The 142,626-nt window shown below is 44.2% G+C and overlaps 21 protein-coding genes across 21 annotated transcripts; 13 read left to right on the top strand and 8 right to left on the bottom strand.

The window, feature by feature from the left end:
• Positions 1-27,443: 27,443 nt before the first annotated feature.
• On the top strand, positions 27,444-27,967 carry HRG_04143 (uncharacterized protein; the record flags this gene model as incomplete). The annotated part of the gene is made up of 2 exons (XM_044862614.1): positions 27,444-27,485; positions 27,545-27,967. 2 exons carry the CDS (start codon positions 27,444-27,446, stop codon positions 27,965-27,967), a joined length of 465 nt encoding a protein of 154 aa, XP_044723640.1.
• Positions 27,968-31,069: 3,102 nt separating this feature from the next.
• HRG_04142 (uncharacterized protein) lies at positions 31,070-32,459 on the top strand (the record flags this gene model as incomplete). Its single annotated transcript, XM_044862613.1, has 6 exons — positions 31,070-31,080; positions 31,137-31,389; positions 31,439-31,704; positions 31,759-31,834; positions 31,907-31,987; positions 32,100-32,459. 6 exons carry the CDS (start codon positions 31,070-31,072, stop codon positions 32,457-32,459), a joined length of 1,047 nt encoding a protein of 348 aa, XP_044723639.1.
• A 1,550-nt stretch (positions 32,460-34,009) lies between these two features.
• HRG_04141 (uncharacterized protein) lies at positions 34,010-34,740 on the top strand (the record flags this gene model as incomplete). Its single annotated transcript, XM_044862612.1, has 3 exons — positions 34,010-34,406; positions 34,500-34,584; positions 34,650-34,740. The coding sequence occupies 3 exons, from the start codon at positions 34,010-34,012 to the stop codon at positions 34,738-34,740; spliced, it is 573 nt and encodes a 190-aa protein (XP_044723638.1).
• Positions 34,741-36,504: 1,764 nt separating this feature from the next.
• Positions 36,505-38,841, top strand: HRG_04140 (Low temperature requirement A; the record flags this gene model as incomplete). Its single annotated transcript, XM_044862611.1, has 7 exons — positions 36,505-36,744; positions 36,835-36,959; positions 37,042-37,109; positions 37,176-37,280; positions 37,340-37,717; positions 37,790-38,451; positions 38,542-38,841. 7 exons carry the CDS (start codon positions 36,505-36,507, stop codon positions 38,839-38,841), a joined length of 1,878 nt encoding a protein of 625 aa, XP_044723637.1.
• Positions 38,842-39,679: 838 nt separating this feature from the next.
• Positions 39,680-40,514, bottom strand: HRG_04139 (short chain dehydrogenase domain-containing protein; the record flags this gene model as incomplete). The annotated part of the gene is made up of 2 exons (XM_044862610.1): positions 39,680-40,407; positions 40,484-40,514. 2 exons carry the CDS (start codon positions 40,512-40,514, stop codon positions 39,680-39,682), a joined length of 759 nt encoding a protein of 252 aa, XP_044723636.1.
• Positions 40,515-41,141: 627 nt separating this feature from the next.
• On the top strand, positions 41,142-41,462 carry HRG_04138 (uncharacterized protein; the record flags this gene model as incomplete). Its single annotated transcript, XM_044862609.1, has 1 exon — positions 41,142-41,462. One exon carries the CDS (start codon positions 41,142-41,144, stop codon positions 41,460-41,462), a length of 321 nt encoding a protein of 106 aa, XP_044723635.1.
• A 1,755-nt stretch (positions 41,463-43,217) lies between these two features.
• HRG_04137 (scytalone dehydratase domain-containing protein) lies at positions 43,218-43,884 on the bottom strand (the record flags this gene model as incomplete). The annotated part of the gene is made up of 3 exons (XM_044862608.1): positions 43,218-43,634; positions 43,705-43,760; positions 43,812-43,884. 3 exons carry the CDS (start codon positions 43,882-43,884, stop codon positions 43,218-43,220), a joined length of 546 nt encoding a protein of 181 aa, XP_044723634.1.
• A 1,640-nt stretch (positions 43,885-45,524) lies between these two features.
• Positions 45,525-46,440, bottom strand: HRG_04136 (enoyl-(Acyl carrier protein) reductase domain-containing protein; the record flags this gene model as incomplete). Its single annotated transcript, XM_044862607.1, has 3 exons — positions 45,525-45,559; positions 45,616-45,776; positions 45,836-46,440. 3 exons carry the CDS (start codon positions 46,438-46,440, stop codon positions 45,525-45,527), a joined length of 801 nt encoding a protein of 266 aa, XP_044723633.1.
• A 2,022-nt stretch (positions 46,441-48,462) lies between these two features.
• Positions 48,463-55,919, bottom strand: HRG_04135 (starter unit:ACP transacylase in aflatoxin biosynthesis domain-containing protein; the record flags this gene model as incomplete). The annotated part of the gene is made up of 4 exons (XM_044862606.1): positions 48,463-50,811; positions 50,871-55,058; positions 55,142-55,418; positions 55,627-55,919. 4 exons carry the CDS (start codon positions 55,917-55,919, stop codon positions 48,463-48,465), a joined length of 7,107 nt encoding a protein of 2,368 aa, XP_044723632.1.
• Positions 55,920-58,848: 2,929 nt separating this feature from the next.
• On the bottom strand, positions 58,849-63,258 carry HRG_04134 (ABC transporter domain-containing protein; the record flags this gene model as incomplete). The annotated part of the gene is made up of 1 exon (XM_044862605.1): positions 58,849-63,258. The coding sequence occupies one exon, from the start codon at positions 63,256-63,258 to the stop codon at positions 58,849-58,851; it is 4,410 nt and encodes a 1,469-aa protein (XP_044723631.1).
• A 1,245-nt stretch (positions 63,259-64,503) lies between these two features.
• On the bottom strand, positions 64,504-65,301 carry HRG_04133 (expression library immunization antigen 1; the record flags this gene model as incomplete). Its single annotated transcript, XM_044862604.1, has 2 exons — positions 64,504-64,788; positions 64,903-65,301. The coding sequence occupies 2 exons, from the start codon at positions 65,299-65,301 to the stop codon at positions 64,504-64,506; spliced, it is 684 nt and encodes a 227-aa protein (XP_044723630.1).
• A 1,726-nt stretch (positions 65,302-67,027) lies between these two features.
• Positions 67,028-69,057, top strand: HRG_04132 (ferric reductase like transmembrane component domain-containing protein; the record flags this gene model as incomplete). The annotated part of the gene is made up of 3 exons (XM_044862603.1): positions 67,028-67,179; positions 67,305-68,012; positions 68,058-69,057. The coding sequence occupies 3 exons, from the start codon at positions 67,028-67,030 to the stop codon at positions 69,055-69,057; spliced, it is 1,860 nt and encodes a 619-aa protein (XP_044723629.1).
• An 817-nt stretch (positions 69,058-69,874) lies between these two features.
• On the top strand, positions 69,875-70,597 carry HRG_04131 (uncharacterized protein; the record flags this gene model as incomplete). The annotated part of the gene is made up of 2 exons (XM_044862602.1): positions 69,875-70,314; positions 70,552-70,597. The coding sequence occupies 2 exons, from the start codon at positions 69,875-69,877 to the stop codon at positions 70,595-70,597; spliced, it is 486 nt and encodes a 161-aa protein (XP_044723628.1).
• A 1,061-nt stretch (positions 70,598-71,658) lies between these two features.
• On the top strand, positions 71,659-72,612 carry HRG_04130 (monooxygenase; the record flags this gene model as incomplete). Its single annotated transcript, XM_044862601.1, has 3 exons — positions 71,659-71,968; positions 72,114-72,473; positions 72,557-72,612. The coding sequence occupies 3 exons, from the start codon at positions 71,659-71,661 to the stop codon at positions 72,610-72,612; spliced, it is 726 nt and encodes a 241-aa protein (XP_044723627.1).
• A 2,516-nt stretch (positions 72,613-75,128) lies between these two features.
• On the top strand, positions 75,129-75,667 carry HRG_04129 (hydroxymethylglutaryl-CoA synthase; the record flags this gene model as incomplete). The annotated part of the gene is made up of 3 exons (XM_044862600.1): positions 75,129-75,185; positions 75,234-75,336; positions 75,399-75,667. The coding sequence occupies 3 exons, from the start codon at positions 75,129-75,131 to the stop codon at positions 75,665-75,667; spliced, it is 429 nt and encodes a 142-aa protein (XP_044723626.1).
• A 474-nt stretch (positions 75,668-76,141) lies between these two features.
• HRG_04128 (uncharacterized protein) lies at positions 76,142-76,622 on the top strand (the record flags this gene model as incomplete). Its single annotated transcript, XM_044862599.1, has 3 exons — positions 76,142-76,196; positions 76,398-76,435; positions 76,485-76,622. 3 exons carry the CDS (start codon positions 76,142-76,144, stop codon positions 76,620-76,622), a joined length of 231 nt encoding a protein of 76 aa, XP_044723625.1.
• Positions 76,623-83,980: 7,358 nt separating this feature from the next.
• On the bottom strand, positions 83,981-85,798 carry HRG_04127 (FAD binding domain-containing protein; the record flags this gene model as incomplete). The annotated part of the gene is made up of 4 exons (XM_044862598.1): positions 83,981-84,699; positions 84,751-84,982; positions 85,035-85,615; positions 85,681-85,798. The coding sequence occupies 4 exons, from the start codon at positions 85,796-85,798 to the stop codon at positions 83,981-83,983; spliced, it is 1,650 nt and encodes a 549-aa protein (XP_044723624.1).
• A 1,720-nt stretch (positions 85,799-87,518) lies between these two features.
• On the top strand, positions 87,519-88,172 carry HRG_04126 (uncharacterized protein; the record flags this gene model as incomplete). Its single annotated transcript, XM_044862597.1, has 1 exon — positions 87,519-88,172. The coding sequence occupies one exon, from the start codon at positions 87,519-87,521 to the stop codon at positions 88,170-88,172; it is 654 nt and encodes a 217-aa protein (XP_044723623.1).
• A 1,264-nt stretch (positions 88,173-89,436) lies between these two features.
• On the top strand, positions 89,437-90,309 carry HRG_04125 (C6 transcription factor; the record flags this gene model as incomplete). The annotated part of the gene is made up of 1 exon (XM_044862596.1): positions 89,437-90,309. One exon carries the CDS (start codon positions 89,437-89,439, stop codon positions 90,307-90,309), a length of 873 nt encoding a protein of 290 aa, XP_044723622.1.
• Positions 90,310-90,606: 297 nt separating this feature from the next.
• Positions 90,607-91,281, bottom strand: HRG_04124 (acetyltransferase (GNAT) family domain-containing protein; the record flags this gene model as incomplete). Its single annotated transcript, XM_044862595.1, has 1 exon — positions 90,607-91,281. One exon carries the CDS (start codon positions 91,279-91,281, stop codon positions 90,607-90,609), a length of 675 nt encoding a protein of 224 aa, XP_044723621.1.
• Positions 91,282-96,159: 4,878 nt separating this feature from the next.
• On the top strand, positions 96,160-97,326 carry HRG_04123 (uncharacterized protein; the record flags this gene model as incomplete). Its single annotated transcript, XM_044862594.1, has 1 exon — positions 96,160-97,326. One exon carries the CDS (start codon positions 96,160-96,162, stop codon positions 97,324-97,326), a length of 1,167 nt encoding a protein of 388 aa, XP_044723620.1.
• Positions 97,327-142,626: the final 45,300 nt, after the last annotated feature.

Below are 142,626 nucleotides of genomic sequence, written 5' to 3'. Positions count from 1 at the left end.
CTAGCTACGAAGGAATAAGACTGCTTATTATTGCACTCTAGCAGCCTCTTCGTCTAGTTCCCGGCTAGCTTCTCGAAAGATAGTCGAGTAACCGTTACTAATAGGCTTTATTAGTAGAGATATATCCCGTAGCTACTAGCCGGAAAGAGCTTCTATAAGGAAGTATTAGTTAGCTTCCTCGAGGATTTCTTCCTACTTAGCTAGCCACGAAGAAGCTAGTAGGTTCTTAGCAGAAAAGGCTCCTAGGTATACCGTATAGGTCTTCCTAATACGGTTAGTTATATACCCTCTCGAGGGAGCTGTCGAGGTCTCGAGCTTTAAAAGCTAATGCCTAGGAGTCTCTTCCTCTCGAAGAGAGATTAGCTTTATAGCACTAATAGATTCCGTTATCGCCGTACGAGCAGCCGTTAGTAGCTTCGTTTCGTAGAGGTATTCCTTTCGGTGACTCTCGTAGTCGCCTAAGGCAGCAGAAAAAGCTCTTTATTATACAGAGGTTAGCTTAGAGAAGAGGGAAGCTCCCTCTATTAAGTCCGTTGCCCTAGGACAAAGAGGGGGCTCGAGAGGGTCCTACTTATTAGAGAAGACCAAATTATAGATAGTTCTATCTATACGAGCCCGTAGCTCCTTTACCTACTTATCCTAATCTTAGGGCTCTATAAGAATCGTCCTACGGACCGTAGGGACGGTAGAGGAGTCGGTTTTCGTTATTATTGCGGAAGAGGGGGGGGCAGAAAAGTTAGGTATAAATCGGCTTTTCTAATAAGAGGGGTAAAAGGAAGCTACGAGGGATATAAGAAAGGTGCCTTTTATAGTAGCCGGAAGGTATAGGAATTCTATTCCTCCCGGGCTTATAACTCTCGCGAAGAGAGATACGAGAAGTATATAAAAATATATAAAGGTAAAATTAGAAGTAAGGGGTCGGATAGGCAGGGCAGAGAGATTTGATTCTTACGGGAGTAGCAATTGCGGTAGGGGAGTGATTATTATATTGCCTTAATTATCCTTCTTTTCTCTATCTAACGCCCCTCTTTATACCCGTTTAGCATCTTAATTAACAAAGAAGATCCTACTTAAAGAAGCTACTAATATCCTTTCGACTACCGAGCTTTTTACCGGTTTTTCCCCTCTTTTCTAGCCGTTGCCGGCATATCCGTCTTATCTTTCGCTACCTCTATAAGAAGCCATCGCTACTTCTACTTCCCCTTATACCCCTACCCTCCTTTCTATACCTCTTTTTAGCTCCTTCTTCCTTCTTCTATACTAGGTGTTTTTAGCTTCCTTAGTCCCTCGTGCTAAGGGATATCTCCGAGAACTACGAAATTAGGCCACGCTTCGCGATAATTATAGGATGTTTATTAAGGGCTTCTCCTATATTATAAGTCCCTTAAATAAGATTACTAGGAAATAGACCGCCTTTCGTTAAGGGCCTATATAGGAAGGAGCGTTCTATATACTTAAGGACCTATTCTCGCGGGCCCTAGTACTACTTTAATAGGACTTCGACTAGTCTATATTAGTCGAAGCGGACTATAGCGGCTAGGTACTTAAAGGAACGCTCTCTTAGGAGGTAAATAAGTAGAAGTAACTAATAGCGTTCTACTCCCGTAAGCTAACCCTAGTAGAGCGGAATTATATTATTTATAATAAGGAGATACTAGCGATTATTAGCTACCTTAAGTAATAGTAAGCGGAGCTCTAAAGTTATAAAAGCTTTAAGGTTCTTACGGACTATAAGAATCTTAAGTACTTTATAACCCGCTAGTACCTCTTAAAACGGTAAGCCCGCTAAGCGGAGTATCTCTTATACTTTAACTTCTCGATTAAGTACTAGCTAGGGCGGGACTCTATAGTCTTAGATATACTTTCTTAAAGGGATTAAGACTAGCTAATAGGAGTAGATATTAAGGCCCGGGATCTATAGCTTATCTTATAAGAAGCGCTATAGACTTATATAAGAGCTTCCCTAGTAAAGGAAGGCGCGGCGCTAATAGATAAGCTTTCCTTTATACCTTCGCCTTAGCCCGGCGAGGAGGGATAGACTGGCCTAGGGGCGCGTACGGCGTAGGTATTCTAAGATAAGTTCCTCTAGCGCTTATAGGATAAGATATCGTTTCTAGACTATACCTATAAGAGCGTACGCCGCGCCGTTAAGTCCGGCGCTCGACGCCTCGATTTAAAGCTAAAGCTAAAGGTATAAGTAGCTAACTATTATATCGACCTACGGGGGCATCTACGTTAGCGGGGGAGACTATAGGTGCCGGGCGCGCTATATACTATAGAAGCTAGGGAGAAGGATAAACCGCCGGAGCTAAACGAATAAAACGAGCTCTAAGGGAAGCTAGTCTAGCTTATCTATAACTTTAGTATTATAGGCTACCTAGGTAGGTAAGGCATAGTAGTAGGCCTTACGAGGGATTTCTACTAGCCCCTCCTATAGTACTATATTCGCCGCTTCCTTTATAACTATAATATCTACGGCCGTACTAAGATTTAGAGGGCGTAGCTTAAAGGGCTACTTAAGTAGCTTCCGGTACCTAACTAGTTCTATATATATATATAGATAGACTTTATAATAGACCTCCTACTTATAAAGGGCGGCAACCGCTATATATAGGTAATTAAGGACCGACTTAGTAAGTCTATAGTATTAAAGCCGATACTATCTATAGATATAGAGTCCTATATAGAGCGCTTCTTATAGTACTAGGCCCGTTTATATAGCTAGCTAGCCTCTATTATAAGCGATAAGGGATTAAATTAAACTAGCCGCTTTTAGTAGTACTTATACTAGCTACTTTAGATTATATAGCTACTTAGTACGGTATATTACCTATAAACTAATAAAGAGCCTAAGAAGGTTAACTAAGAGGTATAGGCTTACTTATAGGCTATTATAGCCCGTAACTAAGTAGACTAAGACCGTTAGCTCCCCGCGGCCTAACTTATATTAAATAGTAAACTATATACCTTTATTAAGATAGCCCCTTTCTTTATAACGTATAGCTTTAAACTACCTTTACTAGTTCCCTTTACTATAAACGTAATAGCGGAGTAGTATAGTAATTTATTACTAGAAGGCCGCGCCTCCGCGTTTATATAAAAGCTATAGGAGACTATAGATTATTACTAATCCGTAATAGCCGCCGCGGCGTAAGATTAAGAGTAATACGCTAATAAGACTAAGGCCCTAGTAGATAGGTTTATAGTAAGAGATAAGGTATAGCTAGACCTCTATAACTATAGGTCGGTATAGCTAAAAAAGAAGCTTAACTAGCTATACGCGAAGTTTATAGTATAGAGGGTTCTTAGCTTATAAGTTATAGAGCTTAATAGTCTCTTAATAGGGGTTTATAATAAGATTAATATAGACCTCCTTTATAGAGCCTCCTTTAACCCGCTACTTAAATAAGAAGTAGTAGACGCCTAACCGCCTATAATTAAGGTAAAGGGAGAGGATAAGTTCGAGGTTAAAGAGATATAGGCCGCGCGCTAGAAAAAGGTTAGTAGGGGGAAACGCTAGGAGGTCCTTATTAAGTAGCGCGGGTATCTTAACCCTATATAGGAACCTATATATAAGTTTATAAGAACTATAGCCCTTAATAAGTTTAAAGCCTTATTTAGAATAATAAATAAGAATAATAGACTAGTAAACTATTAATAGTAGCTTAGGCTAAGACTATAAAGTAGGTAAAGCGGAGTAGGTAGTTATAATAACGTAAGCGTAATAATATAAGCGGAGATAAAAATAGCGTTTATTTTAAGGTAAAGCCCTTAGACTACCTAGACTTACTCTTTATCCTTATTATCGTCCTTATCCTTATCCTCGTTATCCTCCTTTACCTTATTAGCGGCGGCGGCGCTCTTTAAGGCGCTTAAGCGGCCCTTTAGGCCTATAAGCTAGTCGGCGGTAGCAGCGGCTCTAGGGGCTCCGGGAGCGGGGGGGGGCTAGCTAAGGGGACCGCCGATAGGGCGACGGAGGCAGTATTCCTAGTACCGGGAGAGTTAGTAGCGGAAGTAAAAGAGCTAGAGGAGAGGAACTTACTTAAGGACGAGGCCCTAGCGCTCGAGGGCGCGGAGATTATAGTAAGCGGCGGCGGCGGTAGTAAGGCGCTTCTTAGTAGCCCCCTATGCCTACCTATACGCGCCGGCCTTTTAAGCCGACGCTATAGTAAGTAAGATAAGAGGCGCCGCCTTATAAGCGCGGCCGGCACGCGCGTACTAGTAATAACTACCGCTACGGTAGCGCCTAACTTAGTTAGCGTAGGGGAGCTCCTACGACGCGTACTATATATAGGGGGCCGTGTAGGCGGCTCTAGCCTATACTTAGCGTTTATACTTTAAGAAGTTAGCGGAAAATAGCTACTACGCTCGCTAGGTAGCGGACTTACGGGGGTAGTAGAGGCGGAGGCGGGGGTAGAGGGGCCGGGCGTTACGGCCGGCGGCGGGGACGTCGTCGTTATATAGAAGGGCGACGTAAGGGCGGCTAGCGTAGTAGAGGTAGAGGCGGCGGCGGTAGGCGCGGTCGCGGGGGCGCGGGTAGGAGTAGCGGTAGCGGCGGAGCCGTCGTCGGCCGTGTTTAGTATAGCGTCGACGAATAACTTTATACGCTCTAAGAAAGAGGAAGCGGGGGAGAGAGAGGTAGATATATCTATCGCGGAAGTTAGTATTATAGATTATAGCCTCTTACTTTATAAGGTAGAGAACTTACTAGTTAAAGTTATTATTATTAAGGCTATTATTACTACTATAGCTACTACTATAAGTATATATTAATAAAGCGGCCTATATAGCTAGGAATAAACTAATACCTTAGGTAAAGCGGAACTTACCTATTACTACTATTACTATAGTTAAAGAAGGAGGAGAAGGAAAGGAAGAAGGAAGGGGGGGGTGCCGCCTTATATACCCTTAGGTAGAGGAGGCTGCCTAAGGCTAAGGAAATAGGTAACCTAAGGCTTATATAGGTTTAGGCCGGCCGCTAGCTACCTAAGGGCGTATATAATAAGTCGCGCCCTTATTTAAACGGCTAGCTAGCTAATAAGTATAGAGCCCGGTTCTAGCTACCTAAGCTAATAAGCGCGGGGATAATAGGGCTAGTAGGGCTAGTATAATTAACGGGAAAGGGTAGGGTAGAGCTAGCGGTATAAGCCTAATAGTATAGAAGCCGTTAATTAAGTAATACTACGCCGCGCTTAAGGGAGGGTATTATATAAGAGTCTTTAACTATTATAGGTTATAGGCTTAGGCTATAGCCTAAGCTATATAGTTATATATAAAGGGCTAGATCCTATATATATATATATAGGCTAGCCGCGTATAGGAGAGCTCTATATAGCTTATTAATATTATCCTATAGATAGTACCTATACCTATACCTTTACTTACTTTATAATACTTAGGATTATTTTATTAAGTATAATTCTATTTAAAGTCTTAATCTTATATACCTTAAACTACTCTAAGCGCGATACTACTTAAAAGAGACTATTTTACCTTATTTAATACTTAGCTTACCTCCTTAGATTATTTAATTATCTTATATTAAATAGTAAGATAAGGTCTTTAGGTTATAAGCTTTCTTTCCTTATTATATACTTATTAGCTTTATCTATCCTCTTTATTAATCGATTCCGATATCTTATTACTTTTTTCTTAGCTTCTTTTATATCTTTTTCTTTCCTTTTTAAAACTTATACTTATACTTTAAATAATTCTTCTCTTATCTTTACTTTATCTTAGTTAATTAGTTACTAAGTTAGGTATTCTACCTTAAAAGGTAGTACTAGTTCCTATTTATATAGTAAGTAGAAAGCTAATATTTTATAAGACTCTCTAACTACTATTTAGTTTATAAGGATTACTTAGTTAAGGTATTTAATCTACTTACCCTTTTTCTCTATTATTTTTATAAGTACTATTATTAACCTTTAGTACCCTTATTTTACTACCGCGTTTACCTTTAGATTATATACTAAAGTTTAAATAACTTTAATACCTATATCCTTTAAGATATACTTAAAGTCTTTCTTTATTTCGGGCCCTTTATTAATTATAGCGTATAGTATTATACTATACTTATAAATAATAAAAAGTATAAATTTATTTATAGCTCCTATAGTAATTTCTTTAACTAGGGTTACTTCTACCTATTTAATAAGGTCGTCTTATAATTCTATAAAGTATAAATACCTATAATTAAATAGTATATACTAGCTATAAAAGTAAATTTTACTTACAAGGTAGCTAGGCGTAGTCGCGGTTATAACTTCCTAAGGTCTTTTAGTTATAAAGTATTAGTATTCTTTATAGGAAGAGATTATACTATAAATATTATTTTAAAGGCTAGCCTACTAATACTTATTCTTTATAAACGTATATATAACTTATTATCCTTTATATCCTATTTATATATAGTACCTTATAATAATCCTTTTCTATTCTTTTAGGTCGTCTATAACTAGTATAGGTCCCCTTTCTTCCTTCTTAGGGAGTCGCTAAAGCTTTTATTCTTTAACTTAGAAATTTAGACTCTTTAAGCGTAGCTTCTTATAGTCTTATTTAAAAAGGCCTTCTAGCCGTTTTAACGTTTAAAGGAAGTCTATAATTATCCTCGATTCCTTTAAGTAGTCCCCTTATAGCTTAGTCCCTTATATTATATTTAAGTAAAAGTCTATAAACTCTTTAATATCGCCTTTTATTTCCTTATTTAATATATTAAAAGGTCCTTTAGGATTTTTTAAGAGTCCGTTAGCTATATTATTTTTCTTGCCTTCGATATATTATATAGTAAAGTTAAAAAGGAAAATATAGCTTATCTAGTAAGTTACTATAGCTCTAAGGACGTCTTTTAAAGTGCCTTTTAGTTAATTAACTAGGACCTATACGTTAGTTTCTAGGATAAAATATATACTATATAAGTATATTCTTAGTCTCCTAAGTATACTTAATATAGCCTTATACTCTCTCTCTATTATATTATATTTAGTTTCTACTAGTAATTATATTTTACTTTCTAACCTTATAAGGCGCCTTTTTCTATTAACGATTTATATTAAGACTACTCCCTAGCTAAGTAGACTAGTATTATATATTAAAATAATATCTCCTCTTCCTAAGCTAATATCGAGGGATACTAAAAAGACTAGATTAGTAATAGCTTCCTTAAAGGCAGCTATCGCTTTAACTTATTTATCTCCTTACTCTTAGTAAACTTCTTTCTTTAATAGGTCTATAAAGGGTTTTACTAAGATTGCGAACTATTTATTCTAGATTTAATAGTATCCTACGATACTAAGGAAAGCTTTAATATATATTATATTAAGGTATCTTATTTATTCCTTAATCTTAATAATATTAGCTTTTATAGGGCACCTTTTATTTATTTTATAGATATAACTAATAACTTTAGTTACTTATTAATAGAATTTCGATTTAGCTTTTATAATCGTATAACTAAAGAGTTTAATATTAACTAAGACTTTATTAAGGTTAATAAGGTATTTAAAGATAAATCTCCTTACTCTTAGCGCTACCTCTTTATTATTATACGTTATATTAAGCCCCTTAATACTTATATTATTAAGGAAATTCCTATAGATATTTAATATAAGGTCTTATAAGATTCTTTATATTATCCTTATAAATTAACCGACTAAGTTTATAGCCCCTTAAAGGAGTATATATATATATAAGAGGCTAATAAGTATCGCGAATATTATTAAGTTATAGCTTTTAATATTAAGAGGGATTTAATTATAGCTTAAAAAAAAGTCTAGGAGGGAAAGGATCTTATATATTAAGAAGTAGTCGCTAAACTTATTTATATTTAGTAATAGGTTTATATCTCTTATTATAACGGTATTTATATATATAGCGGAATTAATTAAGCGTAGTCCTTTATCTTTCTTTACTATAAGGAAAAAGGGGTTCTTATAAGGCCCGTGCATTTCTTTAAGGACTCTTATTTCTAGTTTAATTTTAAGGATATTAATAACTTTCTACTCTATCGCTTTTAAGATATTACGACCACGGTCTAGCGAACCGCGGGGACCAATACATATTACGAGGTCACGTAACGTAGGGAGCAAGGAATATTAGACGGACCAACGGGCCAATCAAGTTTAGAGCGACGGGTTACTCTAGCGCTCTAACGCTCTACGGCTAGGATCGTAGGATCGCTCTAGCGCTCTAGCGCTCCTAGACGACGGGATCACCTAGCGCTCTCGGCGATCTAGGGAAGCTCTCGAGATATATAAGGAAGGAACGGAACACTCCTTTAGACAGATAGCTTAATAGCTTTCAACATCACAATTATTACGATCTCTATCACGATCCTATCTCTAATTCCGATCACTTAATTACCTAGTTATAGTCTACGGTCTACGACCTCCGACTTATTACTAACGTAATATACTTATTATTACTTAGACCACGCCCTATTATATCTACTAATATAAACCCCTCGATAGGTTTATCCCTTAGGAATAACACTAGTCGTTATACGTTAAAAGCTCTTATTTAGTGCAATACCGCGTTACTCTAAGCAATATCGCAACTATTAATATGCCTACATAGCAAACTAGATCAACTAACTCTAGAGCCACTATATCGCCTTAGGACATAATACGCGAGATTATTACCCTTCGATAAGAGGTATAGTTACTTAGGAACGGAGGAGGCAATAGATAAGTTAGGGACCTTAGAGAAGCAGTTAAACTAAAACAGCTAGGACCATTCGACGGTACTTATAGCACTCTTTAAGACTTTCTCACCTAACTTAAGGCCTACTACCGGTTTTACCCGACGAAACTTTCGAACCTAGTCGAAAAGGTACTCTACGTAGGAAATTGTTTATCTAGAACGGCACTCGCCTAGTTTAGACCTATTATAAGGGACTATCTCGATAACTAACTAGTACAACGAAATAGCGAAACGGACGAAGTCTTTACTAGTTTCTAAGGATTTAAAGAAGCTATTACTAAGGTATTCGGAATAACCGACGAAGAACGAGAAGCTAAATAGAAACTTCGAGAACTCCGATAAAGGACCTTAGCATCGGACTATACTACTAAATTCCGTTAAGTTACCTTAAAACTTAAATAGGACGACGAACCCCTTATATCGCGATTCTACGACGGACTTAGGGAAGAAGTTAAGGATAAACTCTATAAGGAAGATCGACCCGACGGCCTCTTAAACTATATCGCTATAGTAGTACGAATCGACGATAGATAGTATACGCGACGCTAAGAAAAGAAATAAGGAAGAGGAAACTAGAACCCTTCCTATAGGAATAACTTTAACCGACGCGCTAACTATAAAAAGAAGCGCGAAACTCCTATTGCCTACGCCTATATAACTAACCTAGGTAGGATAGATCTAGATATAATATAGAAAAGCAAAGGAAAGTATTTTAACTACGGGAAACCTAGACATTACTCTAAAGAATATAGATAACCTCGCAAGGAGAAGAAAACCCACTAGGCACTAGCCCTAGAAGGTAAGAAACACCTAAACGCTACTAATAGATAGGAACTAAAGCATAAACTCCTTAGTTAGACTATATACTACGACGACGAATATATAGTATACTTAAGCGATAAGAACGGTACCGGATAGTTCCTAAAGCTACTAAAGAAGACCCTTATAATAATACAACGAAGGGATCCTAAAACATAGAAATAAGTTAAATTCGTAGAACTAGAACACCCCTATCCTAAAGGAGTCTCCTAAGACTAGATTAGGAAGAACGGCAAACGATTCTAGGAAGATATACGAAATAAAAATCGATAACAACGACGGGCAGTCTATAAACAATATAATAAAGAAGATATAGACGCAGCCCTTATACTTACGAAACTCGGACAATAACCTAAAGAAGAATAACGAAGTATCGACGATATAAGCTCTAAAGAATAAGAAACACCTAGAGAAACGGAAGACGAGAACGAACTTATACTACCACCCTCGCTACTAAGGGAAAATGCCACGATTAGAGAACACGCTCTATACTTCGAAGAATTCGAAGAAATACTTAAAATTAGAACCTAATAAACACCTTAAATTCTCACGGAAAACTAATAAGCTATATTAATTCGATATCAACCAGCACTATACGGAGGAGACTACGCTATAGCTATCGCCGTAGTCGATACCTTTATAGCTCTATAACGAGAATAGCAACCACGAGGAGAATTTAGAGACGATCTATAAATACTACTTACTTACGAGCACTATAAGCATATTTTATAGATATTATACGTCTACCTAGATTATATAATATACTTCTAGATAAAGGCACGATATAACGCCTTCCTAGTTAGATTTAAAGGATAAGTACTTTCGAAACCCTACCTAAGCATAGAACTAGACTACTAGAAAATCGATTAACGATACCCGAACGACCAAGTTATATTATTAGAACCCGATTACGGCACGCTACTTAAATGCCGCGATAATTACGGTTTATTAATAAGATATCTTTCGGAGATATATAAAATCCATAAACACGCTAAAATAGAGGAATAGCATAACGCTACTCGCTCTAAGGCATCCGAACTATTAATCTTCTAAAGACTCACGCAACGAATTAAATGCGATAAAGAAGATTATAACGAATATATATACCCGAACTATAGAGTTTATAAATATAAAAAAGCACGAGCATAGCATAAAGGATATAACGGTGCACTAAAAGATTATTAGCGATACGTACGAAGGCTATAAGCCGTATTCGACTAAGGAAAAATCGATATAAAAACGCTACGCGAAAAACAGAAAGACGCTAAACGAAAACTTAACCTTTAGTACGAAAACGAATAGAATTGCGAAGCATAGTACGCAATTAACTACGAAGCAGCATAATATAAACGATATAGCGTTAAGAAATAAGAAATCTTCGATTAGCTATAAGAAATTAGTCTCTTAAGCCCCGACACGATACTACGCGACGAAAACATAAAGAAACGATATTAATAATAAATCGAAGAAGAATACCTAAATAAAACGAATAAGGACTAGGCAAAAAATAAGGTACGCTATCTATAAAAGGGCTATAGACTAGCACGATATAATAAGATCTAAGGACCCTATGTATAGCAACGGCAAGCCATAGCGACTAAATAGTATTAGATATCTAAATCGCGGGATATTACGCACGCATACTTTTAGACTATAGCGCGATAGGCAATTACGTTTTACCTAGAGTCGTTAATCGTCACCGACTTATATAGAGATATAAGATAGATCTATATAAACTCACGAATATCGAAGGAGAGGCCTTTAACTATAATAACGGAATCATTAATATAGAGATTAATCACCTTAACATTAATATCTAGGGCCACGACGAGTTAACTTCGATATTATAGATATTAGAGAACACGACCTTATATTAGGACTTCTATAGCTATAGGAGAGCAACCTACTAATTAACTAGAGAACTAGCTAGCTACGTTAGGACGAAGACGTAAGTTTCTAGGACTAGCAGATTTAGAAGAAAGTAAAATTTTGCGATAATTTAGCTACTAAATAGGATAAAAGGGATAACCGTTTAAGCAAATTATTACGGGCTTTAGCGATATAAACGAAAATAGCAACCGAACCGGCGGATATAATAAAATCGACTAATAAGACCTACGTACTAACTAATACGGCTATATAACCTAGCATCCGATATAAATAGAATAAAGGACATAATATAAAGATCCGAAGAGTTATTGCTACTCTAAGGAAAGACCTTAAATAAATCAATAAAGAGCTCGAGTTAAGAGAAACCAGCTCTTAAGAGAAAGAACAAAGCCTATAAGACAGAATAAAGAATATCCCCTAGGAATACCGGAAATACGATAAACTCTTTAAGGAAGAACTTAAGATAGGGTTACCCGAATATAGCTAATAGGACCACGAAATTTATCTTAAGGATAGAACAACGCCGACGTTCTATAAGATCTATAACCTAAACGAAAAGCAACTATAAACGCTACGCGACTACCTCGACGAGAATCTACGAAAAGGATATATACGAACGTTAACATCTAAAGCAGGCTACCTAGTTATATTTATTCTAAAGAAAAACGGCAAGCTACGACTAGTTATCGACTATAGACGCTTAAACGATATTATAATAAAGGACCGAACACTATTACCGCTTATATCGGAACTACGAGATCGATTACACGGCAAAAAATAGTTTATAGCCCTCGATCTTAAAGGCGCCTATAACTTAATACGTATAAAGAAAGGACACGAATAGATAATAGCCTTTAGAACGAAATTCGGACTATTCGAATATCTAGTAATGCTATTTAGACTTATAAATATACTAGCTACCTTCTAACGGATAATCAATAATATCCTACGCGAATACTTAGATATCTTTATAGTAATATACCTAGATAATATCCTAATCTTCTCGGACACCCTAGAAGAACATAAGGAACACGTCTATAAGGTACTCCGCGTACTTTAGAATACGAAGTTACTAGTTAAACTAGAGAAAAGCAAGTTCTATATATAGGAAGTAGACTTCCTCGGACATACGATCTTACTAAGAGAGATATAAATATAATAAGATAAGATTAACTTAGTTAAAGAATAGCTAACGCTAAAGAACGTTAAGGATATATAAAGTTTCCTAGGATTTATAAACTACTACCGACGATTTATTAAAGATTTCGGAAAGATTATAGCACTACTATACGACTTAACGAAGAAGGAAAAAGAATTTATATAGGACGATAAAGCTAACGAAGCTTTCGAATATATTAAAACTACGATTACGTAAGAACTAGTCTTAACCACCTTCGATCTAGAACGATAAATCGAACTCGAAACCAATATATTAGACTTTACTCTAGGAGTATAAATCGGATAAAAAGACGATAAAGGAAGACTACGACTAATTGCATTTTACTCGAAAAAGCTATATAGCGCAGAACTTAATTACCCTATCTACGATAAAGAATTCCTCGCAATTATTTAAGCTTTTAAGGAATTTCGACACTACCTTCTCGGAAGCAAATATAAAGTTAAGGTCTATATAGATTATAAGAATATCTTATATTTTATAACAACGCAATAGTTAAACGGACGATAGATCTAATAGGCCGAATATTTATCGGAATTCGACTACGAAATAATCTATAGAAAAGGAATAAAAAACGGTCGAGCTAATGCCCTTAGTCGACGAAGTGACTACGACATAGGAGCACCTATAGCGAAAGGACAGCTCCTAGAAATCAACGAAAACGGGGACTACTAGCAACGATAGCTAAACACAATATTTAAAGTATAACCTAACGACTTAATATACTAGAAGATCCTAAAATAGATAAAAGAATATAAAGCACTAAACGGATGCGACATAGAACATTTAGAAGTTTTAATATATAAAAATAAAATCTAGATACTACTAGAATTACGAGACATAGTTATATAAAATATATATAAACATCTAATATATAGACACTAAGGAATCCGAAGAATAATAGAACGGACTAAACAATAATATAACTTCCTATAGCTTAAAGAAGTAGTACGATAAGTCATTAAAGAATATAAACTTTACGCACGAAGCAAAGCTAAACGACATAAACTATACGGAGAATTATAACCGCTACTAGTACTAGAAAAACCATAGGATTCGATAGCTTTCGACTATATTACAAAGCTACCACTATTAAAAGAACCTATAACCAACGTTAAGTACGATAGCATATTCGTTATTACCGATAGACTAACGAAGTACGGGTACTTCTTACCGTATAAAAAAGCAAGCAATATAGAAGAGCTAGTATATATATTCCTACGAACTATTATTAGCAATTACGGACTACCGAACGAGATTATCTCTAATAAAGGAAGCACGTTTATAGCTAAGTTTTAGCAAGCTCTTATAGTATAATTAGGGACGAAATATAAGCTTAGCATAGCTTATTACCTATAAATAGATAGATAAACGGAACGACTTAACTAAACGCTTAAATAATATTTACGATACTATATTAGCTACGAATAAAACGATTAGGTTAAATAGCTACTAATAGCGCAACTAGCTTACAATAGCTTAGTCACGGAAATAACCAAGCTCTTACTAGTATACGCTAATTACGGATATAACCTAGAAGCATTTAAGGTTACTCGATAAGGACTATAAGCAGAACGAGCGATACTATAAGCAGATTAGCTACGAAAATTGCATAAAGAAATATAATAAGAACTTTAATTCGTTAGAAAACGAATATCTACTTATTATAATCGGAAAAGATTGCAAGGACCAATCTTTCGAGAGGGAGATATAGTCTACCTCGTACGACGAAACATTAAAATAAAACGACTAAGCAATAAATTACATTTTAAGAAACTTAGACCGTTTAAGGTTAAGAAAGCTATTTTAAAAGTTAACTACGAACTTTCGCTACTAATAATAATACGGATATACCCGATATTTTATATCTTATTATTAGAACTAGCACTACGAAACGCTAAACTATAGGACAAAATCGAAGTCGATAATAATTAGGAATATAAAGCCGAATAAATACTAGATATAAGAAAATAAGGTTAGTAATAGGAATACCTTATTAAGTAGAAGGGATACGGGCTAGAGGAAAATACCTAGGAACTACTTAAGCACTTAACCTACTACGGCTCTCTACTCCGATAGTTCTACTAAGCGAACCCTTAATCGGAAATATAGGGTTACTAAGAATAGCATCCTAGTCTAATACGTCTAAGGCACCAAACGATTAAACCTCGCTAACAGCAATAGTTTCCTTATTCGATAAACGAACCGATTCGTCTCGAGAAGAACGCGTTATACTATCTTCTTTATTAATAGCTTATATACCCCGCTAAAACAACTTACTACCTCGGTCCTTTAGGAAACGCTTCTATTTCCTAATCCGAGCTAGGCGAGCTATCGCTTCCTCTAACGCTTCTTTTGCTTTCCGTTCGTCCGAATTAATCTTTTGCTATTAATTTATAATACGACGAACTAGAAAAGAAGGAATATTAGCAAAAAGAACGATAGGGAAGGAAAGGGATAAAACGAACGGGCGGACGCTATATTATAACTATTATAAGAACGGCCCATAGAGGCATATTTAGAACACCGATTAGAACGCTCGCCGACTTTATAAGTTAGGCCTAACCGAAAACAACGGGAGTAAGGCATAATTTCAATACCGTAGATCTCGGTCTAGGATGCCAGCTCCGATCGTTAACGCGATTTATCGGAATTGCGGGAACAGGATTTTTAAACACGACTAGACATACTATTAGCAGCATATCCCGAAAGGATAAAAGAACAAGGAACGACATACTTACGCACGACGCGATAAGGGTATATTTATACACGGCGGCTAAAGTAGTAGGTCTTAGGGATAAGACTAAAAGGAGGGGAGGCATCCTATTACGACTACGGTCTAGCGAACCGCGGGGACTAATATATATTACGAGGTCACGTGACGTAGGGAGCAAGGAATATTAGACGGACCAACGGGCCAATCAAGTTTAGAGCGACGGGTCACTCTAGCGCTCTAACGCTCTACGGCTAGGATCGCAGGATCGCTCTAGCGCTCTAGCGCTCCTAGACGACGGGATCACCCAGCGCTCTCGGCGATCTAGGGAAGCTCTCGAGATATATAAGGAAGGAACGGAACACTCCTTTAGATAGATAGCTCGATAGCTTTTAATATTATAATTATTACGATCTCTATCACGATCCTATCTCTAATTCCGATCACTTAATTACCTAGTTATAGTCTACGGTCTACGACCTCCGACTTATTACTAACGTAATATACTTATTATTGCTTAGACCACGCCCTATTATATCTACTAATATAAACCCCTCGATAGGTTTATCCCTTAGGAATAACACCGGTCGTTATATAAGATCGGAATTAAGGCTACTTACTACGCCTTATATTTTATTATCTTAATAGCCTATAAAGGGGCTATAGCTAGGTCGACCTTACCTCTTTCTATAAAGTCCTAGGATAACGCTACTTCTCTATTAAATAAAATACTATTAAAGATCTAGATTTCTACCTTTATAAGATAGCCCTTAAATTATTTATAAATTACTTTAAGTCTCTCTTATATTAGCTACTTTCCTTTCTATATACTTAAGAATTTTCCTATTAAGTATTCTAGGTAGGGTCTAAGCTATATCTTATCTTTAATAGTATTCTATTTAGTTTTCTTTTAGTTAGGGTCCCTTTTTAGTATCGAGCTATTTAATAAAGTATTATTAATAGGGTTAATCTTATTTACTTTTCTTTTAAAGAGAGTATTAACTCTTAGATTATATAATTTAATAAGTTATTTCCTTTTTATCTTAACTTTAACCTTTTAGATCTTTCTAAACTTCTTTCTAGCTTTAATAACGTTTTTCTTAAATTCTCCTATAGCCTTTATAACTATAACTTTAATAATCTCTTTTATTATTTTAGATTTAATAGCTAAAATCGCCTTATCTCCTTTATCTATAATTAATTACTATTATACTTATACTATTAAGGGCTTATTTACGCTAGCGTAGGCTAGGTTAAGGACTTAGTTAGCGCCCCTTTTATAACTAAGGATCTTACTTCTTAGTAAGAGAATCTCGGCTATTAAGGTATTTAAAAGGGGGTTTCTTTATAATTATTAAGTAGCTCCTAAGTTATCTTCTTTAACTTTTATTACTAAAGCCTAAAATTATTTTCTTAGGAGCTGGGTAGCTATTTCCTATATAGTCTCTTTAAGCTTTAGTTTTTTATATACGTCTTTATTAACTATTAAGGTTATAGTTTAAAAGGTTTTTACTATATTAACCTTATCTAAGAGCTCCTATTTAATAGCTCCTACCGTTAGCGTAACTACTTAGATAGTACTAATTTAATATTTAACTTATATATCGCCGTTCTTTAAGGAATAATTAAATAATATACGCACGGCTCTAATAAATAGTATACCTAAGCTAAAGGGAACTAAGACTTTATTTAGTATAATATAAAAATAGATTAGTATTTAGGCTATACTTAGATAAAGATTAGTCCCTACCTACTTAACTATATCTATAAGGGACTTAGTATATACTGTTATTAATACTCTTATTAATAGGATTTTAAGCCTATATACGTTTATATATCTTTTAGTAATAAAGTTTCTTTTAAACCTAGTATTAATTAAGGCGCTTAGAACTTTAGCTTTTTAGCTACTAAGCTATACTTAAATATAAGGTAGGTCTTATATATACTTAAGTAAGAGGAAGGGTATAAGGACCGTGTTTATATATATTATAGGAATTACTATAAAGTGCTTTAAAGTTATTTCTTAGTATCTTATTAAGAGTACTACTTCCTATATAATAAATTTATCTTTCCTTAGTCTTATTACCTTTAGAGTTTATTAATTAAATAGTCCTTAAGCTAGTTACGTTATACTAATTATATTAGTTATAAACCTAACTTCCTTTAATACTTATTAGACTTTAAAGCACTTATAATCCGATTCTTTATAAGTAAGGTAAGTAAGCTTAATTAGTTCGACCTAGTATTCTTTATCTTATTCTTTAACTTATACTAAAGCTACTATAAGTTTTCCTTATAGATATTTAAGGAGGAGTAAACTACTCTTTATATTATCTTTAGTTACTTTTATAACTATTATTATAGCTCTATAAGGTCTTATATTAGTCTTTACTTTCTCTAAGGTCTAGAATTTAGTGTTTTCTATACCTTAGGCTATATCTACGTATCTTATACTAAGGTTTTTACTTAGTTAAAGAATAAAGTTAATTAGGTAATTTAAAGGGATTAGGATTCTTCTATATATAATTTCTCTAACGATTTTATCTATAAGTCTATTAAACTTCTTATTTAAATCTACTTTATATCTATAGTATATAAGAATAATCTTTAAGCTAGTTTTTACTATTCTTATTATATCGATTTCCTCTACGTTATCTTTAACTCTTTATCTTTTTCCCTTATAAGTATTAATCCCTATTATAGTTATATAGATTATTTAATTATATATATTGCTTTATTATATATTATCTATAATTATAATAACTAATATCCTTCTTACTTCTTTTCTTATATCGCTTACTTTTAGATTCCTTAGCTTTTATTTATATAGGCTTTTATATCTCTAAAACTAGTTTAAGAAGCTAGATTCTCTTTTACTAGTAGCTTAATTTAAGTAAGATAGTATAACTATAGCTTTAACCTATTTTATAAGTAGTAATATAAAGGAGTTTAGCTATATATCTACTTAGTATATAATAAGCCTTTAAATATATATACTTATTTAAGAGAACCTATTAGTAAGTACTAAGGGAATTACGCTTTTATTATCTTTTCTTTTAAGGTAAAGAGTCCTATTTACTACTTTATATATTATAAATCTAATCTTATAGTCTTAAGAGTATACCTTATATTTATTAAGGTAGTATCTTTCTTTACTATAATAAAAGTATCTCTTAGGCCGGTTAAAAGCATTAACCTAAAACTATATATATTAATTAGATAGGTAGTAAAATCCGATAGTATTTACGCTACCCCTTTATTTATAACTTAAAGAGTAGCCTTTACTATTAGTACGTCTTTATTCCCTATTAAGCTAGTTAAATATCTACTCTTACTAGTAAGTAAGGTTAATCTTTATATCTTTAAAGGCTTTTATTAGGTTTAAGGTCTCCTTTATAGGCTATCTAAGTTTCTTATTTATTTTCTTTAACTCTTTAAGAAGTTTTTCTTCGCCCTTATTTAATTTAGCTTCCTTTATTACTTTATTAATTTCCCTAAAGAGCTAGTCTTTCTTTAGGTTCTTAAACTTTTAATTATAGACTTTAGATACTATATCTTATTATCTAATATCCTAGCGAGGTACTAAGTAGTTATTAATTATATAGATAAGGCTTTTATATAGGAGTTTCGAGATAACTTTAAATATCTTTTTATTTCTCTTTATAACGTTAATAATAAGTTCCTTTAGTATTATATAGTAGATAAAGTATAACTAAACTATAGATTCTTCCTAGCTATTAGGTTATACTTTACGCTATAGGTATAAGTAGAGACTAAGCTATTTTATAACTTCTATAATAGTCTTAGGCTATTTAGTATTATAATAGTCTAAGTAGTTATTAGTAGTTTCTAGTTATTAAATATTATATATATAGTAGTATTAAAGGAGTCTCTTCTTTACTTCTTTTTAAGTAAGTCTATCTATAAGAATTTTAATAGTAAGGGCTTATATAAAGGGGATATAAACTTTAAGCTAGTTTATTTTATCCTTATTATAGATATAGTTAATATATATCTCCTATTTAAACTTCTTAAGGAACTTAGTTACGTTTTTACTATTAAATTTACTAATAGGTAGGAGTTATAGTTAGTAAAGTCTTCTTATAAGGTTATCTTAGCTTCTAGTAAGTATATCTCTAAGTTTATTAGTAATCTTATTAATATCTACCTTAATTCTTTTTAGTATTATTAGTAGTAAGGCTAGATAGTCCCTCTTAACGGCTAGCGTTTCTAGATATAATATACTTATAGATTATAAAGTTACGAAATTTAAAGTTAGCGCTTTTAAAGTTAAAAGATATCTTATTATAACTATCTTATTACTTACTTTCTTATCTATTAAAGGGAGGTAAGCGTTCTTTATAAGCTATTCTATAGAGGAGAGTTAAGGTTAAAGTTATTAAGGTATCTTTTATTAATACCTATATTAATATTATTAGTATATATATAAGTAAAAGGTCTTAGTAGGGTTTTAGAATAGTTTAGATTATACTATTATTATTATTTATATCTTTTAAAGTATTATATAAGGATTATAGTTTCTTAACTAAGTCGCTAGTATTAGGGGTTATAGGGCCGATAATAGGAGCTTAAGGTTTTTTAGTATTAGCTTATTGCTTTTCCTTTACTACTAGTAAAGGTATTATTTAATTATTTATTTCTTAGTAAGCTTATCGCTTTATTAGGTCCTTAACTCTAGCTATTAAGGTAGTTACTACTTTAATTATTAAATCCTTAGAATTTTTTTTAAATAGTACCGTCGTTCTCTAAGTATTCTTAGCGTTATAAAGCTACTTATTACTATATAAATAGAACGGAATAATAAGTTTACGCCTTAAAGACTAGTTTTAATAGGGATAAGGGTATATACCTAAAGTACGTATAGTATATAGCTAAGGATTAATAGAGTAATTAACTATATAATTATCTAATTATTAGTCTTATATATAGCTCTAAGGGTCTTAGGTTATTAATATAAGTCTTAGAGATTTCTTTACTTTATACCTCTTTATCTTTACTAAAGTCGCGTAACTAGCGGCCTTTACTTTAAAGGGGAAAAATAAAAATTCGAATTAACTATAACTAAGGAAGATACTTAATTAAATAATTTAGGCCTTTATAAAGCTTTTAAGTATACTTAGAAGGAAGTTAAATAGGGAGTACTAAGGGTCTTATCCCTTTAATAGCTAATATCTCTAAGGGTACGATCTTACTTATTAAACTAGCTACGGTTAACGTTATAAAGATATTAAAGTTATTTATATAAGATAGCTAGTATCCCTTAGCCGCTAGTATCCCCCTTATATATAAGAGGAATAAAATAGGGCTAATAAGGGACCCTTAAGGCACCCTTATTACTAGGTCTATAAGGGGCTAGACTTACCCTTTAAAGGCTAGCTAGATCTTCCTTTTAGTAAGAAAGTAGTCTACTTAGCTTATAAGAGCCTTAAAGAGGTTTAATTCCCTTAGGACCCTTATAAGCTAATCCTTTAATATAAAATTAAAGGCGCCCTTTATATTTAATAAGAGGGTACTAGTAATAGCCTTCTTATTAGACTCCCGCTTCTTTTAGATATAGTATAAAAGGAGGAAGGCTATATCTATAGCTAACTACTATTTTTACCCCCCTAGCTATATAAGGTTTAAAACCATAGCTATATTAGCTAAATAGCTTAGCTAGGTAATATATAGCTTTTTAAGGACCTTTCTAAAATAGTTAAGTAGACTTATAACCCTATAAGCCTTAGGGATAGTATAGTCTAGCTTATTTTACTTAGGAAGTATAATTCCTATAGCTTCTTTCTATATCTTAAAGTAATATCCTTAGTTAAATAAAGCTTTATAGGTCCTATTAAAGACTATAAGGATAGCCTTATATATATATTAAATAGGGAGGAAGCTAAGGGAGTTTAAGCTAAGGGCTTTCTTATTAAAAGAGCTAAAAATAGCCCTCTTAATCTTAGGGTCCTTTAGTTCTAGCTAGTTTTACTTAACCGTGCCCTTACTACCTATATAGCCTAAGGGCTCTTCTTTTTCTAGGCTTTAAGGGGGGCTAAAAAAGGGGCTAAGGCTAAGGTCTAAGGTTAAAAAAAAGGTTATTAGGAAGGCCTTATATTTTTCTATAAAGGTATTAGCTTTTACCTCTATCTCTTTTTTTATATATAAGATACTAAGAAGGGTAGGGTTAGCTCTAGCCTTAATATAGGAAAAGGCTATAAAGATATCCTTTCCTATTACTTTTATTAAGAAACTCTCTTAGTATTGCTTTTTAATAGCCTTAATAATATACTTAAAGCTATTTTAGGCTTTTATAAAGCTCTTTTAGCTCTCCTTATCTTAAGCTAGCTTATAAGCCTATTAAGCTAAGCTTAGGGCTTTTTAAAGGTAGGTTAGCTTATTAGTCTACTAAGGCTTAGATATTTTATAAGGCCTCTTTTTTAGTATCGCTATATTTAAGGCCTTTATAAGGGTTCTTATTAAAAGGGAAGCTATCTCTTTTAAGTCGTCTCTTTTTATAGCCCTTTCTATAGCTATAAAGAGGTCTTATTCTTTCTTAGCTAAGTATTTTAAAAATACCTTTTAGTTTACTTTTATATAATTATAAGTAGTAGGCTTAGCTAGTAAGGGCTTATTAAGGCCTTTTAAGCTAGCTTTAAAGGCTATAGGCTTATAATCTAAGCTTATAGCTTATAGGAAGCGGAAGTTAGCTTAGGTTAGCTATTTAAAAGGGCTATAAAAAGCAAGGTTTATAATTAAGGCCCCTTTTAAGCCTTTCCTTTAATAAGTACTTTTTATAACTACCTTAAGGTCTATTAGTAAGGAAGCTTTATAACGGTCGAGCTAGCTAATAAGGGCTTTTACCTTATAAGCCTTAAAAGGTTTTATAAAAGGGTTCTAATAAAAGTAATATAAGTTAAAGTCCCTTATTAAGAGGAAGGGCTACTATAAGAGTTAGGCTATTAATAGTAGCTTTTTTATTATAAAGGGCCCTTATTAGCCTTAGCTAGCTAAGGCCCCTTTAACTTCTTTTTATTATATAAGTTAATAAGGGTAAATAGTTTAATACCTTTTACCTTTATAGCCTATATATTAAGGTTATAAAAGAGATTAAAGCTAGGGCTAGCTTTTATTTAAGCTTCCTTCCTTTTATAAGCTATAACCCTAAGCCTCCTAGCGAGCGTAGGAAAGTTAATAAAAGGGATAGGGGTTATAACGTTATAAGCTAAATACTATATAAGGATATAGCTATTATAGATCTTATAAAAGTAAGGCTCTTATAATAAGATAAGGTCTACTTTTATTTTTAAGGCTTACTTTAAGATTAATAAGTTAGCTATTTCTTACTTATTAGTATTATACTATATAATACTAATAAGGTTATAGTTAGGCCTAGGGGGCCTAAGGAGCTTTAAGGGCCCTATAAGTATAAGGGGGCTAAGGCTATTAAGTATTAGTTATTCCCTTATAAACTCTATATTATACCTTATTAGTTATAAGGTACTCTCCCTTATAATTATAGTATTAGACCTTAAAGTAAGAGTAGCTTTAGCTAGCCTTATAGCTAAGGTAGTTATAGTCCTTAGTTAAGTACCTTTCTAGGTAAATAGTATACTTATAGATATATAGTATATTCCTTATAGGCCTTAACTTAAATCTATAGGCCTATTATATAAAGGCTTTTTTTCTAGTATTAGGCCCTTATAGCCCTTAAAAGGACTATAAAGATAGTAGATCTTACCTTCTATATTAGGCCTAAGGTACCTAGCTACCTAGGCTGCCCTAAGATATCGATCCTACTAAAGGTTTTAGCTTTTATAGCGAAGATATCGAGGATAAGGGTCTTTAAGAGGTTAGGGACGCTTTAAGCTACTAGCTTAGTCTAGCTAGTAAGAAGGTCGGCCGATTTAATAAGTAGCTCCTTAAGGTATAGGGACTACTTCTCCTACTACTTTAGAAGGTTTACTATATAACGTTATAACCATATTACCTTTATTTAAAGTCGATAGAGCTAATATAGCTAGTTCCTTTATAGCTTTATTAAGCTCGTTATAAAGAGTAATAGGGTTAATAGTTAGCGTTAGTAATCCCTTCTTTAGCTTTAAGATAAGTTAAAAGTCCTCTTTTACATTCCTCTTAGCTAGGGCCTTAGCTAGAGCCTTAGCTAGGGCCTTAGCTAGGGCCTTAAGCCTATTTTTTATAGTAACCTTAGCTTATAAGCTCGCTTTAAAGTTTCCTTAAGTAGCCTTAAGCTACTAAGCGGCCTTAAGCTAGTATATAGGCTATTATAGGGGCAATTAGCTATCTAGGGTCCTTATAGCTGCCTCCTTAAGCCCTTTTATAAGGGTCTTATAAAAGGGGTCGATTTCTTAAGCTTCCTTAAAGGCCTAGAAGGCTTACTAAAGGAAGCTCTAAGCCCGGTCCCTAGGGAAGGGGTACTAGGGCCGGGGCTAAGTCTACTATAAGTATTAAAATATAAGTTAAATAGGTATAAGGCTAATAAGGCTACTAAGGGTAGCTTTCTTTTACCCCTTTACTTACTTTAAGGGCTAGTTAGGCTAGAAGTAGCTAGCCTAAGGTAGGGCTAGGCTAGGCCTAAAAAGGCTAGTCTTTAGTATAGGCTAGGTATTATCTTTTATCTTATTATCCTCTAGGTCCTAGTCTTAGGTCCTAGGCCTTCCTTCTAGGGTCTTTAAAAGGCGTTAGCCTTCTAAAGCTTCTTTTAAGCGGGCCCTAGCCTCTAAGGTACTTATTTTAGCCCTTAAGTTAAGGGGTAGGGTTATAGGGGCCCTCCTTAGGTCTAGGCTAGGGTCCTAGGTCGGGTCCGGGCTAGGTCCCGTTAGCGGGGGGCATATACCCTTAGTTAGCGAGGGCGGGGATAAGTTTTCTACCCGTATAGGGGAGAACCTCGCCTAATTCGCAATCTTCGGCAGTATATTACGCACCCGCTAGTAGCTACACGAGGCTATACTTAGGGGGGCGCAATACGCTATTCGCGATAGTTCTAAGCGTATGCTTTTTTCGTGTTTTAGGCTTGGTTTCGAAAGGTTTGCCGAGAAGACGTGATGATATATATGGACCTACCCCCCCTAGACGCCTTCCTCCAGTCAAGGAATAGCCATCCTTTCATCCACACGTTAATATCGAGGGAGAGCCGCTTAAGACAACTCGGGCGTCTGTTGTGGGTGGGCCAGAGTCAAATATATCAACACTGACGTTAAGAGTCTGGGGTAGGTCTTGTTGAATTGGTCAAAAAGTCTCGCGGGCAACTCGTCCGTCTCGTCCATCTTCGCATAAGTGCATCAGGTGAGGGCCTGGAATGTGCATTTTCTCATAGGTGAGACAGTCGCATTTTGTCGTCAGGCCCCCTAGGTATATAGTAGCTCCACTGATCCTTTCTTTCTGATACCAGGCCGGCTATTGTTGCTTTACCAACACCTCTTTACCCCCTTGCCATACCCCCTCGCAACAATGCTTCTCGGCTTCGTTGTCGCTTCCGCCCTCACCGGCCCTCCAACCCTCACCCTTGCGGGACCGACCGACCATGGCTCGCGCAGAACCGGGTATAAGCCCTCTTATCCCGCATGCGGAGGGCACACTATCAAGCCCTTGTACTGCGACCAGAAGTCAACATGTGTAGATGATCCTCGAAATCCACGCAGTTGTGGCATGGCCTGCGATATCCCCGGAATCTGTATCCCCAAGAATACTCAGGTCTGTGAGCTTCCCGGCCAGGCATGTTCTAAGGGACTTCAATGTTACAAGGATCCAAGGCAAGACTGCGGTTCGAAATACGCGGGCTCGGGTTACGCCAAGAAAAAATGCAAAGGCATATGTCTCTCCCCGAGCCAGGGATATTGACCTTAATCAACTTGGCAGTCAGGAGGAGAGAGAATGTCGCGCGGCAATGAATAATTGAATATTTTCTTATATCTGCTCAAGACGTCATCTCTGGAGCTCTCACGGATGAGCAACGCCATGCCACTGCATTGAGCAGACTATCCCAAGGTGGCGTTTACAATCAGCGATACTTTCCTAACAGCTAGAATAAAATAATTTTCTACGTGCCGTCTGGGGCGTCGCCTTGTCTGGTATGGTGTAATATTTGACGATTAATACCGTGAAAGCGGCTAACCGCTTGACAGATGTCCAATGGTGCGGTATATGGCGTCCTCTTACTAACAGTCACACCTATAAAGCCAGTAGGCTATCTTTTAGCCTGGCGCCGGCCTCATGGCACAACATCTTGGCGGCATTGCAACAATACCGACCGTGAGAATCAACTAAGTACCGCGATTTTTTGGCTTCAAATTTGAAGACATGGCGCTCAAGACACCCGGTCGTACCCATGTATAGCAATTGGGTCCTGTCCAAGGGTCAGTACACTTGTGTCAACTTATTCACCGTCCATGGCTTCCCGGGCCTACAACTTTGAGCTCTAATAGATGCCGAAGGACAGGTTTTTGGGGCAGCACGTATCGAAGTGCGTCCTGGTGGCCGGCAAGGTTTTGGCAGTTGGAGTCGACAACGCCCAGTAGAGTGGCGGCGTCATCGAAGTCGTTTTGACCCTCTGATCGCCATGTCGCTCAAGTTGACATGATCTTGTCCCGGAGGAGCCAGCGAGGGTTGAGGACAGAAACCTGCATCTTGGGCACGGAGACCGCGGCCACCTCGTCTTGCAGGTTATTGAGATTGTACTGGTGATTTCGGTGCGAGCTGTTCATGGCGAACACGTCAATGGTGATCTCTGCGACTGATTTATTGATAATTCGTATAATGAGGGGGTGGTGCACGCTGCCTGCTCGAAGGGGCTCAAGGTTCTTTTAGGCACGGATGGGCATTTGTCTCGTTTTAGAGAGAGCCGTCGATAGCATAGGCGAGGGCGCGTGCCGCTGTCGTCGCCTGGTCTAGGTACTGCCCCTAAATCGGGTGGGCGCTATTAAAATTATAGCCGAGCCCTAGATAGTCAGTTGGCCGACGCCGGACGCGGGCGCAACTTAACGTGAAAATCACGGACTTTTTCCGTCGGCGCGCCTCAGTTTTCCCCGCCGGCGGCGTCGAGGACATTAGCATCTTCCCAACCGTCGTTGGCAACTGCTGCGGGCCGCTGCGCCAGATATCGCCCTTCTCCGTCTCGGTGCATCTTGTCTCCAGTGTCCACCGAGGGCGTCAAGGCTATAAGCTTCCCCGGTGCCGGCAAGGACAACGTGGCCCTTTGCTCGCTGCCTAGCTGGAACTACATGGCCCACCCCCCGGGCATGCTCAACGTCGCCGATGCTATGGAGCACCTCGGCAAGACGCTCGGCGTCCGCTGCCCGCTCGAGGGCGTAATCGCGCCACTCAAGCAGGCTGGTCAGGTTCCCGCGAGGATTGCAGCCCGGCTGCAGGCGGTCAAGCACCGGTCCAGACGCTCGAGCAGACCGTCGTCCTCTACCGGAGGCCGCTTACACCCAATTTCGTGGGGTGGCTGCAGCGGGCTCAATGCGTGCTCAAACTCGAGCCAGGACCTCCAGATCCTGGATCAAGAGATCGGCATCATGGATATTAGCTACGCCGCGACCTAGCAGGTGCGCCGCACGCTGGCCCTCGGCGACCAGAGCTATGGCGCCGCCCTCCTGTGCCTGAGGGCCACCATTCAGAGAGCGAGGAGCTGCGCGCGAGTCCAAGATCTCGGCCGTGCGCGCGGCCGGTGCCCCTGACAGCCTGCGCCTGCGCACCGACGTCTTGCACGATATCTCGCCGACGGTGGCCAGCTTGGACCAGATCCATCTGCCGCCGAGCCTTGGCGATGGCGACGGTAGGTTCACCCCTGGCGCGCCTGCGAAGCGGTGGTTGCGCCCGCGGCTGGCGTCGGCCGACTGACCATCTGGGGCTCGGCTATAATTTTAATAGCGCCCACCCGATTCAGGGGCAGTACCCAGACCAGGCGACGACAGCGGCACGCGCCCTCGCCTAGGCCGCCGACGCCTTCCTCTAAAAAGAGACAAATGCGCCTGTGTCGGCGGATCGGCCGGTGGTGCTGGCGTGGCTTCTCGATCGCATGACCTCTCACGGCGTGCCCGCGCACTAAATCTCATCTCCGACCCAAGCCACCTCGGCACGGAAAACCTATGCTTCTTCTACATAGACCCGAACAGGGTCGACGCCATGGTGGAAGACGCGCTGAGCCTCAGGAAGCATACGGGAGAGGTCCGCGACCGCGTCGCCATCAAGGCCGCCGTCAACGAATACATCCAACAAACGCCCAGCGACCAGCCGCAGCCGCTACAGATCCCGATAGCACGGCTTCCTTCTACCTACGGTTTGACATCGTCAACATGTTTCCGGACCTCCGGGTCTCGGTCCTATCCGAGCCGGCGGCCGGCACGTGCCCGGGGCGGGCCACTTTGCTGCGCTGGGAGATCATGGCCGACGGCGTCATTCTTGAACTCTTGGACCGTGTGGCCGGATCCGACGACTTCTCGGGGATTGTATTCACGCAGCTGCCGCACCAGCAGCGCTTGGCTGTTGGCCGCGGCCTGGCGCCCGAGCTGCTCCAGCTCGATGTGCTGCGCCAGTACACGGTCTCGCAGCAGGACAAGGCCGCTCAAGTAAAACATGTATATCCTGCGGCACTTGAAAGCCACCCTGCCGCGGCTTTGGATGCCACCGATATAGATATTTCTATGTAAATAGTAATATTCTTTAATATCTAAGGAGTCTCGTCTCTTACATCCTCGGGTTTCAGGTAGTCGGTGCACCCATCGCCCTTGCCGATTTCATTGCGAGTTCTCCATACATTGAAAGCTCGCTTTTTTTCTCCTCCGGCGGTGAACTCACTGCACTCACCGTTGGCATTTCGAAAGTGTTTGCGGTTGGGGCAGCATCGACAGCTTCTCTTGGGGAGCTCGCACCCGTCGGCTTTCCGTGCTGCAAATAGTTCCGCATAACTGCCAGATCCTTCGATATATGGCTGGCAAACGCCATCTTTGTCGCGCGAGTACATCTCCTGGCAGCAGCCTGTATCGGTGTACACATCGCCTCTATTGATGGTGCACACATCGCCTCTATTGATGGCCCATTCTGAGGCATGCACCCCGCGAGGACACCAGTTTTTATCGATGGTTCCGTTGCAAGCCGGCACGTCCTTGAGATGTTCGGGGCGTTCGCTGTCGGCGGCAAGAGTACCAAGTTTATCACCGCATCGAAACCCGTCGCCCTCGGCCACAACGTAGTCGGTGCTGCAACATTCCCCTCGATTGACGTAGATGCGGCCACTGTAACATCCAACGTTGTTGTTGGGAGGGTAACCTGAAGCTGGCGCCCCCGGCTCAACACCACACCTACCCTGTTGGAAGGACTCTATACTGGCTCTTAACCCATCGGGGCACTGGGGTTCGCCCGGTTGCCGAAAACACGCGGCCACGCCCTCGAGAGTTTCACACGTATTAGGGGTATCGCCGCATTGAACGTTGAGTACTTGGCCTTTATCGTCGCGCTTGGCCACAGCAAAGTCGAGACTGCAACATCCCCCCTGGTGGGAAGTATAGTAGGGCAAGGGACGTTGCAAATTAATGCAGCCCACGTCGGCACGGACATCTGGCGCTAGAACGGTCAGCGCCGCGATGAGAAACTGGATAGAGGAAACCATCTTGTCGCTCAAGGACATATGACAACAAGACTTCTTAGATATATCAAAGAGGTGCTAGGGGTTTAGACTTGTCTGATAATACAGATAAAATGGCCACGAATAACCTGGTATATATAGAAAGACTAGAATTTTCTATGCCCTCTTCTGGGGAGCCTGCATAAATCGCAATTACACTGCTTGCATGCCAAAAGTGATTCCTGAGTCTAGATAACCCGTTTAGACACCCTTTGACCGCCATGTGCATAAACAAAAAGCCATATCATCTGTTAATAAGAGCCGCCCTCTCGAATTATGGGGCTTCTCATAAGATTACTCCACTTAAGCAGCCAGTACATTAAGTAGAGTAGATTTCAACCATGTAAAAACTTGTGCAAGTTGGAATGGCCGTAGCGTATAGGGCCCCTAGGCCCCACGGTCACTCCTCTACTAATTTGTCTTGCGTAACAAGAGGATTCTATGTCCCGCCGCCCACCACCCCTGAACTCCTAGGCGAGGAAGCGAAGCAGCAAGCGGGGCAAACGGTTTGGCAGACCTTGGTGCTCATCTCTCTGAAGGTTGCTTTAGCTATATACCTTACAAAGGAGCATTGCAAAAGTCGTGTTCTCCAGGAAAACTGCGATAGTCCCGATTGGCACGCCGCCTTTTTATCTAGGAATGTATTATTAGCTATTGAGTCTTTGCATTAAAAGAGAGTGTATGTATAAATTGCTACCTGTCCTTCCTGAAAGAGAGGACCTTGTCACGGCCCAGCGTGTGTTACAGACTGACTAATGTTCAGGAATTAGTTGTGTGCTTAACACTGCAGGGTGCGCCTACTAGTGCCTCGGGGAACAAAGTGACGAAATGTCTTATTACGTACTGCATATCTCGCGAAGAGAGATGCAGAAAGTGCATGTAAATTGCAAGGGGAAACTTAAGGTATCATGCTAGACAAGCAGGGCAAAGCTGCTCGATTCCCTAGAGGGCAAAAGTATGTCTACCAAGTACATTGCTAATGCTTTGTATTCCTATCTCCTTCCTCTACCTAATGCTCCTCCTTACACCCCTATAGCTCTTGTAAGAGCCTTGCCCCGGAAGGGCAAAGGCAGTGGTCGCGCTACTGGACTTCCCCTGCCATAGGATGAGTATGACAAAAGGGAACAGAATTGACTAAGGGACAGCTTCGTCAATTAACCACACATAAGAACGTCTGGTCGAGCAACCAAACAATAACCAAGGGCTGACCCCATGACACTCTTATAACCAGATAAGAAATCCCTTATAGCTAGAATCTTAATGTCCCCTCTTTTACCTTGTCCCCCCCAGCCGTTGTCGATAATTCCGTGTTGTCTTTTGCCACATCTATAAGAAGCCCTTGCTATATTACTTCTCTTCTTCTCTTCTCCTTAACTTTCTATACCTCCTAAAGCTCTAAAATCCTGCCTAAAAATTAGTTATTATAAAACCCTTTTATAATTAGCTAAAATTTAGTTATCTCTAGTATATATACTAATATTAACTTTCCTAATAGTAATAGTCGGTCTTTATATTATAGGATAATTAATCCTAACTAATTATAAGATACTATTAAGGAGAGTAGGTATAAGAAGCTATAATTATGCCTAGTAGGCCTAATAGTAATATATAAGGGAGCCTGCCTAAGTCAATATTACTCCCTTAGCCTAAGGATATAATATAGGCCTAACTTAGGTATAGGAATATCTTAATACCCTCTTTTAGCTAGCTATATATAGTTACTATACCTATATAAGCCCCTCCCTTATCCTAATAGATAGACTAAGATATATATTACTAAATTTACCTTTCTATGCCTATATTTCTTCTACTATACTCTTCAGCCTCTACTTAAGAGGTACCTTTAAGATAACTAATTAAAAGGTAAAACTTACTATTAGGAAGGTAACAGCCGGTCTAAGTGCTAACGATAACTAACCCTAGCTCGTTATAGGGGGTCTTTAGAATTACTAATTAGAGGGCAGGATTTATAGTCCTAGCGGTTTTAACGCGGTGTATAATAAGACCTTTCGTTACTTCGTTCCTTAAGGCATTTATAGTCCTGGCGGCTTCCACGCTGTGCGTAATAAGACCTTTCGTCACTTGGTTCCTTGAGGCACGGCTTGAATACAGGGAGGATAAAAAACCGATGACGACAAGGTTACCCGCATCATCCCCATCTTGCAGTCCAACTACACCTTCCTGCGCCTTGACAGCTTCTTCATCCAGAGTGACGTTCTTGGCCTCTCCGGCCTGCACACCGCCGCGCCGGCGGACCTCAACCCGCGTCTGATCGATCTCGGCGCTCCCGGCCGGCAGGTGGCGCGCCTCGACTGCTGTGGCGTCTACCTGCACTGGATTTTGCCGCGGCTCTACCGCAGCGGCCTGTACTCGGCCGGCGCAGTCTTGGCCAGCAGCCATGAGCCGGAGCGGCTCAAGCACGACCTGCCCGCCCAGCCTCAGTTTCAGGTAGCCCGGGGCTCAATAGGCAAAGAGCACAACGGCCAATGCTAGTCAGCTCGAGTTCCACCGGCCCCCCAGGTGCTGGGTTGTCCTCCGCCGTCTCGAACTGGACTCGGTCTGGCCAGCCGCCGCGCGGCAACACTACAGTGAGTGCCAAGCCTGGGTGGTCGAGAGCGACCATCTCTGGACGCTCGGCAACATACCGTCCGAGTACGACCTGCAGGCCGATGTCTCGCCTTTCTTCGTCGGCGTCAGCGGACAGGCCGACGACATTGAGCAGCAGGAGAAGGGCGACATCGGCCGCAAGAAGCCCCTGGAGGCGTGATCCGCCGACGCCGACGCCGCGAGTGTCAACATCAGCCTGCTCCGCAATAGTAACCAGCTCTTCGCCGACTTCCGGCTGCACAACACAAACGTCTTTGGCTTTCTCGACAACTTCAAGTATCACGGAGTTGCCTTGGCTCCCGACGCGCCGCCGCAATATCTGACCGAGGCCAGCGAGAGCCACTAAGTCCTCGGCTAGCACGCGGACAAGGCCGTCGACCCGCTCTGGAGTGAGAGCCAGTACTCGCGTGGGGCAGAGCTGGACGCGCTCGATATGGCCGTGAGGATGTGCCCGATTCGGACCCCTTCAGGGCCTGGCTCGCGTCCACGGACCGGCTTGTCGTTGCCTGCACGGCGCCCTCTACGACGTCCACTAAGAACTCACGGCCAAGCCCAAGACGGTGCCGGCCGGCGAGATTGCCGCGGCCCACCAGCGACTGGACGTGCCGGCCCTGTCGGTGGGTACGACGCCCATGGACTCGCTTATCTTATACTGCACCAGCCGGCATGCGCAGGGCGAGGAGGCGTCCATTGCCCGGCTGGGGGAGGACATACTCGCCATCGACTCGCTGCTGCACGCGCGCGACGTGAGCAACAAGCAAGACGATGTCTCTGCCCGGCCCTACAAGGCCGCGACTGACGACCTCGCCGCTCTTGTGCAGGGCCACGAGGCGCGCATCCAAGAACTCGCGTCCGCCGTTCAGGCCATGCTCGGCGCTTCTTGTTCAACGCGAACCTCCCGGTACTACTAAATAGAGAACCATGTGAGAGGACCTCTGTCATTTTGGGTAAGGCGACAACTGTGTAGCGTATTCCACGGACACCTTTCGGACCTAGAGCCAAACTGTGTCTCGCTCACGGTGGCACGCTATGGCTGCACACAGGTATGCTACTAGGTAAGCCAAAGTGGAATAAAGAACTTCCTAGCCAATCTCTGCCAATAGTGCCATATTTAAGAATGTGTAACTCATAGGAGCCAAACCCCGCTGCCAGGTATTCTGCGACAGCTGCATCAATGTGTCGTGTCCTCTCCCGCTGACTCTGTTAGGTGTTCAAGTATGTAGTACTCAACCCCATCTGCTATTTCAGGTCTAAGACGACGGCTTAGAGGAACTGGTCTTCCATACCCAAAGCGGAGAGATCCTCCCTATACTGGTAGTGCCTATTGTACTGGCTCAACGAGCCCATCGCTATCGTCCCTTTGGTGTATTTGGCCGACTATTTGTTTCTTATGCTACGTCCTCCTCCGATTAGAAAGACTTTATTTATAAGCCCGCTTCGCTTGGATATGAGCCGCCGCAGCGCCCGATACGCACTTTGTAGGGCCCGAACTAACCCCTTTAATTCACTGGGATTTTAAGTGTTGTTCAGAGGTGGAATAAGAGGCGGGTAGCTCGAGAGTGTGCAAGAACCTCGTGCTTTACAGTCAAAATTGAAACGCGTTTAGCAACAGATACGACTACAGCCTGCTCCTCTGAATACACATAGTAATCGTATGATACGATCGTTGCTGACATCTTTACTATATCTGCCTTCCGACAGTGAGGCAGCTGGTGCCAGAGAGCTCCTACTTTATCTCGGCTCTTGTTGGCGTGCTTTACGAAAGAAATACACGTCGAACGGACCAGACAGGTATCTCTTTAGTGACGTCGGTATCAAGTGCCTAGTGATGTCTATTTCTATTAGGTCATTGCCCCTCTAGAGCAACTTCGCTCGTACTTAGCAGAGCCCCTAATTGTGTCTTGAAGAAAACTGCACTGACAGCATACCTGGCAGTAAGACTGAGCCTGTTCACTGCGTTCTGCACGTCATTTGGGTCTTTTTGGTCCACCATGGCTTCAAGGCCAGCTGGTCTCGATGTATAAAGAAAAGGATTCCTCCAGTCGTAGCCTCAGCAACATGTCCTCGAGAGTATATACACGCACAAGCCAAATGTCTCTACAGCAGCACTTTTCTTGAAGGTCATCTCCATGCGCCTTTTCAACCAGAGTCAGGCGTTACTCATAGCGGTTTTACTGCCCCTTTGCGCCGCTATACAGATTATCAAATGCGGAAATCAAAATCCTCCCAAAAGCCTCGTCGACATAGTCCGGTCATTTGCAGGCAATAAGAAATGCATCAATGCCGAACCATACTATAAACCTACCAAGAACAATGTCGACGCGTATATCCACGTCGTCGTACCCTCAGAGGACAAGAAAGAGGATCCTCCTGTAAGCCTCTAGCTGACGGCATTCTCTCCCTACATTGTATCTTGGAATTAGAATTAACATCGCCGTAGGAATCGAAACTGAAGGAGCAAATGGATGTCCTGAACAAAGCATATGGCCTTACTGGTATGCAATATACCCTCAAGGGCATCGACAGAACGGTCAATTCCGCCTGGGCCAACGGCGACGATCAATCCAATATGAAGAAACAGTTACGCAAAGGTGACTATAAGACACTCAACCTTTACTACATGGACAAGATCACCACTCCAGGTTTACCGCCAGAAGCACTTATCCTCGGCCAGTGCACATTCCCAGTCACCGTTACGGAAAAGTCGGACGATTTCTTCGACGATGGCTGTAGAATGCTAAAGCTAACTCTGCCGGGTGGTACCATTCCCGGTACTGGAAAAGCCACCTTCGAGGGCAAGACCACGGTCCACGAGGTCGGGCACTGGAACGGCCTCTTTCACACCTTTATGGGCGGTTGTAGCGAAATACAGGGTGGAGATTTGGTATGCGACACACCAGCCGAGATAGAGGTACAGAAGAGGCCACAACCTGTGGACACCGGATGTCCAGCTGCCAGGGACACTTGCCAAAACAGTACGGGTCCAAGCATCGCGGGCGTGGACGCTATCCATAACTACATGAACTATTATGACGAGTAAGCTCCGCCACTAAAAGAACCTTGTCATGCAAAGACCGTGGTTTGGCTGACGAAGACAATAGCTCTTGCCTTGACCAATTTACTCCTGGACAAATTCAGCACTTGCAAAATATGTGGGGAAAATTTCGTAAGAGCTCGAATGTATATGCCTAGACCGTTTGGTTGCGATACACAACATTCGTCCTTTGAACCCCTTAGCAAGCGTGTCGATTTGGCCACCAGTATTGTTCTTTTGCATTTCTTCAGTTCGACGACTCGTAATACCCCATGCTCAACAATAATGCATTTTGCCAGGGTGCAGTATCCTACAAGTGATAACGATTCTCAAAAATGTGCTGCACTTTGTGTGAGCGCCTTAAATGTGAACCCCTGGCACATTGCACTCGGCTCGGCGCACAAGTACTGCCACAACAACGCTTTTCAAACTCGTAACTATACTGCATGACGAACGCCGTGCAAGAGGTATGTCTTGAATATTTTACGATTCTAGCTATGGCAACCGACCGTGTCGACGAGGGCTTTCAGCCAGGCAAAGCTAAAAGAGCATTATGAAGTGGCCCCTTGTTTGTGCCCACTGTCACAGTTGCAGAGAACCAGATGAAAGATTATGATAAACACCACGAGGCCTATGTTTGAGTGAGTAGGCCAGGGAGAAGGTTCCTTGGAAGACTTCACCCGTGTGTCTACGCCAGATGTTGATTAAGAAAGGAAAATATACTACTCGGCCAAAGCAATTTAGACCGCGTTAAAGGCTTTACATAACCAATCTTGTAACGCTCGGAGAGCCTTCTTTTTATAAAAAAATGAAACCAACAAGTTTGAGACTATTGCAATTCGAAGTTCGAGTATCAAACTATAAATTTGCTAAATTCCCGCACCCTTTGATTAGCATATCACTTTCACCCGGTGATTCAAGTCAACATGGTCCCATTTTGTGATCCATTTCCTTAAGAAAACAGATAATGGAACACTATGCAGCCACGTGGCCGAGAAAATGGGTCAAATCAGCAGCTGGGCAGGGGAGTGTTTCCGTCTCAATGAGTGAAGAGCATTGCAGGCACATTAACCTGTAGTGTGGTTCGCGATTCCTGGCATCATCGGTGCGTGCTGTTCCGGGATGATCAAGTTGCTCCGCCTAGCTATGCTTTCAAGAGCCTGAACTCGACACAAAAACTGAAAGTCCTACTGTCCTAGGAGGTTGTACGAAGTGTTGCAAGAAAATTTGTTCGAGGGCGCTATGCTGCCGCCGGGACCCCTGGCCGGGATCTCCTGCATATGGGCCGCAGGTTTCTTGGCACATGCATTAGGGTCGGAATGGTGGCGGTTCGACAAGCATACTCGGCAGCTTCCCCTGGACGAGCGGTTAATTCCTAATACATCGATGCAGATCCCGTCCTCTCCCAGTCCCATTTGATGACTGTCTGCGGAGAGTCAGGAGTTGATTGAGATATCGAGTGACGCATGAGCCCTTCGCGTAGGATTGGCCAACGCCCAAGTACGAGTACGTCATAGAAGTATTAATCGACTCTGCTAGTCGCGTCTGAGGGTCTCAGCGACCCACCGAGACTGTCTCTCCGACTCTCGCAGGATGAAACCTAGTTCCAACAGCAAGCTCTTGGCCTTCTGTTGAATGCGCTTCGTTGGGCATCTCAAACACCGATGCCGGATTCGGCAAGCCCGGGAGCAGAGTAGAGAGGCCTGTGTCGTAAGTGGGTTAGGAGCACCCACTGGCCACTCTTCGGGACTTGCCGCCGGCTCGAGTGGTGGCTTGGAACGCCTCCATCCATACTTCACGGAGGCAGTACTAGCAAGCATAGTCCAACCAACCTACCCTCGAACCCTTAAGGCTATCGAAGAAGCCACAGATCGATTCATGTTTCTTCTCCTGCTCACTGCACTCAAGATTCCTTCGGCTCCATGAGCGCAGCACCAGACCTGAATGCGCCGGGGAACCGGTTCGAGAAGCGCAACAACACCATGCCGGGGCTGAGCCATCACCTGCCGGCCGAGAAGCTTCGCTTTTTCTCCAGCCCGCTGGCCCGTCGTGCCGGAGACAGCGATTCGCAGGGCCAGACCGGGGCGTATGCGTCGGATCACAAACACGACGAATGCAAACACCCGCGCAGCCCTGCTGACGAGCTGCCCGAGCTCAAAAAGGTTAATCCTGTCCATGCCATCGCCGCCTTCATTGCCGCTTGTCGCTACGAGACTGCCAGCATGTACTGACGCCGGACCACGCTGAACCAGCATGACGGACCTACCCTGCTCGAGCTCTTCTTCGATCTTTTCTTCGCCGCCAATTACAATGCCTTTTCGGACACTCAAAAAGTCACCAATCACGCACGCTTCAAGGCCTACGTCGGCTATTTCTGGTACGCCTGATGCTGCGATCGTTGCGTACGATCAATCCCTTAATAGGACGCCCGACGACTGACCGACGGCTTCTGGTCCAAGCTTGCTGTGGTTGACTTGGTTTCTCGTCACCCTCTTCGACGTTCGCTATGTCACAGACAGCATCTTTTGTGCGTCAACCAAACTCGCCATCGACCCCTTCGGTGATCAAACAAGCTGACAGGCTCGATCACAAGCTCGCCTGACGAGGGCTATTCAGCTCGGTGTGCTGGTCGGCTTCGTCGTCGTGGCCCCCAAATTTGACCCATCGGACCAGCACTCTGACACGATGCGCGCAATGTGTACGTATGGCACTCCACATGACGGTGCGGTAGTCTTGATGGCTTAAAGACTGTACCAGCCATAATCCTCGCCGTCTCACGCGCGTGTCTGGCCGTCGAATACGGCGCTACACTGTGGCATCTGAGGAAGTTTAAGAGGGCCCGTTTGCCCATCTATACGCAAATCGGCCTCCACATCGTCTCGTCATTGGTTTATCTCGGTGTAGCGTTCTGCTTTAGGAACAACAATAGGAGCCCAGTCTATATGGTCTGGTATTTCTTCTCGGGAGCCGAGGCCATCGGCAGTCTCCTCATATCGAACTTTTCGCCCGTGACAAGCCTCACCAAGACGCACTTGATGAAGCGTATTACGCTGCTCACCGTTATGATCATGGGCGACGGCATTATCCAACTGGCAAAAGAGGTCGTGATTATCGTTAGGAACCTGGAAGCTTGGGGTAATCAGCCACGCCACGGCCGGCCATTTGAGACGGCCGATATGAACTAGAAGCTGACAATTGCGTGTATAGATTCGACCACGATCGGGCTCGTGACGGCCGCCACCACAACCATCTACTTTCTCTTCTTAATCTATTTTGATTGGATGAGATCCGGTTACTACCTGCCCGCCCTGCGTCAGCAACTTTGGGCGAGTTTTCATCTGCCGCTCCATCTCGCGCTCGTCTTACACTTGCAAAGCTTCACCCAGTGGCTCATCTGGTCCACAATCTGGAACCAGATCCGCCGTCTGACAGACTTTGCCGATCCATCCGAGGATGCCTTTCTCTTCAATACGACAAGCATTGCTGTCCGAGATAGCATCAATGCTTCAGTCCAGGCGTTCCTCCGCGACTACCCCCCCAAAGCACTGGAGACGGTCGAGACGATCAACGACGCGCTCCGAAACCTCACCACGATACCTGATAGCTTCTGGTCGTCGCTTGCAAAATATTCCGCTTCGGGGGATTTTGAAGGCGACATTTCGAGAACCAGCAACGTGCAAGGATTCGGCACATTTGTCGACTCAATCTTTTACCTGGTTACAACGCTTGGCAATGTCCTTTTTCAATCGTTCGGCATCGAGATCCAAGGTGAACTTACCGCCCAAAAATCCAAGACGCAAGAAAACCTTAAAGGGGGCGCGCTGCAGTTCAAGGTCCATGAAAAAACGTGGAGTCGCTGTCGGCTAGTGGTATGCAATTCACTCCCCATGGGCTGACCCCTGACCTGTTTGTCCCTTGAGTCATGACCCTGTGCACTTGCTAACAGAAAGCCTCAACAGTTTGCCTATGGATACATCTCAGCTGGCTCAACCGTCGCTTTAATGGCCACACTAGCCATCATCGCGCGGACGGCGCCGTTCAAGACGTGGCCCATTGTCCGAATTGTCCTCGTCTATCTCTTAGCTTTGGGAACCTGTCTAACTGCCTTGCTATGGTATGACGAGGAGAAGAGTGAGGCCTTCCTATCAGGTCCATGGGTTTTGCCGACCATCACCTTTGTTTGGTCCCTCGTATTAATGGTCACGCACATCAACGGGGAACGCGGCAGGAGGCTCGCGAACCGATTCAACCTCTGTTGAGAGTTACAAGCCTTATAATTACTGCACCATGGCGGAGCAGTCGTATAAAGCCCGTCTCATAACATCAATACCACGAAAAACTTGAGATAGGCCTCAATCGTTTGCCAAAGTGGTTAGCAAAGTTGACGTAGGCGCGGCAGCTAGCGGCTCTTTGCCTGCGCCGAGCCCTATTCCCTCAGCATCCGCCCCCATCTCGGTCTATAGAGCGCAAGAAAGGTGGCCAAAAGCTATTAAAGGAGCAGTGTATAATGTAGGAAGCTACTATTCGTATGCTATAACGGTATGGGATTTCATTTGTCAATTAAGATGCCGTAGGGATATAAAGGGGGCATTGGGTAGAGGAAAGGAAGGAGAATACGGAAATGCAAAACCACCCTGCCCAGCCGACATTATTGCCCTCTAAAGAATCAAATAACTTTTCGCTTCCTGTCCGATGATTTACCATCAATTTCCCCTTCTTTCTGCATCTCTATTCGTTTTTCTTTCAGGTGTTTAGGCCAGCGTCTGAACCACTACCAAGGATGAATACCTTTACAGTCTATCAAGCCTGTCTTTCCACATGCTGTTTTTACAGCTAAATACAAAGCAGGGATATAAATGCACCTTGCGAGCTAGTAATAGTGTTAGTTAGAGTTAGCAATCTACCACTCTAGATTAACTAAATAACATCTTCCCATACGCTACATAGAAGGGGGAGGTTTAATATAGTGCACATGGTTAAATTGGGCCAGTTGGGAAGCAGCAGAGGGATTCCTGACTATTAGTGAATTCCTTTAGTGGCGCCCTACTAACTCTACTAAACGTAACGTCACCTAACCCCAAGACATACTGCCTCCCTCTACCAAGGAGACACCTTCCCCCTTCTCTCTAGGAAGAGTCCCATCTCACCGTCCCTCTTCCCCTGAATGATCTCGAGCAAGCCCTCGGCACTCGTCTCGACGCTCTCAGCGCCCGTATCTATCCTGCGCTGGCGGTCTCCCTCACCCCGAATATTGGTGAGGACGTATCCCGGGCAATACGTCCAAACCTTCCCGCCCCACTGCTTAGAGTACTTCAGCATGCAGGCCGACGCCATATTAAGGCCCGCCTTTGATATGCGATAGGGTTCTCCGAGAACGTTATAGTGCTCCCATTGCGGATTCAGTCTGTTGTTGATGGAGCCCAGAACGGAAGAGACGTTAATGATCCTAGGGTTCCCTGACTTCTGAAGAAGCGGTTCGAGCGAATCAAATAACACCATGGGTCCGATCGTGTTTGTATTGAAGGCCTGCATCATCTCCGCCCGCCGGTTCTCCTTTGTCCCGGCCGGGAAGACGCCCGCGTTGTTGATCAGGACGTCAAGCACTCCAAAATCTGCGGTGATCTTGTCGGCAGCGGCCTTGATGGTCGAGTCGTTGGTCACGTCCAGCTCCACGAGGCTGACTGTGCCAGCCGGTTTGCGGGCCTGGACTTGCTCCAGCGCTTTTTTGCCTTTCTCGAGGCTCCGGCAGCCCATGATGACGTGATTAGAGGGCGAGGCATTGGCGATGGCGTAGCTCGATTCTAAGCCGATGCCGTCGCTGGCCCCTGTGATGCCGAGTCAGAGAGGTCGTTGTAGAGCGGCAGGAGTCTCTGATGGACTCCCCAGATGAGCTTTACTGACCAGTAATGAGTATGATTTTCTTAGTGGCCATGCTTGTTTCTTATGCGGGAAGAGGCTGAAAGGGGTCGCGGTAAAAGGTCGACTGGGATCACCTCGTCGTCGTCGTCGATCTGGTTTGTGCTATTGGATGTTTATACCTATCTCTGCAGCGTATAGGGACACTATGACACGAGATGCCCACCCGACCGCCTGCTCCTTAGAGCTCTCTCTTATAGTGCGCTCCCCGCCCCCTTAGGTGTCGACTGACTGCACGGATCCAGACGACGATTCGGCGATCGCCGGTTTGCGCTAGCCAGTTAGCCTGGGATGGAGGAAAGGGAGTCAGAGCACCAAGTACAAAGTAGGTTTTCTGGCCGTGCGCAGTAAAAGCGCCGCCTATTTTACAATTGATTCAAGATTTGTAGCGACTCCCAATGTCACCTTGGCCGCATGACCTCATATCAGCTGAAACCAGTCGGGGGGGGGGGCTTCAATCGTAAAGGAGTTCTGGTAAGTTACACCCTTTCCGCATCCGGGGTAATGTCCCAGAGGCAGTACCAAGAAGCCCCAGTACTGCTTCGAGTTAGTCGTAGCAATGTGGTGCATTGTGAGGGCACACGGACCTCTGGAGCCAGTTTGCCCTGCACATGTTTTTGGTAATATTCTGAGCATAAGAGCAATGTGCGAATCGCTTAGTCGCGGCCCCGGCGGCTTTGTTGACGGCGTTGATCTCGTATTGCAACCGGACGACAGCAGCGTCAAGCCCCCTTCGGCCGTCGGGCGTCGCCGTGAGAGCATCGCAAACGATATCCTTATTGAAGCCCTCCCTGATCTCCTGGCGCAAGCGCACGGAATCATTGACAGTCTAGGCCGCGGCGACGGTTGCGAGGCACAGCTCGCGCATCTCGGGGGCCGTCACGATGTCCTCGGGCCCGCTAATGCTGCTACCAAAATCCAAGCTCTCAAGAACCTGCATTATGTAAGACGACGCGACCGATAGTTAGCTCGAGTACTCGACGAGGCTAGAAGCACGTAAAAAGATGGTGTACTTTGGTTGGCCTTAAAAGCTTCAAACTCAAACTTGAGCTACGGTCTTATATAGGCACGCCCTTTCAAACGCTAAATGTGAGTTTGTTTGTGACAAAACATGATAATTTGTGCGTAATGTTAAAGCGTACACCCCACTGTCAATGTCGACATGCCACTCGAACAGAGAAGGCGAGGTAGAACTGTTCCTAAGGTGGGGGCTGTCTCATTTGTAGAGGGAGGAAGCGTGTCTTGGGTTAGAGTGAAGGTTACGTTTGGTAGGGTTAGATGATAGCAAACCGGTAAGGGTAAAGAGTGAACCGTATAACATTTCCGTGAGACAATTGGCATTATTCGGTGCAAAGATAGCGAAGGCAATTAATAGAGAAGTGTCCAAAGTAATTTATGCAACAGCATATACGTTTGATTATTACAACGAAGCCGCGGCCTGGACGTGACGGTATTCAGGCGTAAGGTTTCAAAGCCGACATAGAGCATTTAAAGTTACCTTAGGTTCAATCTTACCTCGGTGAGCTTGAGCTTTACTCGTGTCGTCGCAAAGCTCATACCAGTGTTAATTAACATGGCTACCTGTATTAAACAAGCGGTTCCCACTCTTATAACCCCGGGATGGATGGCGAATCATCCCTGTAACTTCCGGCATTACCTGCCAGCGGACTACTTAAGAGCATATATCCTCGTGCGTTTAAGTCACCGTTTGTCTTGGAGCTTACTTATTTTCTTGGGTCAAGAGATCCCGCGGTCCAGGATCCCCAAGGGGGTGTGTCGAGAGGCTTATATGTAACCATCAGAGCCGAGAAAGGACTTATCATACGAGTTAGTAACACCTCCATTGGGGGTACCCATGTATTGCCTTGTGTAGCGGTATTTTACCAGCTTAACGGTAGTGCTCAAATTGGTGTCGCGTAGTCCATTACGCCACGCAGGCGAAAGTGGAATGCACACTCTAACAGGTGCGCCGCAATTGACATATATCTAACGACCGGGTCTTCCGACGCATCCCCTCAGGAATCGCGGCTCCACCGGGATTTCTGGACTATAGGCCAAGACGCGGGATTCAAACACCATGCACCATGCCTAATCAAGAGGGGTAGTCATCTATAGGGGACTAAACCCTACACTGCACGCAGGTACCAAGAGAATGGGGGTGGTTAGCTACTCCCTCCGTGCTTGTAACTGTCACAAAGACTACTGTGTCAAGCAGGCAAAAGTGGGATACTGTGAGGAAACCACGGGGTTGTGCAGGCAAAAGTGAAGTGACACTCAAACAGAAGACATGACAGTGGACCCTATATGCCATGGGGGTGCTGGTGGCAGCTGACAGATACATACTCCAATAGGTGCGCTGCAATCGACATATATCTAACAACCGCATCTTCCGTCGGGGGAGACAATGCCCGGCGGCGGGCTGTACTAGTATTCTGGCAATAGGCGGTTCCTGACAGAGGATATGGGGCGGGTAGTATGTGGTATTTTAATAGCAGCTATATATATCCTTGCTCTATCACACAAAGAGAGTCTATCAGGTTTGAAGGGATTTATATACTGTTTATGTCATGGCTACGTTGTAAGGTTTCATGAAAGTTTGGAAATACCAGATTTAAATGGGTGACAAGCAAAGCAGGCATATAAGTCAGGGGCTAAAGAACTGTTAGTTTCTATCTAGCCAGCGGGAATTATGCGACTTCGCAATATATAGGAAAGAACCTCAACTTTGCCCGTCCTTGTAGGAGCCCTTGAAGACCTTCTCAAAGTCATGCTCGAACCATCTAACGCAAGACTTGATGCCTGAAAATTTCCACACCCCGTCAATCTTGGTATAGTAATGTTCATTCGTAGCATGGCCGTGGCCCCGTACCTTGACCGTCTTGAAGTCCGGCGCCGTGTATACCTGATGCGCAACCCGGAGCTGATGATGTCCAACGAATTTAGACTCCGATAGCCGCTCCCATCGGGTTGCGCCAAACAGGTGTTGGGTTTTGACGCAAGGATCGCCAAGGAAGTCATCATGAGACGCCATCGCCATGAAGTCCTCCGCTGGCATGGCTTCCCATTTCCCCTTTCCGATTTGCGTGTAGTCAACGAAAAGAGTGGGTGCGATGATGCTTTTCAATCGAGCCCAATCCTGGAAGTGGAAAACCCGGGTGACGTTAGCAGTCAAACATGCGGCACCCAGAGGGCATTTCACCACCTGCCTTTGCATCATAGCTATCTCCCCAATTGAAAGCCAAGTTGCTCAGTTCGAGATACTCTGGCTACATCAGTGACCCTGCTTAACCGAGGCTTGCCTGGAAGGTCTCACCCTGGAAGGTCAGGGGTTCGAGTGAGCCCCCTCGCGAGGAGGTCTTAGTACCGTTAGTGGGAGATGGATCCATGGTGTCGACAACCGCGCGGAATGGGGTCAAAAGGAAGATGTATGGTATTGAAGTTGTAGCGAGAACCCCGGCTTTATACTTCATGCGGCTGCGTTCTCCTTTAACCCGCTACGGTGCAGTACGACGTGCACTGGCCTGCTGTTTTACTCTCGCCCAGGCGAGAACGATAGAGGATTAGTTTCTAAGCTGGAGCCTCTCATGGTGTATTTGCAGCAAGCAGCAGGGTTGAGCAGGGGAAGCTGAAAGCCAAATGCGGCATTGACCGCAATTTGAATTGAATTTATAGATAAACACCCTAGACGCCAGCTCTCTTCCGTCATCTCCACCTCGCCAGCTAAAACGATAGTGGAAAAGCGAGGAACTTTGCACCTCACTGAGTATGAGAAGAAATCGAGGTTTCTTTTAGATTTCCTTTAAATGACGCCACTTGAGCTATGTTTTTGCCCAGTGCCCTCGAGCGCTAGTAGTAGGCCACGCTTTCAGATTACGCCTCGATTATCAAGGGGCACGGCTCTAGCTAACAAGCACAATTAGCTATAAATAGTATAAGGTATAATTCCTTATTAATACCATAAGCTCAATAAATTCGCCGGGTCTTCGAGGTCTGGGGCAGCGGGGCTACTAGGATTTAGTCCCACACCTCATTTGTACTTGGTATAGATCCGTTCGTACCAGCCCTAGCTATTCCGGCTCGACACACGCACACACATTCGTGCTTTGTGGAGTCATTTTTGAAGCTAGGGCTAGTATGAGCGGATTTCTAATCAGTATAGACTGAGTCTGGGGCTAGTCCTGGTAGCCCGCGCTCCCCAGACCTCGAAGACCTGGCGAATTTATCGAGTTTTACGGTAACTGTCAAGCTGGTAAAATACCGCTACACCATGCAAAATGAGGGCACCCCCAATAGAGGTGTTACTAACGCGCATTATAGGCCCTTTCTTGTCCTGACACAGTAACTATCTCTCTTGGATTTCCTTCGGTTATAGGCATGGTACGTGTTTAATTCCTGCTTCTTGACCATCTAGGAATTCCCGTGGAGCCGTAATCCTTAACGGCGTGTATCGGAATACTCGGCCGTTAGATACCTGTCAGTTGTAGTGCACTTATTGGAGTATACATTCCACTTTTGCCCGCGTGGCGCAGTGGTCTTCGCGACGTAGAGAACTTAAGAAAGACGAGGGGCGATAAATAAGCGGTGCCATAAAGGACTCTACGTCGTAGGCTATGTCCTGAGAATAATAAAAGGCAGAAAGGACCAAGGCTAGAAGGAAGGCCTGGAATTCGCACCAGATAATTACAGATCTTCTAAAGACCCAGAATACAGAGGTTATAAGACTTCTACATCGATATCTAGGAGGAGAAACCAGGTAAAGTGGACTCAGATGCTACCATGTTACAGAGGCGGAGATAGGGATGTCATTGCACATAAGACATGAGGTTTACATAAAAAGATTCTATATTTTAAGGAAGATGAGTTTCATGGCTTTTCCAACACTTTATATATGCAATCCACTACCTAATCACGTCGACTATTTCACGACTGCAGTTACATGTACTTCTCAGTCTGCTATCAACCACTCATGCGTCCTAAAATCGTTCCCTTCCTGATTTCCCTCCTGGTCCCAGCCTTCCACATGTACTCAGTAGGAACCTCCAGTGCAAAGGAGAACCTGACCTGCTGTGTGTCAGTGATGTTGACGAGCAACCAGAGACTGGGATCTGGTAACCTACCATTAACCCATTCGCTATCTGGGCTGGACAAGAATGCCACCACACGCGCGATGTCCTGGGAGACAGCAAGCCTCTTAAGAGGGCTAGAGTTTGCGACTTTCTGGTCGATTTCGTCCATGGACGATGACGCGCTGGCACCGGGCCAATAACGCCACGCGTTACTATGCTGCGTGAGCATAGCGTTCTTGATATTGTTACGAGCATTCGTCACTGCACTTACTCGTCGTACATGTCAGTCTTGACCCCGCCTGGGGCGATGGCGTTGACAGTGATTTGCTTGTGGCCACAATCGACAGCGAAGCTGCGGGCAAAGCCCCCTATAGCCGCCTTGCTGCCGGCATAGAGCGCGTGGTCAGAGATTCCCGCCATGGTTGCCGCGACAGAGGACATGAGGATGATGCGGCCTCCCTTCTCGAGATGCACGTAGGCCTGCTGGGCAACGAAGAATTGGGCTCGGGTATTGAGGTTGAAGACGCGGTCGTAGTCTTCTTCCGTGACCTTGTCCTCGGGCTTGAACATTTCCGTGCCCGAATTCGATACGACAATATCGATTTTGCCGAACTTTTTAATCGTCTGCTGAAAGAGTTGTTTGATTTCAGGCACCTTGCTCACATCCGCTTTGATGGCCACGGCGCTACTGCCTGCCTTCTCGATTTCGGCAACCACCTCCTTGGCCCTGGCCTCGGCGCTGTTATAGTTGACCACCACCGAGGCTCCCCGCTGCCCCAGCTCGACTGCGATTCCCCGTCCGAGGCCTCGGCCGGCGCCGGTGACCAGCGCCACCTTCCCCGCCAAGGGGCGTCCTTGTTGAGAGGAGGATGACATCGGGATGGTTCAGAGTCGGGGGGCGAATAATGTGTTTCGATGATTGAGGCAATGCTGCGAGGTCTGGTGTCTCGAACAACATGAAAAATGAGGAGGGAGAAATGTCTTTTTGTAATATAAAGTCACTTGCTTATCCGTCACGCGCCCGGGTCCGCCGTGACGGCTAAACTTGATGTGAAAAAGCACTCGAAGCAGCACGACCGAATGCGGCGAATGGATTGCTTCATCGACCACAGGCCCGTGTGGCCGCTAGAGAAGCTTATTGCAGCTAGCCGCCAGCACGAGACGATTCTCGTGGATGCAAGGGATGCAATCAACCAAGAAGACCTGAACAAGGGCCTAGTAACAAGAGCACTTAGCGGAGCTTGTGTGTTTCCTTAGTGCCAGGCACTTTAACTCATTCTATTTAGTAGACGAAAATCAACGAAATCCCATGGAATCTCTAGGGAGAATGCGGCGATGACAGGCGCAAGGAGAGACCGGCGAGCCCGATATTTAGGTGAGCTAGCCACTTTGGGGAATTTTGGCGTCCGAGCATGATTGCCGTTGATTTCCGGACAACTTCTACTCTGATTCTAGAGGATTGTACAATCTTGTCGTGGCTCGGACTGATGATGCGTGCGCCCTTCGCTCTGAGAATATAGAAAAGCAGACCGGTGGCAGTTTCATATTGCAGACAGCCTTGTTGGGGCCTTGGTCTCGGTGGATTCACGGCGTGTTCTTTCTCGTTTGTTCCTTGGCGGGGGAGTCGTCATCTTGGCTCCAATAAACAGTTACCTTGTTATGGCCTTGATGTATCTCTCGCTGTAGGTAACAAGCATCTATTGTCTCTACACCCGACTAAGGCGTAGGCAGAGCAAAGTGTTTGCAGTTAGCGGAAGCGACGGTTTCTGTCTAGAATATCTCGATACAAGAAAGCATTTATTAGCAAGTATTCCTGGCTATAACCATAATGAGGACCGAAAAACTAATCAGTCCCCCTAGCCTTTAGTACCCCCTAACTCTAGCACCATGGAAATTCTTCAAGGTGTCATGGGACACCTTGGTTGTTTGGTCTGGAACAAACGTTCTTATGTGTGGTTGGTTGACAAAGCTATCGCTTAGTCAATTTCGATCCCTCTTGTCACTTCACACGCATAGCACGACCACTACTTTTGCCCATTCGGGCTAAGACCATTACATTGAGAAGTAAAATTTAGCAGTATATGTCTTAGTCTACCTATTGGGAGATGGTGCACTATAGCCCATGCATCTCAGTACTTCACTTTGGCCTAGAGTTAATTACATCGTATGTCCTTAACTAGGTAGGGGTCGCGACAAGGCCTTTTACCATGGTGGTTCTAGCACCGTGGCTTTCTCGCATCAGCAGGGTGCGCCAACTAGTGACGGATGCAGGTAAGAGCATTAGGGACGCTTCTAGAGGCAACAAATGCGGCGGTTAACGTGTAAAACACACAGGAAGTCCCATACGGATCCGGATATCTGTTTCCGGCTTGTTTAACACAGAATCCTGTTGGCCCTCGTACATTATGTACACATATCCCCTTTTAGGAGGATAGCGCAATCCATACTCTCTCTCTTAATGCAAGAACTGTATAGCCATTGGTAGCTTTATATAGGTATAAGAAACCTGGATAACTAGCTAAAAGAGGGTATTAAGATGTTTCTATACGCAAGTCACGTCCTTTGCACGCCTTGGCCCGCAGATCCCTTTTCCGACTTTTGGATCCTCTGGGTTCGGGTCGGCCCTCTGGGCTCAGCCCCCCTCAACAGATACTTATTGCAGTCGCTCTGCTAGTTGTCACTACACTCAGTTGAGACCGTTACAGCATAATGTGAATCTGTGTGTGAATACTTGCTGTATTATGCGACATCAATATTCCAGTCTAAATCTATAGCCAGCCCAATCCCTTTTAAACCACATGTAGCGAAGCCTAAGACAAAAGGAAAAAAAGTGACAAAAGACAAGACAAGACAAGAAAGAAATAGAAAACACCCAAGTTCGATGGCGCCCTTCCGCCTCTAGGAGGTCAGGAAGCCAAGCGATTTCCAGGAGTGAATATAGCTGCGAATCACCTCCTCGCTGACAGGCCCGGTCGAAGAGAGCGTCTTGGAGTGCTCAAGTGCATTCTCAACGCCCAGGACAAGGCCGCCACACGACATGCGCAAGTAGTTGCTATCGAGGAAGTCGACCAGGGCCGAGGCCGGATTGTTGTGAGCGGGGGCCCGGCGGACGCGCTCAACCCATTCATGGAAGGGGATAAGGTTCGACTTGGGAATATTGAGCGCGTCGGCGAGGATAGCGCTTGTCCCGCGCCACTCTTGGCCGACGGGGTTATCGATGTGGTAAAAGTCGTGAGGCTTGCGATCCGATACGACTAGGTCCGAGAGCGTACCGGCAACGTCGTCAACAGGCGTCCAGAAGACGGTACCGTCAACGTTGGGCAGCGCTTGAAGCGTTTGCGACGATTTGATGAGGAAGGGGAAGTGCTCCGCGGTATTCCAATATCCGCTCGCCCTGGACCCGGCGATCTGACCTAGGCGGACGACCATAGGACGGAAGCGGTTAGGATACTGGTGTAGCGTCTCGTCGAGCATGCGCTCGCATCCCCACTTAGCGTCGCTATAGCCAGTAGGCAGTACTGCGTCGATATTCATCCGCTGCTCGGGCACTGTAATCCTGTCGCTAATGCTGCCGCTGTGCCCAGCTGTGCCGTAATGGCCGACAACGCTAATAGACGACACCAGCTGGAAGCTAAACTTGAACGACTCCGGGCGGCGCGAGGCGGCATCGCGGGCTAGGTCGATAAGGTTGCGCATCACCTGAAACTGCGACTCAAAGCCGGCGAGGGGCCGCTTGACGCTCATAGGCCATGCGTTATGCACCAGGTGCGTAACGGAGCCGGCCAGGTGCTCGTAGTCGCTCTCCGAGAGGCCAAGTCGAGGCTTGGCCGAATCTGTCTGATAGACCTGTAGCTTATGCTTGAGCGCCTCGGGGAGACGAATGCCTCTGGTTGTCATGGCCTTGTCCTGACGCTCGTTAGCCTCACTGCGGTTTTTGCGGTTGAGGCAGACGACGGCTTCGACATCGGCCAGCTGCGCGATATGCGTGACCAGGTAGCAGCCTAGGTTGCCCGAGGCACCCGTGACCAGGACGACCTTGCCGCTGTCAGCGCGCTGGGGCGACGACGTCGGGCCAGAGAAGTCGGCGACATGCTTGGCCACGAGCTCGTCGACGGCCGCCTTGCGGGCTGCGCGCGCAGCCGTGTCCTTCTCATGGTCGGCTTTGACCGTCTGCTGGCTCTGCTCCTTGGTGGCCTCGGCGATGGCAGGCTGTTCCTCCTCAACATTCGAGTCTGGGGCCAGCAGCTTCTTGATGTCGGCAACAGTCGAGCACTCGAGGAAGAGCGACTCATGCTGAATATCGAGGTCAAGCTCGCTCCGGAAGCGGCTGACGATGACAAGGGATAGCAAGGAATCAACGCCCGAGTCGGCAAAGTTGGTATCGTCGGTTAGGTCTTCTAATCCCAAGCCGCTCTCCTCGGAGATAATGGCAAGGGCGCGTTTGAAGTCGACATCGGAGAAGCTCTGGTCTATGGCAGCCTCGGCGATAGCAGGCTTCTTCTCCTGTTTAACCTCCGAGTCTGGGGCCAGCAGCTTCTTAATGTCGGCGACGGTCGAGCACTCGAGGAAGAGCGACTCATGCTGAATATCGAGGCCGAGCTCGCTCCGGAAGCGGCTGACGATGACAAGGGATAACAAGGAATCAACGCCTGAGTCGGCAAAGTTGGTATCGTCGGTTAGGTCTTCTAATTCCAAGCCGCTCTCCTCTGAGATAATGGTAAGGGCGCGCTTGAAGTCGACCTCGGGGAAGGGGCTCTCGAGCATGGTGACGTCGGTGACGCTCGAGGTCCTCGATACGGACCTACTGGCCTCGCTGTCGGAAGAGGGCGGGGTCGAGGTAGCGGTCTGGCCGTTAAAGAAGGTCTTGAGGTCGCCGATGAGGGGGTACTCGTAAAAGAAGGCGTTAAAATCGAGGTCTATGTCAAGCTCGTTCTTAAAGCGGGCCGAAATACTCAGGCCGAGAAGGGAATCGATGCCGACGTCGCCCCAGGCAACTCCGTCACCAAGCTCCTCGAGGCCGAGCCCGCTCTCCTCGGAGATGATCTGAAGCGCCTTGGCCAGACTGGAGGGGTTGACGCCGGTAGGCTCGGCTGCCGCCTGTCGAGGGTTGCTGGCCGGAGGGGCGGCAGGCTTCTGCTGTTGCTGCTTCCGAGGCTTCTCGACCTGCTGCGGCTGCTGCTTCCGAGTCTTTTCGCCGCTCTCGATAGACAGGATCACCCTCAGGACTTTGCGAGGGACGCCTTGCATCTAGAGTGGGAGGTCAGCATATATATACCTATGATTCAGGTAAGTTGACGGGCACATACCGCAAGCTGGCCAAAGGCAGCGACAACCTCATCGCCATCGCAGACAACGATGTCACCTTTCCATAGCTTATCGGCCCCCTCTTTCATATGAGTATAGGTAGTATAGACCTTATTGAAGTCAATCGGCTTAAAGGTCTGGAATGAGCCCCAACCGTGATTGATAAAGACTTCCACATCGAGGTCATTGTTATCATTGCAGTTGACAGAAAAGCCGCTGGCTTGGGTAAGAGCGTCGATAATAGCCGGATGGGTATGGAAGTGGCCGTCCTTCTTGACGGTATTAAAGCTGAGGCGACTGGATGCCTGAAGCGTATCGCTATCGAGAAGAACCTCATCGACAGCGCGATAGTCCTCGTGGAAGCGGGCCAGCGGGCGGAGAGCGCGGTAGAACATTGGCCGATTGAAGCGGGCCGTCTTGCCAGACGCGAGGCCATCGCGCAGCGTCTTCATGTTCTGCTTGGTAGTGGCCAATTTGGCCTGCAGCTGCTTCTGGAGGCCGCCATCGGGGAAGCGGACGGCGCAGCGGGCGTGCTCCTGCAGGCGCTGCTTGTTGTCAAAGGACATGAACTTGATGTCCGCCTTGCCGGCGGCCCAGCTGACGTGGGCCTGCAGCAGCTGCTTGGTGGTGCCGGCGGACAGGATCAGAGCCTTGCAGATGGTCAGGTCGCAGACGTCGATGACGCCGGCGGCCTGGCCCAGGCTGTAGGTCTGCGCCAGATGGCGGCCGAGACTAAGGGCCATGTCGGCGTAGACAGAGGGCGTGCAGAGCGGGACGCCGTCGACCTCGTGGCCCTGGACGAGGGGGCTGAGGTCCTCACGGGCTATGTCGGCCTCGACCACCATCTGGCCGCTCGTTGCGGAGCCCGACTCCTCGACGATGCGGTGGATCGTGGTACTGGTGAGGCCGTCCACAGGGCTCGATGACGATCCAGGCAGGATTAGGGGCGGGTCACCCTTGCGCAGCGTCCAGTCGTTGACGTACTGGATCCAGTAGTCCTTGAGGTCCCAGCTATAGGCGTTCAGGGGCAACACGACGTGCGAGGCGGTAAAGTCGCGGTGGTATCCGGGCCAGCGGATCTCGGCGCCGGCGGTGTAGAGGGCCTTGAGCGTCGCGGCCAGCGTCTCCCAGGCCGGGCGGCCGCGCTGCAATGTCGCCAGCGTCGTCACCTTCTGGCCGAGCACGGCCCGGACCATGCCGCCGACGGCCGGGTGCGGGCCGAGCTCGAGCGCTGACGTGTGATCCGTCACGAGGCCGCTGCTCCGGGCGGTGAGGAGTGCCTGCTGCATGTTGACGGGCTGGCGCAGGTGGCGGGCCAGATAGTCGGCGCCAAAGTCGCCGGCGCTGCCCTCGGCGATGACGGAGCCGTCGAGCGGGCACAAGACAGGAACGCGGGCGGTCGAGTAAGTGACGCCGCTGGCGGCGGACTTGAAGTCGTCCATGATGGGCTCGACCTGGGACGAGTGGAAGGCATAGGGGACGCAAAGCATCGTCGTCTTGAAGCCGGCCTCGCCAAGGGCGGCGGCGAGGTCTGCCACCTGGCCGCTGGTCCCGGCCAGGACCGTCTCCACCGGCGAGTTGATGCAGGCCGTCTCGTAGCTGAAGCGGCCGTCGAGGGCGCGGGCAATCTCGTCGGTCGAGCCCCTGACGACGAGCATAGCGTGCGTATCACGCGTGCACTTGGCCTCGAGGAGCTGGGCACGGCGGCCGACGAGATAGACGGCATCGGCGTCAGACAGCACGCCGGCGGCGTTGAGAGCAGCGTATTCGCCCAGGCTATGACCGACAACGGCGGCAGGCGTCACGTTCCACGACGACCATAGCTTCGTCAGGGCAATCTGCATGCAGACGGCAGCCAGCTGGATAGTCGTCGGCGAGAAGGCAGCCATATCCTGGCCGTCGGGCGCCGTGATGAAGGGCAGGAAGGCGGGGAAGCCGAGGTTCTGGGCCATCTGGTCGAGAAGGGAGATCTCGCGGCGAAAGAAACTCAGGTGCTCGAACAGCTGGCGGCCCATGCCGGGGTACTGGGCGCCCTGGCCGGTATAGGTGAAGAGAAGACGGGGCACGGTCTTGACCGCCGTCGTGCCGGCGCTGTCGCGCAGGGCGGCGTCGATCTGGGCGCACACGTCGTTGATGGACGTGGCGGCCAGCATGACGCGGTGTTTGTAGTGGATTCGGCGGGCCGTCGTGGTGTACGACAGCTGGCCCAGAGCCATGTCCGGGCTGGCGCGGAGCAAGGCCTGCAGGGCGCGCAGGTTGCCCTGGAGCGAGACGACGCTCTTGGCCGAGCAGGCGACGAGGTGCGGGCCGCGCGGGTCGGCAGGCCCGGCCGGCGTCTCCGGACGGGCGGGCGCGTCCTCGAGCAGGAGGGCCGTGTTGCCGCCGGCGGCGCTGAAGTTGTTGATGAGCGCCCGGCGCGGCGCCGAGGTGCGGGCCCAGCGGGTCGGCTCCATGGCGATGTTGACGTTGCGGGCGGCCAGGTCGGTAGGGAACTTCTGATTAATACGCGTTTTGATGCCGCAGTGCGGGACGATGGTATCCTTCTTGAGCATGAGCAGGACCTTGACCAGGCTGCACACGCCCGACGCCGACTCGCCATGGCCGATGTTGGCCTTGACGGAGCCGAGGTAGAGCGCCTCGTCCGGGCCTCGGGGGCGGGGGGCGCCGGCCGGGGCGAAGGTTCCAAGGACGCTCGACATCTCGCTCGCATCGCCGGCCTGGGTGCCGGTGCCATGCATCTCGATATAGCCGACCGAGTACGGGTCGATGCCGCCCTGGTTGAGGATCTTCTTGAAGATGGCGCGCTGAGCCCCTTCGCTTGGGCGAGTAATAGACTCAGACTCGGCCGAGTGGTTGGTAGAGGTGCTCAAGACGGTGGCCAGGATCGGGTCGCCATCGGCCAGGGCGTCGTCCAGGCGCTTGAGGAGGACGGTAGCGGCGCCTTCGCCGCGGCAATAGCCATCAGCGCCATCGTCAAACGTCTTGCAGTTGCCCGTCCGCGAGAGGAAGTGGCCGCGGTCGAGGCCAGCGAACAGGTCCGGGTTCGTCAGGACGTTTGTCCCGCCCGCGATAGCCATATCGACGTCGCCGTTCCAGAGCGAGTTGCAGGCCAAATGGATGCCCGCAAGACTCGACGAGCAGGCCGTATCAACAACATAGCTTGGCCCACTGAATTTGAAGTAATAGTTGATTCGCCCGGGGATGAATGCGCGGTTGCCACCAGGGATGAGATATGTGTCGATATTCTGCGCGGCGTTTGTCTCGCGCCAATCGTCGCTTGTGACGCCATAGAAAACGCCAACGCGGTCACGACGAGTCGACGGAGTGGCATCCGGCACGATACCGGCCTGCTCAAGCGCCTCATAGGCCGTCATGAGCGCGAGCCGCTGGGACGGGTCGATCTGTGGCGCCTCGCGGGGCGAGATGTTGAAAAAGCGGGCGTCGAAATGGCCTGGCTCGTCGATCCAGCAACCAAAGGGCGTCCTGCTCGTGTTCTTGGCCTTGCCCGTCGGGTCCACGTGCGTCCGCACGTCCCAGTGCTTGGCCGGCACCGTCTTGTGCACGTCGAGGCCCTGGTGGAGCAGCTCCCAGAAGGCATCGTTGCCACTGGCGCTGGGGAAGCGACCAGACATGCCGATGATGGCCAGCTTGGACTTGCTGGCGTTGCCGCTGCTGCGCGTCTGCTGCTGCTGCGGCCGCGGCGGCAGCGACGAGGGCACCAGCGAGCGCAGGGGCGTCTGCTGCAGCGCCTCGTACACGAGCTGGTCGGCTGTCGTGGCCAGCGGCACGACGGCAAAGGACGCGGGCTGGGCCTCGCGCAGGCTCTGCTGGAGAGAGTCGAGGACGGCGGCCCAGCGGATGGGTTGCAGCAGGATCTGGGCCACGGCGGCCTCGAGCAGGGCGTCAAAGGCCCGGGGCCTGGCGGGAGTCGCGGCCGACGTGCTGGCCAGCAGCGGCACGCGCTCGTGGGCGTCGCCGGCGGGGGCGAGGCCGTCGACGATGGCGGCGACGTCGAGCTGCGAGTACAGGTGCGGCGCGTGGTAGGGCCCGTAGACGGGGACGGCGCGCGAGCGCACGCCCTGGAAGCCGGGCGAGCCCGCCAGCTGGGCCAGCGTCTGTGGCGGCCCGCCGACGGCGATGCCGCTGGGCGAGTAGGCGGTGACGTAGGGCTGGCTCGTGATGGGGAGCGACTGTGGCCGTCAGTATGTGTGACAGTATGTGTGATGCGGGTAGAGAGGGTGGGAAGGTGGCAGGGCTGTCGTCGTTGACTCACCGACTGCTCGCAGAAGTCGCGCACCGCCGCTTCCGACGATGCGCCCGCCACAAGCATGGACCAGCTCTGGTCCTTCGAGTCGGCCCGGGGCGCAATGCGCTGCCCGGCGTCCGCCACCTGCTTGCCGACGCGGAACGCGGCCTTGACAGCGGCCACGCCCAGCGGCACAAGCTCCAGCAGGTTGTCGCTGCAGCTGACAGCTGCCGCGGCCAGTGCGCCTGTGCAGATGCCGACGACGCGAGCCTCGTCGCCACCGACCCTGCCGTTCTTGGCTTGGCTGGAAGGAGAGTCAGCGCTGTGTTTGTTGTGAGAGAGAGTGAGAGAGAGTGAGAGAGAGGGAGTGAGAGAGTGAGTGAGAGAGAGTGTGTGTGTGTGTGCAGGGAAAGGGGGAGTGAGAGAGAGTGTAAGAGAGAGTGTGTATGTGTGTGTGAGAGAAAGGGGAAGTGAGAGAGAGGTGAGAGGGCCAGAGAGAGAGAAACACTTACACGATAAACGTGGCCAGCTGGAAGATGCACGTCACCGCCATGTCGAGAGCGATGGATCGCTTCTCGCCTTCGTTCCACGAGGCCAAGTCATCGAGGCTCGTCAAGCGCGGCACACTCTGTCGCGCCTCGTAAGGCAGCTCGTAAATCTCGCCTCGCAGCGCCTCGTATGCCTTGGCCAGGAACTCCTCCAGCACGGGGTTGTTCCTCTGCCGGAGCAGGGCCTTGAGCTGGGGCTGGACGTCGAATGTCTGGTCACCGAAGAGGTAGAGCTTCATGTTGCTAGCGGCGGCCATTGTGTCGGAGGTCGTGGAGTTGATGGGATATCTAAAGGAAGTCTAGTATGTCGTCAAGGCCAAGTATGGATGAAGCTTCTAATTAGATAGATGTGAAGAATAGATGGTCTAGAAGAATGGACAGAGTGTATAAGGCAACTGTATAAGGCAACTGAAGATATTAAAAGGTATTCGAAGAGATGCACTGGGCTGGCGAGGTCAGGATGGATGTCCAAAAACCAATGGAAGGAGGATCCAACGACATTCTTTATACTCGCTCAACATGTCCTCTTTACAAATAGTGACAGATGCCCGTTCAACACAGCACTCAGCATTGACTGTGCACGGATGACACACGACCCGGCCATCGCCGGTCGTGCTAGCCAGTTCGCAGTAAGGTTTGCCGCGCGTAGTGAACCGCGGCCCATTTTACAAATAGACTATGGTCGTATACAATGAATCAAGGCTGAGACGTGAAGCTAACGGTGAACAATGCCCATGTACGTAACTTGCGGCCTCCATCGAGGCTTGGCCACATGTAGAAACCAAATACGAAGCCACAGTTTTAAAGCTTGGATACGGCGAGAGATGGTGCATGTAAGAAGACACGAACAAGGAGTGCCTCGTGTCCATCAATGCCATCTGCTGTCGCTGTTGCATGTTTCAGGCACGAACCCAAATTGCACCTCCATCTGTCCTGCACGCCATCTTCTCGACGATCCAGGTAGCACAAGCACCTGATCATCACACCTTTTAGGATGACCACAAACTTGCGCGTGTAGAGTCGAGACGCGATGCCTCAGAACTAGAGCCTCTCGACGCTTGGCCTTGACTCAAGCAGCGGTTGACGCTGGTCCGAGAGGAACGACGAGCGGCGCACAACTACCTCGCGGCTCGGATGGAAGTGGCTCATCAACTCACTAAGCCCCTCGTTGTGGAGGAAACCTGACCTCACCACGTCCATGAGACCGAGGAGTCCAGAGATACCAAACCGAAATGGGATTGATTAATTACCATTGTTCCCACCTCGCCCCGTCCTCGAGAGGGCCCCATTTGTTCCAGTCTCTGACGGGCATGGCCACATTCCTGCCGTGATGGATCGAGTTACCGCCCCTGATGGCATAAGGTTCTCCCAGGCCCCAGTGTCGGTGCCGCCGCAGGGGCCGCCGTACTCCGTAGTGTCCGCCGTCTCCAGCTAGGCAGGCAGCAGTTTGCGAGATGCACTGGCGGATAGTGTTTAGTGTTTCTTAATTTAGGGCCTGATCGACGACAGCTGAACGGGAAAACGGCGGCCGCGCACACCGGCTAGAAGAGCATCCTCACTCGAGTTAGCTGCATATTCCGTGTATGTATTTGACAGGCTCGAGACTCCTCCTTTCGTAGTTGCATGTGAACCCCTATTCCGCATGTATCGCGCTAGGAAGCGCCGCGTCGATGCTTCATTAGGGAAAGTTGCCAAACAAGACGTCTTTTCCCGCTGTTTTTCGCCTGAAATCAATTCAGGCGGCTCCAAAGCCTTTTTGGCCCCTTTTGTTGACGCGTACACCATCCTGTTTAGTAGGTACAGTAGACCAAAAAGTGGATGAGTGTGGCCGGCCATGACGCAACGCCCACGCCGCACAATTAGGTGCGTACAGTAGAGACTACAGCAGGGCTAGAATGTTGTGTTATGTGCGCCCCGGCGGCGTTGTGACTAGTGTGTCTCTATAAGAGGCCTACCTCATACAAATCTTGCCGTGCCCGTCCTTCTTAGACTGCTACGGACGTCCGCCTTGTCCCATTGTGCAGTTATTACCCCCCCCTCGGCCAGTCTCTATGACTTGTGCTTGGTATCTTGCAGGCCCTTGCCTAAGAGCGCGTCGCGTATAAGGGTATTGCGACGATGATTTTATCATGTATGAGGTTAATAAGCTGGTGTTGTGACGAGACGGGTTGAGGGTCGCTGGCAAGCGTATCTTCGTCGTGAGAGACTGGTGTACGGCGAATAGTTTGTCGATATGCCCATAGCATGTATATACCCGACTCGTATGTATCACCGTGTTGTTGGAAGGTATTGCAAGCCTTGTGTAGCGACTATAACGGCAGTCTTCGTGGTGTTGACTGCCACTGGTGCCGTTGACGGCGGCGGCCTTATGGCCTCGGCCGCTCGATTTTCCCAGCGTAAAGACGAACCAGCCTCTCGCGGAGCTATTTAATGCTGTCCTGCTCCTGTTGCGATTGGGTCATGGCTGCACCGGAAATCGTGTTTAGAGATATCCTTTTTCATGCTAAAGGCAGGGTTTGTCGAGCTTTGCAGATGGATTGACGACTGACTTGGCATCTTCAACGGTCACGAACCCCTCAAAAGGGCCCGAAAAGGCATCACAATACTACATACAAACGGGGGTAGGGCGGTAAGGGTCGCGGCGGGCAAGGGTATGGAACAGGACAGGAGTGCGTGCCCACTAAATTTTGGTGGGCCAAGTCTCCCTTGTCTGCCTGTTTCCCGTTCAGCTGTCATTCATAAAGGAACGTTGCCGAGAAAGACGTCTCTTTCTGGGCCTTGACAACCCAGCAGACGGCCCTGCCGGTGAAAAGGGGCCTTATGAGAACCCGCACCTCTGCCGGCCAGCGCCTCTTACAACCTTTCGCTGGAGCCTTCTTCTCCGTGTTCAAAGTTTGTTTGGGAGCCATATTGACCAATTGGGAATAAAGTCTCAAAAAAACAGAAGATGATGTTGGGAATCGGAAATCTGGCAGTGCGCGCAGCAAGGTCTCGGGGAATTACACTTACGACAAGTTCCATTTACATATATGTAGCCCAAGAAACATATGCCAAGCATGGACTTCGCCATATAACATGAAGTGGATATATCAAAACACCCCAGCAAGAAGAGCCACTGTCCAACCCTATGTCTGCCCCAGTTGAAATCGTCATGAACCTTTCTTGTACTCATTTTGAAGTGACTCGTCACTCTTCTGCAGTCACGCCACTCTTCCCCAAGTTGTTGGCCGGGCCGCATTCGAGGACATGGCCGCGGTCGAGACGAAGGCACCAGTTGGCGTGCTCCACCGCCTCGAGGCGATGCGCGATTGTAATGACGGTGCTCTCGGACAGCTCCTGGCGCAGGATGCGCTGCACCACCGCCGCCGTGCCTCGGTCGATGGACGCCGTGGCCTCGTCGAGGATGACGAGCCCGCTCCGGCGCAGCACGGCGCGGCCGATGCCCACGAGCTGGCGCTGTCCCTGGCTGAGGTTCTTGCCGCCGGCGTCGATGGGCGAGTCGAGGCTCCAGGCCGGGCCCAGCACGCGGTGAATGGCCGTGAGGCATTCTTGGTCTGAGAAGTTGCCCTCGGGATCGAGGTTGTCGTGGAGCGTCCCAGGGAAAAGCGTAGGGTCCTGCTGGATAAACGTCACGCGGCGGCGCAGGGCTGCGCGGTTGACCCGGGCCAGGTCGATGCCGCCCACCGTCACGGCCCCCTCGCAGGCCGTCTGCGTGGCGAGGAGGGCGTTGGCGATGGTCGACTTGCCGGATCCCGTCCTGCCGAGCACAGCGCACGTCGAGCCGCCGGGGATATTGAAGCTGACCTTCTCCAGGACGTTGGGCAAGCCATCGGCGTACCGGAACGACACGGAATCAAACCGGACGTCGTCGCACGGCCGTGGCCAGTCCTCGGGCGGGTCGTCGTCGCCGTTGGGTTCCTCGGGAATCCGATTGAGCATGTTGACACGCTCCAGCGAGACGGCGTCGAGCTGCAGCTGGGCAAACTTTTCACACAGCTGCTGAACACAAGTAATGGCAATAATGGTCTGCGTCAGGACGAAGCCGACGGCGCTGGCGGGCGTCCCGAGCCAGACCATGGCCAGGACCAAGAGCGCGCGGGTGCAGGCCGATGCCATGCTCAGCCGAAAGTCGAGCCAAAAGTTCACGCTCCAGAAGAAATGGTCCTGCTTCTGGAAGTCGTCGACGGCGTCCAGGTGGCGGTCGTGGAAATGGCCCTCGACCCTGAGCGCGCGGATCGTCACCAGGCCGTCCTGCATGACGCCGATGGAGGCGATGATGGGCGTCAAGTATCTCGTTTCCAGCCGGCGCAGGCAGCGCGACACGGGCACGTAGATGCGGAACACGTAGACGAAGAGGAGGGCGACGGCTCCGAGGATGATGAGCAAAAGGGGCTGCTGCGTCGCGATGGCGACGGTGCTGAGAACCAGGGCAATGAGGTGAAAGACAAAGGCCTCGAGCGGCGCCAGGATCCCGCCGTCGACCATGCCCATGTCGGAGATGAGCCGGTTCTTGAGCTGGCCGGTCGGCGTCGTGTCGTGGTACCGGAACGTGGCCTTGCTGACGCGGTCGACGGCGACGCGGAACAGGGCCTGCGCCGCGTCGACGCTGACCTTTGCCAGTGTCAACTGCGCCGCGGCGTACATGACCACCTGCCCGGCCGAGAGGCCCCCGAGGACGCCGAGCCAGATGCGTGGGTGGTGCTCGGGGTTCGGAAGACCCCAGTAGCCGTGAGAGGCGCCGCTCGACTGGAACGCCGTGTGGTGGCCCCAAGCCTCGAGGAGCCGGGCCCGGGCAATGTCGCAGTATCGCGACGCCCCGTAGAAGACGGCCAGCATGAGCCACAGGTGCCAGCCTCCCGCCTTCATGTAGCTCGTATATACGGCGAGGGAGACGCCCCCCGTCTCGGCCGGCTCTTCAGGCGCGTCCTTTAGGCCAGTCACTTCGTCTTCGTGTGCGCCGCCGTGTGAAGGGTCTGTCTCCTCGGGGTGGGCGGCTCCGGTGGGTGCGTGATACGGGTGCTCGAGCTCGGCCTCAATCCGCTCGTCAGACAAGACGCTGGCGTTACCGTCGTCCATGTCGATGACCTGGTCGGCGATGCGGAGGACCAGGTCGTCTCGGTGGGTAACCATGACAATCGTGCGCCCCTCGGCTAAGGGGCCCTGGAGAAAGCGGCGAACAATGTTGCTCGCGGTGTCGTGATCCAGGGCGGCCAGGGGGTCGTCGAGAAGGAGGATGCGGCATGGGCTGTAGACGGCTCTGGCGAGGGCCACCCGTGCCTTTTGTCCGCCGGAGAGGCCCACGCCTCCCTCTTCCAGCTTGGTCTGGTCGCCGTCGGGAAAGATGGCGAGGTCGGGCGCCAGCGCGCAGGCGTGGATGACCTGCCGGTACCGGACCGGATCGAAGTTTTGGTGGAAGACGATGTTTTCCCGGATCGTCTTGCTCTGCAGAAAGGGGAGCTGCTGCGCATACCCAAGCGGCTCGTCCGGCCGGCGGAGGTGGCCCTCGCGCAGTTCCATCTCGTTGAGCGCGGCCAGGAGCAGGCTCGATTTGCCGGAGCCGACCTTGCCCCTGACAACGGTCAGGCCCGGGCAAAACTTGAGGTTGAGGCAGTGGAGGACCACACCGTCCGTCGAGGGCCAGGAAAAGGAGGCGTCACAGAAGTCAATGTCACGGGCGCCGGCCGAGTTGAGGCCGCTTTCGTCGCGGTCCTGCTCGGCCATGAATTTGTTGACACGCTCGACAGGGATGGTGGCTTTCCAATAAGCCGAGACAAGGTCAAAGGCCTGTTTGACACTCGTCTCGAGCTGGCCAAACAGCTGCAGCGAGGGCCAGATGACACTGTTGGGGAGGCCCCGCCGCAGGATGAGGGTGTAAAGACAGATGCTGGCGAGCGGATACGCGGCACCACCGGCGACGTTGATGGTGGAGATGGCGGCCGTGACGCGGGCAATCTGCAGTCTCTTGTGCATCTCGAGGTCGCGAAACTTCATGATGCGGCGGCTCCACGACGCGGTCCATCCGTTCAGCTTGAGCGGGCGGCTGGCCTCGACGAAGTGGGCGACGGCCTGGGCCCGCTTGTCCGAGTGGGCGGTGCGCTGGCGCTCGAGCTTGATGAGCTCACGGACGAGCAGCGAGTTGGCGGTGAGAAAGATGGCCATGAGGGCGAAGCCGATGCACGACGACCAGCCCATGATGTCGACGAGGAAGTACATGGTGACGAGGACCTTGATCGGCTGCGAGATGAGCTTGGGCAGGTCCCAGAACCGCTGCGAGATCTCGTAAGTGTCGCCTCGAACCAGGTTGACCACCTTGGCGTTGGACGCAGGGGGGGGGCTTTGCTGCTGCTGCTGCTGCTGCCCGGCAGAAGGGGACGGCTTCCGGCCGACACAACAGCGGCCTAGGAGGCGACGAAGCTTGCCAGGAACCCGGGGCACCTTGCTAGCGGGCCCCTTTTCGGTCACGTCGGATCCGGGAACGGCTCGCGTGAGCAGCTTGCTGAAGAGGCCGATGAAGGTCTCGCCACGCGACCGCTCGTAGGCCTTGCGCGAGTACCACGACGAAGTCGTCTTGGAGATTTGGCGAAGAACATCGAGGGACAGCATGGTTAGGCACCAGAAGACGGCCTCTTCGGGTCTGTTGGCGTCGAGGGCGCGGTACAGACGGCCGGTGAGGCGGATGGTGGACACCTCGGTGACGGTTTCGACGACGGCGAGGCCAGTGGCAATGAAGAGGTCCAGGCCATTCGCCTGGATAAGGCGTGGAATGAGTTTGCCGCGGAGCTCGCGAAAGGCCATGTAGAGGCGCGTGTGCTGGAACTCGAGGGGCAGCTGCCAGACCTCTTCGACGGTGATGTCCTTGTGGCGGCAGATGCGGGCGAGCGGATAGACCCAGGTCATGGCCCAGAAGCGGAAGAGGCTGAGGTTGTCCTCGGGGCTGCGGACGTGGTGCGAGGGGGGCAGCTTGGGGTTGCCGATGTTCTGCGTGTCCCAGGCCGGGTTGCGTAGGGGCATGAGGCCGATGAAGACGGCGGCGGTGGCGGCGAGGACGATTCGGGCGAGTCGATACGGGTCCAGCGCGCGGAGGGACTGGTCGAGGAACTGAACCGAGTAAGTCGTGAGCCCGGCGGTGAAGATGAGCATGTACTGCAGCAGCAATATCCGTGGCGTCTTGGTCGGCCGCTCAAAGGCAGAAATAAGCGCAGCCACGAGCCACGGCCAGACCTCGAGCACGGCCACGGGCTGTCTCGGGCTGAGGCAGGCGGGGATGATGGCGAGGACGATGCCGGCGAGGCAGACGAACCCGAGCAGAAGCGTCCAGTGCGTCCAGGCCTTGCGCTTCTCCGGCACGGGGCCCTCCTCCTTGGCAAAGGGTTGAAGCCATGGCGGGAACAGGGAGAGGATCTTGCGGTTGGAGGCGTAGAGCAGCAGGACGGCGACGGACAGGGCGGCCAAGACGTAGAGGGTGATGGCATCGGTTTCCGTGAGCGAGGCTCCGGACACGACGCGGGCGTCGTTGAGCCAGGGTATCTGGCCTGGGACCCTGAAGGCGACGGCGAATTGGTGCAGGCGTTGCTTGAGGGCGTCGAGGGACGTCATGATGGGCGAACGGTGTGCCCGAGGGGCGACCTGAGACGAAGAGGGGCGACGATCAAAGTCGCGGTTGGGAAAGGGAATGGATATTCGAGAAATTCCCGTTCCCTTCTCGAGGGGTTGAAGTCGAAAGAAGACCCGCGGGCCGAAAGTTATTCACTGGATAGCGACAGCAAGGGACCGACTGATTAGACGCCGTCGAGGTCAGAGTCTGTGCCGAAAAGCCTCAAGCTGCAAGGCTTGGGATTGGGACCAAGCCGCAAAAGTTAACGATATGCCGGCCGAATACGACTGGTTGAGGGCCAGTAGGCGCCAGTCTCTTCAAATAATCCGCCCGATCTGCCCAAGGACGACGGGTTCACGCGGCTCGGGGTATCACAAGTCGAGGCCCGGCACAACCCCCAGGTAGTGACAATGTTCTTTCAGGGAGTTGGTGTTGCCATGCCCAGGCGTCAGCGTCCGGTCGTCGTCGGTCCGTCACCAGCGGAACAAGGGATTGATGAAGCAAGTGAGAGACGCGAAACTGAAGAGGGGACGCCGCAGAAGCGAATGAACCAGCCCCGGGGCAAGGCAACGGCGCTGGCGCAAAGTGACTCTCTACCACTCACAGTTCCTCTCTTCCTTTCAGTTTGCAGCCTGCTCTTGCGAACAAAGCCATTGAAGTTGCACGTCCAGACAAGCTTTCCCTCCCGGCATACAAGGTTGGAAGCAAGGCAAGATCGGAAAAGCCTAGTCGCAGACGGGGACGTTGAAAGTCAAAACAGTGGAGGCCAGCGCCGTCTTTGGCCGCCCCCGTTGACCCAGAGGTTCCCATTTTCGCCTTGACGCGGGGCTTTGCAGACGAAGCTCCGACCGCCGGCGAGCGAGCGGATCGGCGAGGCCCAATCAGGTTCGCTCGTCGTCAATGCCGATCTTGGGGATTTCATGCGGCCTTCCAGGTAGAGTCGGACGGCAACTTTCCCCCGCTGATGGGCGATGCTTGGCAGCGGTGACGCGGCGTAGCATGTGCGTGGGTGATCCCCTCAAGACTATGGTGCTCGACGAGTAAATAATAGACCCAATTGACTTGGTTTCACGAGAATCGTACATGGTTGCATGCGCTGTCTGGTGCATCAACGGCGTCAAGTCGCGTCCATCATTGCACTCCATCTCAAGACGCGAAACATCCATCCGGGGCATTTTGCATGCCGCAGAATCATTAAAAGCGGAAAAAGGCCATCCATGTCCAATTTGTTCTATCCCATATCCCCCTCACACCAGCAGCACTCCCCCGAGAACCGCTCCGGCCAGCAGCGCCGCGGCGGCGCCGCTCCATCCCGGGCCCGCCGCCGACCACGCCTTCAAGGCTGAGGCCGCGCCGCTGCTCGTTGCTCCGGATGCCGACGACTGCGTCGGTGTCGACGAGGAAGAGCCCGCTGCGCTGCCCAGGAGCGCCGACAGTTTGGCGTCGTTGGTAAATGATGCCTTGACCGACGAGGTGTTCTTGCACGCCGACGGAGGCCCGGCGGAGCCTTTGACGAAGTTCACGGCGACGCACTGTCTTCAAGTTAGCTTAGGTACGAGGCAGGTGTTTCTTCTCCTTCCGCTGACGCCATCACGACTCTCTACTGCTTGAACTCAGGGCCATAGCCCGGCCATCTGTGCACTCACCTGGTACAGCAGGCCGTCAACGGCAGACGAGACGACGCTGACGACGCCCTTTTTCCCCACAAAGTCTGACGGCGCCGTGACGCGAGGCTCGCAAAAGTCGCCGAGGCCGCTCTGCATGACGACGGGGAACATCTGCTGCCAGCCCGAGTCGGCCTTTTGGTCCGTCGTGGCGCGGAAGAGCCAGTTGCTCTGCTGATGCAACAGTCTCATGGCAAGTGCCTCTCCATCTACATGAAAGTCGACCACCTTGTTCGAGCCAAAGTCGGGCGTGAAGCCGCCGCACGGGGCTTTATCCTCGTTGTCGTCCTCGAAGCCAATCGACTCGGGGTAGAGCATCTGGAAGTGGGCGGCGCTGAGGCCGAAGCAGAGCGCCGCAAGGGCGACAAGGGACTTGACCATGGTGTCGACCTGTGGTCTGTGCTGCCGAGATCGTCGTCGGATGGTCCGCGGGCCGGCCGTCTGTATGCGTAACGAAGGGGTGAATGAAGAGGATTGTACGGATACGACGGACAGGAGAAATGAGGAGGAGACGTAGCAGAGGGGCAACAGGATCAGCGAAAGGGGAGGAGAAAGGCAAAGGTGTGCCGGGCGGGCAGCTTTTGTACGAGGTAGGTAGGTCTGTGGTCACATGTAACAGGTAGAGCTGGCGGGAGAGCCGCGACTTGCAACGAGACTATACCCGCACGTCGACGCAGGTAGATGGACAGGACAGTGTCGTCAATGGTCGAGGAGAAAGAAATGGCGCGGCAAATATCAGGGACCAGGCCGGGACGGGCGTGCCTCTATAGCCCGGGCCGAAGAATGAGCACGAGCCCCGGGCACACGCTTGGCACTGGCCGCATGTTTGCGCCTGCTAACGAAGACGGATGGGCTGTGATGGGGGCAATCGTCGTTGCACTCAGGGCAAAGCTCAGGCTGCCGGGAGGGGGGTGTTCTAGGGGGAGCATCATCAGGCGGGTGCCACGTTCCCGGGGACTGATGGCTGCAATTAAACACTTGGAAGAAGAAAAGAGAATGTAATGTGAGACAAGATGCTCATTTCTGGTGTGCGTGGATGGGGCCCGTTTCCCACTGCTTTGACGATGTTCTGGTATATTAACAAGATGTGATAGTACATGAAGTCCGTGCGGAGGAGGTGACCTGGACGGGCTGGTCCGAAGATGGTGGAGTGTCCAATCAGGCGAGGCGATGAGGATGGGGTGAGTGTGTTTGAGCAAGTTTATCCCGGGCGTACGGAGTCGAGACAGGCCGCCGCATCCACGTATAAGGCGGCAGCAGACTAATCTAATCATCAGCGTCGAGGAAAGGGGGAGAAGCTACGAAACAGGACGTGTTTGTCAGGCTCTGGGATCGCAGGAATCGGCCATTCTGCTTGTACAATGACTTCTCGTCGTGAAGCTCGGACTCGTCTTCTCATCGTCCCACGACGTGCCAACAAGCTCCTTTCTCGCCTTGGACCCGAGGCATAGACGCCACACCACAGAGCACGAGCTGACTGGGACGGCAAACACTGAACAGCAGCCGAACTCTGCCCGGCTCAGCTCCAGGCGAAAGGGCTGGGCGTCGACGCTATTTGCAGCAAGAAACACGTCTAAAGGCAAAGCTAGGGGCCCCCGGCTCGACGGCTTCCCGCTTGAACCCCCTTGAGCAAGTTGATGGGCAAACTTGCAACTTGCTCACAAAGACTAACCAGCTCCGACCCACCGCTCCGTCAGCCCTGCCTGAATCAAGTCCAAGCGGTTGAAGCCATCCACGCTGCCATCACGTTGTGTGCTCTGGCTCCATGTACATGTACTCTCGACTGCATCAGAGAACCTTTCTGCACTCCCGACGACCGCGACGATTTCTTGTACTTCCTTCCATGTTTGTGCGCCTGCTCGCGAGACCTGATCCTTCATCTCGGGCCATCGCATCGACGTCCTACCACACGACACGGCACCCTCTCGACCTCGCCCATCCGTCCATCTCGACAGCATGTTCTGCAAGCCATGAGCCGTCGAGACAGGGTACTCAGTAAAGTCGAAAAGGGTCATCCCCTCCCTCTTACCTCCCGCCATCGTGCTTGCAGAGAAAGAACACAGCACACGGCGCCGGCTTGCCTGAGCCCGCGACAGCAGTCGTCAACATGGACATGGACATGGGACACATGCACGGCGCAGCCGGCATCGACTCCGGCCTGAACCATGCATTTGCGCGCGACTACTGGTACATTGCCGCCGGCATCGTCGGCCTTCTCGTGGCCGTCCGGGCCGTCAACCACTACGGCGCCGTCCAGAGGTATGTCTCACGAAAAAGGAGAGAATCGCTTCGGGCACCCCTGGGTCGTCACGGGGAGCCGTTGCTACATGTGGTCGACGGAAACATGTTCTCTCGGGCTTGACTAACACTCGCTCCCGGCGCAGGCGAAAAGCATGCACCGATCCATCCATCACTCACGCCACCTGCTCCCGACCCGGCGGCCGGCTCGGCCAAGCATGGGCCACGGCAACGGCCCTCATCCGCGAAACGGGCCATCCGCAGCTTCTCGTCACGACTCGGGGCCTCGCATGGGCCACGCCTCCGCCGCTGGGCCGCGTCCTCGTCCTGCTCGGCTACTGGGCCGTCATCGCCTACATGATGAGCAGCGAAGCCATCCTCGACGACGCCTACTACTGGGAGCGCATCGGCTACCGCAACGCCTGGGTCTCGCTTATGCAGCTGCCCGCGCTCTACCTGCTGGCCATGAAGTGCAACCCGGTCGGCTGGCTCATCGGCGCCGGCCATGAGCGCCTCAACTGGCTGCACCGCTGGGTCGCCCGGACCATGCTCGTCACCGCGACGGTCCACGGCTTTCACTTCTGGACCGAGTGGGCTCTTGCCGACTTTGTTGCCTACGAGCTGGCCATCATGCCCCTGGTCAAGTACGGCCTCGCCGCCTGGGCCGTGCTGCTGTGGTCCGTCGTCGTCGGCTTTGTCCCCGTCCGCCGCTTGGCCTACGAGGTCTGGCTGCTGCAGCACGTTCTCTCGGCAGCCGTCATGCTGTGGCTGCTGCACAGGCATATCCCGGCCAACGCCCGATATCTGCTCTTCATGGCCATTTCCTTCTTGATCTTTGACCGCGTCGCCAGATGGCTGCTGCTCCTGTTGCAGAACACGCGCTGGCCCTGGTCTCCCAGTGCCTCCATCCCATACTCTTCGTCTTCCCGGAGCGCGATACGTTTCGGCCACGAGATGTCGATGCGAGCCGTGGGAGGCACTACAACGATCCTGACCATCCGGGGCACACGCTTCAAGTGGCACGCCGGCCAGCACGTCTATCTCTGGGTTCCGCGACTCGGCCCGCTGGAGGCGCACCCCTACACCATTGCCTGCGCGCACGAGCTCAGCAGCTCTCCCGCAGGCTGCAATAGCATCCAGCTCATTGTCCGGGCCCACGGAGGGTTCTCAAAAAGAATCCATGCCCGTGCCTCCCGGCACCCGGAGAAGACGTTTACGGCCTTTCTCTCCGGCCCATTTGGCGTGCCGCCCCAGTGGGACACGTACGAGACGCTCGTCCTCATCAGCGCGTCGACCGGGGCGAGCTTCACGATCCCCATGCTCGAGGCTGCGGCCGCATCGTCCCGCCGAACATGCGTGCGGAGGATCGAAGTGGCCCTGATTGCGAGGATGGCCGGCGAGATCGAGTTTTACGTGCGCCGGGCCATGGACGCGGCAAAGCTGGCTCGCGACAGGGGCATCGACGTGCGGCTACACGTCGCCATCACGGGCAGCGGCCCCGAGGGAGATGCAGGTGTGCCGCTGGTCCAGCTCCGGCGCAACAAGAGGGACTCCCCAGACGTTGAGAAGGCCGGCCGCGCACCGGGGCCGTCGGACGGGCTTTACGGCCGCCGAAGCAGCAGCATCAGCAGCGTCGACAGCAACGCCTGCTTGGGGGACTCGCGCGAGAACGCCTCGGGCGTCGGGTTCCGGCAATACGCGGCGAGGCCTGACCTAGAAACCCTGATTCGTGAGCCCGTGGAGCAGGCCTGGGGCGAGACGGGCGTCATCGTTTGCGGAGGCCGCGAGTTGGCTGCGAGCACGCGCAACTGCGTCAGCCGGCTGAGCGACGAGCGGGCGGTGCACAAGGGCACGGGGGCGCAGGGCATCTCTCTTTACGTAGAAGAGTATGCCTTGTGAAAGCGATAGAGGCACGGGATGTCTCCAGTCGCCACGACCCGCATTGAACACGAGACAACGTCATAATGGTCGATACTTCTCGCTTTGCACAAGCTGTTCTGGGGCATCTGTGCTCCAATGCTCTGCAGAAGGCGTTGAGTACAGTTGGCGACAAGGCCCGAGCAGGCTCGGGGCTTGAACCTTGGAACATGGAAGCCAGGGGGCCACATGATCGAGACTCAAGCTCCGAAAGCTTCAGTGCACACCAAGCATGGGGCATAAGCCCCCAGGTGCTGGGCCGGTGGCAGCTTAGCCTTCAGAGATGCATCATACTCAAACTACCGCCATCAAGCTTTGCCCCCGCAGCACGCCTCGATGCCATGCCCTCGTGGACTGGGTTTCACAGTCGTCATGGATGCAGCTTGGGCGTCCAATCGAAGCTCCTGCAAAGACTGGTGGCGTTGAAAACACTCGTCCGTGGCGTGGCACCAAGGAGACCATGGGGCGCACCGCTCATCAAGTTGATGATGAGGACGGGGGAGGAATCATCCGATCAGGGCACGCCCGAACTGTATTCTATGTGCCACGGCGTCGACTTTCAAGTGAACAGGTGTCACTTCAGCTACCTCCTCTTCTTGTGGCCGTGGAAGCACACAAGCACATGTCCTTTTCCCCTGCGCAGAGCAAGCTGGTCGACGCACTGCATCCAAAACACCACTCAACGACTCGGAGCCGCATTGGACTCGAAACACGCTCACAAAGCAAACATCCAGCATCCCAAGATCAGACGCCGGGGCGATGTCCCCGAGACCAGCTTTCCGAGCCTGAGCAATCAACCATGGCCCGCTGGCATTTTCTGGCCTGGCCCGACCTGGCGTGGGCCACGGTCCGAGGCCTGGGGTGGCTGGCTGCGCTCGGGGCCCTTCTCATCATGAGCTTCACTGTGCATCGCTGGCCCGATACCGAATGCCGAGTTGTCGCCCCGGGCTTTGCCGGAGCCGCCGCCGCGCTGCTCGTCGACAGCTGGCAGGCCATCGCCCTCGGCGGCCAGATCGGCTTCCCGCCCCTGACACGGCGGAACGTGGCTTCTGCCGACTTCGCCACTCTCGTCTTTTCCTTGGCCGGCGGCTTCATAATACTGTTCAAGAAGATACTGGTTCCCGAGACGCGCGGCTACGACGGGGCCGTCATTGCCGCCAACCTGCGCCTCAGTCGCCATCGCCAGCTTGCGTGCGGCGACATGCTCAGGGCTGCCGTATGCGCGCTTGCCGTCATCAGGTGCGTGGATGACGTTCAATTTGCCTGGGGCCTCTCTACTGTTCCCCTTTTCACCTACATCCTCGATGTCCCCCTTTGCCTTCCTCGACCAATTCCTCGTCTCGTTTTGCCCGCTGACATCTGTAATTCTCATGCAGCATGTTGCGCATTGTCTTTTTGGTTTACTGGTGCTGTGATCGCTACTGTGAGTCTCGCAGCAGGAGAGACTACGCGCGCCGGGCGGCGAGTGCGGTATAGATGGGTACAGGTGTATCGCGAGCTGCGATTTGGCGTCCCCTTCTGAGTAACCCTCATCAGGGGCTCGGTTTGCGGCAGCGGGCATGACATCCTTGGTGGGCGCAACAGGCCATTAAATAACTGCATGGCGTCATGGTCTTGAACGGGGGAATCATGGTCTTTGGGAGCAGTTTAGCATAGCTGGAGACTTGCGGCGGAGGGCACGTTGTTGGGGCTTATATGATTTAAGCACGTCGCTGTTGGTTCTTAGGAGTCGTGCTCGATCTTGGGGCTAACACGTTTACATGTTACTTGCTATTGAAGAGTGAATCATTGCGGCCATGCTACAGGGTCATCCTTGAAGCTGGTCCGAGTCCCGACGCCTTCAAGAACCATATCATTGGTTGAAGGTTAAGTGAAGAAGGTCAACTGCGTGCTTAAGAGCGTACATTCGCCCCGACCAGGATTCTCTCGCACAGACTCCATGGCCTCTAGCCCGCCAGGCTGAAAGAGGATAGCTCCAATACCGCAGTGTCTCTGGGAGGACGCATACTGACATGTGCGACGTTACTTTCTACCTGGAGAAGCCTCTCAATCACGCGCGTGACACGACAAAAGGGCCGAGCCGCGAGGGGACCATTGCCGACTTGAAACTAGTCTTGCTTTTGATCCACGGTTTGAAGAGCCTTGGTTCGCTGGGCGGTGAGCTCGGCCACTGACGGGTCTTGGAGGAGGCCGATGGCTCTATCAACGCCGCTACCTCCCCTTCTTTCGGGCCCTGTTAGCTATGTGGCCTGCGCCGCCCTTGCCACCCTATCGCTTGGCGGCCCGTGTTTCAGTATTTTCAAGGGCTTCGTATTCTCCGGGTATCCGGAGAGTGCGATTGCTGCTAAAATGCGCCTTGCTGTAGCAACTAGTTTACCAAACTACTGTAATAGGGCAGGGTATGATTTCGCCGCGGGATGAGACGCGGGGGCCATGTAACTTACAGCAGCAAGTTACTCGTCAGTTTGCATCCAGATGAGATCACCGCATAGCAGACGTATAAGTACTACTCGGTAGCCATCTTGGCTCTGTCAACAGGCGGGTGTGAATAGTCGTCTTGCCGCTACATCCCATAAACCCGCCATGGAGAAGTCCGAGTCCCACTTCCTCGCCGGCAAGAAAATCATCGTCGCCGGCTCCGGCATCGCCGGCCTCTCCTTCGTCATCGCCCTCCGCAGGCTCTGGGACCCGGCCCTGGATCCACCCGAGGTTATCATCTACGACCGCGACGGCCGACGCATCGGCCCTGACCGGGAGGGCTACTCGCTCGCGCTCCACGGCCTTGACGGCGACGGCGGCCTCGTCGCCTGCCGGGATCTCGGTCTGCTGGACGCCGTGCTCGGCCGCGCTGGGGCAAGGGCCGACGGCAGCACGAGCTATAAGATCTGGGATGGTAATTGGGCCGAGTTAATGCGAGTCAGCCTGCGGCCGGGCGTCGGCCATTAGCATCACGCGTAGTAGCCTGCGTGACACGCTCATCACGGCCGCCGAGGAGACCGGTGTAGCCATCGGATGGAACACGGCATGCACCTCGGCAGAGGGCCTCGCCGACGGCCGCATCCGCGTGCACCTCTCGGCCACCAACGGCCCCGGCGTCTCCCGGACCGACGACTGCGATCTGCTCATCGCCGCAGATGGGGCGCACAGTAAGGTGCGCGCAAGCTTCCGGCCTGACGACGAACCGGAGTATAATGGCACCGTGCTTGTGGGCGGAGTGGGCCGATTCGTCGACGGAGTCCCCTCCACTCTCAATCATTGGGGAATGGTCGTGTCGGGACAGGGCATCGGCTACTTCTTCGCCCCGGTCGACGACACGGGCCTCCTCTGGGTCCTAAGCCAGCCACAGCCGGAGCGGACAGAGAGCGGCGACTTGGAGGCCCTCAGGCGCGAAGCTCTGGGTATTTTCGGCAAACCCTTGGCAAGGGTCATCGAGGCAACCGACCAGAAGGCCTTCCTCTCCTTGTCCACCTACGACAAGCAGCCCTTTGCCCACGACGACGCGGTCCCAAGAAACGTCGTCTTCGTCGGCGACAGTAACCACGCCGTTAACCCTTTCGCCGGCAGCGGAGCCAACCTGGCGCTCAAGGACGGCTGGGACCTGGCGAACCTGCTATGCACCAGTGGCTCGCTCGACGATGCTGTTGCTGCCTACGACAGGCTGGCCGTCCCGCGAGCTGCCAAGGCGCTCAAGGGGTCGCATCAACGTCTCCGCTTAGCTCACTATACCGGCATCCGATATGTTGTCTGCCGGGTTATGCTACGATTCATCAACTGGTTTATATGGCTTGCGGGGCGATAACAAGGCGATCCCCTGGCTGCGGACTTTGGTCATGCCATCTTCCCTATGGGAGGAGTTGGCGGGCTGAAGTCGTGGTAGGACCATTCTGACACTGTTAATCGGTTTGGGCGCTATCAGAACTTGTATGGACCGAGCAAGGCAGACACGGTACTGATCCAGTATACGAATGGGCTATATAGCTCTGAATATGCGTATAACGGCCCGGTAGGACATTTTGATTAATTAATTGGCTCCCGGCCATGGCGAATGCAGAGTACGAAAACCAGCCCGCAACGTAAGCTCCTCCGCCTACGGTACTAAAAACAGGCTCTCGTTCCAGTCGCCGGTAGGGAGCCATTCCTCGATATTGATAGTACCGTCCAGCCCCGGGTGCGTATACGTCATGGCAACGTTATAGAAGGTCGCATTCTTGACTTCTTAGGGTTCGGGGGCTATGCGCCTGCACACTGCACAGGCCCGCGCCGGATTGAGACAGAATGCCAGATCGGTCCACGTGTATGCAATCGCGGTTGTCGCCTGCTCAACTTGGGGCTTCCGGTCCGGAACCCCAATTTTCAGACAGCCTGGAAGTATGTATACTCAGTTCCAAGCGCTGGGACAGCCATTCGTACCCTTGAGTCTGACGCCGAACTTATGCTGTACCTATCCACGCCTGAAGGAGTGTCTGTAACAGGAAGAGGGAGGCAAAACCACATACGCCATCTCTGTACCTACACGGTGTGCTGTGGCCGTTTCCTGCCTCTGTTGCCACCATACGGTACCAGTACCTTGTTTCATCCCGTAGCCACAGAACCATTCTCACTTGCGGACAAACGTCCGAGGGCGTGGCCCATTTTTGCTGGCTTGTTCTGCACGGCTACAAGCAACTGCCAATCAATATCAAGACCGCTCCTACCACATTATCCTTCCGTTGCCAGGGTCGGCATCCTTCCAACCTCGTCGTGCAGCCGCAGCTATCCCGTTAGAGGTCTCAAGCTTCCAAAGGGGCATCTGCTCCAGTGCTCCCCTGTCTCTACGACTCTACCTCCACCGACTTCGAAGTTGGTGTACGAAGTTGCTATATGTCCCGACGTTAAAGACCATGATCACGGTACTTTGCCGGCCACGTAGAGTAGGTGGCAGCTGATGCACTGCTCGCAGTGAATCTCTTCGGTGCTCAAGATCCCTAAACGGACAGGTCCCACCCTATGTAGTGCAGGGGACGGAGCGCGAGCGGCGCGGCCATCCCCCCATATAGCAAGCGCTTATCTAGGGTTCAACTCCTACACTGCGTGCCACAGACATGTGAAATCCAGCAGTCAACTATATAATCCACGTGACGACAGTGCGTACTCTTGGCTAGTTTGAGCCTTCATTGCAACGTGAGGTAAAGCTCAGGTGGGAATGCGCCCTGAGTGCAGAGTTTTTAAGCGCCCCCTATGTATATCTCTTCAGAAGTCCAAAATTTTGCAGCAAGATATCTCTTGGGGACCTTGACCACTCAGAAACCGCACGTTGAGCTGATCCTAGATTGCCACTTAACCCATGCAAATGATAGAAGTCCTTTGTTGGTCTTTACTACTTATATAGCAATACCCTACATACTGATAATCAGGGGCCGGTGGGCATTGTTGTGGGAAACGCAGCAGGCGAGAGCATGTTGAAGACTTTGGGAAGTCGGTATCTTCATTGCAAATGCAGGAGGCAGGGAAGCATGTGATGACCTCACAGGAGGCATGAGAGCACAGTGGACGATGTATGGGTCTCAAAGAGATAAACTTAGTGATACATGCCTTGGTCTATCCATTAGGACGGGTGTGTTGCGCATATAGGTAGATACCCCTTGTAGACCCCGGGAACTGGTCAACAGAAGAACAGAAGGCACTGAGAGGTCTCTATATATAAGTTAATTATAACTGCCCCTCTTGCGTCTTGCTAATAAGAGAGTCATTGAGGCACCAGTGGGTTGTAACTGCATTGGTGCCTCGATTCGGCTGACCCCGACGCCCCTGACACCCCCTGCTCTTGGCTCTACCCGACAGATGATTATTCGAGCGCTGGCTGCAGGGAACCAATGACGGTCCACACTACCCCGGCTCAGGCACTTCGAGTTGCAAAGGGAACCGCATCGCCAGTCCGTCCGGGCAGTTCTGTTCCATTACTTTCTCTCGGGGCCTGATCAGTGCCCTAACGCGACCCCTCCTTCTATTTTGTGCGTCCCGAGACGACCGACAGACCTTAACGAGACTGAGAAAACAGGCCACACACTGACGCAATGACTTATCCTGAAAATGTTGGCATCAAGGCCATGGAGATCTATGTTCCCAGCCAGGTACGTTCACAGTGGTGTCGCGAAGGCTCTGGCTCACTGTCGAGCCAGTGTCTCGACCAAACGCTCTTCGAGCAATACCATGGTGTCTCGGCTGGCAAATACACGATCGGTCTGGGTCTCAAGCTCATGAACTTTTGCACCGACAGAGAAGGTGAGTGGATTTCCCTGCCGCCCTCGGGAATGCGAACATGTTCGCTCGCTCATTACAGGCAGATGTCTGTTCTCTTGCTTTGACGGCAGTGTTCTCCCTCCTCCGTAAGTACAACATTAATCTAACGTCGATCGGCCGGCTAGAAGTTGGCACCGAGTCCTTGATCGACAAGGCTAAGTCCGGCAACACGAGCCTCGAGGGCGCCGACACCATCCACGCATGCTACGGCGGGACCAATGCCCTGTTCAACGCCGTCAACTGGGTAGAGTCTCGCGCCTGGGACGGTCATGATGCAATCGTCGTGGCCTCTGACATTGCGCTATATAACTAGCCTTCTTCCCGTCCTACCGGCGGTGCCGACTGCGTTGCTATTCTCGTCGGCCCTAATGCTCCCCTTACTTTAGACCCTTTTATTCCGGGAACTTTCATAACGTATGCCTTTGACTTTTATAAGCCAGATCTTAAGTCCAAGCACCCCTTAGTTGACGGGCACGAGTCTATCAAGTGCTATCTCTCGGCGCTCCACGGATGTTATAAAGACCTAAAGCGGCGTAGGGAGAAGGCTAAGCTTCTGGCAAACGGCCATAGACCTATGGATGACGGCAAAAGCATCCTCGGTCTCTTCGACTATTTAGCTTTCCATATACCGAATTATAAGCTCGTAAGTAAGTCCTATGGCCGGCTGCTGTACAACGATGCGCTGTAGTTTAATAACGACAGCATCTAGAGTACCGCACTGGCTAAGCTGCGTAACCCAAGCTATGAAGAGTCGCTTTATAGTAAAGACTTAGAGAAGGCCTTTGTAATGCTAAGTAAGGACCGCTATGTTTCGCGCATTGAGCCTTGTATTGCCGGACCTAGTAAGTATAGCAATATATACACCGCTGGCCTATACTGCTCTCTTATTAGCTTAGTGAGAAACATCGATATTAAGGCTACTACCGAAAAGACAATTAGTCTATTTAGCTTCGTAAGTGGCATCGCTAGTACCCTATTCGCTATTAAGGCCACCGGCGACCTTACCCAGATAAAGAACAAGATTGACCTAATAGGCCGACTAGATCGACGCCATGTCGCCACGCCGGAGGAATACCAGGCAGTAAGTTACTCCGTTTAGTGAAATGTGCATGTACTGAATGGTTTTGAAGGCGGTCGCTCCGAGAGAAAAAGCCTATAGAGCCAAGAACTACACGCCGACTGGCGACGTGTCCACCTTGGCTACTGGCATATACTACCTGGAGCGCATCGATGAAGCGTTTCGCAGGACTTATGCCGTCAAGGAATGACGGTCTGAGGAAAGCAACAGTCTCGTCTAATCCTGTGCATTAGATCCTCCTCTATTTTTTCATGGGCGGGTTAGGCAGACGCGTGGGCCGGTTAGTTAAGGACTACTGTTGAGGAGAGAGAGTGGGCATAAGAGGCCACAGTCATGCTCAGTGGACCCAATAGTCATGCACAAGGAAGCCTGCCTGAACAACATGACTCCCCTAGCCCAAGGACACTATGCAGGCCTAACTTAGGTATAGGAACATCCTATTGCCCTCTTTTGGCTAGCTATGTGTGGTCACTGTACCTATATAAGCCCCTCCCTTATCCCAATAGATAGACGAAGACATGCATTACTAAATTCACCTTTCTATGCCCCTATTTCTTCTACTATGCTCTTAAGCCACTGCTTGAGAGTTATGAGCCCGGCCTGCACGGCTAGACCATCTTTTGCCCGCCGATATTACCTTTAAAGCTATTTACGAGCTATTAACGCCGTTATAACGCTTAAATTGTGGTGTTAAGGCAAGGAACCTAGCCATACTAAGGGGCACTACTAGAAATATACGAATTGCACGAATTACGCATCCCTTAAAGAAGGATATTACTTATTAAGCTAGAACCCCTTATTTTCCTAAGATAACGTTAAAGGAAGTAAGAGGGGATAATTATATCGTGAGACTAAAGGAAAGCCTCGATTAGACCCTATAGATTAGGGGGATTAAATCGTAGGCCTAGACTTATAAGATTTAGGAATATGCTAACCTAGACGGCATAAAGGAGCTTAAATAGCCCTAATAGCCGGACTAGGAGCAATTTATTGTTAACCTTAGAGGGAGACTATCCTAACGAGAAGATAAAACCGAGGCTACGTTCCTAGCGAGGCGAATAGGCTATAACGAACGATACTAGGATATAAAGGACTCCTTTCGCAACCTCGAGAAGAGGTTCTAGCTATAATTCGATCGCTATAAGGTCTAGTAGAAAGCCCTAATCGCACTTAAAGAATTAATTAAGAAAACGATTAATAAAGGGCTTTAAGGGATAACCCTAATATATAATAGCCTAAGAGAGAAAATTAGGGAATTAAAGAAGCAAGCCCTGCCTTTAGGGGCAGAGGAGAAAAAGCTAATTTACGAGAGATATACGACCTCTATTAATAAAAGAGGTATATAAGACTAGAAAGTATAGGCAGAATAGCTCGACTAAATTATTATAGATTTACGAGACCTTAAGGTCGATATACTTAACGATATAAGAATTAGATAGGACTTTCTTATAGCGGTAGACGAGTAGGACCTATATTAGTCTATAATAATAAGGGCTTTCGACCTCTATAACGAAAGACACGGTAAAGATTAACTTCCCCTAAGGAACCTAATCGCTAACTTTAAATAAGAATATACCTATAGAAAGAAGTCGCAACTACCTATAAAAAGGGGAAGCGCTGATTAAATCTCTAGGAAATTAGACACCTAAGCTAAATACGCTAGCTATAAGCAGCACGTTAATAGCTTAATAAGCTAGTAGGAAAATTGCTACTTACTACGGGTAATATATAATAAGAAGCCCCCGATAGGCTAGAAATATAGTAATCTAGCTAAATAGAATATCGAAAAACGGCTAAAGGACTATCTAGATAAGAAAGCAAAATATATAGCCTAGACCCTTAATTCCTACCCTAAAGGAAGAGAACTAGTAGATACTATTATTAGCAATAATAGGCTAGGAAAGACTATTAACACGGTTACTCTATCTAGGGTAAACACGGCTATAAAGGGAACGCCGTTACTTACCGATAAATTAATATACGACTTAGGGGCCGATATTAACCTCTTTAATAACCTAGGTTAGTTCTAAGAAGGAACCTTTAAGTAGGGTTCTACTAACGAAGTCTGGGTTAGAGACTAAGCCTTTAGGGTATAAGGAATAGGAATAGCAGTTATCCCTATAATTAACGGTAGAAAGATAACCCTACTAGATGCCTACTTTATCCTAGAAATGCCGATAAGTGTCTTCTTAGCTAGGCTAGGGATAACGGCAGGGATATTCTAGAACTAGCTCCTAGGATACCTTTATTTAGAACCTACGAAGGAGGTTCGTATTAAACTAACCGACTTTAAAGGTTAATTCGTAATAGGAACACTCCCGTAGTATAAGCGGGTATTCGTAGTTATATAAGCGCCTAAGCCGCTAACTAAGGGGGTAGGTGACCTATAGCATCGCCGCCTTAGGCATCTTAGTCTAAAATTACTAGAGAAGCTATTAGAAGCCTACCTAGGCACTAAGCTTTAAGGCCCTATAATATATAGCTATTAGATATACGTAATAGGGAAAGCTAAGAGGGAAGTCTCGAAAAAAATACTATCCCTAAGGCCTAAAGGTCCGGGGGTATAAGTTAGCTTCGACCTTTACCCTAGCCCTATAATAGCATATAACAGGGAAAAGAACTTCGCCCTATTTACCTATATAGATATATCTATAAGGTTCTATTACCTAATAGAAAGAAAAACGGGTATTAGGGATATCTTTAATAACTTCGTAGCGTTACTTAAGACCTAGTACGGAGTTAAAATAACTATATTAGTTACTAACGGGGAAAGGGCTCTTTTAATAATAGAATAAATAGATTATATAACTAATAGAGGGATATAAGTTATATAGTTAGCCCCTTTAACGCCTACGTAAAACGGTTATATAGAGAGATTAGGGGCAATAGTAAAGGAAAAAGCAAGGGTTATAAGGCTTAACTTAAAGCTTCTAAAAGAGCTATAGCTAAAGATATACCGTATAGCGGTATACCTACTTAATATAATACCCTTCTAATTATATAATTATAGCTAGCAGAGCCTATATAAGCGTTAGTAGACCTAGATAAAAGAAAATAATCTACTATATTACTATATTAAAGATATTAAACTAGATATTATACATTTAAGGGTCTTTAGCTATATAGCGTTCCTAATAATAATTATAGTATTAGAATATATTAAGTTATATAAGACGTAATTACCCATTAAGCAGAGAGCTTATATCGGCTACCTAGTAGGCTATAGGTCTACTTAATAATACGTTATATAGATACCGTTAATTAGATAGAATAAACTAATAGTATTAGCTAATATATAGTTTAACGAGTCTATAAGCTACGATATAAAAAGAGAAGAGTAAGCCTAGCTAGTCTAAATATATAGCTACGATATCCTTAGAGATATAGCCGTAACCGACGTTATAGATAGCGGGGAACCTAAAACCTTTAGGGTACTAAGTTTATCTAACGATAATACGGATAACGGTTAGACGCTAGAAGAAGCAATTACCCTCCTACGGGACCTATTGCCCCTATATACTCCGGAAGATTAGGGATTAAAGACGCCCTTATAAGGATTATATAGATATATATATCTTTCCCCTCCGGAAATAGTAGGCCTAGGGATAGAGATTTTAACGTTACCCCTTCTACCTAATACTATATTTAACACAGAGTTACTAAGCTCTATGCCTCCTACGCCCGCAATAGATACTATAGCTAGCAACCCCTCCTATATCTCGTTAGGGAGATAGCTTAAAGATGCGATACCTATATTAATCGACTCGTCTCCTTAAGACGAACGCAATAATATACCTCTTAACTTAGGGGGTAAAGGAACGATTATAGTATAGGTTTAAGAAGATAACCCTTAGTCCGAACCCCGTACCCTTAACCTAGCGGTTAGTAGGGCCGGCTTAAGGATATTATAAATATAAGAATAACGTAGACGAAAGGATACGTTATAAGGGATTAACCTAAGCAACGTTATTAAAGGAAAACGGGCTCGTAGGCCTAAGAAATCCCTTATTAATAATATTATCGTAAAGGCAAGTAAGCATAAGCTTTACGTTAAAGATATACCGCCTCCCCCTACCTCCTTTAACGCGGCAATAGCTTTAGAATTCGTATACGAGTAGAAGGAAGCTATAGACCATGAAATAGAGAAAACCTAGCAAGGGGCATATAGAAGACTATCCTAAAAGCTATTATTAAATAGAAAGGTTACTTCCTAATCCCCTTACGTTAGGTCTTTATATATAAGACCGATAAATAGGGGTATATTATATGCTTTAAAGCACGTATTATAGTTTATAGAGACCTATAACCTAAAGGTAACGAGGATATATATATAGCTACCCTACGAGCACGAATATTTCGACTACTAATAGCCTTCTACTACCTCGAGGACTTCGAGACGGAATAATACAACGTAAAAATAGCATTTCTATATATAATCCTACGCTAAGAAGTCTATTGCTAGCCTCTACTAGGATTCTCAATGCCTAGGCTATGCCTAAAGCTATTAAAAGTACTATACGGGCTTTATATCTCTCTAAAGCTATAGTTTAAAGAGATATCTAGTTTCTTTACTAAACTAGGAGCCTAGCAGCTAGTAGAAGACGCCTACATACTAGTCTATAAGGGCGTTATTATCTTTATCTTCGTAGATAACATCGTTATAATATATCCGAAAAGGAAAAAATAAGATTAGGAAGAGCTATACGAGGCTATTACGAAGAAATATACCGTTACGTATATAGGAGAGCTACGCTGGTTCCTTAGCATCGAGATTATTAGGGATAGGGATCTTAAGAAGATATAGCTCTCGTAAGCTTCCTATATCTCTAAGACCGCGAAGAAATATTATATCCTTAATAATAATATCCTTCGTAAGCCTAAGATCCCGCTAATAATAGAAGAGCTCGTCCCCTACGAAAAGCAGGCCTTAAAGGAAGAGATATACGAATATCTCTCTCTAATTAGGTCGCTTATTTATCTAGTAATTTATACTAGGCTAGATATCGTATTTATAGCCGGAAAGCTAGCCTAATATAATTATAACCCCGGGCCGCGCTATAGGCACGAAGCACGTAAGTGCCTAGCTTACCTCTATTATACGAGAAACCGCTATATCTACTTTACGGCGATAAACCTAATAAGGCGGCTAATATATATATCCGACTCCTTATACGCCGATAACCTAGAGACTAGGAAGTCCTTATAAGGATACGTATTCCTACTCCTTAGTAGGCTAATTAACTAGAAAGCTACTAAGCAAGCTACTATAATAACGTCCTCTATAAAAGCTAAATTATTAGCACTCTTATAGATAGCTAAGGAATAGGTAGTATTTAGCCGACTAATTAAGGAGCTTAGTATTAGTATTAAAGGGACTATAGAGCTCTAGTATAATAACCTTTAGACTATTAGGCTTCTAACTAAATTAAGCGCGAAGCTTAAGACGAACCTTAAGCACGTTAACGTTTATAGATACTAGCTTTGTTAGGAGGTATAGTAAGATCGGATATAAGTTAGCTAGATCGTATTAGCAGATAACCTAGCTAATAGTATAACGAAGGCGCTTATATACTAGAAGTATTAGAGCTTTATTAAGTAACTAGGACTAGTAATACGGCCGGAAGATATATTAAGAGATAATATATATAACCACCGTACTAAGGCGTGATATCTCCTTACTATAGCGAACTCGATAATCGCCGGATCCCGATAATAAGAGCACTACTATATATACTAAGATTAGGGGATTCTAATAGCGTAGTTAGATCTTAATTTAGTTAAGAAACTATAAAGATCTAAGGGGTAGAAGTTAGCCCTATTTACTATTAAGAAGTAAAGCTATTACTAGACTACCCCTTAATTAGCATAATACTATAGCGCTTAAACTTACGATAATCGCGATAGCTTTACTAAATTAAGACTAATTAATATAAGGAATATATTATTAGAAAGCCTACCTTTAAGATTACTTTTATCCTAAATAATAACGTCGCCGGCAAAGGTACTATGGTACCTAGGCCACCTAAAGGGATACCCCGCTATCCCCCCTCCTTATAAGGAAGGTTATAAATATAACTTATAACTACTAGTTAAACGGTAAGAGCAGGTTATATAACCCTATTAATCGTAAGTTCGACTCCCCCTAGGGCGGAAGAGCAGGTTATATAACCACGCCCTAGGGGGGGCGCGGTTAACGAACTTAGGGGCCCGAGGAGATAGGATATACGGAGGAGGGTTCTCCTTATATCCTATCCTCTTAGGTCCCGGCTTTTGCCTTTTGCTATATTTACCTTCCTTTTTTTTTTATAGGATATAATTAGGAGCCTCCCCTATTTTTAGACAACCTCCTTAAACAGACAATAAAGCAGCCGAATTTAACATCGGAATAACCTTATATTTATTAGACCGAACCCTCCTCTACCTATTGCCCCACCATCTAGAAGCTAGTGTAATAAGGGGGTGTGTTGAGGAGAGAGAGTGGGTATAAGAGGCCACAGTCATGCTCAGTGGACCCAATAGTCATGCACAAGGAAGCCTGCCTAAACAACATAACTCCCCTAGCCTAAGGACACTATGCAGGCCTGACTTAGGTATAGGAACATCCTATTGCCCTCTTTTAGCTAGCTATATATGGTCACTATACCTATATAAGCCCCTCCCTTGTCCTAATAGATAGACGAAGACATGCATCACTAAATTCACCTTTCTGTGCCCCTATTTCTTCCACTGTGCTCTCAAGCCACTGCTTGAGAACTACTTAAGGTGACCGAGTTAACAGCTGCTCAACTATATTCACCAACCGCTGCCTGGGATGGAGTCGTTTGCCATCCTATGGGCATTAGGGTAGGGCGTGGCGTTGATGTCGTATTCAGAAAATTATAAAGGGTCTCGTGCTCAAGCTGCTGCTTCAGCGACTCATTCATTGTTGAGGAGCCTCGGAAAGCCATAGAACCAGACCAGACATGTCCGGAGTGATGTTCTTCGCTCTGGCTCAGCCTTCCACTTACGCTACGAGCCAACCTGAGGGGAGGTATGGAGAAGCCTTGATAGACCAGTAGACCAGACATCCCTTGCGGAGGTGCCTCTACTGTTGGTGTCTGGCTTGTTCGACAACTCACCCAAAGGTAGCAGAAAAACGACGGCGAGGGTGGGGGCGGTGGTTTTACTTCCTGCTTTTCTATGATGAATTATAGTCAGACGACAATTTGCTTCACTTGCTATGGGAAGGGAGACAGTCGACCCACACGAAGTCAAAGCGTGGGCTGCAAGCTGGATATCACAGATCTCAGCGCGGTCACGGAGGAGCCCTCTTCCTGGCTTGCAAGTCAGACGCGTCGAAAGTGTCAGGTATGGACAGTGGAGGTCACGGGGATGCTCACGGGATTGCTCATGTGCAGGACCCAGAGGGCTCAGGGGCTCAGGGGCTCAGGGAAATCACCCAATTGAGGAAAAGGATGGCATGAGCTTCTCCCCCCCCCCCCACCCACACACACACAACCACCCACATCTTCAAGAGCCTCTATTTGGCTCATCAATTTGATCCTCGTGCTACTGCCCCATTGGGCAGGCCGCAACACGATTGCTCTGACAGGACGCGGCGATGGCACCCGCCGGCTCCACGCTTTGGGGGTTACGAAAAACGTCCGACGGATCCCAGTTCTGCTTGATCTGCTGCAGCTGCGGCAGCAAGTCCCCCCAGTAAGCGAGTTGGGCCTCGGAGCGGTTCGGGGCCATGTCGACGTAGCCGGCATAAGTCGAGGCGTTAAGGGGCGTGTCGCGCTTGATGCGCTTATGAACGCCCTCGAGGAAGCGTTTGTTCTCGTCGGAGACGCCAAACGCCTCAATTACGTACGACTGATAGATGATGACCTTGTCGCGATGCGGGTAGGACGTTTGGTTCAGGGGGACGTCGGCCACAGCACCGCCCTCGGTATTGAACATGAGAACCATGGGTGGTGTCGCTCTGTCGAGGTAGTCAAACAGGGCGTCCGTCTCCTTCCTGTCGAGGAGATCTTGTCGGCGCAGAGCGAGCGACTTGCTGAAAAAGTGCGTCGGCACGTCGGCCAGCTGAAGGATGAGTGATTCAAAGACATGGACCACAGAGCCAAGCCAGTCGCCAAGCCTCACGGAGCCGCGCGAGGGCAGCCTGTCGAGAATGCCAGTCTGCTGAAGCTCCCGTTGGCTGCCATAAAAGGTCCCTGTGATGACGGCGCCGAGGGGATGGATGATAAAAAGCGACGAGAAACGTCGATCCAAGCTCGGGTCGCCTGCCAGAGCCAGCCACTGTTCAAAGAGGGGCTTTGTGTCCAATCGGCTACCAAAGGAGATGTCGTAGGTGTACTCGACAACGGAATCTGGCTCTGGATGCGTCCTCATCCATAGCTTGGTGACGATACCAAAACTCGGGCCGGCACCACGCAGGGCCCAGAAGAGGTCGGCGTTCTGATGCTGGCTGGCTCGTTGGACCTCGCCCTTTGCCGTGACCACCTCGACCTCGAGAATGTGGTCGACCATGTTTCCCCACATGCGTGAGCTCGGCCCGAGGCCACCCTTTGAGTCGATAAGTCATTATTTTCTTGAAGGCAATGGCAGGGAGACTTACGACAACGGCTTGGCCGCCGACGCCGACGCCGGGACATGTTCCATGGGGAATGGCTCGCCGGCCATTGTCGTGAAGCTTCTTGTCCAGCTCGCCGAGTCGTAAGCCGGCTCCGAAGCTGGCTGTCCAGTTGTTCGCGTCCATGGAGAAGTCTTTGAAATTCAAAAGGTCCACGACGACGGCGCCGTCTCTTCCGCCAAGGCCATAGTTGCCGTATGAATGCCCCCCCGACCTCGCCTGAACAGAAGCGCCGTGCTGGACGGCACACTTGACGGCGTTGGAAACCATGGCGGAGGTGCTGGGGCGGATGACGGCGGCGGGCGTCACTGGGGCGTCCAGGTTGTATGGCCTGACCCAAAGGGCGTCGTAGAGCACGTCGCCTGGGAATGCAACGCAGTCGCGGTGACCGGTGCAGACGGAGTCGAGGCAGCCCTGCAGCGGGGAGCTGTGTTTGTTCCCCATGGTATCCTGCGTTGTCTTGAGTGGTGAGGGGGTGCTCTTTCGGGAGCAGGTCCCGACGTTGCAGCGGGTCGATCGAGGCGTGGCGGTCCGAAGAGGGTCGTTGCGGTAGCGATATATGAGGTCTGAGACCGGTGTCAGTATCAAGAACGGCCAGACGGCGCCCACGCAGACGACGACGACGGCTCACCACAAACCAACGGCTGAGGCGGTACCCGGGAACAAGCAAGGGGCTGGATGTTTACGGTGAAGATCCAAAGTACTCTGCTGGGCTCTGCTGGGCTCTGCTGGGCTCTGCTTGGCTGCATGCCTGAGCTGGCGCTTGGGAAGCCGCGGCTAGTCGGACAAGGCCAGAGCCAGTCGTCACCGCCTTCTCCTTCCATCGAGGACTCATTTCCCTGTTATACAAGCCGGCGAAGCATCACCAGCCTCGGACGCGCGTCTGGTGTAGGCGTACATGTGACACAAGCCGGTTCCACCAGAGCCCCGACTCACTCCTGAAGTTGACATATCACCACTCGTCCATCTGCGTCTCCGCGATGCTCATCTTTCGGCTTGATTCCCATCAAGTGACCACGTCCTCCTCAGAGCCCTCGCCAGCAAGTGCGTCATGGGCCAGCCGGTCAGGTGGGCGCGGCTGGCTGACGAGGCAATCCAGGCCCCGGCGCCCAGGTCGCACTTTTGCTTTTGCCGCCACCGCTGGAGCTGTGAAGAGACATTGCCTCACCCCCCGATATCAACTGCACCTGGCTGCATCTGGAACCAACGGACGCGGCACATGACTGGACGTCAGATTAAAAGTATGTGTGCCGTCTGTCTGCGACGTTTACTTGCAGTCTTGTCACAAGAAAGGGCCATGGCCAACTTCCCTTCCAAGTCGTCTCCATACGGCCGGGCAACACTGGTTAGGAGCATGTGTGGCCCTGTTGAATTCCAGGTTACCCCTGTCCTTGACATCATCACATGTAGCCCTGGAGGGGTTTGACCAACAATGCCGGCATTCGTGCAACCCTCACATATGCCGCGATAGCTTACATACAGTACATATTATAAGCAGCCGAGGAAGCGTATGCCTGTCGGTGAAACCCCCGCCTCATTCTCGAGTTGGGCCACGGGACATTTGCCACCATCTGGCTCGCGCCTCATGAGCAACAGCCGCCTATGGTGCCGCCAGCTGGAGCACCAATCCCAGGGCCGACAATTTACGAGACACGGCAGAATCCGCGCAAGAGGCGCGCCACGATCCCTTGTCCGGGCCCCGATGGAAGGCATCGATGACGCGCGAATCAGTGTGTCCAGCGCGAGCTTCTCCCGTCGCTTCAAGCGCGACTCGGCCCGTGCCTTGGCCGCCTAGTTGGTCTTCAAGAAGCCTGGATCCTCTTTGGCGACCTCCGTGAGTCCTCCTCCCCGTCCCGGGACAAGCGCACTGGATTCCAGCATCGTGCGTCTTGCCCCCGGAGGGTTATTCTGAACCCGATGACTCCCTCTCATTTCCCTCCGACATCTGGATCCTAGATTGCACCATATGGTCCATCCGCCTTAGCACCCGGGCCTGAACTGGAATCTTTATCGGTTTTAGAAGGATACAAGGTTCTCGCAGAGGGCGATCTCTTCATGCACACGGTACACGGGCCACTGTTCCATCAGCTCTAATCAAACAGCCTATTACCCTGCTTTTGAACTCTCTTGGGTCTGAATCTTTTTTTTTGCTCCTTGCTGCGTCTGTTCAGTCTGCGCCTGTTCTGCTGCGTATGTTCTGTCTGAGTGCTTCCCGACATCCTCTGCTGTGCCTGTTCAGTCCGAGCGCCTTGCTTGTCTGCGCCTGTTCTGCTGCGTATGTTCTGTCTGAGTGCTTCCCGACATCCTCTGCTGTGCCTGTTCAGTCCGAGCGCCTTGCTTGTGCTTCTCTGCTGCTGCTGTTCCACCTGGACATTTGCCTATTTCTACTCTTCAACATCCGCTAGCTCCCTTCCTTCTCCCCAGATCATTCTCGATTCTTCAACACTTTACCCTGACACACAACTCAATATGGTGAGGCGAAACATCTGTGAACGGGAGATGACGGGCCACTTTGCCGAAATAGCGGAGGAACTCATCGAAGTTACGATAACGGGCAAATCAGACGGGCTGGCAGCCTCTGGTCAAGAACAACGCAACGCCCGGAACGAGGAAGCCAGTCCTCAATGGAAGTCTGTCAAGATTTTGCTGGAGGCGACAGAAAAGGTAGCCTTCCTTACGGCGAGCAACAAGTCAGGCAAACTGCCCTACAGCATCATACAGCACGCCGACGAACTCCGTGTAATGGGGACCGAGTATCTGGATATGCTTCACGAGGAGACTAATCTCAGCGTCAGCAAGGCAGCCGTGGATGCAGGCCTGCGCGGCGGTTTCCCGAAAAAATTGGCTTCCGAAGTTTCTAGCGCACTCGATTACCTCGTCTTCAATCTCGGGACGCCAAGGCAACTAATCGAGGCCCTGGCCCATGTTGACTACGGTCTCGAAGCAATCGGCGGGGGCAACTCCCCGCAGGTCAAGGTCGGGCGGGAGGCTCTGGAGCGGGTCATGGTGGCGCTGGGGGATCAAGAGCTCAAGGTTCTCGTTCACGACTGGAAGACGAGCCATACCTCGGATTGCCAGCAATGGGTTGATACTGTGGTGAGAGCGGAGAAAAAAAGAGGCTGACAAACGTCGCGGGCAGTAGGACTCCCAAGACGCTCAAGGCGGCTTGCTAATGCTTGGTGTGCCGACCCAAATAGCCTTTAGTTTGAGATTTCCGCAATGCATCTTTACTTCCCTGCTTCTTCCCTATTGTTCACCGCTGTGTCTGTTCACTTTCCTATTATCTTAAGCCGTTGCTGGGCAGCCTTTACCACTCTTCACTCCAACTCTTTACACCTTCGTATTCTCCTTGCCCCCTGGTTTCCATTGCCCTTACCCTTCAACCTCCTACATAACTCAAGAATCACGTCCACGACCGGGTGAAGCGATGAGGCTTTGGTTCGGACTCCAGGAGAGGACGGGTCGTCGGAAAGAAGTCTGAGATGAGGCTTTTTGGAGGACTTCATGGGGATGCGTCTGGACTGAAAGATGGAGATGGATTTCTCTTCAACAGGGAACCGATTTCACAATGGTTGCGGACAAGCCGCAGGGATCGACGCGTCATGCGTGGAGGAAACAATTTGACGACGAGCGCCACTCTACAGTCACAGGGTGATGATGATACTCAAGCGTGGTGTCCCATGAATACATGTAGGCAAGGTCGGCCGTGATGTCAAGTGATGTAGGAAAACGGCAACTATCAATGCAATAAACTGCCAATCTGGTCGGCTTGAACCTTGTCGTATAAGTGTCGTAGAAGCTAAAACGCTCACGCCGTGACTTGCTCCGTAGAACCTCATCATGACTACCCGTCCGTGTCAGCTACACGGCAGGAATACCGGCTTGTTCTGAAAGCTGGGGTGAGGCAGGGTTTAGAGCGGCTGAGCGCCGTGTCTTGTGCAAGGGCCTGGTCCCCGAGAGAGAGCAGGTATCATGACAAGGCGCGCAAGGCTTTCCCAGCGGTGGCATCTCCAAGCCCTGCGTGCTTCACCACAGGGGGCGGAATTGAGCTAGGCGAGCCGGGCCATTATGAGGAGAGTAGTTCTGTCAGATACAGCCCCCAGACGCGAGCACGACAAGTCTTGTGTTTGCTTTGTAGTCTTGTATTTCGCTCTGTAGTCTTCCGGGCGCTATGGGCATCGCCTCCGGACGCATGCATTAGACCTGACCGGCCGGGGTACCGAGAAAAGGAAAAGGGGCACGGCGAGAAAAAGAAAGCAAGAGTGGCCGTCACGTCTTCAAAACAACAAATTCTGACCAAAGCTTTGCACTTTGTCGTCTTCACAGTCTCGAAAGCAGAGCCGAAACCGGGGGAGAGACTCGGAGAGACGGAGAGACACACGTCTCAATGGGCCAACTACTCCAGAGCCTCGTCGAGCGCGTCATATCGCCACACGACCGGGAAGAGCAGGGCCGTCCGCCCGTCATGGCCGCGACTGGCGGTCATGGACATGAAGGCAACGGCGGCGGGGGCGCAGACATGGCGAACCCGCAGCAACGGCCCCAGCCGCGGCGCGCGCTCACAATCATCCGCACCGACGCCGACGCCCTTGTCCCGCAAAACGACAAGCTGCTCGTGTTTCGGTCGCTCACAGGCATCGACACAGTCCCTGCGCTGACGTCCTCTGGCCACGCCGGCAAGCGTGCCGCCGAGAACGTGGGCATCTACACGCGCGTGGTGAGGGCCGAGAAGATGGCTGCGCGCAGTTACCGCCTCTTTAACATCGCCATCAACGTCTGCCTAGGCATTCAGTTTATTATGGGCGCGGCGCTCACGGCGCTGGGCGCAGCCGACGGCTCCCGCGCCACCATTACGGCCTTTGGCGCGATCAACACCATCATCGCCGGGATCCTGACTTACCTCAAGGGCTCGGGCCTGCCGGATCGCTTCAAGCGCGTCGAGGAAGAGTTCAAGATGGTGCGCGAGTACGTGGAGCAGCGCGAGCGCGAGTTTTGTCTCGCTGGGTGTCCACTCGACCCCTTTGACGAGGTCCAGGCCGTCGACGACATGTACAAAGCCGCTGCTCAGCAGTTGAGTGGTGGCGGGAATAAGACGCCCGGAACAAACGCCGTTCAGCCTCAGCCCCGAGTAGTGACAACAGCGCCCTCGTCGCTGGCCCACCGGCTCACCAAGCCGGCGGATCCGCCGCCGACACACGTTCTCGCTCCGTGTGAGAGGCAGCATGTGTCTGAGCCGTCCGAGAAGCAGACACTAGGGTAGAGCGGGTTGGCCATCACGATGATCTGACATGGGGGGCGTGCAGCGGTCGGGGGACAGGGAGGAAGGGTCGGAAGCTTCGATTTAAGCGTGTTGCATTGGATGAAGCGTTTTGCATTGAATGTACAAGCAAGGACGCCGTTGTAGCCATTGAATAACAGGCGACAGTGCCGACGGGGTCGAGTTGACGGGCTGATGTCTATGTATCAGGGTATGCCAGGCCAGATGAAGTCATGGACGGATCCCAAGAGTGGGAGAACCGCTCCATGACGACGGTGTCCATCAGGCGTCCGTGACTGATTAAGACGGCTCCAAACGATCCAAGTTCACCGTCATGACAATGCCGCTTCGCGTGGTGTACTTTTCCGGCAGCGTCCCCCGAGGTAGCAGGTCGGCGTCTCCGTTGGCCTTCAGGGCCTCCTCCAGCGTGCAACGGCCGGCGTCAACGAACCCCAGGCCACGGTACAGCCCGAGCGTCACCTGGTTCTCGGGTTTGACCATGATGCGCACACGGACCCTACTTGGGCCTTGCAGAGACGACAGATGATGAAAGGCCGCCCGGCATAGCATCTTGCCCAGGCCCTTGCCCCGGTGGGATGGCAGGGTATATAGGCTCAGCATCTGCCACCGCTCCTCGTCGCCGCCTTGTTCCGGCGTGGAGTCGGCGGAGAGGCAGAAGGCGCCCGCGGAGATGGGCCCGAGGAGCGTCACCTGTCCGAGCCATAGGTCTTGCAGAGGCGCTGCCTTTTCCGCGGCGACGCAGCAGCAGATGAAAGTCTCCTTACCGGGAGCGCAGAGGCGGGAGGTCCAGGCGTAGTCGGTGAAGGCCTCCTCAATCTCGAGAGTGGACGAGAAGGAAGAGGGGGATTGCTGCAGGGCGGCGAGCCGGAGGTGCTTATACCTGTCAGCCAGAGCCCGGATGTCGGGGTCGCCTTTGTCGATTCTGAAGCAGTGGTACGCCATATTCTCGTCCATTTTGCATGAAACCGTGAGAGGGAGTGAGTTGGCAAGACAAGCGAGGACGCTGGCCAGGACGAGCCAGAAATCCAAGTCAGCCGATCTCCTTCACCAGTACGTACCCACCTTTAATGTCCTGCAAGGGCGCGCTCGTATTGCTTGACTCGCGGACCTGAGCTAGCGCTGATAAGTTTGACTTGCTGGAACCATTGAACCCTCTCACCTGTGCGTATTAGGAGTCAACAGTGTGTGTAGAGCTAGACACCGACCAATCATCTTAAGTAACAGGGAGAGCATAATGATTCTGGGAAGCGATTAGGACAAAGACATGTAAGGATCGTCCTCTTGAGCAAGTGTAGGGTTGGCATTATTTCGATGGGAAGATATAATAACACAGCGCTGCCGACGAAGAATATTCGGGGTATCCGGCTGACGCTCTGAAGAAGACGTCTGCAGGTTCTATGTCCAGGCCAGTGGGCTGATGGAGTTTGCGTCTTCACGTCTACAGCACGTCCACTTGGGGCGCCATTCCCCAAGCACGACGAGACGAGAGCAGTCCACCGCAAGGCACTCCCAAATGCCACACAGCCTCGGGCGAATAAGGGCGCCCACCTGGCAACAGGAGAAGGGCACGAGGCTAACAGGCGAAGACGAAGAAGTGAGTGGCGTCAACAAGGCCAGGGGAAAGAGGACAGTTGAAGACCGAAGAAGCCAGGTTGCGGCTGACACGGGATTGCGCAATTCATCAGCAGGCAACAAGGCAAGACGAAGAGCGAGACCCGATGTGGCTGCCCAACTTACACGAGGGTTGGAAAAGAGACCAGGTGACAAAATGAGCGGGTGAGCGAGACCCAGGCAGCAGTTTTCCGATGCAAGGATCGTGGCAAACGAGGTTGAGAGCTGGCAGACGGCCAAGACAAGGACAACGCAGGCAAAGGAAGAGGCCTCCGCAGGTAGGCAGACGATGTAGGCAGACGATGCGGGTGGCGTCGTGGCCACAAGGAGATACGTTGACTCCAAGCATGGGGGCGGAAATCTCAACAAGGGGTGCGGTGGATGGGAGAAGCTGGGAGTCGCTGGAAGAGGCTGACGTAGGCCCATCTCCGTCTGCCACGCAACATGACCGCCGTTGCCAACGCCTGACGCCAGGGAGTCGGCCCCTTGCATCGCGGCGGGCCAGGCGTCTGATGACCAATCTACGCGGGCCTCGCGTAGCGACCTGTTCTGTTTTTAGGATACGGCGTGCCCGGGTTAGCCAGGGCCACCAAGTGTGGAGAGTGGAGGGGAGAGGGTGGGCAAGGCCGGATCGACGCTGCCGGAAGCTTGAGGAACAGAATGCATAAATCACTCGTCGATATAGAGGGATTTCGCTGCCAAATGGTCCGTCTTGTCGAGTTAAACGCCCGTGGGCCTCGCCCCTTGGCCAACATGGCAGTTTGCGGAGCAGGCGATGACGGGAAGAAAAGCGACTGGCGAGGTGTCGAAAATTTGGCTGCGACCTGTGACACGGCCGTCGCAGGGGTAGCGTTTCGAGTCGATGGAGAGATGGAAGATGCAGAGAAGCGCTGAGAAGCGCGCGCGTCGGCCAGACAGACGAGAGAAAAGAGGGCCAACGGGCAAGCGAAGTTGAACATCGGAGGCCAATCATTTGCTGCAAAGGACAGCCAACGGCAGCAGCCGAAACAGCCAAAACAGCTCACGCTCAAGCTGGACAAGACGAAGGCAATTGCCCCGAAAGGCGGCCTCCGCGTGCGACCGTTGGGGGCCGTAGACGGCCGGGCGTCGCGAGCGGAGGATCCCATGACGGATGGATCGTGGAGGGGAAAAAAACCGATGGGACAGGCGGGAGAGCTAAACTGGCTGGGGGGTCCCCTGGAGACTGTGGGTCGTGTTGGGCCTGGGCCCCGTCCCTCTGCTGCAAGGCTGCCAATGCGCCACCGGAGCTGCCCCAGCGCCCGCTGGAATGAGCCCAGGGACCGCCTGTGCCTGGTGCCTGTCATTTGTGGCAGAGAAAGAGAGGACAAGAGGAATGCATTCGAGATGGGAATGAAGACTCGACAGCGGACGACTTGGGAAGCACCCATATCCAGCACCCGTATCCATTGTGACCAGGGATGATGGAAGTCGTCTGCAATCAGTGGCCTAATTTGCAGAACAGTTTCTCATCCACGTCGTTTGTCTCGGGAGCGATTTTGGCACGCAAATGCGATCGCTCACGCAACACAGAGTGTAATGAGACGTCGACGCCTCTGCGAAGCACGCCCGTCCCGGACCCCTGGTTCATTCTCCGCAAGTGGCGTTCTGTCCTGTAGCTTAATTACCGAATGTCCTGCTGGTCGATCGCCCTCAGCATCAATGAGGCAGCCGGCGAATCATGGCGGCATGGAAGGCCCCGGACGCCTTTTGAGACTGCAGTACGGAGTACTGCCAAGGACGAACACCCACGCTGCCGCGATGCCCTCTGCCCTTTTGGCCAATGGACGTTACTGTCGAACAAGAACAGTCAAGCTGGTAAAATACCGCTACACCATGCAAAATAGGGGCACCCCCATTGGAGGTGTTATTAACGCGTATTATAAGTCCTTCTCTGCTCTGACAAGAACCTACCGTGGACAGCGGGCGCGGCGGAGAGATGCGTCCAAGTACGCCTTGCATCTGCTCTGTGCATTGTCCAGCTCACGGGCGCATTCGACCAGTCGCGGCCACGAGCCAATGACAGCGAGCATCATGAACCAGGGAGATGCGGGTTTTTTTTTTCAATTTCCTTTTCAATCCTGTCCTCGTGCAATGTTTCTGTCTCGTGTCTCTCGAGCCCGTCCCGAGTGCGTGTGTCATACCGGCGAGCAACAAGAGAGGCAGCATCGTCACCGCGCATGGGCTGGGCTCCACGATTCACTGCAAGGGCTGCTGTTGACTAAGGATATCTGTCGCGACTGGTTTTTGCTCCCACTGTACTCCGTAAGTTACCAAGTACGAATATGTAGGCAGTACCAGCAGCTGCGCAGCCATGGCATGTCGGTTGTGGCCAGGAACCTCAGATCTGACGTGCTTTCCCGCCCGAACCACCCGCCCCTACGTCTGTCGGCTGGATGAGGCAGTGAAGGCGACTCAATGTCCGTCATGACGAACTGGTTCATCAGGGACAACCACAATCTACTGCAACTGGCTCGCCGCGGGTACATGCTGAAGAGGCTAGGGGCAAGGAGAGACAGACAGGAATGCGGAATGGCATCCCCGGGGCCGATAATCTCACCCCTTTCCACGAATAGTCCTATCCCCACAAAACGAAGGGGTCAGTCGGCCTTGTGAGGAGACGATACGGCGACTGGCTCGTCCGTGGCGCAGGTCCTAGCAGAGCCCTGCCCGGGTGCCCGCTAGTTCCAATATCGTCACCGTGGCTTGCGATGTCGCTCAGTACATTAGGTCGCTAGTCTGTGGCTTTGCCCTCTACCAGCCAGGCTGCAGCAGCAACATAGCCTCTTGGCGGCTGAACGGGGAATGGCCGGGTAGGACGATGGGAACAGAGACCGGATGACATCGTCGCCGACCATCCGTGCACGGCTCGACACGGGCCGCGAGAGAGATCGGCAGAACCGCCGTGACTCACACTGACTGGCCTTGGTCCTGCATAAACAACAGCAAAGACAGCAAAGGACGGGCCACGTGATCGAGGGCTTGCCTCTGGGTTCGCGATATCCGCCCCGAAGCTGCTGCCGCTGCGCGAGAGGCCTGCGGGCCGCATCGGAGGAAATGGGGCCGCGTCCGTGGGCGGCCCTGTTTGAGCAAGCGCCTGGTCAGTTGTCGTTGGCCGGCTGCCGTTTTTCTCGTCCGCGTCTTCGCCGTGTTGCCCAGTCTCGAGAGTGATTGGTGTGGCGTGAGGAAAGGCGTGAAGGGAGAAAAGGCGGCCGCCTCTTGGTTCGTGGAATGGGCCAACGGTGGGCGCCTTCCTCTCATTCCTCCAGGTGCAGGGCAGGTAGTACAGTGCGACCAGTACGGGCGCTACGGTAGAAGTGTGGCTGTGGGCTCTGTTCTGGTGGGCCCCTAGCTTCTTGGCTTTTGGTGGGCATGCCATGCCGTGCCGCATTCCACAGTGCGGGTACTGTGGACGAACGCAGTACGCCTTTTGGCCGCCTTTTCGTCTTCTCCTCTCGTCGCCATCATCAGTCTTCATGTCTCGATGCCTTCTCTCTTCGCCTCACGGATTCCTTCTCATCCGCCAACACCAGGCCGTGGCTCAGCCGCAGCCTATTGGTCAGCCTCCGTCACCACCCACCACGCCGTCTAGCGTCCAGACGCCGCCCCGGGAGGCATGCAAGGCTTGCCAGGGTCCTGACGAGGCACGGACACGGCTGCTGCTGATGCCGCTGGCGGTCGCCATGCAGCATGGGGGGGCGTGTCGTGTGGGCCAGCACGGAGTACCATCTTCGAGGCCGCACGCCCATCGTTCGCCCCGGCCGGGCTTGGTCTAGGTACCCGCCCGTCTACCTCGTACACCATGACGGCTTTTGCGATATAATACCCACGATGCTCTTCCCTCCCTTTCCACTCTCTCTCTCCTCTTCTTCATTCACACACGGCTTTCCAGGCTCTTTCCTGACCTTGGTAGCTTACTGGTCTTCATCCACCGCGCTTGCAGAAGCACGGAGCGCCGCCAACCACTACCACCAACATTCCAACGAGCCCTCCTACACGGGCCCAGCCGCTCTCCACCATCTGTCTCTCACCTCATTGACGAGGCGGTGAAAAGAGCAAAGGCTGTTTCATACAAAACCAGAGCACTCGTCATCCGTCCCTCATACCCTTTCTCTCTTCTGCCCACCGGCGAATACCTACTTGTTCTCTCCTCCCTCTGCCTGAGCTCGCTTCCTCGGCCACAATCCGGGAGACATCGTCACCATGTGTACCACGCACGTCTACGCATATGCCTATCCCGATGGGCGCCGCGGACAGAGCACACGCCCGGCCCTGTGCAACGCCTCGCGCCACGGCCAGCCCTGCGTCGACAACGTCGTCCTCAAGCATCCCACTCAATACGTTCATTACGCGCCCGTTCCCATGGCCTCGGCGTCCGCTCCCGTCTATCCCGGTCCGGCCTCGTACACCTTTCCCCCCACGCCGCCTTCATCCTCGACGCCCATCCTCTATCGCTCCGACGACTCGGACCGCTCATACCGCAGCAACTCGTCGACGCGCAGGCCGCGCAGGCCCTCGAGCGGCGTCTACGTCACCGGCCAGCGAGTCGTAGCCGACCACGGGCACCACCAGCCTTCCCACACTGATAACCACCGTTCCTCTTCCGGCCGCGAGCGCATCGTCCTCGTCGACAACCCGCCCACCCCCCGCACCCCGCCACAGGTTTTCAGCGCGCCCCATACCGCTCCCTCGTCTCCCAGCTTCAACCCCTCCGCCCCCTACACGCCCGAGCATCCCCCCTTCTCGCGGCGGCCCGTCATTGTCGACGAGCGCCAGCGCCCATATGTGCAGATCGAGGTGGTCGATGCGCCGCGCCGCCAGGCCTCGAAGAGTAGCCAGCATACGCGGCAGTCGTCGGCCAGCTCGCGTGGGAGCAGCCGGGCCTACTACTCGAGCGCCGCCGAGGTTGAAGACGACGACGCAGTTGCCGAGGAGCAGCTTCTCCAGCGGCGGCGGCGGCGCGAGGCACGTCGCATACGCGAGGTCGAGACGTTGGAGAGAGAGCTGCGGGAAAAGGAGGTGAGAGAACTGCGGATCCGGCGGCGCATCGCAGAGGCCAACGCCGAGATCTCGCACCGCCCCGCCGTGCCGATGTCATCCACGCCCAGCAGGCGGGTGTCAGTCGCGGAGGCGGGCGGCAGCAAAGCAACGGACCGCGAGGCGGAGCTCGTGGACGCTCTGCGGCGGCTCAGCGTCAAGGAGCAGCGGCTCGAGGAGGAGCAGAGGCTTGCCGAGCGCGAGCGCGGCGAGGACGAGGCGCAGCGGGCGCGGCTGCGGGAGAGGCTGGTGCCGCGGCGGCGGGCGACAGTAGGCCCAGGCAGTCGGCGGCACAGAGTGCTTTACGACGATGGTGTCTACCGCTGGGAGTAAGGGCGTCTCGTCTCGGCGCGCGGGTGAGCCCCGGACTCTTGTGCGTATGCGTGTATACCTGTAAAGCATGCGAGGCCTAATGGACGCGACGGACTTTTCTTTTGTTGGCCTCGTCTCATTGTCACGGAAAGAGTTTTGATACCACTGGAGGCTAGATTTACACGAACATGAAGGATGTACACGCATGTGCGCCAGACCCTAGCAGAGCAACGCTCCTCGCCTCTGAGCTTGCTTCTCGTGCTGTAACCTTATGTCCTGTACGGAGTAGGAAGTGCGTAGAAAGATCCCACCAATTACGCAAGAGAGCAGGCCAGCTAGTTGATGAACAGTCCATGTCCGCTGGAAAGGAAACGTGGTGGTGCCCGGCCCCCCTGGCCGTTAGTCAGCAGCTCCCCGCTAATTTAAGCTGCAGCAGCTCCCTCCCTCCCATCCTTGCGTCTCGGCGATGCTCGTATGCAAGTGGTGAGGACCCCTTTGATATCCGCCCCCGTCTACAGACACTCCCCTCGGCAGCCGCAACTTGACTGCCACTCACGACGCTTCCGGCTCAAACAACTTGCGCCCCCGCCTTTGCCTGACTGCGCCGCATCCTGTCGATAAGCACATGTCCTCCCCGGTCTGCCGCTCCTTTCTCACATTCTTGTACATGCGAGTGCCGCCAAATGACACCCACCTTCTCCGCTGACTCACCTGCCGGTGTGCCTGCTTTCTTTTTCCCTCGTCGACCAGCGCAGGTGGCAGCGCCATCTACGGATGCTGCCCTGTGGAAGAGAGGGAGAGGTGGAACAAGACGAATTGTAGGAGGAACTGGGAGAACGGGAGCGAGCGCGTTTTCATCTTCTTGTATATACTATATAATTACGGTAAGTACAGGGCAAGCAGACGTCAACATGGATGGCGGGAGACGGCCAGGGGGGAGGAGCGGGGCTGCCGTGACGACCCCGCGGTGCTTATCGATAAAGGCGGGGTAGCGGGGTTCTTCTTGCCCCCGTATTCTTAGGTTCTTGGCTCAACTGTCTTCGCTTTGTCGCCTCCTCGATGCATCTAGATTGGCCGCCGGGGAATGAAACGAACATGGCTTGTCTCATGCCGCTCACCCTGCAGTTCGCAAAAGGCGCCAGCGCAGACTGCGGGTACTGTACATGCGGCGGGGCCAGCAAGAGACGAAGCAGCCACGACGTGCCGTAGAATGGAATGGAATGGGCGTCATCACGGGGGCCGGACGATGACGAGGTCCTCCTTCCTGGACGCCACACGGGTCACCGGTTGTGGTTGAGGCGCGAGGGGACGGTCTGTCATCTACCGTCTTCCCGCCGCTGGCCACGCGTGTGCTGAAGCCGCGCCACGCTGCTGCTTCAGAACGGCGTGCGGCATGGCCGAGGCACTGCATCCAGCCCGGCTGAACCGCTATTCGCACGCTTTTAGAATGCTACTATTTGATTTTGGAAGGGGAATGTGTCACATTGAATACCACTTGGCCAAAATGAGGGCACCCCTAGATGGGAGTGGTATTAGTGAGTGTTATATCTCCTGCTACTGTCATACTAGTCTTATAAAATACCTCCTAAGTTTCTGGCTACTATAGTGCCGGAAAGCTATAATTGCACGTTATAGCTAGTGCTTCCGATAATCGATTTTATTACTAACCTAGTTATCGCGGGGTTTTAAATGGGAGATCTTATTATATATATATATAGTTTCTAAAAGTTATAAGTAAGGCTTAGTACCTTCCTTTATATGCTAATTACTAAATCTACCTAAGTAATTTATTATAGGATACCTTAAAATCGATAATCTAGGTACCTATAATAGTATTTACTTCCCTTAAGGAAGTTACTATTAACTCCTTAAGACTCCTTATAGAAGAAGGATCCTAGAAGTTACTAAGTAAACTCTAGGAAATTACCTAGAAATCCTAGAAATAATAACCTAGTAGATTATATAGATATTTTATAGAGACTTCTATTATAAAGCGTAGCTTAATTTCGTAGTTCTCGGAGATATCCCTTAGTAAGAGGGACCTAGGAAGCTAAAAAACCGGTTTAAAAGAAAGAGCTAAAAAGAGATATAGAGAGAAGGGTAGGGGTATAAGGGGAAGTAGAAGTAGCGATAGCTTCCTATAGAGGTAGCGAGAGATAAGACGGATATACTAGTAACGGCTAGAATAAAGGGAAAAACTAGTAAAAAGTTCGGTAGTTAAGAGGATATTAGTAGCTTCTTTAAGTAAGATCTTCTTTATTAATTAAGATGCTAGATAGGTATAAAGAGGAGCGTTAGATAAAGGAAAGAAAGAGAATTAATATAATATAATAATTACTCCCTTACTATAATTACTACCCTTATAAGAATTAAATATCTTTACCTTACCTATCTAACTACTTACTTTTAATTTTACCTTTATATATTTTATATATACTTTTTATATCTCTCTTTATAAGAACTAAAGCTAAAGAAAGACTAAGAAATAAATTTCTAAACGAAACTCTTTATAGCTAGACTAGCTATATAAAGAAATTTAAGTTAACTAAACTAGTATTTCTAGGGACTAAGAAAGCTTTATCTAAGTAATATTTTTATAGATATTATTTTAAGGATAGTTTTCCCTTATTTCTTATAAACTTATTAAAGTAAGTAGAATTAGTTTACCTTTTAAGACTTTATTAACTAAATAAAATCCTACTTTAGCTATAAGGTAAAGAAGATATTATTTAATAAAGAGCTATTTATAAAGGATATCTTAAATTAGCTTTAAAAAGGGGGTCTTATTAGCACTTAATACCTAGGCCTATAATAGTAAGGTAGAAAGATTAAAACGTGCTATTATAAAAAGGGCCTATATAATAAGACTTACTATAAAGCTTCTTAATAACCTTTAAAGAGAAATCGTTAAGACCGCTTATTACTTTAAGAACTAAACCTTAAGGGACCCTAGGGACCTAAGGGACTATAGGGACCTAAAGGCCTTATTTAAGACCTAAGAAATAGACTAGAAATCCCCCCTTAAACTCTTTATAAAAAGAAGGGCCTCGCTAGCTTACCTTTATACTTATAACTATAAGGTATATATAATAATTATTAATACTTAGCTAAAAAGAAAGAAGAAAAGAAAGCTTAATCTTAAAGTCTTTATTAGATACCTTATTAGCTATAATTCTATAAATGTTTTTAGATCTAGGTTCCTCTTTTATAAAAGGTTATTTTAACTAAGGATATAATTTTCGATAAATCTAGCTTCTTTAATAAAAAGAGGGATTAATAGCTCCTTTTACTCTCTTAATATTAGCTAATTTAAAAGATTTAAATCCTCCTTTCTTAATAGTCTTAAGAAGAGGTCTTAAATAAAGAAATAAAAGAAGAAACTAACGTTAAAGTAGTAAAGGATAATACTAGCTATAAAGAAGAAGAAGAGGAAGCTATTATATTAAATAATCTAAATAAAGAAGAAACGTATAGAAAAATAGTAGAGCTAAAATATACTTACCTCTCTATACCTTCTTTTATAGAACAATAAGAAGATCTAAAAGTAGCTTTTTTAATTAGTTTTTTTACTTTAACTTTTAAAGGGGTAGTAAAAGTACCTCTCTTAAAGAATTACCTAGCTATATTTTTATCTTTACTTTAAGAAGTAAAGAAAAGGGGATACTAGCGGCTAAGTAATACTAGCTATCCTATATAAATAACTTTAGTATTTCTATAACGTTAACCTTAGCTAAGAAGAACGTTTAATAGCTTAAAGCTATAGCTACTAAATTATTTAAATAAGCTAAGGACTAAGGGGTCTACTTTAACCCTTTAAAGATAAAGCTTATTTACTTTAATAGGTAAAGGAAGCTTATTTTAAAGGGTGTAATAGTAAGAGGCCTATTTTTTAAAGTAAAGCCCTTAGTATAGTAGCTAAGGGTCTTTTTTAATTCTAAGCTTTTATTTAAATAATATATTAAAACGAAGATAGGCTCTATATAAGCTACCTTTAAAGGGCTATCTTACTTAGTCTCTATATAAAGAGGCTTATTATCTAGAGCTTTTAAGTAACTATATTAAGCCTATATAACCTTTATAATTCTTACGAAGAGAGATATAAGAAGTATATAAATATCTATAAAGGTAAAGTTAAAAGTAAGGGGTTAGATAAGTAAGGCAAAGATATTTAATTCTTATAAGGGTAGTAATTATAGTAGGGGAGTAATTATTATATTATATTAATTCTCCTTCTTTCTTTTATTTAACTCTTCTCTTTCTACTTATTTAATATCTTAATTAATAAAGAAGATCCTACTTAAAGAAGCTACTAATATCCTCTTAACTACTAAGCTTTTTACTAGTTTTCCCTTTCTTTTCTAGCTATTACTAGCACGCCCCTCTTTAAATCTATTTAGTATCTTAATTAATAAAGAAGATCCTACTTAAAGAAGCTACTAATATCCTTATAACTACTAAGCTTTTTACTAGCTTTTCTCCTTTATTCTAGCTATTACCGGTATATCTATCTTATTTCTTACTACTTCTATAAGAAGCTATTACTACTTTTACTTCCCCTTATACCCCTACCCTCTTCTTTATATTTCCTTTTAGCTCCTACTTCTTTCTTCTATACTAGGTATTTTTAGCTTCTTAGGTCCCTCTTACTAAAAGATATCTCTAAGAATATAAATTAAGCTATACTTCGTAGTATACCCCCTTAGCTATAGTATACCCTTATAGAAAGGGTAAAGCTAAATAATTAAGCTAGTAAGTATTTTAATAGGGATAAGGGTATATACTTAAAGCACGCGTAGTATATAGCTAAGGATTAATAGAGCAATTAACTATATAATTATCTAATTATCGGTCCTATATATAGCTCTAAGGGTCTTAGGTTATTAATATAAGTCTTAGAGATTTTTTTACTTTATACCTCTTTATTTCTATTAAAGTCGCGTAACTAGCGGCCTTTACTTTAAAGGGGAAAATAAAAATTCGAATTAGCTATAATTAAGGAAGATACTTAATTAGATAATTAAGGTCTTTATAAAGCCTTTAAGTATACTTAGAAGGAAGTTAGATAGGGAGTACTAAGGGTCTTATCTCTTTAACGGGCTAATATCTATAAGGGTGCGATCTTACCTATTAAACTCCTCTTTAATAACTTTCTAACCTAAGATATTAATAGAAAGGGCGCGATAATAATAAGTAAGGCTCTCTTTCTAAGTACGTAAGTAAGTAAATAAACTATTAATAGAACTTTTTTCCTTTACTATAATCCCTTCCCTTTATATTATTTATTCCTCCCTTTACTTATAAGCTACTTATCTAGCTCTTTCCTATCTTTACTTATATACTACCTTCTTTAAATAATTATCTACTACCCCTTATATACGCTCTTAAGTATTCGCGCTTATTATTCTTAAGGGCGTTAAGGAAATAAAGTAGTTTAATAGGTAAGATCGTACCCCTATAGATATTAGCCCGTTAGGGGGGGGGGGATAAGACCCCTAGCACTCCCCTTCTAACTTACTTCTAAGTATACTTAAAGGCGTTATAAAGACCTCGATTATCTAATTAAGCATCTTCCTTAATTATAGTTAATTTAAATTTTTATTTTTCCTCTTTAAAGTAGAGGCCGCTAGTTATACGACTCTAGTAAAGACAAAGAGGTATAGAGTAAAGAAATCTCTAAGACTTATATCTATAACCTAAGGCCCTTAGAGCTATATATAGGACCGATAATTAGATAATTGCGTAGTTAATTACTCTATTAATCCTTAGCTACGTACTACGTATGCTTTAAGTATATACCCTTATCCCCGTTAAAACTAGTCTTTAGGGCGTAAACTCGTTATTCCGTTCTATTTACACGGCGATGAGTAGCTTTACGAAGCTAAGAATACCTAGAGGACGACGGTACTATTTAGAAAAAATAAAATCTAGGGATTTAATAATTAAAGCAATAACTACCTTAATAGCTAGAGTTAGGGACCTAATAAGGCGATAGACTTACCGGGAAATAAATAATTAGATAATACCTTCGCTAGTTGTAAAGGAAAAGCAATAAGCTAATACTAAAAAACCCTAAGCTCTTATTATTAACCCTACGACCCCTAATACTAGCGACTCGGTTAAGAAACTATAATCCTTATATAATACTTTAAAAGATATAAATAATAATAATAGCGTAATCTAGACTATTCTAGAACCCTACTAAGACCTCTTACTTATATACGCACTAATAATACTAATATAGGTACTAACGAGGGACACCCTACTAACCTTAACCTTAGCTCTCCTCTACGTAGTAGCTTATAGAGAACGCTTACCTCCCGCTAATAGATAAGAAAGTAAGTAATAAGATAGTTATAATAAGATATCCTTTAACTCTAAAAACTCTAACTTTAAATTTTATAACCTCGTAATCTATAAGTATACTATATCTAGAAACGCTAACTATTAAGAGGGATTATCTAATCCTACTACTAGTAATATAAAGAAAATTAAGGTAGATATTAATAAGATTACTAATAGACTTAAAGATATACTCGCTAGAAGCTAAGATAACCTTATAAGAAGACTCCGCTAACTATAACTCTTACCTATTAGTAAATATAACGGTAAAAACGTAACTAAATTCCTTAAGAAGTTCGAACGGGAGATACGCGTTAACCGTATCTATAATAAAGATAAAATAGACTAGCTTAAAGTCTATATCTCCTCTATATAAGCCCCTACTATTAAAATTCTTATAGATAGGCTTACCTAGGAAGAAGTAAAGAAGAGACTCCTTTAATACTACTACGTATATAATATTAAATAACTAGAAACTACTAATAACTACTTAGACTATTATAATACTAAAAAGCCTAAGACTATTACGGAAGTTACGGAATAGCTTAGTCTCTACTTATACCTATAGCGTAAGGTATAACCTAACGGCTAGGAAGAATCTATAGTCTAGTTATACTTTATCTACTATATAATACTAAAGGAGGATATTATTAACGTTATAAAGAGAAATAGGAAGATATCTAAAGTTATCTTAAAACTCCTATATAAAAGCCTTATTTATATAATTAATAACTACTTAGTACCTTACTAGGACGTTAAGCGACGAGATATAGTATCTAAAGTCTATAATTAAAAGCTTAAGAACCTAAAGAAAGACTAGCTCTTTAAGGAAATTAACGAAGTAATAAAGGAAGCCGAATCTAATAAGGGCGAAGAAAAACTTCTTAAAGAGCTAAAGAAAATAGATAAGAAACCTAGATAGCCCGTAAAGGAGATCTTAGACCTAATAAAAGCCTTTAAAGATATAAAGATTAACCTTACTCGCTAGTAAGAGTAGATATTTAACTAGCTTAATAAGGAATAAAGACGCGTTAGTAGTAGAGGCTACTCTTTAAGTCGTAGATAAGGAGGTAGCGTAAATACTATCGGATTTTATTACCTATCTAATTAATATATATAGTTTTAAGTTAATGCTTTTAACCGGCCTAGGAGATACTTCTATTACGGTAAAGAAGGATACTACCCTAAGAAGTATAAGGTATACTCTTAGGACTACGAGATCGGATTTATAATATATAAAGTAGTAAATAGGACTCTTTACCTTAAAAGAAAAGATAATAAAAGCGTAATTCCCCCGGTGCTTACTAATAGGTTTTCTTAAATAGGTATATATATTTAAAGGCTTATCGTATACTAAGTAGATATATAGCTAGACTCCTTTATATTACTACTTATAAAATAGGTTAAAGCTATAGTTATACTATCTTACCCGAATTAAGCTACTAGTAAAAGAGAATCCGGTTTCTTAGACTAGTTCTAGAAATATAGAAGCCTATATAAGTAGAAGCTAAGGAATCTAGAGGTAAGCGATATAAGAAAAAAGTAAGAAGGATATTAGTTATTATAATTATAGATAACTTATAATAAAGCGAAATATATAATTAGATAATCTATATAACTACGATAGGGATTAATGCCTATAAAGGGAAAAGATAAAGAGTTAAAGAGGATATAGAAGAAATTAAGATAATAAGAATAGTAAAAACTAGCCTAAAGATTATCCCTATATACTATAGATATAGAGTAGATCTAGATAAGAAGTTTAATAGACTTATAGATAAAATCGTTGGAGAAATTATATATAAAAGAATCCTAATCCCTTTAAATTACCTAATCGACTTTATTCCCTAACTAAGCGAGAGACTTAGTATAAGATATATAGATATAGCCTAAGGTATAGAAAACACTAAATTCTAGAACCTAGAGAAAGTAGAGAGTAATATAAGACCTTATAGAGTTACGATAATAGTTATAAAAGTAGCCGAAGATAATATAGAGAGTAGTTTACTCCTCCTTAAATATCTATAAGGAAAACTCGCGGTAGCTTTAGTATAAGTTAAAGAATAAGACAAAGAATACTAAGTCGAACTAATTAAGCTTACTTACCTTACTTATAAAGAATCGGATTATAAGTACTATTACGACCACGGTCTAGTAAACCGCGGGGACTAATATATATTACGAGGTTACGTAACGTAGGGAGCAAGGAATATTAAACGGACCGACGGGCTAATTAAGTTTAGAGCGACGGGTTACTTTAGCGCTCTAACGCTTTACGGCTAGGATCGTAGGATCGCTCTAGCGCTCTAACGCTCCTAGATAACGGGATTACCTAGCGCTCCCGCCGATCTAAGGAAGCTCTCGAGATATATAAGGAAGGAATAAAATACTCCTTTAAATAGATAGCTCGATAGCTTTTAATATATTATAATTATTACGATCTCTATTACGATCTTATCTTTAATTCCGATTACTTAATTACCTTATTATAGTCTACGGTCTATAACCTCCGACTTATTACTAATATAATATACTTATTATTACTTAAACTACGCCCTATTATATCTATTAATATAAACCCCTTAATAGGTTTATCTCTTAAAAATAATATTAGTCGTTATACGTTAAAAGCTCTTATTTAGTATAATACCGCGTTACGCTAAGTAATATCGTAACTATTAATATGCCTATATAATAAGCTAGATTAACTAACTCTAGAGCTACTATATCGCCTTAGGATATAATACGCGAGATTATTACCCTTCGATATAAAGTATAGTTACTTAGGAATAGAGGAGGTAACGGATAAGTTAGGGACCTTAGAGAAGTAGTTAAACTAAAATAGCTAGGACTATTCGACGGTACTTATAGTACGCTTCGAGACTTTCTTACCTAACTTAAGGCCTACTACCGGATTTACCCTACTAAACTCTTAGACCTAGTTAAAAAGGTACTCTATATAGGAAATTATTTATCTAGAATAGCACTCGCTTAGTTTAGACTTATTATAAGGGACTTTCTTAATAACTAACTAGCGCGACGAGATAACGAAATAGATAAAGTCTTTACTAGTTTCTAAGGATTTAAAGAAGCTATTATAAAGGTATTTAAAACGACCGACGAGGAATAAGAAGCTAAATAGAAACTCTAAGAACTCCGATAAAGGATCTTAGTATTAGATTATACTATAAAGTTCCGTTAAGTTACCTTAAAGCTTAATTAGGATAACGAACCCCTTATATTACGATTCTACGCCGGACTTAAAGAAGAAGTTAAGGACGAGCTCTATAAGGAAAATCGACCTAATAACCTCTCGGACTATATTACTATAGTAGTACGAATCGATAATAGATAGTATACGCGATACTAAGAAAAGAAATAAGGAAGAGGAAACTAGAACCCTTCTTATAGAAATAACTTTAGCTAACGCGCTAACTATAAAAAGAAGCGCGAAACTCCTATTACCTACGCCTATATAACTAACCTAGGTAGGATAGATCTAGATATAATATAAAAAAGTAAAGGAAAGTATTTTAACTATAGGAAACTTAGATATTACTCTAAGGAATATAGATAACCTCGTAAGGAAAAGAAAACCTACTAGGCACTAGCCCTAGAAGGTAAGAAACACCTAAACGCTACTAATAGATAGGAACTAAAGTATAAACTCCTTAGTTAAACTATATACTACGATAATAAATATATAGTATACTTAAGCGATAAGAATAGTACTAGATAGTTCTTAAAGCTACTAAAGAAAACCCTTATAATAATATAATAAAAGGATCCTAAAATATAGAAATAAGTTAAATTTATAGAACTAAAATACCCTTATCTTAAAGGAGTCTCCTAAGACTAAATTAAGAAGAACGGTAAACGATTCTAGGAAGATATACGAAATAAAAATCGATAATAACGATAGGCAGTCTATAAATAATATAATAAAGAAGATATAAATATAGCCCTTATACTTACGAAACTTAGATAATAACCTAAAGAGGAATAACGAAGTATCGACGATATAAGCTTTAAAGAATAAGAAATACTTAGAGAAACGGAAGATAAGAACGAACTTATACTACTACCCTTACTACTAAGGGAAAATACTATAATTAAAGAACACGCTCTATACTTTAAAGAATTTAAAGAAATACTTAAAATTAGAACTTAATAAATACCTTAAATTCTTATAGAAAATTAATAAGCTATAATAGTTTAATATAAACCGGCACTATATAGGGAAGACTATACTATAGCTATTACCGCGGTCGATACTTTTATAGCTCTATAACGAGAATAGTAACTACGAGGAGAATTTTTAGATAACCTAAGAATAGTACTTAGTTATAAAGAATATAAGTATATTTTATAGATCTTATACGTTTACCTAGACTATATAATATACTTCTAGGTAAAGGCACGATATAACGCCTTCTTAGTTAAGTTTAAAGGATAAATACTTTCGAAACCCTACCTAAGTATAGAACTAGACTACTAGAAAATCGATTAACGCTACCTAAACGACTAAGTTATATTATTAGAACCTAATTATAGTACGCTACTTAAATACCGCGATAATTATAGTTTATTAACGAGATATCTTTTAGAGATATATAAAATCTATAAATACGCTAAAATAAAAGAATAGTATAACGCTACTTGCTCTAAGGTATCTAAACCCTTAATCTTTTAAAGACTTATATAATAAGTTAAATATAACGAAGAAGATTATAACGAATATATATACCTAAACTATAGAGTTTATAAATATAAAAAAGTATAAGTATAGTATAAATAATATAATAGTATACTAAAAGATTATTAGTAATATATATAAAGGCTATAAGCTATATTTAACTAAGAAAGAATCGATATAGAAATACTATATAAAAAATAAAAAGACGCTAAACGAAAACTTAACCTTTAGTATAAAAACGAATAAAATTATAAAGTATAGTACGTAATTAACTATAAAGTAGTATAATATAAACGATATAGCGTTAAGAAATAAGAAATCTTTAATTAGCTATAAAAAATTAGTCTCTTAAGCCTTAATATAATACTACGCGATAAAAACGTAAAGAAATAATATTAATAATAAATCGAAGAAGAATACTTAAATAAAACGAATAAGGACTAAGTAAAAAATAAGGTACGCTATCTATAAAAGGGCTATAAACTAGTATAATACGATAAGATCTAAGGACCCTATATATAGTAATAGTAAGCTATAGTAACTAAATAGTATTAGATATCTAAATTACGGGATATTACGTATATATACTTTTAGACTATAGCGCGATAAGTAATTACGTTTTACCTAAAGTCGTTAATCGTTACTAACTTATATAGAGATATAAGATAGATCTATATAAACTTATAAATATCGAAGGAGAGGCCTTTAACTATAATAACGGAATTATTAATATAGAGATTAATTACCTCGATATTAATATCTAGGGCTATAACGAATAAGTTAACTTCGATATTATAGATATTAAAGAATATAACCTTATATTAAGACTTCTATAGCTATAGGAGAGCAACCTACTAATTAACTAAAGAACTAGCTAGCTATATTAAAACGAAGATATAAGTTTCTAGGACTAGTAGATTTAAGAGAAAGTAAAATTTTACGATAATTTAGCTACTAAATAAGATAAAAGGGATAACCGTTTAAGTAAATTATTACGGGCTTTAGTAATACGAACGAAAATAGTAACTAAACTAGCGGATATAATAAAATCGACTAATAAGACTTACGTACTAACTAATATAGCTATATAACCTAGTATTTAATATAAATAGAATAAAGGATATAATATAAAGATCTAAAGAGTTATTGCTAGTCTAAGGAAAGACCTTAAATAAATTAATAAAGAGCTTAAGTTAAGAGAAACTAGCTCTTAAAAGAAAGAATAAAGCCTATAAGATAGAATAAAGAATATCCCTTAAGAATACTAGAAATATAATAAACTCTTTAAGGAAGAACTTAAGATAAGGTTACCTAAATATAGCTAATAAGACCACGAAATTTATCTTAAGGATAAAATAACGCTAACGTTCTATAAAATCTATAACTTAAACGAAAAGTAACTATAAACGCTATACGACTACTTTAACGGGGACGAGGGCATATACCTAAAGCACGCGTAGTACGTAGTAAAGGATTAGTAGAGCAATTAACTACGTAATTATCTAATTACTTAGTCTATATATAGCTCTATAGGCTTTAGGTTATAAATACGAGTCTTTAGAGATTTCTTTACTCTATGCCTCTTCGTTTCTACTAAAGTCGCGTAACTAGCGGCATCTACTTTAAAGGGGAAAAACAAAAATTTAAATTAACTATAATTAAGGATAATGCCTAATTAGATAATCGAGGTCTTTATAACGCCTTTAAGTATACTTAGAAGAAAGTTAGAGGGTGCTAGGGTCTTATCCTCTAACGGGCTAATGTCTATAGGGGTATAATCTTACCCGTTAAACTCCTCCCTAGCGACTTTCCGACCTAAGATACTAACGGAAAGGGCGCGATAATAACGGGCAAGGCTCTCTTCCTAAGCACGTAAGTAAGTAAATAAACCGTCGATAGAACTTTTCTCCTTTACTATAATCCTTTCCCTTCGCGTCCTTTATTCCTCCCTTTACCTACGAGCTACTTATTTAGCTCTTTCCTATCTTTACTCGCGCACTTCCTTCTTTAAATAATTATCTACTGCCCCCCGTATACGCTCCTAAGTATTCGCGCTTATTATTCCTAGGGGCGTTAAGGAAACGAAGTAGTTAGCGTCTTTACTAGTCCGTAGCTTTAGGTACGGCTAGATTAGATAAGCTATAGAGTCTCGTAGGCTAATCGTTATCGCGTTACTAGCAGTCCTACGTAAATATATAGAATTATAGTCGTTAATATCCTAGTAGTAGTTCTAATATATTCCTAGGTTTTTAACTCCTTCGACCTAGGAGGGTTTAAAGCCCGGTATAAACCTTATAGGGACTATAGCCGGAGAAGCTATTGCTATACTTCGTTTCTAGGGAGTAACGGGGCGTGCCGTAGGCGTTACTAGAGTCTTCGGCCTTAGGGTAATTAACCGAGCGCCTAGTAATTTCGGGGTCCTAAGGCAAGTAGGCAGCCGGGCTATCTACCTTTCTTCCCTACTAGCTCCTTATCGGGTTATCGGCGGGGGAGCGGTTATGAGTCTTTCGCTCCTTTATACGTTTAGAGGAGCCGTTAGTAGCGGGCGAGGAGTAGGCCTAATTAGCTATATATTAGAGGGGGAGAATAAAGGCGTCGTTTCTACGTAGATAAAGGGACTAGTAGGGGCGCTTAGCTCTCTCCTTTATAGGCTCTAGGGCGGGGATCCTATCTCGAGGTTACTTAGGGAAAGGCTGCTTAGTTTAGATAAGGAGCTTAATTCGGTTAACGCTTAAGGTAACGAAGGACTAGGTCTATTCTTAATTCCCGTCGGCGTAATTAGATAGTTAGGGGTCTTTTTAAGGAGAAGTTTCGTAAAGAAACCGCGCGTAGCTTAAGCAATCGGGTTAGGTTGCTCCGTAAGGGCAGCTAGCGTAGATAGCTCCTTTCTCGCTTTCCTCGCCGTATAAGCTAGTTCTACGTCTCTTTAGAGCGGTAGTCTTTATCTAGTAGGCCTATCTAGGAGGTTAACTACCTCTAGGACTTCCTAGAGGTCTTATTCTTCCTAGTCTCCTAAGATAATACGGTTATATCGGTAAATCCGCTCGCTCCTAGGAATCCTTATAGGAAAGACTCCGCCGAAAGTCGTTAGACCTTAATTAAATAGTATCCTTTATAGTCGTCTAACCCCGCTATTAAACTACTAGGAAACTCTACCGCCCTATAATATCGCTTGCGTATAATTAAGCTTATTTACCGCGATAGCTTAGATTCTATATATTAGCCTATTAATATAGCCTTTTATACTTATCCTCTTATCTAGCTTAAAGAAATACTAGTCTTAGTATAAGATCTCGTCTATCTACGGGGCTTCTTACGTTACTCTATACCTTTACTCTAGAATCACTTTAACTTTTAAGCATCGCTATTTAATTATCTTAAGGCATAGCCCGACTATACCTCTAACCTAGTATTAGATTATTATTAAAGCTAAGTAGCCGTATTCCTACCCTTCTTATTAGGCAGTATAAGGGACTAGCGTATAGGTAAAGTTATAAGGAACTTAGAGGATATAAAGAAACTACCGCTATACTGATAGGAACGTATAAAGTCTAGCGTATCGTCCCTCTTTCTAAGTATTAAAAACGACTAGGTTTCCTTTTCTACGGTCCTAGAAGAACGCCCCCTAGTAGAGTCCCCCTTCGTTTATGCCTACCGAAAAGTTAATAACTCTAGTCGTATACCTTCGTTTATACGCGAAGTAACTAAGGTCGAAGGTAGGAGCGGTAAACTTAATTAGATGCTCCCTATTATTTAGGCATTCGTAGTACTTCTTATATCTATCTTCTATATCTTCGATAGGTTCCCCTTAGTAGTCGGTATAAACCGATAGCGGGTAAGGTAAGGGGTATACTACGTTCTCGATGCCTCTTATTAACATTTTAATTATCGCGCTAAGGCCGAAGCTCATAGCCTATCGTTTATCGATAGCTCTACGGAGAAAGTTATATATATCGATAATATACTCTTCTTAGCGGGCCTTATTCCTAGTAAATCCGTTTATCTTTTTAACGCCCTTATATATTATCCGAGCGTCTTTAAGGGTAATATCCCGCCGCTTAATAGGGCCCGTTAGCATCGGGTGCTAATAATCTCTATAGACGTACTAAGGAGGTTGCTTCTACTTATAAACGTCTCGTCGGTCTTAGTCTATAAACCTTTCCTCGTCTTTAGCGTAGAAGCGCCCTTCGCCGCCTTCTACTTTAACTTCGCCGTGGTAAGCAGGCAAAATAGAGCTCCTACTCCTAAATAGTAGTGCGCTAAAGAAGATAGCGGCATCCTTAGGGAGGTCTATAGCCGGGCCTAGGATGCTATTTAGGTTCGCCGCTATATCTTAGGAAAGGGTAGAGTAAGCGAAAGAGAGGGAGAAGCTAAGATTAGATAGTTAAGGTAAGTAGTTTTAAGTTATAACGCTAAGAGGCTAAGAGGGTATTATATATATATATAGGAGTTATATTAATAGAGGGGATCGTTATAAGTAAGGAAGCATACGGAGTATATATATATATATATACGTATAGAAGGAAGAAGAAGGAAGGAAGAAGGAGGGTATAGCGAGAGGAATAAATAGTTATTAAAGCGCGCGGTTATTAGTTACTTTAGCCGGCCTCTATAGCGGTAAAGTCTCGGGCGTGTTTAGCAGTTACGCCTAAATAGCTTCTTCTACTAGTTATCGATTAGGGAGCTATCTAATCCCCGCCCTTTTCTTTTCCTCTTTACTCTCTCTATTCCTCTTCTCCCTCTTCTCTCCTCTATCTTCTTTATTTCTCTAGACCGCTACCTTTTATCTTCTCCTTTTACGATTGCCTCTTCTTCCTTATTATATCTCGTAAGACCGCTAAACTCGAAACTAAAGAGCTACTAGATATCGTTAACCTCTCTTTAACTACTCTTCTACGACCTTCCCTCGTTACTACTACTCTTCTTACTTAAAATTATCGTACTAAGGTCTTTCCTCTTCGTATAAAGTACTTTTAAGTAACGACTATCTAACTTATTTAATCTCGCTTAGCTCGTTCTAACCGTCTTCTTCTATAGATCTATAGTTACTTTAAGACCTAGGTCTATAGTAGAAATAATATCGGTTACTAAGGGTTTCTAATTTACGTAGAAATCGCCTTTCGGTTATAGGTTCTATTAAAAGCTCCTAATATCGTTAGGGTTAAAGCGCGCGGTCGCTCCCCTCTCTCCTACTTTCTCGAGAGCACGCTAGGTTAGTATAATTAAATCGTCTTCTATGCCCTTTATTATAGACGTCGGCTAGTAACCTATATCCCTATAGAAATCGCTTATCCGCGCGGATACTTCTTTTCTTAGCTTAGTTTAGGGCGGTAAGAATACTCTCGAGTAGTCTTAATTACTTTATACGGAACTCGCAATCCTCGCCTTTATTAAGGGTATATTCGAACTTATTAGATAACTATAACTTCCGCTTACGAGCACGTTATATTTCCTTTTTATAAGTATATCTCTCTTCTAAGCACTACCGGCGGTTCTTACGCTAACTACGTTTAGGATTCGACTAAGGCGCCCGTTTACGAATAGCGGTACTTCCTTAGATACCGTAGGGCTACTTACGACCCTAATAGATTCGCTAACCGTCTAATAAATTTTACGATAAGTATATTAATAACGAGACCGCCCCTCGTCTTCTTTGCAATATCCCTAATCCCTTTAGTCTTACTAAGGATTTAGAGGAAGGGGAGGAAATTAACCTTACGCCTATCTTACCTAGAAAGAGATTGCATAGGTTTAACGAGCTCTCTCTTAAGTAATAATTAGATAGTCTTTAAGTTCGCTTTATAGTAGTCTATAGTAGGTTTACCGGGAGTAGGTAGCCTCGTTTAGTCGCTATCTTTAGCGGCAAAAGTTTTTCTCTTAAGGTAATACGCGTTTAATTCGGTAAGTCGAAAATACATTAAAATTTATCTTATAGGCGCGTCTATTTTCGCTACGGCGGGTCTCCCCCTCTATAATAAAGAATAGATATCCCTATCTACGAAGTAAAAACTCTTATTCTTAAGGGAGGTAGGTAGTAAGAACATTCGTTTTCTTATTTTATTATTTAATTATATCTCTATTCGCCTTCTTTAAGGTAGTAGAGGGTAGGCTATTATTAGGGAAGGGTAGGAAGTATTATCTTTATCTACTTAAGGAGCCTTAAGTAGAAAATTTAAAACGATAAGGTAGTAGGTAGGGCACTCGTAAATATCTTAGCTACTATAGTCGTCCTTCGATTAGATAGTTAGACGGTGTCCTAGTTACTAGTTAGGTTCTAGCGTGCTTCTTATAATAGTTATAGATTTTTATCTTTACCGCCTTTTCCTCCTTAGCTCCTTTTTACCTCCTCCTTTTCTTATTAGATTAGCGTCTTTAGGGCTCTAGCGTAGAGATCCTTTTTTACTTTACTAAGTTACGGCAGCTAAACCTTCATCGTATGCCTTAGGCCTTTCTTAGGTATCCGTAGTCGCTCTTCTTCCTCTTCCTAGCTTTAATCCTTCTAAGGTTCGTTAGGGAGTCGTTGCGACTATAGCACTATCTAATCTAAGGCTTCTCTACTTAGTAGGAGTAGTAAATTATTTACTTCGTCCGTTATTTCTTCCTTCCTCCTCTTATCGAGAGTAATCTTATCTTAGAGCAACTAGTCGTCCCTAGTAAAGCACTACTAACCTTCCTTATCCTTTTTAAACTTCTTTAGATACTCTCCTAGGATTGTCTTATTAAGTATAATTCTATCTAAAGTCTTAATCCTATACGCCCTAAACTACTCTAAGCGCGATACTACTTAAAAGGGACCGTTCTACCTTATCTAATACTTAGCTTACCTCCCTAGATTATTTAATTATCTTACGTTAAATAGTAAGACGAGGTCTCTAGGTTATAGGCTTTCTTTCCTTATCGTATGCTTATTAGCTTTATCCGTCCTCTCTACTAATCGATTCCGATATCTTATTACTCTTTTCTTAGCTTCTTCTATATTTTTCTCTTTCCTTTCTAAAACTTATACTTATGCTTTAAATAATTCTTCTTTTATCTTTACTTTATCCTAGTCGATTAGTCGCTAAGTCGGGTATTCTATCTTAAGAGGTAGTACCGGTTCCTATCTATATAGTAGGTAGAAAGCTAATATTCCGTAAGACTCTCTAACTACTATTCGGTCTATAAGGATTACTTAGTTAAGGTATTTAATCTACTTACCCTTTTTCTCCGCTATTTTTATAAGCGCTATTATTAACCTCTAGTGCCCTTATTCTACTACCGCGTTCGCCTTTAGATTATATACTAAAGTTTAAATAACTTTAACGCCTATATCCTCTAAGATATACTTAAAGTCTTTCTTTATTTTAGGCCCTCTATCGATTATAGCGTATAGTATTACGCTATACCTATAAATAATAGAGAGTATAAATTTAGTTATAGCTCCCGCGGTAATTTCTTTAACTAGGGTTACTTCTACCTATCTAGTAAGGTCGTCTCGTGCTTCTATAAGGTACGAATACCTATAATTAGATAGTATATACTAGCTATTAAAGTAAATCTTACTTATAAGGTAGCTAGGCGCGGTCGCGGTTATAACTTCCTAGGGTCTCTTAGTCGCAAAGTATTAGCATTCTTTATAAGAAGAGATTACGCCGTAAATATTATTCTAAAGGCTAGCCTACTAATACTTATCTTTTATAAACGTATATATAACTTATTGTCCTTTATGCCTTATTTACGCGTAGTACTTTACGATAATCCTTTTCCGTTCTTTTAGGTTATCTATAACTAGTATAGGTCCCCTTTCTTCCTTCCTAGGGAGTCGCTAAAGCTTTTAATCTTTAACGTAGAAACTTAGACTCTTTAGACGTAGCTTCCTATAGTCTTATTTAGAAAGGCCCTCTGGCCGTTTTAACGTTTAAAGGAAGTTCGCAATTATCCTCGATTCCTTTAAGTAGTCCCCTTATAGCTTAGTCCCTTATACCACGTTTAAGTAGAAGTCTATAAATTCTTTAATATCGCCTTCTATTTCCTTATCTAATACGTTAGAAGGTCCTTTAGGCTTTCTTAAGAGTCTATCGGCCACGCTATTCTTCTTACCTTCGACGTATTATATAGTAAAGTCGAAGAGGAAAATATAGCTTATCTAGCGAGTTACTATAGCTCTAGGGACGTCTTTAAGGGTACCTTTTAGTTAATTAACTAAGACCTATACGTTAGTTTCTAGGATAAAATATACGCTATATAGGTATATTCTTAGTCTCCTAAGCGCACTTAATATAGCCCTATACTCCCTCTTTATCGTATTATATTTAGTTTCTACTAGTAACTACGTTCTACTTTCGAACCTTATAAGGCGCCTCTTTCCGTCGACGATTTATATTAAGACTGCCCCCTAGCCGAGCAGACTAGCATTATATATTAGAATAATATCTCCTCTTCTTAGGCCGATATCGAGGGATACTAGAAAGACTAGATTAGTAATAGCTTCCTTAAGGGCAGCTATCGCTTTTGCTTATTCGTCTCATTATTCCTAATAGACTTTTTTCTTTAGTAGGTCTATAAGGGGTTTTACTAAGACAGCGAACTATCTAATCTAGATTCGATAGTATCCTACGATACTAAGGAAAGCTCTAATATATATTATATTAAGGCATCTTATCTATTCCTTAATTTTAATAACTTTAGCTTCTACGGGGCACCTTCTATTTATTCTATAGATATAACTAATAACTTCGGTCGCTTACTAGTAGAATTTCGATTTAGCCCCCGTAATCGTATAACCAGAGAGTTTAACGTTAACTAGGACTTTATTAAGGTTAATAAGGTATTCGAAGATAAATCTCCTTACTCCTAGCGCCACCTCTTTATTATTATACGTTATATCGGGCCCCTTAATACCTATATTATCGAGGAAATTCCTATAGATATTCGGTATAAGGTCTTATAAGATTCTTTATATTATCCTTATAAATTAGCCGACTAAGTTTATAGCCCCTTAAGGGAGTATATATATATATAAGAGGCTAATAAGTATCGCGAATATCGTTAAGTTATAGCTTTTAATATTAAGAGGGATCTAATTATAGCCTAAAAAAAGGTCTAGGAGGGAAAGGATCTTATATATCGAGAAGTAGTCGCTAAACTCGTTTATATTCGGCGGTAGGTTCGTATCTCTTATTATAACGGCATTTATATACGTAGTAGAATTAATTAGGCGTAGTCCTCCGTCTTTCTTTACTACTAGGAAAAAGGGGTTCCTATAAGGCCCGTGCCCTTCTTTAAGGACTCCTATTTCTAGTCTAATTTTAAGGATATCGATAACTTTCTGCTCTATCGCTTTTAGGATCGGGATTAAGGCTACTTACTATACCTTATATTCTATTATCTTAATAACCTATAGTAGGGCTATAGCTAGGTCGACTCTACCTCTTTCTATAAAGTCCTAGGATAACGCTACTTCCCTATTAAATAAAATACTATCGAAGATCCGGATTTCTGCCTCTATAAGAAAGCCCTTAAATTATTCGTAGATTACTTTAAGTCTTTCTTACGTTAGCCGCTTTCCTTTCTATATACTTAAGAATTTTCCTATTAAGTGTTCTAGGTAGGGTCTAGGCTATATCTTATCTTTAATAGTATTCTATTTAGTCTTCTTCTAGTTAAGGTCCCCTTCCGGCGTCGAGCCGTCTAATAAAGCATTATTAATAGGGTTAATCTTATTTACTTTTCTTTTAAAGAGAGTATTAACTCTTAGATTATATAATCTAATAGGTCGTTTCCTCCCTATTTTAACTTTAACTTTCTAGATCTTTCGGAACTTCTTTCTAGCTTTAATAATGTTTTTCTTAAATTCTCCTATAGCCTCTATAACTATAACTTTAATAATCTCTTCTACTATCTTAGATCCGATAGCTAGAATCGCCTTATCTCCTTCGTCTATAATTAATTACTATCGTACTAGTGCTATTAAGGGCTCGTTTGCGCTAGCGTAGGCTAGGTTAGGGACTTAGTTAGCACCCCCTCTATAACTAAGGATCTTACCTCCCGGCAAGAGAATCTCGGCCGTATAGGTATCCGTAAGGGTTTCTCTCCGTAATTATTAAGTAGCTCCTAGGTTATCTTCTTCCACTTCTATTACTAAAGCCTAAAAAAAATTTCTTAGGAGCTAGGTAGCTATTTCCTATATAGCCTCCTTAAGCTTTAGTCTTTCGTATACGTCTTTATTAACTATTAAGGTCGTAGCCTAAAAGGATTTTACTATATTAACCTCGTCCGGAAGCTCCTATCTAATAGCTCCTACCGCTAGCGTAACTACCTAAATAGTGCCGATCTAATATTTAACCTATATATCCCCGTTCCTTAGGGAATAATTAAATAATATACGCGCGGCTTTAATAAATAGTATGCCTAGGATAAAGGGGACTAAGACTTTATCTAGCGTAATATAAAGACGGATTAGTATCTAGGCCGTTCCTAGATAGAGATTAGTCTCTACCTCCCTAACTATATCTATAGGGGACCCGGTATACGCCGTTATTAATACTCTTATCGGTAGGATTTTAAGCCTATATACGTTTATATATCTTTTAGTAATAAGGTTTCCTTCGGACCCGGTATCGATTAAGGCGCTTAGAACTTTAGCTTTCTAGCTACCGAGCCGTACTTAAATACGGGGTAGGTCTTATATATACTTAAGCGAGCGGAAAGGCATAAGGACCGTGTTTATACGTATTATAGGAATCGCTATAAGGTCCTCTAGAGTTATCTCCTAGTATCTTATCGAGAGTGCTACTTCCTATATAATAAATTCGTCTTTCTCCGGTCTTATTGCCTCTAGAGTTTATTAATTAAATAGTCCTTAGGCTAGTTATATTGCGCTAATTATATTAGTTATAAACCTAACTTCCTTTAGTGCTTATTAGACTTCGAGGCACTTATAATCCGATTCTTTATAAGTAGGGCAAGTAAGCTTAATCGGTTCGACCTAGTATTCTTTATCCTATTCTTTAACTTATATTAAAGCTACCGTGAGTTTTCCTTATAAACATTCGAGGAGGAGTAAACTACTCTCTATATTATTTTCGGCTACTTTTATAACCGTTATCGTAGCTCTAAAAGGTCTTATATTACTCTCTGCTTTCTCTAGGGTCTAGAATTTAGTGTTTTCTATACCTTAGGCTATATCTACGCATCTCGTGCTAAGTCTCTCGCTTAGTTAAGGAATAAAGTCGATTAGGTAATTTAGAAGGATCGGGATTCTTTTATATATAATTTCTCCGACGATTTTATCCGTAAGTCTATCGAACTTCTTATCTAGATCTACTTTATATCTATAGTATATAGGGATAATCTTTAGGCTAGTTTTTACTATTCTCGTTATCTCGATTTCCTCTACGTCCTCTTCGACTCTTTATCTTTTCCCCTCGTAGGTATTAATCCCTATTATAGTCGTATAGATTATCTAATTATATATATCGCTTTATTATATATTATATATAATTATAATAACCGATATCCTTCCTACTTCTTTTCTTATATCGCTTACTTCTAGATTCCTTAGCTTCTACTTATATAGGCTTCTATATCTCTAGAACTAGTCTAGGAAACCGGATTCTCTTTTACTAGTAGCCTAATTTAGGTAAGATAGTATAACCGTAGCTTTAACCTATTTTATAAGTAGTAATATAAAGGAGTCTAGCTACGTATCTACCTAATATACGATAAGCCTTCGAATATATATACCTATTTAAGAAAACCTATTAGTAAGTACTAGGGGAATTACGCTTCTATTATCTTTTCTTCTAAGGTAAAGAGTCCCGTTTACTACTTCGTATATTATAAATCCGATCTCGTAGTCTTAAGAGTATACCTCGTACTTATTAGGGTAGTATCCTTCTTTACCGTAATAGAAGTATCTCCTAGGCCGGTTAAAAGCATTAACCTAAAGCTACGTATATTAATTAGATAGGTAGTAAAATCCGATAGTATTTACGCTACCTCCTTATCTACGACTTAAAGAGTAGCTTCTACTACTAATACGTCTCTATTCCCTATTAAGCTAGTTAAATATCTGCTCTTACTAGCGAGTAAGATTAATCTTTATATCTTTAAAGGCTTTTATTAGGTCTAAGATCTCCTTTACGGGCTATCTAGGTTTCTTATCTATTTTCTTTAGCTCTTTAAGAAGTTTTTCTTTGCCCTTATCGGATTCGGCTTCCTTTATTACTTTATTAATTTCCCCGAAGAGCTAGTCTTTCTTTAGGTTCTTAAGCTTCTAATTATAGACTTTAGATACTATATCTCGTCGCTTAACGTCCTAGCGAGGTGCTAAATAATTATTAATTATATAGATAAGGCTTTTATATAGGAGTTTCGAGATAACTTTAAATATCTTCCTATTTCTCTCTATAACGTTAATAATAAGCTCCTTCGGCATTATATAGTAGATAAAGTATAACTAGACTATAGATTCTTCCTAGCCGTTAGGTTATACCTTACGCTATAGGTATAAGTAGAGACTAAGCTACTCTATAACTTCCGTAATAGTCTTAGGCTTTTTAGTATTATAATAGTCTAAGCGGTCGTTAGCAGTTTCTAGTTATTTAATATTATATATATAGTAGTATTAAAGGAGTCTCTTCTTTGCTTCTTCCTAGGTAAGTCTATCCGTAAGAATTTTAATAGTAGGGGCTTATATAAAGGAGATATAGACTTCGAGCTAGTCTATTTTATCCTCGTCGTAAATACAGTTAACGCGTATCTCTTATTCGAACTTCTTAAGGAATTTAGTTACGTTTTTACCGTTAAATTTTCTAATAAGTAGGAGTTATAGTTAGCGGAGTCTTTTTACGAGGTTATCTTAGCTTCTAGCAAGTATATCCCTAAGTTTATTAGCAATCTTATTAATATCTACCTTAATTTTCTTTATATCGCTAGTAGTAGGATTAGATAATCCTTCTTAACGGCTAGTGTTTCTAGATATAGTATGCCCGTAGATTGCGAGGTTACGAAATTTAAAGTTAGAGTTTTCGGAGTTAAAGGATATCTTATTATAACTATCTTATTGCTTACTTTCTTATCTATTAGCGGGAGGTAGACGTTCTCTATAAGCTACCGCGTAGAGGAGAGCTAAGGTTAAGGTTATTAGGGTATCCCTCGTTAGTACCTATATTAGCATTATTAGTACGTATATAAGTAAGAGGTCTCGGTAGGGTTCTAGAACGGTCTAGATTACGCTATCGTCGTTATTCGTGTCTTTTAAAGTATTATATAAGGATCGTGGTTTCTTAACCGAGTCGCTAGTATTAGGGGTCATAGGGCTAATAATAGGAGCTCGGGGTTTTTTAGTATTAGCTTATTGCTTTTCCTTTACTACTAGCGAAGGCATTATCTAATTATTTATTTCCCGGTAAGTCTATCGCCTTATTAGGTCCCTAACTCTAGCTGTTAAGGTAGTTACTGCTTTAATTATTAAATCCCTAGATTTTATTTTTTCTAAATAGTACCGTCGTCCTCTAGGTATTCTCGGCTTCGTAAAGCTACTCGTCGCTATATAAATAGAACGGAACAATAAGTTCACGCCCTAGAGACTAGTTTTAACGGGGACGAGGGTATATACCTAAAGCATACGTAGCACGTAGTAAAGGATTAGCAGAGCAATTAACTACGCAATTATCTAATTACTTAGTCTATATATAGCTCTATAGGCTTTAAGTTATAAATACGAGTCTTTAGAGATTTCTTTACTCTATGCCTCTTTATTTCTACTAGAGTCGCGTAACTAGCGGCATCTACTTTAAAGGGGAAAAACAAAAATTTAAATTAACTATAATTAAGGATAATGCCTAATTAGATAATCGAGGTCTTTATAACGCCTTTAAGTATACTTAGAAGAAAGTTAGAGGGGGGGGGGTGCTAGGGGTCTTATCCCTTTAACGGGCTAATATCTATAAGGGTATAATCTTACCCGTTAAACTACCTTAACGAGAATCTATAAAAAGAATATATATAAATATTAATATCTAAAGTAGGCTATCTAGTTATATTTATTTTAAAGAAAAACGGTAAGCTACGACTAGTTATCGACTATAGACGCTTAAACGATATTATAATAAAGGACTAAATACTATTACCGCTTATATTAGAACTACGAGATTAACTATATAGTAAAAAATAGTTTATAGCCCTTAACCTTAAAGGCGCCTATAACTTAATATATATAAAAAAGGGACGTAAATAGATAATAGCCTTTAAAACGAAATTTAAACTATTTAAATATCTAGTAATACTATTTAGACTTATAAATATACTAGCTACCTTTTAACGGATAATTAATAATATCCTATATAAATACTTAGATATCTTTATAGTAGTATACCTAGATAATATCCTAATCTTCTTAGATACCCTAGAAGAATATAAGGAATACGTTTATAAGGTACTCCGCGTACTTTAGAATACGAAGTTACTAGTTAAACTAAAGAAAAGTAAGTTCTATATATAGGAAGTAGACTTCCTTAGATATATAATCTTACTAAAAGAGATATAAATATAATAAGATAAAATTAACTCTATTAAAGAATAGCTAACGCTAAAGAACGTTAAGGATATATAAAGTTTCCTAGGATTTATAAATTACTACTAACGATTTATTAAAGATTTCGGAAAGATTATAGTACTACTATATAACTTAACGAAGAAGGAAAAAGAATTTATATAGGACGATAAAGCTAACGAAGCTTTTAAATATATTAAGACTACGATTACGTAAGAACTAGTCTTAACTACCTTCGATCTAAAACGATAAATTAAACTCGAAACCGATATATTAGACTTTACTCTAAGAGTATAAATCGGATAAAAAGATAATAAAGGAAAACTACGACCGATTATATTCTATTTAAAGAAGCTATATAGCGTAGAACTTAATTACCCTATTTATAATAAAGAATTCCTTATAATTATTTAAGCTTTTAAGGAATTTTAATACTACCTTTTTAAAAGTAAATATAAAGTTAAGGTCTATATAGACTATAAGAATATCTTATATTTTACAACGACGTAATAGTTAAATAGACGATAGATCTAATAGGCCGAATATTTATTAGAATTCGACTACGAAATAATCTATAAAAAAGGAATAGAAAATAGTTAAGCTAATGCCCTTAGTTAACGAAGTAACTACGATATAAGAGTACCTATAGCGAAAGGATAGCTCCTAGAAATTAACGAAAACGGGAACTACTAGTAACGATAGCTAAATATAATATTTAAAGTATAACCTAACGACTTAACTTATTAAAAGATCCTAAAATAGATAAAAGAATATAAAGTACCGAATAGATATAATATAGGATATTTAGAAGTTTTAATATATAAAAATAAAATCTAGATACTACTAGAATTACGAGATAAAGTTATATAAGATATATATAAATATCTAATATATAGATACTAAGGAATCTAAAGAATAATAAAACGGATTAAACGATAATATAACTTCCTATAACTTAAAGAAGTAGTATAATAAGTTATTAAAGAATATAAACTTTACGTATAAAGTAAAGCTAAATAATATAAACTATATAGAGAATTATAACTACTACTAGTACTAGAGAAACTATAGGATTTAATAGCTTTTAACTATATTATAAAGCTACTACCGTTAAAAGAACTTATAACTAACGTTAAGTATAATAGTATATTCGTTATTACCGATAGATTAATAAAGTATAAGTACTTTTTACCGTATAAAGAAGTAAGTAATATAAAAGAGCTAGTATATATATTCCTACGAATAATTATTAGTAATTATAGACTACTAAATAAGATTATCTTTAATAAAGGAAGTATATTTATAGCTAAGTTTTAGTAAGCTCTTATAGTATAACTAGGGACGAAATATAAGCTTAGTATAGCTTATTACCTATAAATAGATAGATAAATAAAACGACTTAACTAAACGCTTAAATAATATTTACGATACTATATTAACTATAAATAAAACAATTAAGTTAAATAGCTATTAATAGCGTAACTAGCTTATAATAGCTTAGTTATAGAAATAACTAAGCTCTTACTAGTATACGCTAATTACGGATATAACCTAGAAGTATTTAAGGTTACTCGATAAGGACTATAAGCGGAACGAGCGATACTATAAGTAGATTAGCTATAAAAATTATATAAAGAAATATAATAAGAACTTTAATTTATTAGAGAACGAATATCTACTTACTATAATCGGAAAAGATTATAAGGACTAATCTTTTAAGAGGGAGATATAGTCTACCTCGTACGACGAAATATTAAAATAAAACGACTAAGTAATAAATTAGATTTTAAGAAACTTAAACCGTTTAAGGTTAAGGAAACTATTTTAAAAGTTAACTACGAACTTTCGCTACTAATAATAATACGGATATACCTAATATTTTATATCTTATTATTAAAACTAGCGCTACGAAACGCTAAACTATAGGAAAAAATTAAAGTTAACGATAATTAAGAATACGAAGTAGAATAAATACTAGATATAAGAAAATAAGGTTAGTAATAAGAATACCTTATTAAGTAAAAGGGATACGGACTAGAGGAAAATACCTAGGAACTACTTAAGTACTTAACCTACTATAGCTCTTTACTCCGATAGTTCTACTAGGCGAACCCTAAATCGGAAATATAGGGTTACTAAGAATAGCATCCTAGTCTAATACGTTTAAGGCACTAAACGATTAAACCTCGCTAATAGTAATAGTTTCCTTATTCGATAAATAAACCGATTTATCTTAAGAAAAATATATTATACTATCTTCTTTATTAATAGCTTATATACCCCGCTAAAATAACTTACTACCTTAGTCTTTTAGGAAACGCTTTTATTTCCTAATCTAAGCTAGGCGAGCTATCGCTTCCTTTAACGCTTCTTCTACTTTCTATTTATCTAAATTAATCTTTTACTATTAATTTATAATATAACGAACTAAAAAAGAAGAAATATTAGTAAAAAGAATAATAGGGAAGGAAAAAGATAAAACGAATAAGCGGACGCTATATTATAACTATTATAAGAACGGCCTATAAAGGTATATTTAAAATACTAATTAAAACGCTCGCTAACTTTATAAGTTAGGCCTAACTAAAAATAATAAGAGTAAGGTATAATTTTAATACTATAGATCTCGGTCTAGGATACTAGCTCTAATTATTAACGCGATTTATCGGAATTATAGGAACGGGATTTTTAAATATAACTAGATATACTATTAGTAGTATATCCCGAAAGGATAAAAGAATAAGGAACGATATACTTATATACGACGCGATAAGGGTATATTTATATATAGCGGCTAAAGTAGTAGGTCTTAGGGATAAGACTAAAAGGAGGGGAGGCATCCTATTACGACCACGGTCTAGCAAACCGCGGGGACTAATATATATTATAAGGTTATATAACGTAGGGAGCAAGGAATATTAAACGGACCGACGGGCTAATTAAGTTTAAAGCAACGGGTTACTTTAGCGCTTTAACGCTCTACGGCTAAGATTATAGGATCGCTCTAGCACTCTAACGCTCCTAGACGACGGGATTACCTAGCGCTCCTACCGATCTAGGGAAGCTCTCGAGATATATAAGGAAGGAACGGAATACTCCTTTAGATAGATAGCTCGATAGCTTTTAATATATTATAATTATTACGATCTCTATTACGATCTTATCTTTAATTCCAATTACTTAATTACTTAGTTATAGTTTATAGTCTATAACCTCCGACTTATTACTAATATAATATACTTACTATTACTTAGACTACGCCTTATTATATCTACTAATATAAACCCCTTAATAGGTTTATCTCTTAGGAATAATACCGGTCGTTATAAGTACCTTAAAGCTTAATAAGTACTAAAGGAAGTTAGGTTTATAACTAATATAATTAGCGCAATATAACTAGCTTAAAGACTATCTAATTAATAAACTCTAAAAGTAATAAGACTAAAGAAAGATAAATTTATTATATAAGAAGTAGTACTCTCGATAAGATACTAAGAGATAACTTTAAAAGACCTTATAACGATTCCTATAATATATATAAACACGGTCCTTATACCTTTCCGCTCGCTTAAGTATATATAAGACCTACCCTATATTTAAGTATAGCTTAGTAGCTAGAAAGCTAAAGTTCTAAGCGCCTTAATCGATACTAAGTCTAAAAGAAACCTTATTACTAAAAGATATATAAACGTATATAGGCTTAAAATCCTACCGATAAGAGTATTAATAATAGCGTATACCGGGTCCCCTATAGATATAGTTAGGGAGGTAGAGACTAATCTCTATTTAGGCACGGCCTAGATACTAATCCGTCTTTATATTACGCTAAATAGAGTCTTAGTCCCCTTTATCTTAAGTATACTATTTATTAGAGCCGCGTATATATTATTTAATTATTCCTTAAGGAACGGCGATATATAGGTTAAATATTAGATTAGTACTATCTAGGTAGTTACGCTAGCGGTAAGAGCTATTAGATAGGAGCTTTTAAACGAGGTTAATATAGTAAAATCCTTTTAGACTACGACCTTAATAGTTAATAAAGACGTATATAAAAGACTAAAGCTTAAGGAGACTATATAGGAAATGGCTACCTAGCTCCTAAGAAATTTTTTTTAGGCTTTAGTAATAGAAGTCGAAGAAGATAACCTAGGAGCTACCTAATAATTACGGAGAGAACCCTTTATAGACACCCTAATAGCCGAGATTCTCTTACTAAGAAGTAAGATTCTTAGTTATAAAGGGGGCGCTAACTAAGTCCCTAACCTAGCCTATACTAGCGTAAATAAGCCCTTAATAGTACTAGTATAATAGTAATTAATTATAGATAAAGGAGATAAGGCGATTCTAGCTATTAAATCTAAGATAGTAAAAGAGATTATTAAAGTTATAGTTATAGAGGCTATAGGACAATTTAAGAAAAATATTATTAGAGCTAGAAAGAAGTTTAGAAAGATCTAAAAGGTTAAAGTTAAGATAGGGAGGAAACGACCTATTAGATTATATAATCTAAGAGTTAATACTCTCTTTAAAAGAAAAGTAAATAAGATTAACCCTATTAACGATACTTTATTAAACGGCTCGACGCTAGAAGGGGACCCTAACTAAAAGAAGACTAAATAAAATACCGTTAAAGATAAGATATAGCCTAGACCCTACCTAGAATACTTAATAGGAAAATTCTTAAGTATATAGAAAGGAAAGCGGCTAATATAAGAAAGACTTAAAGTAATTTACGAATAATTTAAGGGCTTTCTTATAGAGGTAGAAATCTAAATCTTCGATAGTATTTTATTTAATAGGGAAGTAGCGTTATCCTAGGACTTTATAGAAAGAGGTAAAGTCGACCTAGCTATAGCCCCCCTATAGGTTATTAGGATAATAGAATATAAGGCGTAGTAAGTAGCCTTAATCTTAATCTTAAAAGTAATAGAGTAGAAAGTTATCGATATCCTTAAAATTAAACTAGAAATAAGAGTCCTTAAAGAAAGGCATAGGCCCTATAGGAACCCTTTTTTTCTAGTAGTAAAGAAAGATAGAGGACTACGCTTAATTAATTCCGCTATACGTATAAATGCCGTTATAATAAGAGATACGATCCTACCGCTAAATATAAACGAGTTTAGCGACTACTTCTTAATATATAAGATCCTTTCCCTCCTAGACCTTTTTTTAGGCTATAATTAGATCCCTCTTAATATTAGAAGCCGTAACTTAATAATATTCGCGATACTTATTAGCCTCTTATATATATATATACTCCCTTAAGGGGCTACGAACTTAGTCGGCTAATTTATAAGGATAATATAAAGAATCCTATAAGACCTTATACCGAATATCTATAGGAATTTCCTCGATAATATAGGTATTAAGGGGCCCGATATAACGTATAATAATAAAGAGGTAGCGCTAGGAGTAAGGAGATTTATCTTCGAATACCTTATTAACCTTAATAAAGTCCTAGTTAACGTTAAACTCTTTAGTTATATAATTATAGGGGCTAAATCGAAATTCTACTAGTAAGTAACTAAAGTTATCGGTTATATCTATAAAATAAATAGAAGGTGCCCTATAAAAGCTAAAGTTATTAAAATTAAGGAATAGATAAGATGCCTTAATATAATATATATTAGAGCTTTCCTTAGTATCGTAGGATACTATTAAATCTAGATTAGATAGTTCGCTGTCTTAGTAAAACCCCTTATAGACCTACTAAAGAAAGAAGTCTATTAGGAATAAGGAGATAAATAAATAAAAGCGATAGCTACCCTTAAGGAAGCTATTACTAATCTAGTCTTTCTAGTATCCCTTAACGTTAGCCTAGGAAGAGGAGATATTATTTTAATATATAATGCTAGTCTGCTTAGCTAGGGGGCAGTCCTAATATAAATCGTTAATAGAAAGAGGCGCCCTATAAGGTTCGAAAGTAAAATATAGTTACTAGTAGAAACTAAATATAATATAATAAAGAGGGAGTATAGGGCTATATTAAGTGCGCTTAGGAGACTAAGAATATACCTATATAGCGTATATTTTATCCTAGAAACTAACGTATAGGTCCTAGTTAATTAACTAAAAGGTGCCCTTAAAGACGTCTCTAAAGCTATAGTAACTCGCTAGATAAGCTATATTTTCCTCTTTAACTTTACTATACGATATATCGAAGGTAAGAAGAATAGTATAGCTAACGGACTCTTAAGAAAGCCTAAAGGACCTTCTAACGTATTAGATAGGGAAATAAAAGGCGATATTAAAGAATTTATAGACTTCTACTTAAACGTAGTATAAGGGACTAAGCTATAAGGGGACTACTTAAAGGAATCGAGGATAATTATAGACTTCCTTTAAACGTTAAAACGGCTAGAGGGCCTTTCTAAATAAGACTATAGGAAGCTATATTTAAAGAGTCTAAATTTCTACGTTAAAGATTAAAAGCTTTAACGACTCCCTAAGAAGGAAGAAAGGGGACTTATATTAGTTATAAACGACCTAAAAGAATAGAAAAGGATTATCGTAAAGTACTACGCGTAAATAGGATATAAAGAACGATAAGTTATATATACGTTCGTAAAAAATAAGTATTAGTAGGCTAGCCTTTAAAACGATATTTATAGCGTAATCTCTTCTTATAAAGAATACTAATACTTTACGACTAAGAGACCCTAGGAAGTTATAACCGCGACCGCGCCTAGCTACCTTATAAGTAAGATTTACTTTAATAGCTAGTATATACTATCTAATTATAAGTATTTATACCTTATAGAAGTATAAGACGACCTTACTAGATAGGTAGAAGTAACCCTAGTTAAGGAAATTACCGCGGGAGCTATAACTAAATTTATACTCTTTATTATTTATAGGTATAGCGTAATACTATACGCTATAATCGATAGAGGGCCCAAAATAAAGAAAAACTTTAAGTATATCCTAAAGGATATAGGCGTTAAAGTTATTTAAACTTTAGTATATAATCTAAAGGCAAACGCGGTAGTAAAATAAGGGTACTAAAGGTTAATAATAGTACTTATAAAAATAGTAGAGAAAAAGAGTAAGTAAATTAAATACCTTAATTAAGTAATCTTTATAGACCGAATAGTAGTTAAAGAGTCTTATAGAATATTAGCTTTTTACCTACTATATAAATAGGAACTAGTACTACCTCTTAAGGTAAAATACCTAACTTAGCGACTAATTAACTAAGATAAAGTAAAGATAAGAGAAGAATTATTTAAAGTATAAGTATAAGTTTTAAAAGGAAAGAAAAGATATAAAAGAAGCTAAGAAAAGAGTAATAAGATATTAAAATCGATTAATAGAGAGGATGGATAAAGCTAATAAGTATATAATAAGGAAAGAAAGCTTATAACCTAGAGACCTTATCTTACTATTTAACGTAAGACGATTAAATAATCTAAGGAGGTAAGCTAAGTATTAAATGAGGTAGAACGGTCCCTTTTAAGTAGTATCGCGCTTAGAGTAGTCTAGGGCGTATAGGATTAAGACTTTAAATAGAATCGTGCTCGATAAGATAATCCTAAGAGAGTATTTAAAGAAGTTTAAAAAGGATAAGGAAGGTTAGTAGTACTTTACTAGGGATAACTAGTTGCTCTAGGATAAGATTACTCTTAATAAGAGGAGGAAGGAAGAAATAATAGATAAAGTAGATAATTTACTACTCTTACTAAGTAGAGAAGCCTTAGATTAAATAGTACTATAGTCGTAACGACTCCCTAACGAACCTTAGAAGGATTAAAGCTAGGAAGAGGAAGAAGAGCGACTATAAATACCTAAGAAAGGCCTAAGGTATATAATCGAGGTTTAGCTACTATAACTTAGTAAAGTAAAAAAGGATCTCTATATAGGAGCCTTAAAGACGTTAATCTAACGAGAAAAGGAGGAGGTAAAAAGGAGCTAGGAAGGAAAAGGTAGTAAAGATAAAAATCTATAACTATTATAAGAAGTATGCTAGAACCTAACTAGTAACTAGAGCACTATCTAACTATTTAATTAAAGGACGACTATAATAGCCGAGATATTTATAAGCGCCCTACCTACTACCTTACTATTTTATATTTTCTACTTAAAGCTCTTTAAATAAATAAAGATAATATTTCCTACCCTTCCTTAATAATAACCTACCCTTTACTACCTTAAAGAAAATAAATAAAGATATAATTAAATAATAGAGTAAGAAAATAAATATTCTTACTACCTACCTCCCTTAAGAATAGGATTTTTTACTTTATAGATAGGGACGTTTATTCTTTATTATAAAGGGGGAGACCCGCTATAGCGAAAATAAACGCGCCTATAAAATAAATTTTAATATATTTTCGACTTACTAAATTAAACGCGTATAACCTAAAGAGAAAAACTTTTGCTACTAAAGATAGCGACTAAACGAGGCTACCTACTCCTAGCAAACCTATTATAGACTACTATAAAGCGAACTTAAAGACTATCTAATTATTACTTAAGAGAGAGCTCGTTAAACCTATATAATCTCTTTTTAGGTAAAACGGGCGTAAGGTTAATTTCCTCCCCTTCCTTTAAATCCTTAGTAAGACTAAAGGGATTAAGGATATTATAAAGAAGATAAAGGGCGGTCTTATTATTAATATACTTATCGTAAAATTTATTAGTCTTAAGGTCGGTATAGAAATTATAACTATATATATAGTTAGCGAATCTATTAGGGTTATAAGTAGCCTTAAAGTATCTAGGGAAGTGCCGCTATTTATAAATAGGCGCCTTAGTCGAATCCTAGATATAGTTAGCGTAAAAACCGCCGGTAGTACTTAAACGAGAGATATACTTATAAAAAGGAAATATAACGTGCTTATAAGTAGAAGTTATAGTTATCTAATAAGTTTAAATATACCCTTAATAAGGGCGAGGATTATAAGTTCTATATAAAGTAATTAGGACTACTTAAGAGTATTCTTACTACCTTAAACTAAGCTAAGAAAAGAAGTATCCGCGCGGATAAGCGATTTCTATAAGGATATAGGTTACTAGCTAACGTCTATAATAAAGGGTATAGAAGACGATTTAATTATACCGACCTAGCGTGCTCTTAAGAAAGTAAGAGAGAAGAGAGCGACCGCGTACTTTAATCCTAACGATATCGGGAGCTTTTAATAGAACCTATAATTAAAAGGCAATTTCTATATAAATTAGAAACCCTTAGTAACTAATATTATTTCTACTATAGACTTAGGTCTTAAAGTAACTATAGATCTATAAAAGAAGACGGTTAGAACGAGCTAAGTAAGATTAAATAAGTTAGATAGTCGTTACTTAAAAGTACTTTATACGAAGAGGAAAGACCTTAGTACGATAATTTTAAGTAAGAAGAGTAGTAGTAACGAGGGAAGGTCGTAGAAGAGTAGTTAAAGAGAGGTTAACGATATCTAGTAGCTCTTTAGTTTCGAGTTTAGCGGTCTTACGAGATATAATAAGGAAGAAGAGGCAATCGTAAAAAGAGAAGATAAGAGGTAGCGGTCTAAAGAAATAAAGAAGATAAAGGAGAAGAGAGGAAGAAAAGGAATAGAAAGAGTAAAGAGGAGAAGAAAAGGGCGGAGATTAAATAGCTTACTAATTAATAACTAGTAAAAGAAGCTATTTAGGCGTAACCCCTAAATACGCCTAAGACCTTACTATTATAAAGGCTAGCTAAAGTAACTAATAACCGCGCGCTTTAATAACTATTTATTCCTCTCGCTATACCCTCCTTCTTCCTTCCTTCTTCTTCCTTCTATATATATATATATATATATATATACTCCGTACGATTCCCTACTTATAACGATCCCCTCTACTAATATAACTCTTATATATATATATAATACCCTCTTAGCCTCTTAGCGTTATAACTTAAAACTACTTACCTTAACTATTTAATCTTATCTTCTTACTCTCTTTTACTTACTCTACCCTTTCCTAAGATATAGCGGCGAACCTAAATAGCATCCTAGGCCTAGCTATAAACCTCCCTAAGAATGCCGCTATCTTCTTTAGCGTATTACTATTTAGGAGTAGGAGCTCTATTTTACCTATCTTAAGGTATATAAGCAAAAGCGGAATTTTAGGAAATTAAGGAATCACGTAAGACTACGTGATAGAGGGGAAGAAGGAGTATAAGGTAGGATTTTCAACGGAATTTATTAGTAGTATATTGGTGTGTAGAAGAGGTGTTAAAGTTAATGATTCTTAATCTATCTACTAGCGGATATACTGTCTTATATAGACAATTATAGCTAAACGGAAGAACCTTTCGGGACCAGATTTAGGCTGCTATATAGCCCTGAGACTAGGGAATTCCGTGATACCTCGAGTGAGTCTAGAAGTGTCTTGGTTCCACTGATATTCGTGTTTAAAGGAGGTTGGTCGTGCCGGTGTTCTTAAGAGGTCTTAGCTAGCATTCTAAGCTAGCTCTGTTCCTTCGATTCCCGATTATACGATAACCGGCAACCCGTTTAATGCATAATAACATGCAAAATAACGAGCGATTCTTGCTCTATAGGATGAGATTTTGCCTATAATTAATATACTACTTATTGGCTTATATAATTAGAAGAGTATATTATAGCTGCTTTATTTATAGTAGGAACACCGTTCCTTACAACCTACTTACTACGGCGAAGTTAAAGTAAAAGGCAGCGAAGGGCGCTTCTACGCTAAAGATAAGGAAAAGTTCGTAGACTAAGACTAATAAGACGTTTATAGGTAGAAGTAACCTCCCTAGTATATTTATAAAGATCGTTAGCACCTAATACTAATAGGCCCTATTAAATAGTAGGATATTACCCTTAAAGACACTCGGATAATATATAAGGGCGTTAAAAAGATAAACGGATTTACTAGGAATAAGGCCCGCTAAGAAGAGTATATCGTCGATATATATAACTTTCTCTATAAAGCTATCGATAAATAATAAGCTACGAGCTTTAGCCTTAGCGCGATAATTAAGATCTTAATAAGAGGTATTAAGAACGTAGTATACCCCTTACCTTACCTACTATCGGTTTATACTAACTATTAAGGGGAACCTATCGAAGATATAGAAGATAGATATACAAAGTACTATAAATACCTAAACGACGGGGAGCATTTAATTAAGTTTACCGCTCCTACCTTTAACCTTAGTCGCTTTATATATAAACGAAGGTATACGACTAGAGTTATTAACTTTTTAATAGGACTAGATAAAGGGGGACTCTACTAAGGAGCGTTCTTCTAGGACTATAAGGAAGGAAACTTAGTCGTTTTTAATACTTAGAAAAAGGGACGGTATACTAAACTCTATACGTTCCTATAAGTATAACGGTAGTTTCTTTATATCCTCTAAGTTCCTTATAACTTTACCTATACGCTAGTCCCTTATACCGCTTAGTAAGAAAGGTAGGAATACGGCTACTTAGCCTTAATAATAATCTAATACTAGGTTAGAGGCATAGTCGGGCTACGCTTTAAGATAATTAAGTAGCGATACTTAAAGGTTAAAGTAATTTTAAAGTAAAGGTATAAGGTAATATAAGAAGCCTCGTAGATAAATAAAATCTTATACTAAGACTAGTATTTCTTTAAGCTAGATAAGAGGATAAGTATAATAGGCTACGTTAATAGGCTAATATATAGAATCTAAGCTATCGCGGCGAACGAGCTTAATTATATATAAGCGATATTATAGGGCGGTAGAGTTTCCTAGTAGTTTAATAGCGGGGTTAGACGACTATAAAGGATACTATCTAATTAAGGTCTAACGATATTTAGCGGAGTCTTTCTTATAAGGATTCTTAGGAGTAAGCGGATTTACCGATATAACCGTATTATCTTAGGAGACTAAGAAGAATAAGACCTCTAAGAAGTCCTAGAGGTAGTTAACCTCTTAGATAGGCTTACCGGATAGAGACTACTGCTTTAAAGAGATATAGAACTAGCTTATATAGTAAGGAAAGCGAGAAAGGAGCTATCTATACTAGCTACCTTTATAGAGCAACCTAACCTAATCGCTTAAGCTACGCGCGGTTTCTTTATAAAACTCCTCCTTAAAAAGACCCTTAATTATCTAATTACGCCGATAGGAATCGAGAATAAACCTAGTCTTTTATTACCTTAAGCGTTAACTAAATTAAGCTCCTTATCTAAACTAAGTAGCCTTTCCCTAAGTAACCTTAAGATAGGATCCCTACCTTAGAGCTTATAAAGGAGAGAGCTAAGCGCCCTTACTAGTCCCTTTATTTATATAAAAATAATACCTTTATTCTCCCCCTCCGATATATAGCTAATTAGGCCTACTCCTCGCCCGCTACTAACGACTCCTCTAAATATATAGAGGAGCAAAAGACTTATAACTATACCCCCGCCGATAACCTAATAAGGAGCTAGTAAGGAAGAAAGGTAGATAGCCCGACTACTAACTCGCCCTAGGACTCTAAAATTACTAGGCGCTCGGTTAATTACCCTAAGGCCAAAGACTTTAGTAACGCCTATAGTATGCCCCGTTACTCCCTAAAAATAAAGTATAGTAATAGCCTCTTTAGCTACGGTCCCTATTAGGTTTATACTAAGTTTTAAGCCCTCCTAGGTTAAAGGAGTTAAAAACCTAAGAATATATTAAAACTACCGCTAAGATATTAACGACTATAATTCTATATATTTATATAAGACTATTAATAACGCGATAACGATTAGCCTATAAGACTCTATAGCTTATTTAATCTAGCTATACTTAAAGCTATAGACTAGTAAAGATACTAACTACTTCGTTTCCTTAATACCTTTAAGAATAATAAGCGCGAATACTTAGGAGCGTATATAAGAGGTAGTAGATAATTATCTAAAGAAGGAAGTACGTAAGTAAAAATAGGAAAGAGCTAAATAAGTAGCTCGTAGGTAAAGGGAGGAATAAAGGACGTAAAGGGAAAAAGATTATAGTAAAGGAGAAAAGTTCTATTAATAGTTTATTTACTTACTTACGTGCTTAGGAAGAGAACCTTACCCGTTATTATCGCGCCCTTTCTATTAGTATCCTAGGTTAGAAAGTCGCTAGGGAGGAGTTTACTAGGTAAGATCGCACCCTTATAAATATTAGCCCGTTAAGGGGGGGGGGATAAGACCCCTAGCACTCCCCTTTTAACTTACTTTTAAGTATACTTAAAGGCGTTATAAAGACCTTAATTATCTAATTAAGTATCTTCCTTAATTATAGTTAATTTAAATTTTTATTTTTCCCTTTTAAAGTAAAGGCCGCTAGTTATACGACTTTAGTAGAAATAAAGAGGTATAGAGTAAAGAAATCTCTAAGACTTATATCTATAACCTAAGGCCCTTAGAGCTATATATAGGACCGATAATTAGATAATTATATAGTTAATTACTCTGCTAATCCTTAGCTACGTACTATACGTGCTTTAGGTATATACCCTCGTCCCCGTTAAAGTAGTTAGCGTCTTTACTAGTCTATAGCTTTAGGTATAGCTAGATTAAATAAGCTATAAAGTCTTATAGACTAATTATTATCGCGTTACTATTAGTCTTATATATATATATAAAGTTATAGTCGTTAATATCCTAGTAGTAGTTTTAATATATTCCTAGGTTTTTAACTCCTTTAACCTAAGAGGGTTTAAAGCCTAGTATAAACCTTATAAGGACTATAGCTAGAAAGGCTATTACTATACTTTATTTTTAGGGAATAATATAGCGCGCTATAAGCGTTATTAAAGTCTTTAGCCTTAAAGTAATTAACCGAGCGCCTAGTAATTTTAGAGTCCTAAAGTAAGTTAGTAGCTATACTATCTACCTTTCTTCCTTACTAGCTTCTTATTAGGTTATTAGTAAGGGTATAGTTATAAGTCTTTCGCTCCTTTATATATTTAAAGGAGTTATTAGTAGTAAGTAAGAAGTAAGCTTAATTAGCTATATATTTAAAGGGGGAAATAAAAGCGTTATTTCTATATAGATAAAAGGACTAATAGGGGCGCTTGGCTCTTTCCTTTATAGACTTTAAGGTAGGGATCCTATCTTAAAGTTACTTAAGGAAAGGCTACTTAGTTTAAATAATAAGCTTAATTTAGTTAATACTTAAGGTAATAAAGGTCTAGGCCTATTCTTAATTCTTATTAGCGCGATTAAATAGTTAAGGGTCTCTTTAAGGAAGAGTTTTATAAAGAAACCGCGTATAGCCTAAGCGATTAAGTTAGGTTACTCTATAAGAGTAGCTAGTATAGTTAGCTCTTTTCTTACTCTCCTTACTATATAAGCTAGTTTTATATCTTTTTAAAGTAGTAGTTTTTATTTACTAAGCTTATTTTAAAGGTTAACTACCTCTAAGACTTCTTAAAGGTCTTATTTTTTTTAATCTCTTAAAATAATATAGTTATATTAGTAAATCCGTTTATACCTAAGAATCCTTATAAGAAAGACTCCGCCGAAAGTTATTAAACCTTAATTAAATAGTATCCTTTATAGTTATTTAAACTTACTATTAAATTACTAGGAAACTCTATTACCTTATAATATCGCTTATATATAATTAAGTTCGTTCGCTATAATAGCTTAGATTCTATATATTAGCCTATTAATATAGCCTTTTATACTTATCTTTTTATCTAGCTTAAAGAAATACTAGTCTTAGTATAAGATTTTATTTATTTATAGGGCTTCTTATATTACCCTATACCTTTACTTTAGAATTACTTTAACCTTTAAGTATTACTACTTAATTATCTTAAGGTATAGCCTAACTATACCTTTAACTTAGTATTAGATTATTATTAAGGCTAAGTAGCTATATTCCTACCCTTTTTACTAAGCAGTATAAGAGACTAGCGTATAGGTAAAGTTATAAGGAACTTAAAGGATATAAAGTAATTACTATTATACTTATAAGAATATATAGAGTTTAGCGTACTATCCCTTTTTTTAAGTATTAAAAATAACTAAGTTTCCTTCCTTAAAGTCTTATAAGAACGCTCCTTAATAAAGTCCCTTTTTATTTAGTCCTACTAAAAAGTTAATAACGTTAGTTATATACCTTTATTTATATATAAAGCGACTAAAGTTAAAGGTAGGAGCGGTAAACTTAATTAAATACTCCTTATCGTTTAGGTATTTATAGTACTTTATATATCTATCTTTTATATCTTTAATAGGTTCCCCTTAATAGTTAGTATAAACTAATAGTAAGTAAGGTAAGGGGTATACTACGTTCTTAATACCTTTTATTAAGATCTTAATTATTATATTAAGGCTAAAGCTTATAGCTTATTATTTATTAATAGCTTTATAGAGAAAGTTATATATTATAATAATATACTTTTCTTAGTAAGCCTTATTCCTAGTAAATCTATTTATCTTTTTAATACCCTTATATATTATTTAAGCGTCTTTAAGGGTAATATCTTATTATTTAATAGGGCCCGTTAATATTAAGTACTAATAATCTTTATAAATATACTAAGAAGGTTACTTCTACCTATAGACGTCTTATTAGTATAAGTCTATAAACTTTTTCTTATTATTAGTATAAAAGCGCCCTTTACTACCTTTTACTTTAACTTTACTATAGTAAGTAAGTAAAATAAAGCTCTTACTTTTAAATAGTAGTATATTAAAGAAAATATCGGTATTCTTAAGGAGGTTTATAGCTAGGCCCAGGATACTATTTAGGTTCGCTACTATATCTTAGGAAAGGGTAGAGTAAGTAAAAGAAAGAGAGAAGTTAAGATTAAATAGTTAAGGTAAGTAGTTTTAAGTTATAACGCTAAGAGGCTAAGAGGGTTATATATATATATATATATATATAAGAGTTATATTAATAGAGGGGATCGTTATAAGTAAGGAAGCGTATAAAGTATATATATATATATATAAAAGGAAGAAAAAGAAACAAAGAAGGAGGGTATAGTAAGAAGAATAAATAGTTATTAAAGCGCGCGGTTATTAGTTAATTTAGCCGGCCTTTATAGCGGTAAGGTTTTAGGCGTATTTAAGGGTTATACTTAAATAGCTTCTTTTACTAGTTATCGATTAAGGAGCTATTTAATCTCTACCCTTTTCTTCCCTTCTTTACCTTTTTTATTTTTCTTCTTTCTCTTCTCTTTTCTATCTTTTTTATTTCTCTAAACCGCTACTACTTATCTTCTCCTTTTATAACTACCTCTTCTTTCTTATTATATCTTATAAGACCGCTAAACTTAAAACTAAAGAGCTATTAAATATCGTTAACTTCTTTTTAACCGCTCTTCTATAACCTTCCCTTATTACTACTACTCTTCTTACTTAGAATTATTATACTAAGGTCTTTCCTTTTTATATAGAGTACTTTTAAGTAATAATTATCTAACTTATTTAATCTTACTTAGCTTATTTTAACCGTCTTCTTTTATAGATCTATAATTACTTTAAGACTTAGGTCTATAATAGAAATAATATTAGTTACTAAGGGTTTTTAATTTATATAGAAATTGCCTTTTAGTTATAGGTTCTATTAAAAGCTCCTAATATTATTAAGATTAAAGTACGCGGTCGCTCTCCTCTCTCTTACTTTCTTAAGAGTATACTAAGTTAGTATAATTAAATCGTCTTTTATACCCTTTATTATAAATATTAACTAGTAACCTATATCCCTATAAAAATTACTTATCTATATAGATACTTCTTTTCTTAGCTTAGTTTAAGGTAGTAAGAATACTCTTAAGTAGTCTTAATTACTTTATATAGAACCTATAACCCTTACCTTTATTAAGGGTATATTTAAACTTATTAAATAATTATAACTTCCGCTTATAAGCACGTTATATTTCCTTTTTATAAGTATATCTCTCTTTTAAGTACTACTAGTAGCTCTTATACTAACTATATTTAAGATTTAACTAAGGCGCTTATTTATAAATAGCGGTACTTCCTTAAATACTATAGGGCTACTTACGACCTTAATAGATTCGCTAACTATATATATAGTTATAATTTCTATACTAACCTTAAGACTAATAAATTTTATAACGAGTATATTAGTAATAAGACCGCCCCTTATCTTCTTTATAATATCCTTAATCCCTTTAGTCTTACTAAGGATTTAAAGGAAGGGGAGGAAGTTAACCTTATATTTATTTTACCTAAAAAGAGATTATATAAGTTTAACGAGCTCTCTCTTAAGTAATAATTAAATAGTCTTTAAGTTTACTTTATAGTAGTTTATAGTAAGTTTACTAAGAGTAGGTAGCCTTATTTAGTCGCTATCTTTAATAGTAAAAGTTTTTCTTTTAAGGTTATATACGTTTAATTTAGTAAGTTAAAAATATATTTAAAATTTATCTTATAGGCGCGTTTATTTTTACTATAGCCGGTCTCTCTTTTTATAATAAAGAATAAACGTTTTTATTTATAAAGTAAAAAGTCTTATTCTTAAAAGAAGTAAGTAGTAAGAATATTCGTTTTCTTACTTTATTATTTAATTATATTGTTATTTATCTTTTTTAAGGTAGTAAAGGGTAAGTTATTATTAAGGAAGGGTAAGAGATATTATCTTTATTTACTTAAGGAGCTTTAAGTAGAAAATTTAAAAAGATAAGGTAGTAGGTAAGGCGCTTATAAATATCTCGGCTACTATAGTTATCCTTTAATGAAATAGTTAGACGGTGCCTTAGTTACTAGTTAGGTTTTAGTATACTTCTTATAATAGTTATAGATTTTTATCTTTACTACCTTTTTCCTCCTTAGCTCCTTTTTACCTCCTCTTTTTCTTATTAAATTAGCGTCTTTAAAGCTCTTATATAAAGATCCTTTTTTACTTTACTAAGTTATAGTAGCTAAACCTTAATTATATACCTTAGGCCTTTCTTAGGTATTTATAATTACTCTTCTTTCTCTTTTTAGCTTTAATCCTTCTAAGGTTTATTAAGGAGTCGTTATAACTATAGTACTATTTAATCTAAGGCTTCTCTACTTAATAAGAGTAGTAAATTATCTACTTTATTTATTATTTCTTCCTTCCTCCTCTTATTAAGAGTAATCTTATCTTAAAGTAACTAGTTATTCTTAGTAAAGTACTACTAACCTTCCTTATCCTTTTTAAACTTTTTTAAATACTCTCTTAAGATTATCTTATTAAGTATAATTCTATTTAAAGTCTTAATCTTATATACCTTAAACTACTTTAAGCATAATACTACTTAAAAGGGACCGTTCTACTTTATTTAATACTTAGCTTACCTCCTTAGATTATTTAATTATCTTACGTTAAATAGTAAGATAAGGTCTCTAAGTTATAAGCTTTCTTTCCTTATTATATACTTATTAGCTTTATTTATTCTCTTTATTAATCGATTTTAATATCTTATTACTCTTTTCTTAGCTTCTTTTATATATATTTTTTTCTTTTTTAAAACTTATACTTATACTTTAAATAATTCTTCTTTTATCTTTACTTTATCTTAGTCGATTAGTTACTAAGTTAGGTATTTTACTTTAAGAGGTAGTACTAGTTCCTATCTATATAATAAGTAGAAAGCTAATATTTTATAAGACTCTTTAACTACTATTTAGTTTATAAAGATTACTTAGTTAAGGTATTTAATCTACTTACCTTTTTTCTTTATTATTTTTATAAGTACTATTATTAACCTTTAAAACCTTTATTCTATTACTACGTTTACTTTTAGATTATATACTAAGGTTTAAATAACTTTAATGCTTATATCCTCTAAGATATACTTAAAGTCTTTTTTATTTCGGGCCCTCTATTAATTATAGTATATAGTATTATACTATACTTATAGATAATAAAGAGTATAAATTTAGTTATAGCTCTTATAGTAATTTCTTTAACTAAGGTTACTTTTACTTATTTAATAAGGTCGTCTTATACTTTTATAAGGTATAAATACCTATAATTAAATAATATATACTAGCTATCGAAGTAAATTTTACTTATAAGGTAGCTAGGCGTAGTCGCAGTTATAACTTTTTAAGGTCTCTTAATTATAAAGTATTAGTATTCTTTATAAGAAGAGATTATACTATAAATATTATTTTAAAGGCTAGCTTACTAATACCTATTCTTTATAAATATATATATAACTTATTATCCTTTATATCCTATTTACGTATAGTACTTTATAATAATCCTTTTCTATTCTTTTAGGTTATCTATAACTAGTATAGGTCCCCTTTCTTCCTTCTTAGGGAGTCGCTAAAGCTTTTAATCTTTAATATAGAAATTTAAACTCTTTAAGTATAGCTTCCTATAGTCTTATTTAGAAAGGCCCTTTAGCCGTTTTAAATATTTAAAGGAAGTCTATAATTATCCTCGATTCCTTTAAGTAGTCCCCTTATAGCTTAGTCCCTTATACTACGTTTAAGTAAAAGTCTATAAACTCTTTAATATCGCCTTCTATTTCCCTATTTAATATATTAAAAGGTCTTTTAAGCTTTTTTAATAGTCTATTAGCTATACTATTCTTCTTACCTTTAATATATTATATAGTAAAGTTATAAAGGAAAATATAGCTTATTTAGCGAGTTACTATAGCTCTAAGGACGTCTTTAAGAGTACCTTTTAGTTAATTAACTAAGACCTATATACTAGTTTCTAAGATAAAATATACGCTATATAAGTATATTCTTAATCTCCTAAGCATACTAAATATAGCCTTATACTCCCTCTTTATTATATTATATTTAGTTTTTACTAGTAACTATAATTTACTTTTAAACCTTATAAGGCGCCTCTTTCTATTAACGA

This window comes from Hirsutella rhossiliensis (genome assembly GCF_020360975.1).
Source record: "Hirsutella rhossiliensis strain HR02 chromosome Unknown scaffold00003, whole genome shotgun sequence".
Taxonomy (NCBI): Eukaryota; Fungi; Ascomycota; class Sordariomycetes; order Hypocreales; family Ophiocordycipitaceae; genus Hirsutella; species Hirsutella rhossiliensis.
The sequence above is the reverse complement of the archived record's forward strand: the minus strand, read 5'-3'. Positions and strand labels throughout refer to the sequence as shown.